The following is a 144,179-nucleotide window of genomic DNA, read 5'->3' on the forward strand; positions in this document are numbered from 1 at the left end:
CTCAATTCACATGCCAAATACTCACAATTAGTTAGATCCGCTGCCCAGGCAACTCAGATCATTTCTTTCTTTATCCCAGAAACTGAAGGTTGAGTCACTTGCCACAGTGAGACACAAATGCATTCACAGTTGTAAATTTTCACTCTTTTTAACCAGTGTCCTTTGCTGTGCCCAAGAAACTGTGTGCCCTGATGTCATGTAAATATGTGCAAGTTTCAAATGATCCATGAAAGTCAGAGTGGTCACTGAATTTAGTATTGGATCGGGCAAACCATTCAATTTTGGCAAATTTAACTAGCAGCAATACGTATTATCATTGTGCTTCATGCTGAACACTGTGGTTTCCATTTTAAGCAGCCAGAATGCACCATTTGTGAATTTCCACTTACCTAGTGCTCAGTTTTTCGTTGAACAGGTCAACCTCAGAATAGCCCCGTTTCCCATTAATCTCCCTTCTTACCGGGAAAGCAAGCTAAGGCGGGTGGGGCACACTTGCTGCAACCACACCTTCACATGCTCGCAAGAGGTTGTACACAGTAGTTACATTATTAGCTCACTTTTCACCATGTACCTAGGTAGTAATTAATCTCAAGTCAAAATCTAATTCCAGCACCTGAGGGCTAGAGAGGAATATTTGTGAATCCATTGATGTATCCAGAAGCTGATATCATGGCCAGGAAAATCTCGCCAAAACTCTTGCTACAAAAAAAAAAAAAAAGGGCTGTATGGAACTGATGCCTTGGGGACCGTAAACTAGACCTGATGTGTTTCATTCAACTTCCCATCCACTCCCATTGCTCATTCTCAAAGGACACAGATTTTATTTCAAACATGCGTGTCTTCGCAAAAAAACTCTTGTGATGTGTGGAACTTTTTCGGTGTTGAGGGCCACACATGACAAAAACAAAGAAGTTTAAAACTTCAATGTTGCCAAAATTTGTTCATTTGTTCTCCAGATTTGTTTGCATCAATACATTACGACACACCAGATACCCTCAAAATTCTGACTCTATGTACATCTGTGAAGTTCTTCTACATCAGATGAAGAGAAGAACAAGGTAAATTGAAGAAATACAGTATCTTGATTCTCTGTGTGATGTTTCTTAGCATCTCTACAGAGGACTGACTCATTGTTCTAGTTACAATCTCATATACACCAGTACGTACTGTCCAATAAAAATGATCCAGTCATAATGCTGGACTTTTTAAAGGGACTCTAATACACTACGTCAAAAGGAATGCAGATTCGAAGGCGATGATGCAGAAAGAAGCTAGAATCTTGCTGCTTCATATCAACAAATCGGCTTTCAACCTGCAAGACTCGGAAAACAAGCTGTGATGTTTCCCTCCTATTCTGAACAGTTTCTGACACCCGTAACTTTTTGTGCCTTTGGACTCTGTATGTGACCAAGTTTTTTCAGTGGATTATGTCTCTAAGTCCACATGTTTTATGGGGGGAAAAATAAGATATGAAAAGAGGCCAGCTTTCGTACCACTTTAGGATGGAAGGGGTTAGTGATAGCGTGATACAATCTTTTTGGCGACCACGCCCCCAGCTTAAAAGTGCTGCTTGCTTCACTGGCATATCTTGAATGCTGCTGTGTGATTTGGAGTAAATATCTGATTGGCATTATTAAGAGTCATAGTGTGTTATGGCGAGGGCCAACGTGTGCTGACTCTGACTGTAGCCCTACTTTGTCTGTAGTTCCGAACCCACCGGTCACCTCACGTCTAATTCAGAGAAAAGGAGGACAGTGCAAGTACATTCGTAGAGATTAAGTCAAGGTGCAAGTCAAAGAGTTTCTCAACTTTTTAAAACTTTCTATTCCCTAACCCCTGACACCAAAATTTATCTGACACAGCTACACATTTTGTATACTGTGAGTGAGAAAAATTATTGTTTTTTTCCCCCCTCTTTGTGCTGCTTGTAATTGTATCCAGCACATTGTAAGATGCTCATGTGTCCATGCAAAAGAGTTGAAAGAGAGTTGAGAAAAAAAAAAAAATGTTCTGTTAAGAGATGATTTTTAACAGCAGTTGTACAGGATGGAAGTTGGATATTTCGAAAGATGGTAGGTCTGCCAAAGGCAACGTTTTTGCCAGAGGAAATCAAATGCAGGCATGAATGTCGATGGTAGATGTTTGCGTCGTTGCTTCATTCTTAGGCCATTGAGATAATATGTTTAGTGACAAAGCTAGTTGGTGTGAGGGACCAAACTTAGATGAATCAACATGAGAAACAAACAGACAGACAAACAGATGTTTATTGCTTTTTTTTTAAGGGTGAGGATATATTATGTGAAATGGAGAGGTGGGATAGAGATTTGACATTTTTCTGACAGAGATTTCTTATGTCGATTTGATTGAATCATGAGATTATCTTCTTCTTTCTTTTTTCCTTTATTGTACATTTATTTGACTGTACATCTGAAGCATGCTGGTACAAAAAAAAAAAAAAAATCATGATTTTGTGACCTTTTTGCAGGCAATTTGACAATAAGGCAACTTTGCCCAATGTTGATAACATTTACCTAATTATGTACCAGTGCATAGTAGCATCAGAAACCTTTATATGGTAATATGTAAAGCTTTATGTCTTTATGTTAATCGTATCTATTCTGATTTCTTTGCAAAGCATATGACTAGTAGGCATTTTTTTCTCCCAAAATGTGTGATCATAGGGATTTTCTGTGTGCATCTTTTTATGATGATACTCTTTTTTTTTTTCTTAGCAGCCTGCGAATTGTGTAGATATGATTTCTTGTGTGATGATGCATACCAAATTCAATCCGAACATAAAAAATATGAAAGTATTTTGATATCAATCGAAACTACTCACATACGTCATTGTATATTATCTGAAGTTATTATGTTATATATAGGATTATCAAGAAGCAAATTTATGTTGTTGTTTTTTTCTCTGGAGCCTTTCGTTTGTCATAGAATTTTTGTAAGACATGATCATGTTTGTTTGAGATTAAGTCAAGTTTGGTCTTGCAGGGTAAATATGCATCTAACATCAAAACAATATTGGAAAAAAAAAAAGAAGATTGAAATTACCTATATATCCAGTAGTGTGGGTATTTAGGTGTGTGCCAATAAACAGTTGGTTCATCACTTTTGTAATTGCTCCCTTGACCGAGGTAATAGCAGTATTTTCTCACTTTTTTTCTGTACTAGTAAATTTGTCGTCAGTTTAGCTCACAAATGTAAAAAGTGTGTAATGTCTTTTGATAGAATCCAATCTATGACGGCAGACTGAGCTAAAGAGAATGCTATGATTAATGAGCTTGAGTCTTTTCAACGTTTGATGTATATTAACCAACACTCCTTGGGCAAACAAGAGTCATGTGTTATCTTCTTTGCCCGTTGTGCTAGTTGTGATCACTGCTGTGTATAAAATACTGCCTTAGACCTTGCATTTTTGAAGAGCTTGCTTTACTAGACCTTTGCAAGCAGTGAAATCATATGAAAATTGCAAGCGTGAATGTAATTTGCTTTTTCTTCTGGATTATATTTGAATTGATATGATTATCCACTGATGTGAAATTCATCCTCTATTTTCGGTGGGGCCATACTTAAATAAGTGGTACTATCTCAGCCTGTAAATTGGTTTGTGTTGTCCACCAATATGCTCCGTGATCAAACAACAACGATAGGAAACCTTGAATTGTGCCCATCTCGGGGACAGAAATGTAACAATGTGATGATGATTATGTGCACAATTTATACTGATTGTCAACAATGTCTGTATTGGAATCATTAGTATTTTTACACGAATTGAATTTGAGCAAGTATCTATAAAGCTTGCGAACAGAATTTCATGCATAGTGCCAACTGTAGGTCTGCGTGGGGCTCTTTCATTTTATTTGTTGTTTTTCTCTCTCTCTATCTTTCTTTGATTTGGAATTTTTCTCTGTAATTTGTATGTTGTTCCAGTCGAATTGAACTGTGTACTGAAATGTAAGTGCATAATAGATGTCCGCAGTTGAGAACAAACCTCTCTGATGTTACGATAATGGAAAGTGATTATTTCTACAGAACAAACATGTGCAGAAATGGAAAGTCATTGGTGATATGTGATTTTAAATGTTACTAGATAGCGCTATGAGTTTGACATCCTTCCCTAAAAATAACCTTCCTCGTTGGCAGTTCAAAAGTCATTTCCTTTTCTTTAATGAGGTATCTCTCCTTTTTTCTTTTCTTAATTACGTGGTACTCGAAATGTATGAACTTAAACTACCTCTTCAAAAAACCGACTGAATGAATACTTTGGTATGAGTGTGTTCGCACAACCAAGCTTGTTTCCACTAGATTTCGGCAGGAGTGCCTGTGAGTAGAAGACAGATTTTAGGACAAGCATGCCAGCTTCCCAGTATAGACTGCTTTCGATTGTCCATCAGCTGTCGGCAAAATACCTGCTCTTTAAAAAAAAAAAGAAAAACAAAGAAAAACAAAAAAGAAATATGATGACACCAAAGAAATGTCAATTCATTTTTTTTTTTCCTTATTTTTTTTCCTCCTTCATTGGAAGAAGTGTGTCATATGTGTACTTTTGGTTTTAATTTGGCAAGGCAACTTAATGACACTAATATCAGTGTATGGAGTGTCTGTTCTACCGTTTGTGGTTTATCAGAATTTGTTTCTGTTTGTTTTGTTTTTTTGTTATGGGTAAAGTATCAGAAAATGAATGGATAAATTCCACAGGTTTCTTGAACAAAGAGACTTGAAAATAGTTCTGTGTGTGTTTGTTAGTTAGGACCTGAAAAAAAAAATAATTGTGCATGATGGTAATGATTTATACGAATTAATAGTTTTTTTTTTTGCAAAGATGTAGGCACCAACATACAAGGATGGAATGTGAAGGTTTGACTGAGGAAAAGTGATGACATATTTACATGAAGAAAAAAAAAGAAAGAATTTGTATGAAAGAAACTTAGAGTAGATGAAACTAACATTATACCAGTAGAGCTCACCAGATATCACGTAAGAATGCACAAGCATTCAGTACGTTTTGATGGTATCCATTCTTAAGATTTTTGCGTTGCGTTCCTGTGGGGTTTTATTTGTCTTTTGTCTTCTTCGTGTATGACGTTGTCAAGTCATTTGTGTTGCACGTTCTCTCTTCAATTTTGTTTGTGTGTGTGTGTTTGTCACGTGAAGTCAAACTTCAGACCCAAGCTTTGCTTCAGTGTAGACTCTCTATGGGTGATCATTTTATATCTCTGCTTTGATTTTTCAGAAATTATATTTTCTTTATATTCTTCCAAGTAACAATATTGACATTTGTTTTTCATTTATCAAACATGTACATTTTCTTTTATTTCTTTTTGTAAAAAAAAATACGAAAAGAAAGAAAGAAAAATTAAAACAGTACTGAACTAATACTGTTTGTATACTTGTCAGATTGTTAAAGGAATGATGTGCCTTCAGAATATTAAATATTGTTAAATGGCACAAAATATGCATAACCATATACTGTGTGATACTGTGTCTTTATTCTCTTGTGGGATTATGAAATGTGAGCTTGGATACTATGCTTGTTTGAGAGATACGCCTGAGTAGTGTGCTGTGATTTGGTATCACACATTGTGTAGCGAACCCGCCCTGTAACAGAGCTGGCAACTTTTACGTCTACAATATTCTGTATGCTTTGATTTTGATTTTTTTTTTTTTTAGTCTCCTTTTAGGGGATGGACTGGTTAATGGCATTAATCTGTATTGGTTTCTGTGGATTCCCTGCTGATGATACAACAACCTAGTGTTAATAGCTAATAGTTGCATTACAGAGTACTTTTAACAGGTTTATGGGACAGTTAAGTTATGGCTCACTTGGCGTCCTTGGGTTGACAAAACTTTGTACAGTGCACTCCCGTTATAATGAACACGGTTATAACGAAATTCCGGTTACAATGAAGTAAAAATTTAGGCTAAGACATTATCCACTCTATGTATTCTTATTGTTTGTCTTTTTGTTTTGTTTTTGTTTTTGTTTTTGGTAATAACAAAATTTCAATATAACAAAAGAAAACTGTCGGTCCAGAGGACTTCGTTATAATGGGAGTACGCTGCATATTGAAAATCACAAATTTTCAGGAAAGAAAAAAATGGAAAAAACCTTTTTGGATTTTTGCAACATTTCCCCCCAAAAGAAATGGATGTTGACATAAAATTAATGTAGTTCCAAGCATAGCACATGAAAAATCTCACTTAATTCATTCATAGCAAAGAGCAGGGTGCATAACGTGGTGATGAGGTTGTCCACCCCAAGTACATAATACAATTTGTACAGGACCCCATGGAAGATCAGCTAATGCAGCTGAATATGGGTTGAAGAGCCATTGTGAACAGGTAGAAATTGAAAACAAGCAAACAAACAAATTTATAACTATTGTGTTTTAATACCCAAATCAATATTTTTCATACATATCGGATATATGCCAGATGAGATAAAGTCTTGTCACTCAATGGATGATGGGTGAAATTTAGGCTGTATGGGATCTCATTTCCCAGTAGCAGAATATTATTGGTGGATTTTAAAGTGCATCCCAGGCAGTTAGTTGGATGATGAGGAGAAGGGAGGGGAGAGGATGGAGAGAGGAGAAGGAGCATACAGATTGATGGTGCATGGCAGTGTTGGTGGTGATACATAGTGTCATTGTCAGTGTTGGTGGTGATACATGGTGTCATTGTCAGTGGTGATGGTGGTGATGCTGCTGATTGAACTATTGTCACTGTTGTTGGTGACAATGGTGGTAATGCTGGTGATGATGATGATGATAGTGATGGTTATACTGATAATAGCTGCTTCTTTATTGTTGGTGGTGGTATTAGTTGTAGGTTTGTGGTGGTGGAGATGATGCTAATTATGATGGAACAACCATTGATGGTGGTAATGATGCTACTATGGAACCATTGGCTGTGGTAATGATGCTAATTATGATGGAACCACTGGCGGTGGTAATGATGCTATATATGATGGAACCATTGGTGGTGGTAATGATGTTAATGATGGAACCATTGGTGGTGGTAATGATGTTGATTATGATGGAACCATTGGTGGTGATAATGATGTTCATGATGGAACCATTCGTGGTGGTAATGATGTTAATCATGGAACTATTCGTGGTGGTAATGATGTTAAACATGGAACCATTGGTGGTAATGATGTTAATTATGATGGAACCATTGGTGGTGGTAATGATGCTGATTATGATGGAACCATTGGTGGTGGTAATGATGCTGATAATGATGGAACCATTCGTGATGGTAATGATGCTTATTGTGATGGGACCATTGGTGGTGGTGATGATGTTAATCATGATGAAACCATTGGTGGTAGTAATGATGCTGATTGTGATGGAACCATTGGTGGTAATGATGCTAATCATGAAACCATTGGTGGTGGTAATGATGATAATCATGATTGAACCATTGGTGGTAATGATGTAATCATGATGGAACCATTAGCAGTAATAATGTTAATCGTCATTGTCATGGTTGTGATGATGGTGGTAATTGTGGATGATGGTGATGAACATTTTCACATTGCCCATGGTACTAGTGGTGATGGAAATCATGCTGATGATGACAGTGGTAAGGATAATGGTTGTAGTGGATGTTGCAGTGGTAGCAATAATGCTGCTAGTATAGATGGTGCTAATTAATGACGTCATGGTTGAAAATTAATGCTGCTAATGGTGTTAGTAATTTACAGTTTGACAGTTACAATGTATTGGTACTATAGTATGAAAATGGTGGAAGAAGTGACGTTAATCGTGATGGTGAAGATAACAAATACGCTCTCACATCCATCCTCATCTCCTTGCCCTATACCATGAAACATTTTGTGAGAAGACAAGGACAAGGATGATGTCTCGAACGGGATCATGTTTCATCACGAGAAAATGTTAAATTGGCGGCACTTCACGCACACCTTACACACACACTCACACACACACACACACACGAAGAACCATGGCTACGTCGCAGTCACGTGACAACCACAGGTCACGCGATCTGCAAGTGGCTGACTCTTTCAATTTTAACTCTTAATGTAGGCAGGATTTATCTCACCTGTAATTGTGTGAAATTCACTACCTTCTTTCTATGGATGAATCTTACGGGGTACATGCAACCTGCAATAGCAGGGATTGGAACAAAACTCAAGTAGGTATTGAAGATGCAACAAACGTTTGAGTTTTTCATGAAAATTTAAACGTCTGTAGACTGACAGTTTAATTTGCGACTTGATCCAAAACCGTCACAGATCATGGGAAAGCCATTTCGTAATCTTCAGGAGAGAGAGAGAGAGAGAGAGAAAGAAGGCACTCTGCGCCCGCAATATGTAAAGGTTACACAATATTTTCTGAGGTCATGTGACAATAGGAGATTAAAGAATATCTTTTACCAGTAAATTTTCCAAGACTGCATGAAGTCGAAAGAAGATTTTAAATGCATCTTTCCCACCCTCGGTCTCCAAGCGTTGTCCCTGCATGGCATAGATGTCATAATGACTGCCATGATTTAACCATTAAGAAAACAACAACAACAACAAACAAATAAATAAATAAATAAATAAATAAATAAATAAAGAATACAAGAGATAAGAGTGTGAACAAATGCATGCCGGTGCAATAATATGTTCAAACAAATAATGAAAATACACAATTATGTTAAATAATTACAAGAAATATCACTGTTCACATTTTTATTATATGAATGTTGACGTGTTGTTTCTTGATATAGTATTTTCTCCTCTTTCTCTCGTTGGCGCTCCGAGACAAGGCAGTGTACTTGGTACTAAACTTCTTTTCGCGTGTGTTTATGTCTTAAAGCACATACTGAAGTTGTTCTCCAGAAAAGAATATTCACAATGTAAATATATCATCAAAATATGCAGCATGTAAACATTAAAGTCGAATACATCGTCGTTAGCAATACATTAGGGTAAGATACATCCATGAAGCAAACAAAACTCGGGCATCCTGTCTCCAAGACCTTGAGGAGATGGCAAACAAAATCCTCCTTTTCCTCTCCTCCCTCCCCCTCCCCCCTCCCCCCTCCGGGATCCCCCTCCCCCCCCCCCCCCCGGGCTTCTCGGTTGAACCGTCGAAATCATACGAACTGTATTTCATTTTCGGAATTTCAAACTTTCGGAATAACGGACCTTAGTAATAAGGCCACATCAATGTTCGGATAAATTACCCCTTAATCATTTTCGGATGAACAAATAGCTAGATGTACGGAATTTGTGCGTTTTGAAATAACGAACTTCTATTTCATTTTGGGAACCTTCTGAATAGTGAACAGCACCCGTCGAGCCTTGTAAGGCGCCCTCTATCATAATCGATGACTGAACCGAATTTTAATATTTCCTTCTAACAGCATGGAAACCAGTTCGGTAAAAATTTTTATTTTAATATATTATTGGCTATAAAAGGAGTTACAATCAAGAAACGCTTGTTTGTAAATATGAGATGAAATGAAATAGCGAAAACAACGTAACATGTTTGCCTTTCTTGTCTAGATCGGCTTGAAATTGTTAGCTCTGGCATCTCAAGAAAGTTATGTTTTCATTGGCGTTTATATTTCTCTGCATGAAACTCTATTCGGAAAGCAGCTATGATCGGATATCATTAATTTTCATTTCATCATTTCATTTTTGTCCAAGTTATGGGAAAAAAACATTGCATGGAAACTTGGTTTTGTCACATGTTCACTATGGAAACATTTAAACAACATATATATATATATAAACAACGTATTTGATGACATATTAACGATAGGTCTGTTGTGGTAAAAGGGATAGGTGAGTATAGATTTAGTGGTGATCCAGATAAAAGGTATCTCTAAAGGATGAGGATAAGATATAAGAGTAATACTGTATCTCGTCAGAGTAATCTTGAAATAAAGCGGATTTTAGGGAAGAAATTGCCGATGGAAAGAGGTAAGAATATACGAACAAGCAAGATAATGTCTTCGTTAGTAAAGACCTCCTTACAAAACTTCTCATAGATAAGTTATGTTTGCAGTTTTATCGTTGGAGATGACCTTCCTATGATTGCAAAGCTTTGCTCAATTTTCTTTTTTTTTAGTTCTTGTTTTGTTTGTTTATGTAAGAGAATTTCGACACTATTTTCAAGTAGACTTCAGTGAAAAGAATAAAATAGAAAATACAAGTATACAAATTGCGAATGTGAGAGTTTTATTCAAGTGGAGTAACTAAAAAAATTAATTAGAATTGCAATATTGCACATGTTTTTACTCAACAGTAGTATAGATTTACGGTCATTACATGCAAATTAGATGAGTATATAGATGAGACTATAGCCTATAATAACGCTCATATCAGTTTGTATATCAATTTAGAATTTGTATGGGTAAAATACCAAAAGTCCTCCATTCATTCATCAGTGCTTGATTCATATGGTATACTAAAACTATAAAATGCGGAGAATGTCAGTTTTTGTCTTTTTGAACAATTCAAAAATGTCAGTAAAAAATCATATTGTATATATAGTCGAAATGGTTTGGGGAAATTATTAGGCAATGACCTCTCTGTTCTCTGTTATGTGTTATTGTATCACTATTGGTGATGTACCATTCTGTTTCTTTGAGTTTACTCAAGGAACAAATACCAACTTGAAATGGATTGAAATCCATTCAAATCGGGTGCTATTCGTTATTACGGAGGCTCGGTAATCACAAAATGAAATCAGATTCGTTAATCCGAAGATGAAAGGAAGGTGCGTACGAACGAACTTTCGGAATTACCAGCCTTAAATTCGTTTTCGGATTAAAGAACCTTCGAAATAACGAACCTTTGGAATAACGAATTTTCGGAATACCGAACCATGAAAAGCGAACCTTGGTAATAACGAGCCTTCAGAATAACGAATCTTATTTCATTTTCTTTTGAACGATCCTCCGGAATAACGAACCTTCGGAATGACAAACTTTAACCTTGAAATCAAGTATTAGGTAGATTGGACAACTATACTTATAGTATATACGTTCTGTTTTGCATTGATTTGTAACTTTACAATGAAGAACATAATGAGAGCTTAATAGCAATCAACGTATGCAAAGAGACTCCTCTGTAGAAATCGCTCATTCAACGCACGGGATCATTAATGCAATATTCTAGACTGTGATTGTATAACAAAACAATTTGACACCAATTTAGATTTCTCATGTTGTTTAGACTTACCTCGCGTCTAGTTCATTACACATTTAACTTGCTTAGTTTAGTAATTAAGTCTATTACAAGTCCAGGTGGACAATTCAGTCAATGTTGTTCTGAAGTTGAATAATCTGAATACGTTTCAGTTTCATACGAAATTAATCGAAAGTTTTCAGAGCCGCACTAAACGTTTTGTGGTCCAACGAGCTTTATCAGTAACACGCTGTCGCCTGCTTACTGAGAGATGGAAATAAAATGGTCAGACGAAAAAGGATGTGAAAGGCTAGCCTGGATAGAGAGTGAGAAGATAGAGAGATAAAGAAGGAACAAAGAGAAAGCAAACAGAATCTACGGGGGATACAGGAGAGTGAGATGGGGAGGGGAGGGAGAGAGGGAGGGTGGGGGTAAAGGTGGCGATTGAAGTGCTAGGTATGTTGTTCTGTCGTGTATATATTGACAGGTTGTACATCGAGGACTGATAAATATCACGTATACATTTTATATACTATAGTATGTTTATGCTGTATATGATTTCTGATTGAATCCATTCCCACAGTGGCGGATCCGGGGGGGGGGGGGGGGGGGGGGGGCGCACCGGGCGCGCACCCCCTTTTTATTTATTTGCGCCCCCTTTAATTTTGCAAAGGCGCCTCCCCTTTACGGAATTCCTGGATCCGCCCCTGTCCCATCAGATTTTGACATTTTCTCTTACTTTGCACAGTCCTCGTTTCAGTTATTTGAGACACTGGGCTAGACCAGGGAGGGTCAGCTCTCTCCCCCTGGGTTATCCTCTCTCACTAAAAGGCCTCCCTGGTTGAATTATCGCATGTCATAATACTTATCCAATTGCTGTCAAATTCAGCTCGCTATCATACTATTTCGTGTGCAGAAAAAACAAACAAACAAAAAACAAACAAACAAACTAGCAAAACATTACTTAGGAATTTCTTCAAGCAGCTATTGTCTAATTGTTTCTCCACTCCCCCGTCCTCAGCCCAGAAACCTTACATATTAGTATATCATAGTCTCCCTGCGATATTAGGATGAACAAGTACTGAACAAATTTTACATTGTTCTGTCATTATATCAGCTTCAGAAATACGTTTAGGTCCTACAGACACTTTTCGAAGTTTATATGGATAACTCATGCAAAGTTTTCATTTTTCTTTGGGGAGGGGGGTCTTCTAATTTGAGACCTACCTGTTAGCCTTTTCCAGAGAATAGGACTTAGAAATGTTGTAATCGTCAATACCGCTTTAAATATATTGATTATGTTATTGTCAGTGGCTGTTAATTCTGTGAAAAGAAAAAAAAATCCCCCATCAAAAACGCAAAAGTCATGCACAAAAAGGTGACGTGCAAGATCGTGTAAATATCCGATTAGATTGTAATGTGATACCGATGTTTATTCCACTGAAAATTAACGACTTGTAAATTGTTCTTATACAGTTCTGGGCCCCATTTCATAAAAGATGTTAGGATAGCAACTCTTGCTGGAATGACAACTTCCAATAGCAACAGCCAATCAGGAAGCTAGATTTTTGTCATTACTATGACAACTGCCATTCCATCCAGGGTTGCTATCATATCAACATTCTATGAAATGGGGCCCAGATGCATGCTTCATTGGGCCTTCATTGATTATTTCATACACTGCACCTTGATGAGATAATACTAGTATTGGAAATGAACTTTGTTCCCTACATTTTCTGCTCTGTCTGCCGATTCTTGCGTGACGATGTGTTCACACAAACGATCGATTACTTGCGCATGCGCCTTACCATTGACTGACGCTATCGTTCATCAACACTCGATTCCCATACGATATGATGCGATGCGATTGAACTGCTGAGCTGGCCTCGATGGTATTAGAAAAAAAAAGTGTGAGAAGATCTAGAGTGACGTCCGTCGTGAGCGAGGAGATATAGGACACGACGCTTTGACATGTCTCATTTTGGATGCACCTACCTAGCTAATTAAAAAGAAGACCCACGGGATCTGTAGTATTGTGACTAGAGATACAAAACACATGAGGCCGAAACCATTGTCAGTGAGCGGGGTGTGATGCTTCTGCTGAATGGAACCAACTGTCAGTCCTTTCCGTGGCTACTCGTATTCCTGCGGTGAGCTAAAGCTAGCAACGCTAGTCAACGGCCTACTGCTGGGTACGGAGTGATGCCTCAGCCGCTTGGCATAGATATCCGCAAAGTGACACATTGCATTTTAGAATTTCATCTGTGACAGTAATGTTTACGCATGCTTGGAATGAATATTATGTTTTTATGTTTTTTACAGTTTCTATCATGTTGTTTTTAAGCGCCTGTGTGATGTCTTCGTTCAATTTTGTTGAATTTATTGTGGAGTAAGCGAGGTCAATTTCAGTATGGCATCTCGTGGGAACGGCTACAGCGGCTATCACCACCAGCAGCAGTGGCAGCAGGCGTCGTCGGCAGCTTCGCGACGCCGGCGCTTGGGCCCGGCTACTCCCCAATATGTCGGCGGAAGCAGCAGCAGCGCGGCGATGCCTGTAGTAAGCTCCAGAACTCAACCACGACGGTATTATAACATTCCGCCTCACCTGTATCGAGGGAGGACCACATATGATTCAAGGGATCATTCATTCTCAGGGAACTACGTACCTCGTGGCAATTTTGCCACTGATTTTGCAACTTATGAAGACGATGTTATTGTCGAGGAAATCGAGGACAAAGATTGGGAGGAGTATGCAGCAGAGCCAGAGAGAGGCAGAACTAGTAGTAGAACTCTCCGACACAGCATCAGCTATGACTCGGACCTGTCTGGGAGTCCATCGAACTCCAGCATCAAAAGGGGCGCAGAAGATTGGCACTTATTGTTTGATACAGGAATGTCTCAACAAACAAATGAGTTTTCTGTGACAGCAATTTTACCCAAAGGACGAAGAGTAACGGTAAGTTTATCACTAGATCACGGATTATCAGATTATGATATCATGATACCGGGAATTGCATTTCAAGTTACTGTCGTTACTAATGTTTGTTCTCTAGATCAGATGGATATCAGTCATCAATAATCTTTGACATATTTTGCAGTGTGGAATGTTTTCTCATCCTCCAAATCTAGTGCTCATGTCTCTCTTCAGCAGCCAGGAAACCATGTGATGTAGAATCTATCAATAGCCGCCCATAATTCAACCACAAGACCGTCCAAAATTTGACCGCCTGCTACCTACATGTAAAACCTATGCTTTTGCGCCTGGTCGAACCTTGGCAGGGGAGGTACATGTATGTACATGTACATACATTGTATGAAACCTTGGTGCGGGTGCCAATACAGCAGAAGATGTCTTCCGTCTATTAATGTGAATCCCATCTTGTCTAAGATCTGAAGAAATTACAATTACACTGTAGCAGCGACAAATGCCTCTTCATGCTCAAACATGGAATATTTGCCTATAAAATTTGATATGACCGTATGTCCCCCCCCCCCCCCCCCAAAAAAAAAAATAAAAATTACAACGGGACCCTCTGCAATGATAACTTTAAAAATAGTGAATCAATCCATACAATTTCAGGGTATGAAACTATAACTCATTACCCACATCTTACAGAAACCCATATTTGATTTGCTTCAGTGGTCAAAGAGAAATGAGGAATTTGTAGAGCATGTCAGGAATCTCTTCCCTCCAAGTTCTGTCCATTGTGTTCACAGTCCAAGAGCATCCAAGTGCTAAATAAACTTGGAAGAATCAGACTCATGACATGCTTTACAACAAGCCACATTTCTCTGTGACTGTGTTTACAACCAAATTGAATGGGGTTTTCTGCAAAACAGAGCTAAGATGTTATATTTCAAGACCCTGAAGTAGCATTTAGACAGTTTAGTCATATTGGGAGTTATCAATGCAAAAATCTGATTGTAATTCTTAAATTGTAGACATACTGTATGGTGGCTTTGGGAGAAAGCAATTTCATTATCGCAACTCCTATCTATTGTACATGTATTCAGTCTTTTCACTGAGAAGGCCATGAACGCAACTCAGAAATGGACAGATTATTATCTTTTTAAAAATCATCTGTAATAGGAAAGAATGACACAAGTTCAAGATACAGAAGTCACATTGTAATACCCTGGTACAGTATAATTGTATCTGTATTCCTGCCAATAGTTAGTGAGGATTTTCTGTGGTACCTTCTACCAAGAAGATGATATGAAAAGGGGTTTGATAGGAACTGATTTGTCAAGATGATACATTGTAGTTTAAACTGCCATCCTTTGACTAAATTTTCGCGCTTGGCCAGGTAAGAAGAGTTTCGCGTTTTTTGCGTGTTTTTTTAATTTTGCGGTTTTTTAATTCTGCATTTTTTTAATTCCGCGGAATCAAGACACAAATCAGACTCAGAAGACTCAACCTTACCACTCTGGAAGTCAGAAGGAAGAGGGGCGACCTCATTCAAGCGTACCGCATCATAACACAGTTAGACAACATCGACCCAAATTCCATCTTCCAGAAAACAACATATCAAGGTACTCGAGGACATTCCCAGAAACTTGCAAAGACATGCCCTAGACTGGATGTAAGAAAACACTTCTACAGCCAACGAGTGGTAGACAGCTGGAATAAACTCCCAGAAGATGTCATCCAGTCACAGACACTCCTCACCTTCAAAATGAAATTGTCTAAATTGGGTTATCAATGGGCTAAAAAGCTCCCTAAACCCTGCCACACTTGCAATCTATCTACGTGAAGATGGAGGTATGGCACTTCAAGGTAAATTCAAAGTACAGGAACAAAGGGCAAGCAAAAATATTCATGATGTGCTTTTATTTTCATGCTAGTTTCTGGTTGCGCAAAAATGCGCAAAAATTTCACCAACGCGAAAATTTCCACTTTTACAGTATAGCAAAATCAGCCCGTCCTCAACGGTTAATCAGGTTTGGATTCTGCTCCTCCGTGCTTGTTAACACAAAACAATGTTAGTCATCTCACCTCATTAGCGCTATGACAAAAGGGCTGTTGGTGCTGTCTTGTTTATGACTGGCTTCCACAGGGAGAGGATGGCTTTATTATTAGGCCGAGAAGATGGACGTCTCTTCTATAAAGGGATGCACTGCGGTGTTTACATCACAAATGTAGCGAAGGGGAAATCAGAGCATGCCACTAATTAGAATCACTCTGGGTGATAGAGATTGAGGGGAACCAAATGTGATGATGTCTCAAACATGTTTAATGCCGAGCCATTTATGGATAGACATGGACATGTGCACATGTGTACAGCTGTATGGAGAGTAGGAAATGTGCTTAGAGAGAAATAGAGAGAGAGAGAGAGAGAGAGGGAGGGGAGATTATCTTGGAAGGTAAAGGATTGATACTGAGAGATAGGATCTGTAAAATTGACAAGATTAAGGACAGTTTAAACAGTGTCAGTAGGCAAAATTATATCGGTAGTGCTTTGTTACAGAAAAAGGAGAAAAAGATGATAATGATGCCTTTATCATTTAAAGTTTTTTTTTTTATTTACTGCAATATACATTTGTACTCTATAGAATCTGTTGTGCTACTTGAGATTGGGACTCAATTTCCTTCAACAATAACCGCCCCCCCCAAAAAAAAAAAGAGCTAATAAATCTATGTATTGATCCCATGCATACACTGTACTTCATGGTCCACAACTGCCAAGAGGATTACTCTATGGGGTTTTAGTTTTCTGCTGTTTCATATCAATATGTTACAACTACATGTATTATGAAAGTTTAAGCCATAAGATACTTTATTTAACACTATCATTGTTTGTTCTTTGCGTTGACCAATTGAAGATGCACTAGCTTCATAAATATGGAATATCAAACCAGGTGCAAGTGACTCAATTTGAAACCACAGACTGTGGGAACGAGAGATGCTTGATTTTTGCCCACCGCAATGGCTGAATTTTACATGCTGACAAGCTATAAAATCGCAAAGGTATAGCGTGTGTGTACAAAGAAAAAGTTGTTGTCAAGAATCCTGTATTGTTACAAAATTGCCACTCAGTGATTTTTGTGATCTTTATGTATCCTTTCATACCTTCAGAGCTCATTGATGTCTTTAAGTTACAGCATACTACAGATCTCTACAAACTATGTGTATCATGCACTCATAATTTGTAATGTTGACACAAAGTCAAGGGCAAGGTGAGTGCTGGATTCAACTCCATTTCTAAATGGTCGCCCGAAATGCTCGATATTGACGAAGTAGCGTCAGCAAAATACTGCCAGAGAGGCCTTCGGATTTGTCAAGTGCAAACATATCTGATCCGGACAGCATCAAACAGAAATTGTATTCATGAATTATTTCTCAGCAGCAATTGTGCGGACATTCAACCAGAACAAGTGGTTGGAGAGGAATATGCTTTTGTGTGTATGCTGTAGCAGGTTGTGTACATAGCTTGTGTGTGTGTGTGTGTATGTGTGTGTGTGTGTGTGTGTGTGTGTGTATATATATGTGTGTGTGTACATGTCTTTTTCATTTTTTTTTTCTTCTTTTGGGTAGGGGAGAAGAGGTAGAGTCATCAACATTGTGATGTGTAAAGTATGACAAGAGGAAATCACAGCCAGCCTGGTAAACCTGCATGGTCACTATTGCAGCATACTGTGCACTTTGCGTTTGGCCAAGTACAAAAAGTAGGACATGTTGTACATTTGTAATTGTAGTACATTTTACAACTGTCCAATGACTGTACAGCAAACCTTTTGGCAAGCCTTGGTATCTGTTCCTTTTTATGACATGAAAATTTATACCTGTAGATTGATGATGGCATTTTCAATTCAAAACTCTTTAATGATTTGTACAAGACAATGTTATTAAAAATATATGCTTTAATACGCTTCTCTAAACATCATTTTTGCTCTGTTGTCATGACACACACACACACACTCACAAATTGATGCATAAGGTTCATTTTTTTTTAGGTATTATGCAAAAAAAAAGAATATTTGTTGGCATGTTATGTACAAGGGAGACTTGTGAGATAATTATCATCACTTCATTGAATGCCCGTGATAGTCGGCACTAAAAATGGCACTGTTTCATACAAAACATGTGCATGGGACACCTTTAATTTCTTGTACTGCACACTAAGGCCAAGTAAAAAAAGAAAGTAGTTTCTCGTCCGGGTTTTTTGAGCAAGGCGATGAGGGAGGTCCTTACTATTTGATATCTTACTATTTTTTCAAGGATCGTCAAAATGAAAGTAATATGTGTTTCTCGTCCGGTAATTCTGAGAAAGGTAACGAGAGGGCTTTACAATTTCCTATATTCAATTTATGAAATGAAACATCACTCTGGTAGCTGTGTTATGAGACCAGGTCCCAAGTGTACGTCTTGCCTGCACTCTGTGCATTTTCAAACAAATAGATATATGTGCCATACTTGAAATGAAACTTCATGCATGCAGAAATACATTTGCTTTTTCTTTCCACTACAGATGTCGAGGGAAAATGACCATCTTAATACTGGTATTTAGTGTTGTAATGGCTTTTCTGATACCAGTGTACTTGCAATTCTGATGTATTGTGCTATTAATTGAAACAGGTATAAAACATGTCTTTCAACAAATGTACGACTGAAATAAATTCCATGATATTCAAAACACTAGCTTTATTTATTGGTGTTTGTTACTTTTTGTGTCCACACAGCTGGTATGTATATCTGCAGTTCTTCACAGTACAATTGTAGCACATTCAACTGGAAACTGGCTTGTACAATTGCAGATGGATGTCAAAATGATACTGATATGGCATTCTAGCATTAAACGTTTAAAGATGTTTCTTCATGTTCTAAAAAGACATTTGATAATCACTCATTATTTGGATGATGAATGATTGTATAACAGTACACACTACAGATGATACCACTCACGGCTGTGTCCGTGAATTTACATCGTGAAGAAAAGTATCCCGCAGAAATACGAGACAAACCAGGATCCGTGGAAAAGTTATTTATTTTGTAGATACACCCATTTAATAATTCTACATTTGCTGGAAAAGCGCATTCATTTTCTCTGCAAAATAGAATGTATCGCCGTGACAGACCAGGGGATGGGGACCCTGGACAGCTACAAAACACGCACACTTTGCCGATATACGGTGCGGCACGGCCACTGCACTGGCACCAGGGAGGTGTGGACCTCCCTGCTGGCACCGTACCTTCCGACACTGCACACACATGCACATAGTCACAATGACATGAAAATGTATACAAACTCGATACCGTACAATCCTCACAAGCATTTGTACAGTACAATTCATCCGCTTAAAATATCAGAAACGGGGAAAAATACGAACAACGCGCGAAATATGCGTGGAATAACAGCGATTGTTCGCAAAAATGTTGCCGCTATCGCGTTCACGACGTACCGAGTGCGCTGTACATCACAGCCCAGTAGGCCGGCCCGCCGCGCCGCCCATCCAACTACAGTGCAGTTCGACTGCTTTGTGGGTCATTCCTTCTTGCCGATCGGCCGAGCTCGCAGTGTGAAATGCATGCGTTATTACATACGCACTACACACAGAAGCTACAGCTGTACTACAGTCTACAGCTAAGTAGAGGACGCAAGGCGTAAAAATTAGAAATGAGACGTCACGATTGGTAGGTGAATTGTCGATCTTTTTTTTTTCGGCGGCCGAAAAAATAGTAAATATCAAAAAAGTCGATGCGGTAACTGAAAATCAATGCGGGCGGGGAGCGGGCTGGGACGAGAATTATGAATTTCTTGGTATTTTCAGCGCCATTTTGAAAATAGTAAATAGTAAAAAAATCGATGCGGCGGCCAAAATCGGTGCGCGCGAGGACGAGAAACTGGTTTCTTTTTTTACTTGGCCTAAACATAGGCCTACTGTAAAACGAGGAATGTTCGCTTGCATTTTAATTTCGTGAATTTGGAGAGACCCAAGATTCGCGAAATTATGCACTTGAAAGTTCTTGTCTACACTGTAAACATTGAATGCCAATGGCAATTCGCGAAATTTTCATGCCGCGAATATATCATGTCTTACAGCATGAGAGTTTCAAGTACCATGTGTATGTACCAACTACCATCAACTTCATGTTGTATAAAAGCCAGTCAAAACATGTTATTGTGATACATGGAGTGTGTGACATATTCCATTTGCTGTACACTAGAAATGTATGCACAGTACATTATATGGGTATTCAGGTATTCTGTTTGTACATGTATTTAGGGAATACTGGAAGTGCACCTGAAATTAGGACAGAATGCTCTCTTGGTGTGCCTTATTTAGGTTACCACTTCCGAAGAGTTGCAGAAATGCTGAAATGTCCAGAGTGTGTGGTATTTAACATTAGGTCTATGCAATCAAGCTACAGCAGATATAATTTTTACTCAGCTTTGCCTCATTAGCATTAATTGAACCAGTGGGACATGCCACTCCACCAGCTCAGACACAGTGATGGACTGTGTGTATAGAAAACAACCTGTCATGAGGCTGAGCAATTCAAGATTAAAATGTGGGTTAGGTGTACAATGTACATCATGTGCCTACAATGCACCTACTGTATTGCACATGAAGCAATTAATTTAGAAGTTGTAGTTCAAAAGGTAGTGTGCAAGTACATGTATGTAGGTCGTACAACCAGCTTGTACAGCTGATTTGTCTTTCATAGTGATGCTGTAGAAATTAACCCAATTACAGCGGCTGTAATAAATAATATACTGTACAATTACAGATGATGAGGTAATAGCCATGTTGTGTTGTCAAAAGGGATGCATTGTTTGCCACAAGAAATGTATACATTTTGTAGCATATTTACAATTGTGTGCTCGATCCTGCTTAGGGACAGCAATTGATCACATGAGAGAAACCAGCTACAAATTACAATGGCATAGTATTTCTATGCTTTGTTTATTATCTTTTATGGAAGTCCTCTTCTCAACGATTTAGTATTGAAATCAACACTTGTAAGGAACATATTGTACATTATACTTCTGTGCAGTATTGTATATTTCTATGGAATGTACAATGCTGAAATAGTATCATTTGCTGAATATTGACATGGATTCAATATGGGGGAGGATGGGGAGGGGCTGGATGGAGCTCTGACTTTTTGTCTTTTTGTTTCAACCACCATGTGAGATCATGAATCAGATGAAATGGAATTTTGGCCTTGATATATAAAATAATATCCTTGTTTTAAATACAGTAACCTGCATTTGTGTGAAAAGCATTCTGTAGGCCTACATACAGAGGATATGTTTCAAAGTTTACTTGAGTGTTTTTCTCAAACTGTACATTATGCACACATATGAAATGAATCTCACTCTGACAATGTAATAGCTGGTAGAAACTGAAATGTTATACCAGGGAGGTAGAAACCTCCCTGGTTTCATTATGTTTTTTTTTTTTTGTTTTTGTACTTGGACATGTACAATGATTTCCTCCGACATTGTTCCACATCCTATGATTACCAACAGAATCTGAGCCTAATGAAGCAAGTCATTTTGTTGGCCAGCACAGTGAGAAAACCAGAATATTGCACTTACCATCCATGTACAACTTACAATGTTCATAGTACAATAGCATTGATATGATGTACACCATAGGTGCATCCCCGTCAGTTGCCTTTGTATGAAACGAGATTCTTTTTATTGTACATGTCTAGCTTTAATACCACATTGGGTAAGGTCAAATGATTAACAATTTGAATTTACAGATATTCCAGAAACCAGAAATCTGAAATGTAGAAAGAATGTTGATGTTGGAGTGTGCATGACATGAAGGTACAGTTAATTATTTGTGATGACAGAGTGCAAAGATTGCAGAAGAGATAAGAGCTGCCGTACATGGTATCACTTGTGAAGTGTGCACTTTGGTGAAAGCGTGGACCTTACCGCAAAAGTATAGCAAATGCAGAAATGGTTGGGAATGGAGTAAGGGGAAAAAAAATTGTTGAAACTCCCTTGTAGGGCTCAGGGGTCATGCAGGGCTGACTGTGCAGGTATGCAGGAACCATTCCTGTCCAGATCAAATGTCAAATTATGTCAGCACCGAAAAACAACCCCATCTACCAGTTTTCTGCCCGAGCCTGTTGACAGCTCACATCTACACAATTGTACAGTACTACCGGTACTACTACTACTATACAGTACCACCTCAGGAATACAATCCTACAGTGTACCAGAATGGGATAATATATATACATGTATGTCATAAGAACATAATTTGTTGTCTTCTGTATTCATGAGTTATGCATGGAATAAGAAGAAGAAAAAAAGAAGATGTCAACTCATTTAAGCATTTTCATTGTGTAGATTGTTCTGTTGTGTACATGTACAATTGTAGGTCTGATAGAAGACTTCTTTAATATGTGTATATTGTGAATAATCGCTACAAGGATGACAAGGTGCAGCATTATAGGCCTAGATACAACTGTATGTCACACATTGAATTCACTTTCTCAGCATTGACCGCACAGTGCCAGTGTCATACTAGTATTGCATGCATACATTCACCCTCTTCAATTTTAGGAAAGTTATATGTTGTGCAGACAAAGAAAATTCTGCGCAAGGAATGCTGTCCTTTAGGCCTTTTTAGTCTTTTTTTTTTTTTTTTGCTGAAACTATAGCTCATGTACATAAATGCAATATATTGAAACCAAAAAGTTTGTCCTCAAGTAAACATTTTAAAGGTAAAACATAATTCTGGTAAGGGTTTGAGAACCCGTCTTGCACATTTCATATTTGCTTGCAATATGTAGTAAGGGTCTACCAGTCACTTACCTGGCTGATGCGATTTGCCAGGATGATGGGTAATTTTGGGGTATTTTGAGATTAAAAGTACATCTATAGAATGATAAAAGTCGGCATACTGACTTTTATTTCATGGAGGATCCAGGCTGACTCAGACTTGGGAACAACTCGGCCCTATTTCATACAATTTACCTGCAGTTCGTGATCGCCATGAGATATAGGCGCACATTCAGTTTGTGGTGTGCCAAAGGGGTTCTTTTTTAGAACCTCTTAGATGTGCGCGTTGTGTCAACTTGGCCCCTGACTGCTACCAGCCAGAACGTGAAGCGCTCCCATCGTACAACTGTACAATCCAGAGGGACAACTCGGCCCCGCCGTAAGAGCGAGGCCGAGTTCGCCCCGAGTCCGATGGTGCAAAAGGTTGGTCATTGGAAATCAGGTGTCTGATATACTGCCAGTCCAATTATTCCACAAAGGGAATGGGATGTGATGTGTAGAACAGGTAATATTCTTATATGGTTTATTTGAACAGCTGTTTAGTAGTACCACTACCAGGATACATGTGATTCTGTGTATTCAGTCCCATTGCAGAGAGATGCACGGTGTAAATGATAATGGAGTTCTCATTTTGTGATCTTTAATTTGCCAGGGGAAAACAACATTTTTTTCCCATATGCATTGCAGCAGAGCCAATGTTCTGCATGTAAGTTCAAATATGAATTCTCACAGGATGGAAATTATAATTGTTGGCGTATGTGGTTGCATCATTGCAATGACAGTAGTTACAGATTTCTGTTGATGAAGGACAAACACCAAAAAAACAAAAAACCTTGCCATGATTGTTTTAAAAGTAAAACATTGCCTTTTTTTATTTTCAAGTGTCTGTACCATTTCAGTGAATCATTGTGCAATTAATGTCTGAGGCCAGTGATGAATGTACAGTGTAGAGTGTCAGTAGTCGTTGCCAAGAACATGGTTGTCAAGCTATACACCAAAGTTGATTTCACAAGGGTGATTAGCAGGGGTGTTCCCAGGGTCATTAGAGTTCAGACAAGTTAGTAAGTAGATTTAATCCTCAGCTTCCCACACTGTCTGGTTGTCAGGTATCAATACCCGTGTAATGCGCAAGCAAATTTACAATGAACCATTGTGGTTTATCATTTGTGCACTCACTGTAATATAGTCCACAGAATTCCATATTGCATTAGATATCTGATTTTGCAGGAGGGCAATTCCGCGGTTAGTAACGTTACATTTGAACAAATTTAGATATTTGTTTTTACTACTAAATTACCATTTATTCATTTCAAGCCAAAATTATGTCAAAAACATGTTCATCATTCCCAGGTTTATGAAACAGAAAAGAATGAATACAATCCAAGAAATAATAGCATTGCTATGGCAACTTAAAGGGCTGGTTAGTGACGTTACGAAAAAAGGACATGACAAAAAAATCAATGTCTTGTAACGAAAAGTGTGCAAAAATTCAAGTTACTTCAAACAAAGTGTTGCATTTATTTCAATTATTGAATCATGACAAATGTTCACACAATGTTTTTTAGCAGTGCAACCAATAATTTCTTAGCTAGACCCCCAAAAGCACGGTTAGTAACGTTACGGTTAGTAACGTTACGGTTAGTAACGTTACATTTGTCCGGAGTAATTCCGCAGGTCATTTCACCCTTTTGTAATTGACAAAATGTCACATGACTTCTGGAGTATTTAAATGTATTTATCTTTTACCCTTTAGCAAAACTTTGAGGAAAAAATTTCAAAGGAACCCACTGTAATTTGCATTTAAGTGAATTTCAGCATCCCCAGTCCCACATGTACATTTTAAATGATGGTTTTAGATCTCGCGAAATCAATCAAGACGAAAGATAAAATCTACTGAATTTGAAAGACCTTAATGATTGGTGAACATCCATGACATTAGTTGATACCTAGATTAAAGAGTAAGATAAAGAGGCACATTTCTTTTATCCATGTCATGTCCACCTAACTGCGGAATTGCCCAGGAGGCATTCTGAGAACTTAAAGGGATAGTGTAAATTCTTGTAGTTTTGGCTGAGGAGAGGATTGAGCTTTTTTGCAAGATACTAAGAAACCACTTTATGAAATGATAAAGAGCACACAATTTCTATTTGAGGAATTCAAAGTTTATTCTATGAAAATCAGTTTTGAAATGGCTGAAATATCCAAAAACAAAGTAAAACAGGGGATCCTAATGAAAGGTTGGTCCCACTTTTCATTGGGGTCGCTTCGTTTTGGATATCTCAGCCATTTGAAAACCTATTTTTATTGAATAAACTTTGAATTCCTATTAGAATTATATGCTCTTTCATATTTCATAAGGTTTCTCATTATCTTCAAAAAAAAAAAAAAAAATCATCATCAAAAACCATTGGAAACCCAAAGCCCCACCTCAACTGAAACTGTTCCGTCCCTTTAAATATGTCTGTCATGTCCAGATAACAGAATAGAACAATCTCTGTGATTCAGGACTTAAATTTGCCAATTGAAATGCATGCAACACGCATGATTCTCCCTGATTGCTCTTTGGAATCTCCCTGATATCAGTGGATGAATGTTGGCAGTCCTGTTCTAAAGGCCCTTCTTACCTCATGTAGAACAAATACGATATTTCAATGTTTCTTCATAGATGCTGTTTGCTTTTTATAATGCAACTATTCTGAGGCTTTTCATTCATGTGCTATTATTTGACAGGAGAAATAAACATTCTGAAACTGTACCAGTACTGAAATATCGATAAAGCATAACAAGGCGCAGTGCACTGTTCAGCACATGACAATGTCCAACTTAGAACAGCTCAGCATAATGACAAGCCCATGAGGTCAATGTACTTTCCATGTGCAGCTGTCATGTACAATGTTTGTACAGAACCACCACTCTAAGCTTTTGTCCCCTACAAGTGTACAATATTGTACTAACAGCTCCTCATGTACAAATGTATGATCCTGCTGCTCTGTAGTCATAGAAATCAAATGAAGTAAAATCTCTACAGAAAAAAAAAAGTTCATATCATTTTGAAGAGCGGTTGGCATTTGGAGCGTCATAACTTAGTCTACAGTGTTCTCCAGGGTGCGTACTGGTACAGTATACAAATGTCCCTAAACAAAAGACAAAAAAAAAAAAAAAATGTGAAGGCAAGCCCATTTGTGTTGTGTAGCAAGGGCAGTAAGAGCTGGCAGTTCTCATGTACAGTGTAGAGAAAGCCAAATCAGTTTTCGATTGTGTGATTGAAAACATAATGGATTGGGATGAATCACTCGAAAAGCCCCCCATAATGATGATGCATACAGGGGGGTTGAATTGAATGATAGGAACTGAATGATTTTATCCTCGCTTGATTAATGGCTGCATCTTCACCAGGTGTCTAGCCATGTGCAGCATCAAACATACCCCACAGTGATGTTTTCTGATTACACTGTATAATGTATAGACTTAAAGCTAGTCTAACATACGAGACCCTTCTGCATACTGTGTGTAATGCTCTTAAACACATTGTATTTCTTGTAACAATGGAGTCTGTAGCATGTTCTCTTGCTTTTTATTGCAGTGTGGTCATGCCCTGTTTTTACTTCTTTGATTCTGATGAGATCTGTCCAAGGGGCATATCATGATATAGGCCTACTGTCTTATCTCAATCTCTGTAGATCTTTTTTTTTTTAATGATAGTGGTCCTTGAAACATTCTTAGGCATCATTTTATTTAAATTCCACTGTGTTTCAGTTTACTCATCATTAATTTAGTAGTATTGTATGTACCTTGGAGATACTGAAATTTTGAACTTTATTAAAGGCAATACAATTTCTCTTTGATGTGTGCAAAAAAAATTAATATGGGAGAATTGATTGGCAGTTGTTTATATCCATCGAGTAGTATTTCATAATATGTTTCGATTAGCAGCTTGTACATAGTACATTTCATGGCCAAGCTTTGGAGTGAATCAATCTAGGATAAAATGGCAACCATTTCTTAAAACATGATTCCTGTCTATTGCTGAGGTGAAATTTGTGGATAGTTAGTAGAAGTTGTAGTGCAAGAGTAGAGAAACCTACATGCTATTCTTCCATTGTGATTGGCATTCTGATGTAAAGCAATCTCAGTTTTTCAAAGAGAAAGAAGATGGCATTTGGTATGCAGAGAATATTTCCAGAATTTCAGTTCAGACTAACATTTGTGTTGATAGTGAAATGCATTCTTCTCATATATAGTGTGCATGGTGTGCATGTGGACAAAATAATGAATACTGTACATGCCATATACATTTGTATTTAGCAAGTCTAATATTTCCCAAATTGAGACAAATTACATCTACAATTTCGCGAATGTTTAGATTTACTAAATTATGGAGTACAGTTCTGAACCTGTGGGGAAATGTACACATGCACATTTCATTCACATCTGGATCATAGGTACAGTACTCTCCGCATAATCGGGTGGGCTCGGGCAGAGCGTTTCTTACCCGACTATTAGGCGGAGTACTCAGTTAACAGAAGAACACGTATCATTCACATTGACACACACAATGTGCATGTACATGCATTGTACACTATACCAAACACCTATGGTACACTGTATGCTTAACACGCGCTTGCACGGCACATTATATGTACCTTACACTTGCTCAGTCACGGGCAATAATTTATACTCTTTTTTTATGGACAAATATGTAGTTATTGTAGTTTGACTATAGACTCCATGCTAACACGCATGTGTTTTCCGAAACGAACATGTCTCTTTGCGTGCGCTAGTTATGTAGAACATTGGGCTACTTTTCGAGAAGTGACTGGGGAAAAGTAAATTATGGAGCTGGTGCATGGCCTGATTTTTGTTGTAAACTTCTTGTATGGTGAGTGTTGTTGCGGAGCAAGGGAGGAGCGCAAGTGTGTTCAACTCATGTCTGTCTATGTAATCGTGAGTGCCAGCTACATGTGTGATGTTCGTTTACGTGTGGCAAGTCAGTACGTGTACATGTGTTTTCATGTTTAATCACTCCCCAAATGATCGGTCTTCTTTGCAAATTAAGCAGAAAATGCGATTAGCCATGGAAAATTTGACATTCATGATTTCTTAAAGTGATATGTCAGCGATAAAATGTGGGTAAAAATTAGATTAGAAGAAAATTATTTACCCATTTATGCGGAGACGCAACCCGATTATCAGGTAATTATAATTTGCATTGGAAGTGATCGATTGTGACATTACTGCCCAGTTACATGTAAATGGAGTACCCGTTTAAGCAATACCCGATTACACGGAGGGTACTGTAATATGCTCGCATGTTGTTACACACCATAAGCAACTTGTTAGTTCCTAGTCTGTGACAAAGTATTTTGAAAATGAGGCTGGCCAGTTAAAATCTGTCTCACCTTGTTTTTGCACACAAGGTGTGTTTGTTTTGTACTGTTTTCTGCATCACACCTTGTCACCTGGCAGTCCAGAGATGGTCTGGTCAGTCAGTCAGTCGGTCATGAGTGGTCAAACATTTCACATTCCTTCACCTCTCTGGAGGGCAGGTGAGCTGTCTGCTGATGGTAGACTGATAAGATACCAACTCATCTTCTCTTAGATTGCTTCCTTTGTGCAGTCATGCATGCAGTTTGAGATGATGCAATGGCTGTTAGACACCTGTTGTTACCACTAGCAACCATCTTAGACGTACAATATGTGGTACATATAAACAAGCAGTTGAGGGATGTAAAACAAAACTTGCATTACATTGTGTGTGTGTGTGTTTTTTGTTTTTTGTTTCTGTTTTTTGGTTGTTGTTTTTTTTTACCGTAGCAGGTCCAGATCATGCTGCCAAAAAAAAAATGGTTTTTATTCTACAGCTTTGCATATAAAGTTATAAGGAATGTACTTGGAATATACATACCATTTATAGTAAATTTCACATTTTACATGTACTTGAATGATGTAGGCATTTCTACACACCAGTCAATTTGTGATGCAATTTTTCCAACCTGGGAAAAAGAGGCACAAAAACTCTTGTCTAATTTCCCATCAGTCACGTCAATGTCTGTAATATGTAATGACAACTGACGTTTTATTGCCACCCAATTATGCCTGCCCCATTTCTAGAGGGTTTAATTTCTGACGTGTATTGAATCTGAAGTGAGTGGAATTAATTGTGTAATACTGTAATGACAGGCAAATAAACTTGTCCAGGGTTTTCATTGTGCGGTCTAATGGAACAGGTGACTCATTCACCATCCACCTAGAGAACAGCAGAATTTACTGTGTACAGAGCATTGTAGTATTATAATATGCTATTATTATTATTCCAGTTGATGGGCTTGTTGTGCGTATAAGTACTTACATTCCATTTCGTAGTTCAGTCCCAAATTAGGTGTCTTGCATGATGGACTGAGACTGGTTAAAACGTAAACCAAGAATGGGTAATAAATTTGCAATTTATGCCTTTCAATACACAGTTCTGTATCTACTTTCAAAGCCCCACTACACGTATTTCATCAATGAAATGTGGTGCAGTTTGATGTGAACATGTGTCATATTTCTGAACATTTTCTTCTTTCAATATGTTTTGCTCTGTGTTTTGCTCTGTGCTGAGAAGTCTGGTTGCATTCAGGTGGTGTTGCCGAGGTTTAAAACCATTATCAATTCAAACATATTTTAACCTAAAATTGGAAAAATCAAAAGGGGGGGGGGGTGGTGCTATCTCTTCATCTTCATGATCTCTTTTATTTGTTAGTATTTTTCATGAGTTTAACAGGATGTCAAACTACAAAGTAATATATTTCTGCCACAGTAATCTCCTGGAGCTGGTTTGCACAATTCATCATTAATATTGAATATCGATACTAAAGTATGACTTCTTCAGAGATATGTGTACTGTACGCATGCATAGATGCCATATATTTTGCAGGGCCTTTATTGTCATGAATTTTGTGAAATTAACAACACAAAAAAAAATTAACTTTGATCTCAACATGAATGTGATGTACACGCGTATATTTCTCTGTCATTACTGTATTCCATGATTGCAAAGTCAACCACTTGCAAAATTATTGGGAGGTTGTGATTTGTGACAAATTAGACTCACTGCAATGCCATAAAATCATCATATTACAATTGTACATACAGACTGTACCTATGGATGCATTGTATCTCTCTGACATTCCCAAAAATATACTGTACGTACACAAGTTCTACTACAGGTGAGGTGACTGACTGTATGACATGCTATGATATTCTGTGGCTTTCCATACAGTTATTTGCTATATCACCCTATGATCACTCAGTATGTGACTTTTAATGTCTAGGCATTCTGTCTTCTGTTAGTTACAGTATATAGGTCTGTATTGATTTCTGCAGGCAATAATTTGTGATGTATGCACAGTGTGTATATCCATATATAGCATATGGGAGCAAAGTATCTGGGGGTGTGTGATGAGAAAACTCGTGGAGTGTTACACTATTGACTCTTCAGCCTTGATTAACGCTGAGTGAAGTCGTGTGTATAATATTATGTACACTGTCGTGACATCAATAGCTCTACACAACCTGAACAACCCTTGTAGAGGTAGTATCCCTGGTAAGAGTACATACCTGCCTGTCAGTATCTGAAAATTTGTATCTAGAGAGCTATTGCATACTGTGTAATCAGTGAAAACGTGAAAGGAGAATTTTGGCGCAGAGAAGGCTTGAATGTGACCAAGGAAAAAATGCTCACAATGGGTTGTCAAATTGTATTGGATGATGATCATCATCAGGATGTGAACAAATCAAAGTGCCCTGGGAATTTGTTTTCCAAGTATTCCTTGTAGTGGGTGAATGTGTTTATAAAGAGGAATACTAAACTATGTTTTTTATCAGTAAAGAAACATTATATTCCAAACCACAGGTGGTCACTGAAGCAGTACTTCATAATGGACTACGATATGGACACTACGATGTGCAGGTTTCACCCAAACATATTGAAGGTCTCAGTTTGACACATTGAAGATTGTAGTGTGAGAATTTAAGGCCTCTGATTCCTTCATCATATAAGTTATCATTATCATAGTTATAACTGTTGTCACCTTGTTGGTAAGGTGCAGACAAATCAAAGAATTATTGCAACTTACATCCCATACTGACTATATCCATGGGTGCCTTGATGGGTTTGTGGAAGTGAGTGAACTCATTTGAATTTCAGCTGAATGGTTCCTTTAAGTTTCTTTTCACCATGCACCCACAGCGTTTTTATTTTGTGTTTGTTCTTCTTTCTTTCTTTCTTAGCTTTAACAATAATGGAGACATTGGTCAGAATGACACGGAAGAGTTCCCTTGCGTGCATTCACACACTTATTATGGAGCCACAAACTTGCACGTCATTACTCCGGTTTCTCAACCTGTACTGTAGAGACATGGGCAGAGAACTGGTGCGTGTATGGTGTATTGTTAGCAGTCGTCAGAGTTATATGCACTCTTCCAGGCTTTAACCCATCATCTACACAATGAGCATTTTGTTGTTGTTCTTTGGTTTAATGGTAAGGTCTACGGGGTGAGATATGGGTTCAAATTAGTTTCCCTTGGTTTCTCATGATATATCTCTTTGTGACAGCAAGGAATGACGATGTATGCTGTTCCCTCTTCAAGAGGCAGGCTTATTCGGTAGACTACTTTGTAGTACACAGCCAAATGTTGTAGTCTTTTTAATTCCGTATTAAATGTTGTCCGTGGCAACCCACTAGTAACCTTGCCGGATATAGCATCCACCATGTAGCTGCATTCAGTATTATGCAACATTGCACTGAATTCAAACAATAGAATGCTAGTGGTGTGCAATGTGTGAGCAGGGGGAGCCTACTGTCAAGGGCTGTCAAAATGGCAAACCCAAACATATAGTTTCTTTTTCTATGCAATTGCAAAGTACAGTTGTGGCTGGTCTATCGTGTAATCCTGCTTGCTTTTATTGAAGTACAATACTGTGAGTACATTTTGTGAGACAGAAAATTTTAGTCTACTCTTTGCATCCCATTTCATTCAACAGTACTCATAAAAACCATTTCAGCGTACAATGTACCACTGTTTCAGTTTTGCTGATAGCATCAGTCGACAACTGACGAGTTTCAAGTATTGTAGTCTGTTGCTGTCATGTTTTGTTTGAAACTGCCATTGCTGCAACTTACAATAACTGTGAATCTCTTTGGGGGGGGGGGGGGGAAGAAGCAGGAGATGTCTCGACGATCTTTTGCCAGTGTGACCATCAATGGCTAGTGTCTCATCTGGGAGAGGAGAGGTCTGGATGGTCTTTACAGGCAATAAGCCAGTTTGCAGCTCCACTTTGCGCATGAGCAGAAGAAAGGTCATTCGTATCAACATCTTGTTGGTTTTTTTAATTCACTGGGATAAGCATCTGTGATGTAATGATTATTCATGTAATCTTTATAAATGCTGCTTGCCAGCACATCCACCTGACTGCAAAAGTGGTATTTGGCAATATCAATAGAAAGAGATTGTTAATACATCCAATGCAAAATAATGAAACGGATGCTTTCCCAGGTGCTAATTGACAGCTCATTCTAGTCATCTGGTCTACGCAAGTTCATTCTTTTGTTGGACAGGTTCAATGAATTCCATAATATTTGTTACTTTAAGTTTACGCATTATGTCACTAGAAAATGACTGAAGTGCCCCTAACCGACTGAAAAAAAAAACCCCAATGGTCATTCGGACCAATGTGCCCATGAGTTAACTCTGAACTGGCTTATTATAATCTTGCAATTTTTATTTTCATTGTAATTATTGTATCTGTACAGAGTTTATGTACATCCTGTCAAGCATAGTGCGTATTATTAGGGTCATGTGATGAGAGGAAATACCGAGTACTACTTGTTGTGTATTTTCTTCATGGATTTTTTTTTTAAGGTAATGCATTGGGATTGAATCATACAATACTGTAAGTTGTCAGCTATGACAAGACGAAGGGCATGGCTGAGCTTTGACTGGACATGGACAGTTGTATTGCTGCACTTGTATCTTCAGCTGCAGCCTGGCTATAGTATTTGTTTAATAGGAGAGCTTATCTTGAAAGCAGAGTAGGGCTTCACATTATTTACTTCTGGCCAAGAAAGTGCTTTGCTAAAACATTAGCGGTGGGTAAACATTGCTCAGTGCTGCATTTTAATCCCCCCTCCCCCTTCTCTCTTTTAATACTGGACCAGCATTTCCCCCCAAAATAGAGCAGCTTTTGTCATTGGGCATCAAAAGATCTCTGATTGTAGCAATATTTCTGGCTTGGGTTTTCTATGCTCCCACTTCAAGAAACGCAGTCGTCTGCAGTAGAGTGTGGCCGGGCCTGGGGTTGTCTCTTTTGTACTGCAGAGTGCAGACTCGCCCAATATAGCCTGATATAAAATGGGAGTCTCTGAAAGTAGTACGTACATTGTAGGCTATTAGACGACGACGGCATGATGGATCGAGTTTATAGTGAAAGTAGTAGGCTAGGGAGCAAGCCTTGAGCGTGCCCATAATATCTGGCTGCCCTGAAATTGGTAAATAAACCAAAATAGCCAAAAAAGGGCACGAGACAAAAAAGTGAAACAAATCAAAACAAAACGACAGAAGCTTGCTAGTGAATGTCTGAATGTATGTGGGAAGAAGTGAATAATTGGACCTGCAGTGAATGTGACACCTCTGATGTATAGCCTGCATTCAAACCTTCTTTTTTTTTCTCTCTCTCTCTCCCTCCCTCTCTCTTTCTCTTTTAGAGCAGAGTTTGGGATCAATAAGCCATAAGGGTAATGATGTGTAAACTGTAGAATATCTGTGATAGTGAATATGATATTTTCCACGATTGTAGAAATGATAACAGTGAAAAAAATGACATAATGACATCCATGATAGTGTGATGATAGTGATAACAGTTATAAAGATATTGATAATGTTGATGATTACAGTTTGCGCTTATACATTTTGTTAAGATGAATAGGATCTCAACAGGAAAATGTAAGTTACCATGCCAGGATTGTCATGCTAGAGTAGCTTGTCCTTGATTCCCCTAGGCATTTAATGTGAAGACGCGCATCAATTGTACTAAGGTGTGCTTGTTAATTGATTAAGTGAGCTCTTGCTTTCTGGAGGCTATACTGTTTGCCACCAGAATGTGTCTGAATCGAGGTCAGCCCATGTTGCGGCTTGTTTTGATTCGGGGAGAGTTGTTTCTCGTGTCATTGATGATATAAGAGAATGTTTTCAACGTTTGATAGTTGAAAGTTATAGTGACGCAGAAGATAATAACTCTCTTAAATGAAGACAAAGGCAGTTGAGTGCAAAAGTGCAGTTGAAGAATATCTTGGGAAATCATTGCTCAAGCGGTTTCATTTTTTGAAATGCACATATGCTTGAAAAGAGAAAGTAAATATTTTGGCAGGTTGATTGTGATTTATAATATAATTTTTGCCATTTTTCACACATTGTTTCAGAGTAAACATGGATAATAACGGTTAACGACATGTACGTCCTGCCAATAAGCAATTTCACGTGTGTGTCCACAAGTGTCCACTTTAGTAATTACCACTTTTGTGACCCAAAATTTGTCATGTTCTGATTTTTTTGCTGCTCCACAACAGTGAATTTTATTCAAAGGCAGTTGAGTCCAAAAAGGCACCTTGGCCGAATAAGACCGAAAAGAGAGGACGGTTCTTAATAGTCAGTGACAATGCGCAACTACATGAGTACGCAATCGTTATTGTCCAGACATCTGAATGTAACTCATCAAGATGCGCATAATCAGGTGGTGGTGACGGTGATGATGGATCAAAGAAAGACCTGCATTCGCACTTCATATGTGTTGTAGGTCCACGTTCATACCGAGTAATATAAAGTTGTACTATGGAGCTACAAGCTCCGTGGCTATACAGAAGATGCAGAAAAGCAAGTCATTTTCACAGATGACAGCAAAATGGGTCTGTACCTTGAAACTAAGGAGCAGTCGAAGCAGTGTATCTAAAAGTGGACAATTGGGATAAAACTGCTGTTTTCTTCTTCTTTTTTTGTCACAAGGGAGAATCCTTGATTCCTTGTTCGCCAGCCGAGAATGAGCATTGGCCATTCTTACTCACCTTGCCTCCCATCTCTAAGCAGCTTAGTTTCGCGTGAGATTCTTTGGGTTTCCGCATTTTCCCACCAAAGAGCGAGAGAAGGGATGAAAGAGAGAGAAAGGAATATATGCGGCTTCCCTCAGTTTGTGAAAGAAGAACAAAACTGGGTCTCACCCGGTAAACAAGATTTCATATAGCAAGCAGTGTTGGTGTGCTGCAACATCCAAATCAGTGATAATCACTCAACCCTGATCCAGAGAAATACTACCAAACTTGTATCATTTGCCCAGAGGAGTACTGCATTGGTATTCTGCTACAGTGTATCCTTCAACAGCTACAGTTGTACATGTAGACTTACATTTGAGTTCTCGGTTTTTCCAGTGTACCTGGAATACCTGAAATACAACAAATATGGTTTTTCACATGATTTTTCAGTCAATATACAGTATGACTTTGATATGGCTTTTTTTTTCTGATACAAAATTGTAAATTCTGAAAAAAAGTATGTATCATACATATCATATCCAAAACATTGGTAATTAATTCCTTTGAATTAAGTTCAAGTGTTAAGATAAAACCTTTGATTTTCCCTGTTTGCATTCAACTTATTGAGAATTAATTTTGATCCATTTACAGTTTACTATGGTCATGTGACCATAATACAGCATTGAGATTTAATTATAAATATTTTATTGATTAGATTAAATTCCCTCTGTGATGCCACAAATTTAAAGATTATTTTATTCATTTGTGTTTAAGGGTCTTTTATCTGTTTGAATACTTGTCTAAGTTTGCTCAGTCATTTGATATAAATGCTCTTGATTTTATTTTTTTACCAGTACTATCTAACACAAGTTTCTGTCACCAGATACAACCAATTATTCCTTTAAAGTAGCAGTGGTGGTGACAACATGTTACAACTGAAAGGGTGAAAAGACCTTAGAGAATTCTTTGAGTAACTTGAACTATGCCAGCACCAGGAAAGCCTATGGTAATTGTGCAGTCATTAGGGAGTGTTTGATTCAGATCAATCCATCAATGTCTGCTACAAAGCTTTAGAAAGTTATGCTCTTCTTGCTTTTTGTTCCTTGATGGGGTGCCCACCCCAAATCCCATTGTGAAGCATTTAAATGCTTGCCGTTCCTCAGTGTTTAGTCACGTCCTACACAAAAAGTGGGTGGTATGTTGGTGCACTTGTATGAATTCATTCACAGAATTAGTGAAATTCCGCACCATTTGTTTCAGCGGATAGGGTACTTGAATCCACATTACTCGCTTTCAGGGGGGCAGGGAAGTGAATGTCCGGTACAAGGAAACGTGTGAGATTTTGGAGAAAATTGGGAGTATTAAAGTGCGCTGATCCTTCCTCATTCTTGTCACGGACACATTCATCTTCTTTGGCCAAGAATGTGGAAGTAAGAATGTCAAGTATTACAAGGTTTTTTTTGATGTATTACATAATGTGATTGAAAGGAATGTGGGGGCATTGCTCCAATACGTGTACTTTGTAGTTCTTCAGGACAAACTGACCAATGCTTCAAAACTAATTCCATTTAGATGATTTGGATAGATGTACAAACATACGCAGTGTAGTCACGTGTAAACTTGTCATTACTAGAATAATGTATTGATTCATATCATTAGCGAGAAAATTAAAGAAAGTGGCACACAGTTATAAAAAAGCTTTATGGAAAATTAATACAGAAACATAGAGGGCTTAAATATTAATTCTGACTTCTAGGAAGGCATACTTATATTATCATTTTTTATTTTTTATTTTTAGGTGGGGGGGGGGGAAGAGGCAGTGGCAAAGACTTTTGACAATAGGCAACTTGGTTGTAATTCTGGTTTGTCTATTATCTGATAAGAAATTTGTCAAAGGTTTGTATGAATGGTTGATTTCAAAATAGGCATTGAAATATTTGAATGGTGTGGGTGAGCATATATCTGAAATAATATAAGGAAAACTTGCAGATGTTGCAGTTGTGCTAACCAGAGAGAAAATGGCATGGTTAGGGTATGCACTTGCTTGATATTCCATTTTCCAGCATTCAAGGTTGGATTGCACATAAACAGGTAGGTTGCTGTAGAAACCTACATTGTACATGAAGGAGCTTTTTCATTGTGTCTATGTTTTGGATGGTATGTAGTATGTACCTTTTGCTTTCCTCTGTGGTTCTATTACCCAAGATGAGGAATGTTACGCTGTGTTTGTTCTCTGGACCTTGTCCGGATGTTGTCAGACAAGGTCAGTTCAAACAGCACTTCAGCCAAAAAGGAAAACTACTCCGTCAAGTAGTAATATATAGTTAGAAACACCACAGCCATGAAGAATCGGTGGTTGAATTGATTTCTTCCCTTGTACTCAGCAATTGGTTGCATTGTCAGCAGTAATAAATGTCTTTGTTTATTTCTTTTCAGTTCCAGACCTCCTTGATGTTTTTCGATTTGAGATTTACAAATGTACCACCATTTGATGCAGAAAACAGGATTTTTTGGCAACGAGATATCGGTGGTGATGTATGTGCCATGGTTCAGGAGCATTATGTTAAATACACTACAGCTGTGATAACAAACATGGCTCATAACATAGCAAACAAACTGCCAAGAAGAATATAACACAAATCCAATCCAACTCTGAATTCCCAAGTTTTCATTTTTTGTTAATGCGCAGTGATTTCGTGGAAACGATATATCATATTTTTCTTGAGAGTTTGTACATGTAATAGTAAAGGAGTTTTCTTCCATCGTTGAGAATAGTCGAGTTTTAAGCCATTCTTGTTTGAAGCCGATGCTGTAGGGTGAATTAGAAGCCAGCCAACAATGTGACCGAATTGATTTCTTGCTTCGCAGTTATTCTCCGCTCGGCCGAATTAGTTTTCACAACACAGGGATAAGAAGAAGGAGAACAAGGGCTGTGTGTGCAAACTGCCCGTGCCCGGGCTGATACCCACCATTCACTGACCACTGCAGCCCTCATTGATTTAATCAATTTCAGAGTTATTAGGATTCCAGCGAGAGACTTTTTGTGCCCATTCTTCCAAGACCTTTGTTTGCCCTCTGAGCAGTGACAAGCTTTTTGGCACGTACTTTGTAACTTGGCACAAAACTTTGCTGCGTGCCTCAACCCCCTTCCCTTTAAGACTTACCCCCGACTAGTCTCCCCTATTCAGACTTCCATGTTGACAAGTTGTCTTTCTTGAGGACTGTTGAAATATTTGCTGATTTGTGCTGATGTCCAATTCTCACATCATCATCCTCCAAAACAACCTGTCTTTAGATGATACTTTGTAATGACCAAAGAAGTAACATACTTATTATCGCTAGAGGGATGACTATATAATATTTCTATCCACCGTTACTGAGTGGGACAGGAACGATGTCACAATCCAAAGAGGTTGTAACATAATCTTATGTCATATAGGCCTATAACCTCTTTGTCACGAGTTTGACAGATGCAGTTCATGCTTTGTGTGAATGCTATTTGTTACGAATAATGCAAATTATAAAATGGGTTCAAGAATGTAGCCAATAGGAAGCGCTGAAATGAGTCACATGTGCTTCCTTTATTCTAGTCCCATTGCACTGCGTGTTAAATCCTATTGCCGATCGTCTGTGCGCGTGGCGGCTCCTTTGATGAATTGCATGCATACGCGCTGTCAATCCTGTAAACAACTTCTAGTTCGGGCTGCCGGCCGGCAGCCGGCCTTTCTTCCCTTGTGCATAACATGTGTGGCGTACGTATACTCTACTATACGTACACTTTGTACAGTACAGTAGACCAAGCGTTGTGGGACCGGACGCGTACATGGAGTCACTTTGAAGGGCAAATCCAACGATTTAGCAGGTTAATTCTCACGCCGTTTTCAGAGTATGTTGTCTAGTAGGCCTATATGAGGAGTCTATATCAAGTCTTTAAGGTAAAGGGTGCATATTCTATGTAAAATAAGTAAGTTTTCATGCGGGAACTTAAGTGTCCGGAAACCCAACCCCCCATTATACTTATACTGTATGTGCGGGATTTCCGAGTGTGACGTGCGTAAATGTTTGGGACGAACATCTTCGGACGTCTTGACCCACAAAGGTACGTGAAAAATGCTGAAAAATGCTGTTAGTTTTCGAATTTTCGACCCATTTTATAGAACAAATGATGCACAGGATTATTTCCTGTGCATCATTTGTATACCGATAAATAATTTATACTAGTAAAGAAAAGAAGAAAATTGAGAAGGAAAAGTTTTGCTTGACAGCGGAGAAACTACATGCACATATTCAACTTGTTGAATGATACCAGGTACTTTGTGGGAGATGTGGTCATCTACATTGTAGGTAATGGCGGAATTTACTCTGTGAGCTCACAGAGTAATTGTACCGGCTGTCATGCAAGTCAACACTGTAATACTATTATGAGTATAATATATGTAACCTCTGTTATATAGACTATAGGTAGAAAATGCCTTTTCATGTAGAATAATTTTGTCATGGAGAATCATAATGTCCCCCAGTTATTATGGGTGTGTTTATCAACTCACTTCTGGTATAGAATTAAGGTTTCAAACTTGCAAGGAAATTTGGTACTAGTAGTTGATAAACATGAAGCTGTTCTGATTATGGGGTTAGAAATTCTTATGTGTTTTTGAACTTCTAAGAAAGTTTGATTGAGAACACAAACACATTTCTGGAGAGATGGTTATCTTGAAATGTGTATTGCTTGGACCTGCCCACGCCAACCACTGCTTACTATGCATTCTCCCATCTTCCACAGTAGAGCTGTGCAGTGACAAGGCCTCCAAATCGACTCACAATAGAGATAATAAATGCTAAAACTCGAGAGACGCATTACAAAAGGCTTTTGAAAACATGTTTTGATAGTGGGTATTGAAACATGTTTCAAACATGGGAAAGGTGATAAATGCAGCCTATGTGATGGCGTTTGATAATGCCCATTGGCAACAGGTACATGGGGTACATTGTAGCCATACATGTGTGAAATGTTATGATGTGTTTGCTCACATGTTAAAGTCAACATCTGTAGCAATAAGGAGGCTATTACAGTTTTAATGACACCAACCCCGCTTATGTCGTCAAATAAGAGGACAAACTAACTAATTAAATGCATGTGCCAGACTACAAAAACCAGGTTTAATGCAATCTGCTGGAGCGGTAAGGAAGACAAGAAATAGGATGGTGTAATTTCTTCATGAGAAATTTCATGTCTTATCTTTTAATCTACTTTGATGGATTTTGAAGTAGTAATTTCATTCCGGTTAGTGGCAAAGTGTTGTACGCACACCTAGTTGTGAAAACATGGTCTATGATTTTAGTTCCTGAGGGGTTTGCCGTCCAGCTGGAAGTGACACCACTTTGTAACTGGTTCCATGTGATCCTCAATGGTCTAATGTCAGAATGCCGCCACTGATCGCTACTAACGAAGTCAGCATGAGATCAGAGTAGATGTGGGCAATGGGCGAACTGATGTGATTTCTTGGCCAGTGGATTGGGCTTGTGAGGGCAGGCATGGTGTGTGGGAGGTCACACCATGGGCGGATTGAGTGAGATGTCTGTCAGATTAGATCCATCAGTCAGTACTAACAAGCTACTAAGATTTTTTTTTCCCTCAAAAGTGTACCAATACCTTGGAAATTGAATTTGTGTACAGCTAGAATACTCCAAAAACAGCCATGATTCACCTGTGATAACCCCTGAAAGTATACATATTTCGATAAATCGGATCATAAAGATCTCTTGGCACTTGTGCTCCATGCATACAATGTACTTCCACTCTGCTCTGCAAGTGGCGGTACTGATGTGTTCACGTTCTAGCTGTGCGCATATGTTTTTACGAATAATATCGAGATTTCGTGTCGATTTGTTAGCCAAATTGCATACACTCATTGCATTTTTATATCTTCATTTATGGTTTTAGACATATTTGGACAAAAATATCAATAGCGCAATCGTTTGATTGAAAGAATCAGGTGATTGACTACTATATTTCAAGTCGTTTTTATTTTTGTATGCTCTACTCTTCAAAATTAACATTTAAAACCCAATAAACCAAAGTCAGAGTGACAAATATTTTGCAGAGGGCCTGTCTCAAGTACAGAGTTGTATATTCTAGAAATATAGCAAACATTATACTCAGGGTATTGGTACATATACCATGGATGAAACCATGGGAAAAAACCTCTGAAACATTTTTCTGTATTTTGCCATCAACACAAGGAGTACTGCTAATATAACAAGTTTGATAAAGTTTTGACAGAGCTACACTACGTGGAGAGCCAAAGTACAGTTTTAGAAAACAACCTGCAGAAATGTTTTTTTTTTTTCATTTTAATGGAATCATGTGAAAGAGAAATCATGTGACCTGTATCTATTATCCCCATTTTGCTTAGAATTTATATTGTACGTACTTCTCTGTTTATTCATCTTTCTTTCTTTCTTTCTTTTACCAAAGAGGACTGCTATACATTGTTTATTGAAGCCAGCTATCAATTTCCACGTAAAAATAATGTAAGGCCAAACTTACACATAAATGTGTGAACAATTTAGTAATGTGGGAATATATTACTTTGGCCTGAGATATCATAATGATCGCCATACACAGTCCGGTCTCGCAAAGTTTAAGTGGACCACCTTGCTTGACTCAGATACCATTCCAATATGATGTGAAATACCAAGAAAGAAAAAAAAGACCAAAGTTAAAGTAATTCTTGAAATACTACAGCCTATACAAAATAACCAATCACTTTCTTTGTTTGCTAGTAAATTTATAAAGGTGTGTTCATACTGCCTTGTGGATGTATAATCGTTTGTGCTGTTGATTTGTCATGATTGCTTTGCTAAGTTTGTGAGATAGTATTTCCTTTTTCTGTGACTGATCGCCATCAGCTGTGTGTGTTTTGTTTTCCCCCTTGTGTCTGAAGCCTTCGTGATAATCTCCAGCCACCTTGTATGAACAGCTCGGCTCCGTGTTTTGACAGCCATGTGTACTTTTCACTTGTACCGTCAATGGGCAGCCTCACACCCGCCCAGTGCCGTCAGCCCGCGGGCGAGGCTGTCTCCCCAGCCAGGGGGCGAACGCTTATGTAACCTTCTGCCGGCATTCATTCGGGGTACATGAAATGATTCTCCTTTTAAATTCAAATCAACTGTCCTTTGATTCCGCCAGCCCTCTTCCATTGTATCCCGTATCCTTCTTCTCTTCTCCCTATTCCCCACCTACAACCATGGTTTATCCGCCGAGGTGTGAGGGGAGCAAGCCGCATTGTGTTCCCCTCTAACATGACGGGAAGGGGGAGTCGCATCTCCCTCATTGATTGACCGGGATACAAAAGCGTCCCTATTGATCCATTCTGACCTCATCTGCTTGAACTTTTGTAGATTCTCTCTCTCTCCCTCTCTCTCATTCTTTCTCCTTTTTCATCTGTCTTCAATGTAACCACTGGGTGTGACGCTGTGGGGGTACTAGCACAGCCACACTCCGTGGAATGTTAAATGCCGTTAATGTTACGTGTATGAGCCTATGATATTGCTTTGTAAGAGGAGAAATGTGTTTTACTAGTGAATGGCCTGTGACTATTGAAAGGGATCTTGAATATGTGAATCTCACTGTACTGACTTGCAGTAAAAAAAACCAAACTTCATAAAGCATTGACACGACAAGATATTGTACTGTAACTTGCAGTTTACTGTATTTTACATACATTGTAAGAATCAACGAACACACTCTCAAAGAAACAACAACAAAAACAAATCAACAGCCTCCAGGCATATGTTGTAAGCAACAAAAGCCTCATTTATAATGCAATTTTAAGTATTGTACAGAAGGTGCCCTATCACATGCACACTAAGAAAGAATTGCAAATTAAAAAGGAATTGAAGTAGTATTCTTCAATTGTTTTTTATTAGTTCTGCATCCTTTTGTGCAAGTCTCCCTGATTCTGCAGGAGTCTCCCTGAAAATGTCAAAATTTGTTCATATCTAAATAAGAGAATATTAAAATCTCCCTGATTTGGGAATTATTTTTTGCCCATTTAAGTGCATGTAACACACAGATATCTCCCTGACTGCTGTGTAGAATCTCCCTGATTTTGATGTGAGAATGTTGGCAGACCTGATGTTGTACATGACATCCCATTTTATACCGGTCATTTAGAGCAAAGTACTCCAGGGTGGAGCTCCTGAAGCACTCTAAATACTGTATGAACAGATGATTAGGCCCTGAAGCGCATTTAAGTTGTGTCACTCTCGAGGCTTTGTACAGGACCATTCTAAACTCTTTATAAACTATCACCAATGTTTGAGCGCTGTTCAAGCGTAAATGTATGCAAAATTATTTGCTAAAAAGACATGCTAGCTAAATGTAGTAACAATGTACATACCGTAGAAGCTGTAATTTTGCGAATTTTGCAAAGAACAGTGGGACTGCGAAATTAACATCATGCAAAAATATTGCCATGTGCTAGGTTTATGGCGCATTGACAATAGCCTTGGTGTAAATTCAACATCTTGCGAAAAATGTCTGTGACCTCCCAATTTGTGAAAATATCTTTAAAATAACAGCCTAGTAATTTACCATTGTAGTTATGCCTCATTCAACTACTTCATGAGTAGTCTTGGTGGACTATGACTGTATGAACATATGAAGGTTCAAGAGATGGAGTTCCAACTGGTTATGATTATTCAACTAGCCATCATTTTTCTATGGATGCTCAAAAGAATTCTACAGGTGCATATATGTGCTCTTGATCTGGGCAGTTGGTGCTGCAGGCTTTCTGAGCAATCTGTAGATTCCTTTTGAATGGTAATATAATGTCGGGCATATTTTGCTTGTTTATTAATTGGATGATATGAAACTTCAGCTCAGGTTAAAGCAAATGAACAAAAGTCATGCTTCAGAGTATATGTAGAAATGTCTATCTATCATACTTGTGTAGCATTACACAATAGTCATGGTCTCTGAAGTTTTGATAAAATAGTTATAGTGCACTGGATGCAAAATGTAACATATTCAGTTTATATTGCTGTTTAAGAATGCAATTATATTGAGCAAACTTTACCCAATCTCTCTCTTTTACTTAAGAATGTTTGTCATCGACACAGTAATGGGACTTTGAACTGAAACCTGAACCAGAACTGTAGCCACATCTGTTATCTGAGGCTAATTCCAGTTTAACTGTCACAGTCATGTTCATATTTACTTTATTGTACTTGTCAAATATCAGCTGATAACATTTGTCTCTTCATGTATCCCTAGTGAAATATGTGTAGAGTATGATTGTTTATTTTCATTTTCTGAATTGCAGGGTTTGACAAATATCCTGTAAAGTGAGCATGCTGTGTGACACTATATCAAGGACAGTTTGACACATATCCAAAACCAAAATAGATGGATATCCTTTCATAAAGTTCAAAATATCATAATTTTTCTTTTTGGTGTATGAAATTTGACATATATATCAATAGGCCATTTTTGTTTTCAAATATCAAATATCAATAGACGCATACATATCATATACAGCCAAACCTGTCTATAGCGACCACCGCCGTATGCGACCACATAACACAATTCCACCCAAGAGGAAAGCCGTGAATAACGACCCTGTCTATAGTGGCCACCTGTCTACAACATCCACTTTTTTTCTGTCTCCCTTGGGGTGGCCACTATAGGCAGGTTTGACTGTACTTCTTTTCTCCTCTATGTCCACTGTTAGAAAAACAAGTGGGAGAGAGTCTGTCTTTTCTCCAAGCTAATGTTTTGGGCAAGTGGTGGGCACACCCTGCTCCTTGTCATGGAACTTTTTTTTTCCTTGTTTAAAATTTTTTTAAAGAGATAATGACCCAATAGGTACATTCACACACAGGATTTTTTTTTTTTTTTTTTTTTTTTTGCATGGCGATACAAACGAATAGTTTGCTTGCCACTGTTCATATGCAACAGACAGACAAACAAACAAAAAAATCACTTTGCTACAAATGAAGTGCTTAGAATCTCTAGACTGTGAATGCCTTTACACACTACAATGAGAGCATTAACCTGGTCACTGTTGTGTGCAGATCTAGTGTGTATGATTAGATTCAAAGGGATGTTATAGTTTTGGTTCAGATAGGGATGCAGGTTTCCAATTGTTTTGTGTGTTTGTGTATTTGTGAGATAATGAGAAACCTCCTATGAAATATGAAAGAACAAGCAGTTCATAGAAGAACTCATAACTTATTTGATGAAATTTGGTCTTGAAATGGCTGAGGTAGCCAAAAAAGCAATCCTAATAGAATGCAACAGGCCACAACATTTATTAGGATCTCTTTGTTTTACCTATATTTTTGGATATCTTTCATTTTAAAACCAATTTTCATCAAATAAAATTCATTTTCCCTTAAAATTGTACGTTCTTTAACATTTCATCTCAAAGAGTGTTTTCTAAATATCTCATAAAACGTTCAAAGCTAAATCCTCACCTCAGCCAATAATATATAGTCCCTTTAAAAGGAAAATCTTTTGTTCACAAATTATTGCTAAATTTAAAAGAAAACAAAACAAAAGCAGGTTGGAATGATTTTCAACAATTCCCTGCTCATCTTAAGAAGTAACTTGTGTGTGTGCGTGTCTTTTTGCAAAAATCTATGAATTAAAAACCTGTGGAGTTTTGCTGTGTGTGAAAGCAGCTCTTGTGACAAGTTTGCCAAAACACTTGACTTGCTGTGACAGCGGATACAGTGCAGCAGTGTCAATCAATTGAAGATCAATCTTTGCTCATCCAGCAACCGAGGTCAGAAAAAGTGAAAAACACCTTAAAGGGATGCAATCTTGAAGTATTACAATTTAAAGAATTATGCTACTGACCTGTATACAAATTTGAACTAATGTTGCTCTTTTGAAATGAAATCCAAAAAATAGATTGCCATTTAATCAGTGTGATTATTGTTGTGTGATTATTGTTCTGATAATCAAGCAAATGTGACTCTTTAGGGGAAAGGGGTGCATTTGCTTTTATAAAAGTTGATTATGAAAGGTGATTATGATTTGTTTTGCATCATCCCTTCCAAGAGTTGTTAGAAGACCATATTGGATCATTGCATCAACCACTTTTAGAAATCACACAAGATTTGCTATGAATTCTACATGATTTCAAAAATTTCTGCCATTCCATTAAGTTTGAGTTTGGCATACCTATGAAAGTCAACATCAACATGAAGTGGTTTAGCACTTATATAGAAAAGAAAAGATCATAACTGTACTAGAAATGATACTAAAATGATATCCATGCACTTGTCCTACCATTTAAACAGAGGATATAATCTGTTCATTTTTTTTTCTTAAATTAGTGAAATAGCAGTATACATGTAGTTGAGCACAATATTCAAACCAATTTTCACAGGAGATATATACAGGGTATCTACGCAAGGTCTTCAGATGGAGGTTGGTAGTCCCACTGTGCAGTGGGTGGAATTGGTCTTTTCTTCTCTCAGTGAAAAGGGGGGGGGGAGAAGAACCTTCTGTCTGTGTTGATTTAGATGAGTTGAGAGATCTTGGACTCAAATACATAACCACTTTGGCAGATTTCAAGGTCATCAGCGGGGTCATTAAAACGTTTTAAGGGCCTCCAATAAATATTATCCTTTCACAAGATTTCTATTTGCCTAAAGCCCTTTTTACACTTGTGTTTCTTAACCCCATACTTTCTCTGACCCAGGACTATCGTTAGTCGTGTACCAATTTTTTCAGCTTTTTACACTGGCCAATTAGTCCCGTACTATCTCCTGTCTGGGGCTAAGGAGAAAACTGACCTTTTTACACTCGTATTTCTTAGTCCGGTACTTTCCAAACCACATGAATATTCATTATTACGCTGTGTACTGTACACGTTTTTACACGCACTCACCGGCAGCACTTGATTACCTCATTTCTGATTGGTCAGTGAGGGTCGGACTTCGTCTCTGTCGCTTAGCCCAGGATTATTTTTTTATGCCTCCGCCACGAAGTGGTGCCGGAGGCATTATGTTTTCGGGTTGTCCGTCCGTCCGTCCGTACGTCCGTACGTACGTCCGTACGTACGTCCGTCCGCTTTCGTTTACGCGATAACTCGAGTAATATTTACTGAAATTTTACCAAACTTGGTCCAAGTATGAAGTATGATGGGGCAATGATTTGATTAGATTTTGGGTGAAATCAGCTAAAGGTCAAAGGTCAAAGGTCAAGGTCAAATCATGAAATTGTATCCGTTTACGCGATAACTTAAGACTGTATGGAGCAAATTTCACCAAACTTTGTTGGAGGATGATGTATGATAGGACAATTACTTGATTAGTTTTTCAGTGAAATCGGACAGAGGTCAAAGGTCAAAGATCAAGGTCAAATCCTAAAATTTATCTGTTTACGTGATAACTCAAAACTGGATGAAGCAGCTTTCACCAAACTTGGTCCAAGGATGATGTATGATGGGACAATTAGTTGAGTAAATTCTAGTGACATTGACAAGAGGTCAAAGGTCAAAAGGTCAAGGTCAAATGCTAAAAATGTTGCTGTTTCCCCCATATCTATGCAATGCCCGCAGTTATTTTCTTGAAACTTAGTGTAGACATGTACTACTGCGTAAAGATTCTCCAGAGAGAGTTTCATGTCATAAGGTCAAAGGTCAAAAGGTCAAAGGTTAGGTGAAAATGTTGCAATATCACTTTTCTCGCAAATGGTTCAATGTATCTTCATGGAACTTGGTACATATGCATGGACTGACTGGCAGGGATTATCTAGGGAATATAGGGGTCATGGGTCAATAGTTAGGGGGTCAAAGGTCAAGGTCAACTCCTCAAAATGTTACTATTTCCCTCATATACTAGTATATGCAATGATTGCATTATTAGTTTTAAAATTTAATATATGTACATGTATTACTTAATGGAGATTCTCTTGGAAATTTCCAGCCAGCAGGTCAAAGGTCAAGGGTCAAAGGTCAGGTTTAAATGAAAAAAAAAGAGATATATTTTGTACTGTAATTACACTCTTTCTTCATACCTTGAAAATTATACTCAATGCATAAACTTATAATAAGGTCAGTCAGAAGTCAAGTAAAAATTTTCAATTCCCCAAATATGTGTACCTGCACTCTTTAATAGACAATTATAGCAAACCCAGTTCGTGGAAAGTGAACATTCAAGATATTTCTGACAAACCTGTTATTTTGATATTTTGCCAGTTATGTGAAACTGTCATCACACATTGTGCTGACATTGTACTATACACCTATTGGGAGAATCATGCATTATGGCGGAGGCATCAGTCGCCGTAGCGACATTTCTAGTTTCGTTCTGTTTACACTCACGTGCTAACCCTGCTATTTTGCAGGGGCTAAGGCCCCCCCCCCCCCTTAGCCCCACCGTTGGTACGGGACTAAGCAAAAATTTACAAGTGTAAAAAGCCCTTTTCTGTTTACACTCGTTTTTGCCAAAGTGGGCTAGCCCCACCAATAATCCCGTACTATCTGGCCCTGCAAAATAGCAGGGTTAGCACCGCAATTGCGGTGCTAGCACCACAATTGCGGTTGCAAGCACGTGAGTACGGGACTAACGATAGTCCTGGGTCAAAGAAAGTCCGGGGTTAAGAAACACAAGTGTAAAAAGGGCTAAAGTGGGCTAAGGATAGTCGCGTACCAACGGTGGGGCTAAGGCGTCCCCAAAAAGGTTTATTTTTGTGTTGGATTCTATGAAAATGTACATCAATTAAAAAAAAAACAGCAGTCTGTGTCTGAAGTTTCTTCATGCATATTATATAAAGGTTGAATTGATAAGTTTCTTATCTGAACATAAAAACAAGACCATAATTGTACTTGTGCATGTACACTAATATATGTCTAGTGTTGTAATTTAAGGTAGTAGAGGTTAATACATGAATTGCTGGTAATTATTTGAATTACTTTCTGTTCACTGTCTCTGCCAAGAATATCCATCTGTAAAGACCTCACTCTAAAAGCTTGCAGTTTAGCTGCAAAGAGTGCAATATATGTGAGGCGTCATTTCAAGAAGTAATTTTTTATTCTTAAAAGGAATATGCTTCAATCCCTTGAGTAAAACTGCATCAAAATTCTACCATAGTCTTTATTGTTCAGGTTTACCATTGTGCATTATATGGGATTGTGATGTCAGCCATATTAGCGAGGTGACTTTGCAACAGATTTTGTTGCACATAAATTCAAAAGATATGGGTGTTTCCAATTTAAGGTTTGTGTGCTTTTGAGATCATAAGATATGATGTCACTGATTGAATCTATTGTGAAGTTTATCAACAAGTCATGCTTTTGTGATTTTAAGTGGAAATCATTTTAGAATTACTGTAATCCTTCTTCACGTAATTTGATATTGTGCAAACACAGCTTCGTGAGGATGTGATACAGGTTTTATCATTTTTTTTACTGCTTTGTGTTTTATTTCCTCCTAGTAGCAGATTTGTTCAAGACAAAATATAATGGATCGATACCAATATGAACAGTGAGTCAATGAATACAATTTTCCACCCGTATGATTATTGCATTAATTCCACACCACAAATACTTTGTTGCACTGAAATCATTCAATGCCATTGGCACTACAACTGGAAATCACGATTCGTACAGTACATCTTGTCAGCAGATTTTGTACTTGTGCTATTGTACAGTTTTGTGGAGGTTGTTTCATTATGTTTAAGTAAAGTGGCAGATACTGTGATAGACTGAGTAAAAGACTAGGTCAAACTGCAAAACATATATGTGCAGCATCACACAAACACACACAAATAGATCATAGAGGGTTTCTTTGACTGTGATACAATAGGAACTGCAGTTGTGTTGGAAAATGTGCCTGGTATTTTAAAGATATCCTGATACATCTTGAGGTGTTTTGCACATTTATGATCTGTAATAAAAGTTCTATTGGTTCTGTAATAAAGGTAATGCATGACATGGATAATTGAGATGAAATGTAATGACCAGAGTCTGTAGTAATACAAACTGTTTATCTCTTTTCAAATTTATCTCACATTTCAGGAAATTTGATTATTTTTCAGCACTTACAATGTATACCTTCCTTATTGTTGATTCTCCTTCAATAGAAACAGCAAGGTTATGATCATTAAACAATTCGCAGAAAGACTTCCTCATCCAGAATTGTTCTCGGAAAATTATTTTAGGTTGGTTGAACAACCCACTCAGGAGCACCACATACCATATCTGGTGTGTAAACAGATAAATGATCTTGGAATTTTTGATCAAAGGACATTTTGGATTTGCCTTGTGAATACAGAGGAAATCAATTAAGAAAATATAGATAAACACACTGGTGGCTTAACTAACAGGTCATGTGATGTGACTCTGGTGAATGAATCGATGAGTACGTGCCAAACTGGACGCTTGCTCTCTCTCACGACGACAAGGCCCGGCGTAAACTGCGCCGAATGTTTGCGGAGATCACGGGTCAATATGAGAAAAGATTTTGCCACAAAGGAGCGAAGGGGCTTAGCCTGCTCAGTGCTCTGCTGCCATTCTCTTTCATCCTCTCCACAGACAGAGAGTTGTTTAAATTCTCCGGCTTCTTTAGAACTGACATTGGACTTTGTTTGTTGAGTGGTACTATTGGACTGTGTGGATGTATTCCCTCTCCCCACCCACCCCACCTCCCATTCAACCTTTCTTTTCTTTGCAGCAGATGAGAATTTGTGTTTGTATTTAGCAAGTACATTTTCTTTCTGACAATTATCTGACCAACAAAGTTGGCGAAAATTGCGCAGTGGCCCAGAATGGTGATAAGAATCTTGCAATTCTGGATGGAATATTTAAAAAAACAGGAATTCCGCTCTGATTCCTTGCGCTTTGGAAGATGGAAAAATGTTTTACTTATCGGTATTACTTTGTTCTTATTGTTTGTTAGGGGTCTGGGGTTGTAGGAGGGGGCAGGTGGGGTTTGAGAGTTTGTTTTGGCACTCGCTTAGCCTCGGGATTGTGCATTCTTACAGTCAATGAAGTTTGTTAAAGTAATCGTATATGTATTGCTGCATCAGTTCATCCTTAATTCATTTATTTATGTTTTGTGGTTTTGTGTGTTTGCTTGTTTGTGTTTTCATGGAGGAGGGGTAGAGTTTAGTGGATTGGGACTTCGGCTGAAATGAATTTGGATATGATCAAGTATCAAGTCTGTGATGAATTCATAAGTATTAGGAATCAGACTCAAAGGCATCAGTGCACCATTGTTTTCTGAATGAAGGGTGAATATATTTGTTGATAGTGCTAAGTATAAGTGGCAGTAGAAGTATTGTTGCTGAATTTCAACTGTCATCCATGTTTTGTTTTCAGTTATTATTCTCATTAGAGAGCTCACAGATACATTTCAGTTTTTAACATTTAGAAGCTATCATGTGAGAATGAAGGATGTATAGAAAATGTGGAATATTGTCTCTTTGAATGTTATTCCATACCACCCCCCCCCCCCCCCCCCCCCACAGCTTGGTCACTTTGATCCATCAGGCTTGGTCGCTCCTCTCTCTTGTAGTGTCTCATTCCAAACTTTCACTCATGGTTGGCAGTCCTGATGTCAGTTGGATGTGCATTATATTACATGTTAGACCATGTACATGTAGCTCTGAACTAAAAACATCATTTAAACATGATCATATCCAATCATTCTTCTTTCTCTCAATCTCTTTCTATCAGCTTCAGTGTATAGACGGCATGCGGGTACGGGACCTGACAGCGGCAGCCATGTTGGAATACAAGCTGCCAGACTGCAGGGTGCGGCTGGCCTCAACGAGGGCGCTATTGAATGAGGACGCCGAGGCCTATCTACTCAGGAATAAAGAGATTGAATTTGAAGAGAGACTGCTAGAAATACCAGTAGAAGGTAAGAGAATTATAGCTCTGTTTGAGCTCCATATAAGTCTTGAAGTGCGTAAACTCCTCCTGCAACTACCACTCAGAATACAATGTATAACAATTATCTGTCTATCTGCTGTTTTATCATTCATCTTTGATCCCCCCCCCCCCCCACACACACACACCTACTATGTCATGATGCTCCTCATGTTATGTGGTTTGTTTGTTTGGTTTTTTTTTTTTTTGCAGTTAGTTTAGCACAATTTTAGGGAAATGATAACTGTGTTCAACCCTCCTAAAACCGCAAAATCCATAAAGTTTATTGGAAGAGCTGATATCAGTTCAGTTCAGTTCAGTTTTTATTTCTGCATTTCAAAATCAATACAAATCAACAAATCAACAAAATACTTACATAGTCATTTACACAGCTAATATTCGTAACGTTTGGATCTTACATACATTTTCTTTTTTTTTTTCAAGAACGAATATCATATATGAAAGGAAGCAATAGGAAATGATAAAAATGAAATGCAGGGGACCATCATCATAAGCTAAGCTTGACGAGGATGATGGCCCCAGGTAAAGAGATACATAAAGAAAATCTTGCCACTCACTGAGTGGGGGGTAATTGTGCAATGGGCTCAACGAAGAGATACATAAAGAAAATCTTGCCACTGAGTGGGAAGTAATTGTGCGAAGGGCGTGCGGTGCAGTGCGGTGTGCATTGTGTTGGGATGAATCTTGGTTTGTACGTTGAGTGTTATTTTGTGTATCAGTGTGATGAGGTGAATGTTACTTCAGTTATGGCCGTGAACTCATTGTTTAGGGTGTTTGTTGACCAGGTGGTATGAATATTTATGTGTCAGAAGTATACTGGATTATGAGGGTGTTTTTTAGTTCTCGTTTGAAAATGTTCAACGACGTACGTTGCTTTAAATTAGGGGGTAAAGAATTCCAAATATCTGGTCCATTGTGCTTTAATGATTTTTGAGCTAAAATGATTCTGGGGTTTTCGAGATGGTAATCGGACGACTGACGTGTTGGATATGAATGAACGGTGAAATTTGGAGTGAAGAAGCCATCAAAAATTTTTGGAAGACAATTAAATGTATATTTATACATAAAAACAGCAGTTTGAAAGGTGTGAAGATCCTCAATTTTCAATGTTTTTAGTTGACGAAATAGGGGATTGGATGGGGATAAGTAACGGGAATTGGTAATCAAACGTACAGCACGTTTTTGGAGAGTAAAAATTGGATTAATTTTAGTTGAGCCACAGTTTCCCCAAGCGATATTGCAGTATGTGATATGTGGTAAGATCAATGCATTGTATAGAATAGTCAGGGAATTTTGAGAAATGAAGTTTTTCAGTCGATATAAAATTCCTACAGTTCTTGAGACAGACGTGTGGATATTATGAATGTGATCGTTCCAAGTTAAACTCGAGTCAATTGTGATTCCTAAGAATTTAGTAAATCTTACTTCAGTTAAAGATAATCCATCAATATTGATATTATAACTGCTGTTAATGTTCTGTGAAGCAGTAGGTTTGAAACGTATAAAATTTGTTTTAGAGACATTAAGGGATAATTTATTACATATAAACCATCGGGAGACTTTGTCTATTTCCGTGTTCAGAGTATTAAACAGTGTTTCAAGGTTCTCATGGGAGTAAAAAACATTAGTATCATCCGCAAAAAGTATAAATTTAAGAGTTTTTGATGTATTTATTATATCATTAATATATACAATCAATAATTTATCAGATATTGTAACCAATGTGTAACAGTACAAGTTGCATGAACTTTAAAAAGGTACATGTAGTTAAGTGGTATGGTTGATTGAGCACACTTTAAAGATGAAGCAAGAAATTCAAAAAATGTGCTGTTAATATCACATAGGGGGTCAATGAGGATGATGAAACAACAGTACTTACCATATGTCCGAAACAGAACTTGTTGAAATCTTTAAAAGACAAAGTCTCCAATATGACTCTTGTGACTTTTGAAAATTGACCATTTTGTGTACAATGTGTCCTCATTCATGCACGACTCAACAAATCATTCTCATTTTCACAAAGGTATTAGTCAATAAGTGTAGGAACATCCCTGCTAAATTATTTTGCTCAAGACTTTTTTGTTGAAAAGTTATGCCATTTTGAATGGGGGGGGGGGAGAAGGTGTATGTATGTGTATCTTATCAGCACAAATCACAATTTTTGCTTTGATTTTTGCTGATTGTATGTAACTGTATATGTATGTAAATGATATGAAATAGCAAATGATGAATGAATACAGTGGCCTTTCATGAAACTGCCGAAAGCACAAGGCAATAGTGCACTATTCTTTCCCGCAACTGTTTCATTCTCACAAATATCTCTTCTTTCTATACTCTACAGGAACTTCAGAAAGGTGCTTAGCTCTGCTGCTTAACTTTGTCATATCCCAGCGAGACTACTGCGACTTGCTTCGAAGCTATTTCAACACATATGAGGAACCCCTCTGGTGAGTTTTCCTTTCAATACCAAGCACGAGCTAGGAGTTGTACTGGGACACTTAAAAAAGAAATCATTCTATAATGAATAAACTTTGAAAAAAAGAGAAAAATATTCCCTGCAGAATGAAACAAAAATGACAAAAAGTGGATAAGAAATAAGGAAGTTGTGACATTTGAAATTTCACATTTTTTTCGGAAAACATTTCTTGACTAGTCCTTATGAATGTTGTGGTCTTGAAAGGAGACACATTTTAGTGCCTTGATTGTCTCTTAACTCTGAGCATAACATGAAAAACATTTCGCAGAAATCATTGCACATGGAGGCTTTTGTTTTGTTTTCATTTTGTTCTCGCAAAACAGACATTTGTTAAGTATTCGCAGAAGTGTTTCAATCAAAGAAAATGCGATACATTTGTGCATTATTCATCTGGAGAGGACTTTTTTAAAGCACAGGCTTTACTAACTAATTGTGATGGGCCTTTGGGTTCCATGCCTAGACTCTTATTGTTTATTGTACACACAGCTGACAGTTTTGCCAACAATAAACTTGCTGTAAATATTAGAAGTCAAGATTTATTAGTGCAGACTGTGATCCTGCTGTGAATGGGATGGGATAGAAACCAAAACTAGATAGTGACTGGGCTGACGCCAAATTTGAAGTGATTTGACAACAATTGGTGTCTTGTGTCGTGCCCTTGTCATTGATACTGGTTGCATCCCACTCCCCATAGATTACAGCGAGTTGACTCATGGTCATAAAAATGTGTTGAATTATGTCCATTAGGCCATGTGTATTGGACATCTTTCTTCCTTTGTGTGCCATGATAAGATCAAGAGTTTGCACTTTCCATCTTGTTAAGTGTGTTTTTACTGTCTCCGCAGTTCTTTGTGTAAACCGATATTCAATATCAAAATTGAAAATGTTCTCATCAGCATATGTCTTTCACATTCTGATGCCTAGCCATTGTTTTGTTTCGCAATCATGTTTGGCAATCAAATCATGCATTTTAGCAACTTTTGTAGTAAATTGATTGTGAAGTGGAATTTACCTCTCTGTGAATGATCTGACGAATTACAACGAGTTACGAGGTAAAGGTTGAAAAAAGAAACATTTATCTTTTGTAAAAGAACAGTTGCTAATGAAGTATTAAAAAAAGCAGCAAATCTGTGAAAATATGCAAAGTTAGACATATGATGGAACAACCAAGACTGTTTACACTTGAGTACCAATAATTCTCTTGCATGATGCTACTGTAAAACCAGAAATTCTTGTGTGCATGAAATTTTGGGGAATTTCGTGAGAAGCCAAGATTCGCAAAATTAAAATTCATATGAATGTTCCATATCCACACTATATGCATTGAATGCCAATGGTAATTTACGAAAATTTCATGCTGCGAAAAAGGTCATCAGCTCCATTTCACAAAAGTTTCATGCTGCAAGTATATCTGGTTTTACAATATTTTGACACATCAAAGGGTCCATCATTTGCAAATTGCTCTGATGTAACATGAATAACTCTGTTGATGTTTTTGTATGCGAGACTCTCTATAGGGATAGATTTACTTTCCCCATTATATTTTCTTTCAGAAAATGTGTGTTATCATGATGCCATTGATAAATCACATACTTTGATCTTGTACAGTCTTTACTGATATGATTACATTGTGATCAGTTTCATACCAGAGTAACAATCTTATTGAGTGAGCTATGTAACAGATTTTTAAATTGATACTGTTTCAATCAGTTTCAATGCTGTCATAAAGACAAACTCAACATGTTGCAACTGATCGACAAATTGCCGTACATCAATGTAAATATAATTTACGTCGATGTATGGCAATTTGTCAATCAGTTGCAATGAAAACATCTTGACGGAAGAATTTCATGAATTTGAAAAACTCAATTTGCATTCTTAATGTCTTACCATACACAAATCAAAGTGCAACACTCTACACCATGTTCAAGACTGATGTATGATGAAATAGAATGAAATCAGACTAACAAGCAAACAATTTCTATCAAAATTGGATGTGATAGAATAAATGAAAATCTTAAAATGTTTACCTAGTTTCTTGTGTTTCATGAAACAGTGATATTATTCCCATCCACTTTATATGCAGAGTAGATCAGATTATGATATCCCCTCAAAACTCTTTCAATAGTTTGTTGAAAGAAGTATTATGAAAATATCATCCTTTTGATCAGTAAGTTTAATGAACTGTAATCCCTTCCCCCTTTAGGGTAACCTAACAATACATACTATGTACATGTGATGTGAAATAAACACATTTTCTGTTTGAGTTAAATGAGATAAAAAGATAGAAGATTTGTGTGCTCCTGAAGTGAGCTATATATGTAAGACCATGACAATGCAACTTCTTAGATCCTTGTTTGTCCAAATATCTTTGTTTCTTGAAAATGTGAAGGTTTCAAGATGTTTGACAATATTATTTTAATGAAACTTCCACAATTTTGTTCATTAGATTTTCTCTTTTTTTTTTGTAATTCAAGACAATTGAACAGAAAGGAATGTGGCTGTCTTGGCAATCTTTAATGACACATTCTGTGTTTTGTTATCTTTTTTTTCACAGCCAACTACCATCATTATTAACCATCCACAAGAAACTCCTGTTTTCTGACCTCAGACCCCTTGTTCGATACAGCACAAGACTATTAGCGCAGGTAAGACTGATAAATTCATTTATTTTCATGCCAAGATAGCATGATTAAAGGAATGGATTATCATATAACAACCACACCATGCGGTGTCACTTCAGTGACAGGTATGGCATCCTATCATTCGTACTGTCAAAGATGTACAGAGAGCTAGACAAAAGTACAGTAGTGAAGTTGTAAAGATGCCTTCCAAAGATGAGAATGTGAAATGAGGTGTTTGTCAGGAAAATAAAGGCTGTATTATCGAGAGGAAGGAATTCTCACTATATTCTTTTGTGCGTGTGTGTGATGTGGTCCTTAAATTATTTCTATGGAAATGAATTAAAACCATTGACAAAAAAAAAGAAAAGAAAAGGTGGTATATGAGTGTGTGCATACTGTGTAGGTATCGATAATCCTCTACAAATTGCAAGTGGTTTGACACAGGTAAACTAGGTAGCAGGACCAAAGTGCAATGCTGCCCTCTTGTGTCCACTCTCTGACATTCTCACGCTCACTCACATTAATACAATAACAGTACATCTATAAGTGCTAGGGTAGTTGTTTGCCTTGCAGTGCACATACCTGTACTTTCCAAGAACTTAGATATTTTGTGCAAATTTGGCTGAACAAAAGAAAAAAAGAAGAAGGTATTTTGCATTTTGCCCCTTGATCTTTTTTTTTCATGATGTATGCCTGACAGAGTCTGTTGTGTTACCTTTTCCCCTTTCAATCTGTCAGATGAAGTACTGATAGTGCAAATGCTTCATCAATGAGCCCCTGCACGTATTGTGGTCTAGCGCCCTCTTTTGTTTTGAATCAGATCTGTGTGAGGTGTTCTCAAAATCTGTCAAAGCTGTGGTTGATAATGGCAAATGAATAATTTTTCTGTTCGTCTTTTCATCCCTGTCCTTTAAAAAAAAATGTCTTAATGCAAAAGATTTGAAATGAAAAACAAACATCAGAAAGCAATTTGAAGGTGGGATCATATTCTTGGTGGTTTCATTTGCCCCAAATTTCCAGTGTGAAATTATGTGTTCCAAAGTGACACATACTCTATCATTTTCTCACCAGCACATTTGAGTCAGTGCGAAGTAGATATTAATGTGTGTTTGAAGAAGAAGAAGAAGTGCAACCAATTTAATCAGAGAGGGGATTTCCCAGTGTGTCAATGCATGTAGCATATATCTCCATTGGGGTGAACCACAATCCATTCTTGATATCAAGGACTTTTGTACTCATATACAAAACATCCAGGAAATTTGACAGAAAAATGAGTTCATTGTAGTCCAGGATGACAACCTATGAGGGTTAAAATGTCAGGGCAAGGAGGCTCATGAGCATAAGCACAAGATAATATTCATATTATATGATAGAAAATATATTTTTTTTCCTCTGGCCAAAATGAAGTTAAGATAACCAAGCATTGAGGAAAAAAAAATCTATGGAATGGTGGCAATACGCTTGAATAAATTGGGGCAAAACAGGAAGATAGTGTATTTGCAAGTGTAATCATCTTATAGTGATGCTATTTGCTTATTGAGGTAAGATTTCATGGAATTCTGATGGGCTTCCCAATGAGCATTCATTCTAAGCACCTCTGAAAGGATGCCCAGTGGTACAACGGATCTGAATTTGGTTTCATGGCTAATTGAAGTTTGTGGTTTTCTCTGATTATCCACAGTGTGCTTTCCAAACCAACATCCTTGTGGTAGCTTCCACATATATGTCATGTTCGCTAAGAGAGAACAGCTGCTAAATGTATTGAAGGTATATAGAATAGTATTTCCTTATACTGTATTGTAATCATTTGATTTATTATTTTTTTATTTCATCCTTAAGTGTTGATATATCAATGTGGATTTCTACAGAATTGATTGAGCTTTACCTTCCACAGAGCCACCAAGTCTCCGTGATTCTGCAGGAGGCTCACTAGAATCTGAAAATTTCCTCATGTTCTGAAAATAGAATATAAAACTAACCAATCCAACCAATATCTCCAGGAAAATGTTGCGACGAAAGCATACCTGACATATCTTATCGTATATCTATCATCCTAAATTTCGCAAGTTGATGGACAGGCCTATGTGCTAGCTAACATTAGAAAACATTTAAATTAATTGCTTCATGGATCATGATGCAATGTGCATCATCTCCAATGTGGGAAATCACAAAGTGCTTTGTAGAAACGGGGTAGGCCTGATACTTATGATACAAATTCCATCACTGCGTTTCTTAATTGTAAATTCAACCTCACACAAAGTTGTCTTGTAAAGTCCCAATAACCGATATCTATGGAATGTACGGTGAAGATTCATAACCATTTCCCGCCAGCTAGCCCCCATCCATCCTAGTACCAGGCCAAGTACCAGCAAAATATGAGTGGAGTGGGTAGGTCCAATCAGAGCAAGCTAAAAGCCAGCAACCTTGAGGGAGGGAAACAGCCCTGCTCTTGGCTCCACACTCTTTTCTTGATGTGGGGGCCCAATTCACACTGACAGTAAAAAATCACAATATTTGGATTCCGATACCCCTTTCTCTAACTCTGTTGGCTTAGGACCGTGCCCGAGCTAAGTTGTTAAATTTTGAGTTGACGAATGGGTCAGGCCAAAGTGGCCCGTGCCAGGCTCGGGCTATTTTGGCCCTGCTGTAAGGTAGCACTAGGTGTGCGCCAGGCTGGGGCCTGGCACTGATCAAAGAGTTTATGAATGATAGCAGCACAAGGCTCAGGCTAAAGTTCTTGCCTGGTCAAAGGTCTCAATTACCTGGCCTTGCCTCCGTAGGAGCGTGCATTCAGTTACCATGGTAGTTATCCCTTACGTGGCCGAGTTCGTGAATGGGTCATCGTAAAAGTAGCGTTGCTCAGCTATACTTACTGAATGCAATCTTTACTGCTTGGTGCGGGCCACTATTTAGCTCTTGCCAGGAGCTGGCCAAAAAAGCATGAGTTACTGAAAGGGGTATAAGTTGCTAAGCAACCCCTCCAAAAGTCATCTGAAACATGACGAGAAATATTGCACAGCAGAGCATGAATCTTTCCTAAGTTTCTGTGAAATTTCACTGTTATGGTTTTGCAGTGAAAACCTTCTCATGAAAGAAAACTTGTGATTTTTGCCACATGACTTCCCTACATCCAAATTTTGAATGCTGAGATGTTACGTATAGCCCAGTAAGAAATGGGCCCAAAATGTTGGGCTAGTTTGGACCACGGCCCAGTATGCAGCTTCCTGTCAGCATGGTGTGGTGTGTCAGTGCACATATTGTATGTCATCTTGCTGAAACCACTTTGGCAGGAGGGTTGAAGTGATGGCATACCCTCATATGTCATTTGTCATCAATTTTAAAGGGAGCAGTCCACTTTGTCATGGCCCTTCCAATATCTGCAATCATTTCATGGTAAGATAGAAGTTAAAGTACAATGTATTTTCAATGATTTAACTGAGTATAGCACAAGAAACATCTAAATTACAAGTCCAACAAAACAACATGTAGCATTTCTAAGCTTGTAAAATCAAGCAAGGTTTAATTACATTTTATTATGAAAGTTTTGGTTCTGTTAGTAAACTTTCTGTCAGTGTTGTCCTGCAGTGACATTACCGTACATTGTAGTCTTCTCATCCAAACTTCAGGAATTTGTAACTTTTTGAACAGATTGTCTGATTTTCAGCAAACTTTAGTGATGCATTCTACTGATATTGTTCCATTCATTCAGCCCACATATTTTGTTATCGTTCTCCTTTCACCTGTCGAGGACGGGCTGATTTTGCTATAACATGCATTTCCCATAGACACCTGCCCGAGAATACTCAGGACTCATCTTCAATAGGTCAACATTTAAAATAAAAAACCAAACCCCAGCACCTTTACCAAACAGGTTTATATAAATCTAAACCAGTGGCAGTAGTAGAACTGAATGCCCAAATACCATCACATTTTCATGCTACGGAGTCTTTCTTGGTGTCACATCTGGTTGGTCACGACCTTTTATTATTCGCAGATTTGTACGAAAGTTGGAGGCGCTTGAAAAGCTATGAACATGTGTTGGATCTCAAACCCCAAACAGAAGTAATCTCTTTGTGCATTTTTTCTCTCTCTGTCGCTCTGATGGTTGTACAAGACAGCAGCAAAATGAATTTTACTTTTGTGGGAAAGAACCCTCAAAACTGTGAGTGTGTTTGCTGTGAGAGTTGTGAGTTAATCTGGCCACCCCGTTCTTAGGTACACACATAGACCAAAATTTCATTTCATTTCATTTCATTTATTTCCACATCCTGATAAAAAGCATACAAGGAATACAGGAACAATACATACACAGTAGAACCAAGGAGGTTCGAGAAATGGAGTCACAACAGTCTTATTCGCTTTGATCCCATGCTCGAAGCCGCCACTCAAAAATATTTAAGTATGTGTCAAACTGGATCTGCTGCTCAGATGCGAAGACAATTGACTCGTGTCTCATTGCATAATCACCAGCCACTTTCCAAGGAAGATATGTCTTTGTGATGGTGATTAATTTTCGCTATCCCTACTTACAAACGATGGGTGGTAGACAATGGTAAAGGCATGGGGGTGCGCGAATAGAAATTGCTCAAATATTGCTGAAATAGATATCAAAATTATTCGAATGTACGTGATTGTACGCTAATCTGACATATCAATTTATAAAGAACTATACTTGAAGATGATACCATATTAGTTTCATTTTGCGGAAATAAGGAGAATAGTGATAAAACCGGCTTTCCATGAGGGTAAAATTTCAAACACTTTCACAAAATACAGCTCAGATTTACACTTCAATTGCACATATTTTCGAACGGAATAGACTTTTGTTTTATATTCTTTATCATTAGGTGAAATTTCATTGCATTTGATATATAAACGAGCAGCATATACCCGATATTATGTTTAGCGTTAAAAATGAATCTTCAGATTGCTCAGAAAGATGGCGGCTTCAAGCATCAAACATCAAAGGCGCAAATGCACCTGTGGAATTCTTTTGTCCATCCATAGAAAACTGACAGCTGATTGAATAATTATAGTCAGTTGTAACTCCATCTCTCAAACCTCCTTGGTAGAACATTGGAACAATACAGGAAAATGTTCAACTTTTAACAATTCCACACCAGACAAACACAACATAAAAGCAGTTGGTGGCATGATGATAATGATGATGATGAAACAAACAAACAAACAAACAAAAAACATGAGCTATTATTATTTCTCAGTTGCAGACCTTTTTAACAAAAGCTATCGTTATTAACAGAAATGTACCAGACTCTAGCAGCAGTCAACAATGTGAAATTAGTCGTAATCTCACTGGCATTGAAGAGATTCTTTGGTAAAGTATTCCATGTGTAACTCTGTACGAAGTCACATGAAGCGGTGCCCAGGTGCGTAACTTTCTGTGAATTATCTTTTAACCTCCAGATTTCTCAAGTAATACCTGGCATGCCTTTTCCCATTGTGCCTTGCCGTTTCTTAGAAGCTTGAAAATGCCTCTTGCAGAAGCCGCAGAACTGAGAAGGTACCCATGCTCTCCCACTGTTTCGACCCCGCGTAGTTGACGATGAAATTTCCAGAATAGGGCGGATTATCAGTTTCACGAGTCAGCTATCCCATCTCACCTGCCTCTCTGCCAACTACAGATAGTACTCTTCTTTGATGGATACTTGGCTTGCATATTTGCGGTCTTAACTCCATTTAACAATTTGTGCGCTAGTACAGATTCCATTAGCGCTGGGGTAAGGAGGTGTAGAAAGCAATTACGCAATAGAGGTCAAAGGTGAAAAGAAGAATCCCAGAAGTTTGGGAGACTCGTTCCTCAAGGGACTATCAAGAATTTCATTAGTGATGTAGAAAGAGTGCAGAGACTACTGGTTTAACTAATTGGAAAAACTCAAATATTTGTGGGAAAAGGAACATTGCAGAGGAAGCCCTGAAAAATTGTTGGCTAAGGATGGTGATCAAGAAAACACATTTCTATTGAAAGGTTAATGACATGGCAGAGTGTGCTTTGGCATGTGAAAAAGTTATGTGCCAAAGCTCTGTTTAGGTTTTTATTTTCTTATAGTTTTGATTCTTTTCAAATCACCATGTATGCAGTCTCTTTTTCCTAGACCCAGCCTTCTTATCTGAAGGTGACATTGATATTGATTGGATCAGCTGGAGTCAAAATTCAGCTGAAACGAAAGTTGTATGCAACGCTGAAAGTGATTTTTGCATTTACTCTGAATGTGTAATCTTGGCCACCATATAGGCTGAAGGCACTTTGTCAACTATGTTCACGTTGACAGTAAAAGGGCAAAAGGAGGGATGGATATTGAACTCAATATTGAAGTTACTAAACAAAGTTTCAATGTAAATGAATGAGGAGGTTAGTTGAGAGGTAAGGGGAGCCATCCAAACTGCAAGAGACAAATTCCATCCACTCCCCCCCCCCCCCCCCCACATAAAAACAGAGTAGAAGAAATAGTTTTTATGCCTCCGCCACGTAGTGGTGCCGGAGGCATTATGTTTTCGGGTTGTCCGTCCGCTTTCGTTTACGCGATAACTTGAGTAATATTTACTGGAATTTTACCAAACTTGGTCCAAGTATGAAGTATGATGGGGCAATGATTTGATTAGATCTTAGGTGAAATCGGCTAAAGGTCAAAGGTCAAAAGTCAAGGTCAAATCATGAAATTTATCCGTTTACACGATAACTCAAGACTGTATGGAGCAAATTTCACCAAACTTTGTTGGAGGATGATGTATGATGGGACAATTATTTGATTAGTTTTTCAGTGAAATCGGACAGAGGTCAAAGGTCAAAGATCAAGGTCAAATCCTAAAATTTATCTGTTTACGTGATAACTCAAAACTGGATGAAGCAGCTTTCACCAAACTTGGTCCAAGGATGATGTATGATGGGACAATTAGTTGAGTAGATTTTAGTGACATTGACAAGAGGTCAAAGGTCAAAAGGTCAAGGTCAAATGCTAAAAATGTTGCTATTTCCCCCATATCTATGCAATGCCTGCAGTTATTTTCTTGAAACTTAGTGTAGACATGTACTACTGCATAAAGATTCTCCAGAGAGAGTTTCATGTCATAAGGTCAAAGGTCAAAAGGTCAAAGGTTAGGTGAAAATGTTGCAATATCACTTTTCTCACAAATGGTTCAATGTATCTTGATTGAACTTGGTACATGCATGTACTGACTGGCAGGGATTATCTAGGGAATTTAGGGGTCATGGGTCAATAGTCAGGGGTCAAAGGTCAAGGTCAACTTCTCAAAATGTTACTCTTTCCCTCATATACGCCTGTACTAGTATATGCAATGATTGCATTATTAGTTTTAAAATTTAATATATGTACATGTATTACTTAATGGAGATTCTCTTGGAAATTTCCAGCCAGAAGGTCAAAGGTCAAAGGTTAGGTTTAAATGAAAAAAATGTATATATTTTGTACTGGTAATTACACTCTTTCTTCATATTTTGAAAATTATACTCAATGCATAAACTTATAATAAGGTCGGTCAGAAGTCAAGTAAAAATTTGCAATTCCCCAAATATGTGTACCTGCACTCTTTAATAGACAATTATAGCAAACCCAGTTCGTGGAAAGTGAACATTCAAGATATTTCTGATAAACCTGTTATTTTGATATTTTGCCAGTTATGTGAAACTGTCATCACACATTGTGAAGACATTGTACTATACACCTATTGGGAGAATCATGCATTATGGCGGAGGCATCAGTCGCCGTAGCGACATTTCTAGTTTTCTTTTTTTTTATAAAGGGATAAGCCTATATTTTGATTTGGTAAATAATGCATGAATAATCTTTGCACTCGCATGTAATCCGTGAGTGTGATGATGGTACTGATCAGGAATGAGAACAAGCTTATGAATACAGCTCTCAGGGCATTGATAATAAAAAATATCGAAATGATTTACCGGTAACCAGAATCAAATGTCGATATTAGTTCTGAGTAAAAGTTGCATAAAATGATTTTTTTTTAAAGCATTGGGGTCAGCAACCTATTCAGGAAGTAGTAGGCCTATTCCCTTGAAGATGGCAACATAGCTTCTTGCAAATTTAACAATGCGGTGACAGCAAGAATTCTGCTGATTGTGCTCAGCCTGTCATGATGCTCCCTAGCCCTTTGCTGAATGGAAAAGATGCAACAACCACAACAATAAAATGAAGCTTGAATGTGTCATGCTTTTACCTCTAGGCTTTGTGATCTGTAATTTAAAAGCAGTTATGTTACTTCGATGTTGAATTGCATTCTTAGAAACATGTTGGCCTGGGAATTATGTGAAATAGCAGAGAAAAAAAAAAGAAAAAAGGAAAAAAAAGGAGGGGGGGGGGAGAAAAGGAATTGTTTAGAGAGTTGAGGTAAATGATAAAGAGGTTTAGGTAACACCTCAGTGAAACGTGACCTTTACTTAACTCCTTTCAAGTCTTATTCCTGGTAACTTGGGGTTGACAGGTTGCAAGAAGAAAGGCCGAAATATTTCTCCCTTTTTGTCTGATTATCTGGACAAACGGGACCCCTAATCCTAGTGGGGCATTGACTGGTCCTGCACAAACCAGCTCTCTGTTGCCTTAGCAGAACTTTCGTCATCGCAGCCCGCCACAATGGGATGAAATGTAGCCAGAGGAATGCTGAGTTATTGATTTTATTTCCTCCGTAAAGTCGGGAGATTAGGAAACAAATGTCTGTCATAATGAGCCACACTTGAGTTGAAATGTAAATCAATGAGTGCGTGAAATGCCCATTCAGGAGCCCTGGAAAGTCACAGTAAGTACGTTAAGCATCCCTAATTGCATTGCGTGAAATTAGGCCCAGAAGAAAAAAAAAGTGCAATCACCTGAGAGGTCGTACACTTGTCACAACGGAAACAAAAACACTGCAGGAGCTAGTGGAAACCTGTGGATCATATTATAGCAGTTCAAGTAGCCTATTATCAGTAATAGGAATAATATTGTGCATCTTGTTAGAAAAGATAAGGAAGACGGGCCATCTCTACTAGTATTTGAATGCTTCTTCAGCAATTTCACTCATTACCTACCAGATGGATTTTTTCCTACATTTGCCAGTCTAATTTCCTATGACTGCAGAGTTTTCATGATTCTACTGTATGTTCTGGTTGTTCAAAGAAAACTGAAAAAGAGGGGAAAATATGCTGTTTTTGTTCAGAGAAAGGCTGATAAACATAGAGCGTGTGAAGTGGTGAAAATTTTTAAATGGTGAAAATTTTTAAGTGGTCGAATCTTGATTTATGTCACATAGAATTAATGACCAGAATTTTGGGTCTGTTGTCACAGAAAAGCTTCAAGTTATACCTTCTGCATTTATTTCTCAGGGTTTTCAGATTCACAAAGATGTTTCCACCTCTGAAACATTTGTAATGATTTGGAACTAGAAGGAGGTAAGAACTACTGAATTTCAAGTTTCAAGTTTCAAGTTTATTTAACCAATTCATTAAACATTTGACATTTTACAAAAGCATACAGCATTAAGAATAATGAATGGTTTGGGACCCCAAAAGAAGCAGAGCTTGTAAAAAAGGGGTCCCAGATAAACATATAAAACAAAGCAAAACATACTAAAGTTTTAAACATATTAACAAGAAGTATAATAGTAACATATTTACATAGGACAGATGCAACACGCGCGCACACACACATTCAATCACACAAACACGTGTCACAAAAACGCTCATGTACATACATATAATTCACATGAAATTGCAGAAAGATACTTTCTATTTTACTATACTTTTAAATTCAGCTTCCCTGATCAAGTTTACCTTCTTCTTTTTGAGAGACTGATTACATTGCGTCAAGGGTGTTGTGTTTGTACACATCCTCATTCCTGTATATAGAGGGGCAATTTGATAGAAAATAAGATGAAATTGCCTTGAAAAAGACAATATGTTTGATTAACCCTACTCAGCTAACAGACTTCCACCAAGATGACGATCCTCCAATGTACCCTTTTCCATACTTTTCAGTGCTTTCCCAGTCTTCAAGTGGCTCTTAACTTTTGTTATCGATAGACCATTTCCCCCCAAAATACCACTGTATGTTCTGTTATCCACCATTTCCTGTTAAGATGATTATAACTCCCATTGGTAGACAGTCTCCTTTTATTCTTCCCTTCAAGTCAATGGAAGCATATTTAAAGATTAGCTGCAAATTTGCGGAAACGAGGCGGAGAATTTCTTCCTTTTCATCCTCCCTGACATTTTGCAAAAGAGGAAGATATCTCTTTCACAATCAAATCACTTGAAATGCCATTCCCTACCCGCCATCAATCTTCCTGTCAGCTGCGCCTCCCATTCTTCCCATCGCCGAGGACCTCTTGGCAGGAAATCAGACTGACAGCCCTCATTGTAGCTGAAGGGGATCCCTACCAAGGTGTGAAGTGGATGGAGATCGGAGATCGCCGATCCCAGAGACTTTCTTTATAATTGAGAAGATGCAGTACCCCCTCTGTGGCGACATATTGTCAGGCGACACTGGGTTATCATGTTTTTTTGTGCCCTCTGCCCCCCCTTTTCATCTGTGGATTGGGAGATGGCAGAAAGATATATAACAATCATTCCTTTCATACCATGGACCTTTTTTTTATACCCCCGCCAAACGAAGTTTGAAGGGGGTATATAGGAATCAGCGGACGGTCGGTCGGGCGGTCGGTCGGGCGGTCGGGCGGTCGGGCGGTCGGGCGGTCGGGCGGTCGGTCGGGCGGTCGGTCCGTTGCAAATCTTGCGTCGCGAACTACTTCCTCAGTTTTCAACCGATTCCCATAAAACTTGGCACAGATGTGTGCCTTGGGTTGTAGATGTGCAAGACGTATTTTTTGACAGTACCCAAAAGTACATTGCCATGGTAACGGCATATTATGGGCAAAAATGGGTACAAATCTTGCGTCGCGAACTACTTCCTCAGTTTTCAACCGATTCCCATAAAACTTGGCACAGATGTGTGTCTTGGGTTGTAGATGTGCAAGACGTATTTTTTGACAGTACCCAAAAGTACGTTGCCATGGTAACGGCATATTATGGGCAAAAATGGGTACAAATCTTGCGTCGCGAACTCCTCCCACAGTTTTTGATCAATTTTTATGAAATTAGGTACAGATGTTCATCTGAATATGTTAATGTGCAAGACACATATTTCCGCAGTGGCAAAAAGTGCGTTGCCATGGTAACGGCATGTTATTGGTAAAATATAGGGCAAAATGCTTCATGGCAAAACTGCTTCATCAGTGTTCTTCCAATTCTCATGGAATTCATATTGAATGTTTGTCTTAGGATATAGGTCAGCATGACACATTTCTTGACAGTGACAAAAAGTATGTTGCCATGGTAACAGCTCACATATTATGAGCCAAAATGATGGAAAATTTTGTGTTGCAAACTACTTCCTCAGTTTTTGCCCAATTTCCATGAAACTTGGTACAGAAGTGTGCCTTTGGTTGTAGATGTGCAAGACGCATTTTTCGACAGTACCCGAAAGTACGTTGCCATGGTAACGGCATATTAATGGCAGAAGATCAAGGAAAGATCTTGCGGATTTAACTACTTCCTCAGTTTTTTGACCAAAGCTTATCAAATGTTGTTTTGACCAAAGCTTATGAAATGTTGTTTGACGGGGGTATAACCAGTCGCTGTAGCGACATTTCTAGTTTTGTCAGGTCCATGTTCATATGCAGCAGGCCCTTGCATAAAATTTGGTGAGGAATTGGTCGAAATAAGATAACACTAACAGAGCCTGAGAGATGGAGATGAAAGACATGATGATTTGTAGGCATTGTGGAATCAGCTAATTAAAATGTTGATATAATGCTGTGATGGATTTTTTACTCTAAATTTCTGCCAGCGCATGAGAAAGGAATGACACCTTATGACAAAAAAAATTACACACAAACACACTTTCTGAAATGCATTGAGGTAAGGATTACACCCTGCAATGAAACAAATTACTTCTTGGAGCAGAATCTTCTCTGTTTTGCTTATGTTTGGTGTTAGGATCATCCTGACTGTTTTGGAAAGCATCTTTTAGATGGTTGAAAAAAAGAAGAGTCTTCTGATTTCTTTGTTTAGAATACATGTCTCCAGCATATGATGGAATGAAAGCTCGCCATGCTGTGAGAGTGTCAGCCAACAATATAACTGCTTCATACTCAAGTGTGTCTGGACCCTTTTTTAATATGGGACTAATGAGCGGGCTAATGACGCCTGGGACTGAGCTCATGCTGTTGTACCTGAAAAGAAAAACGCAGATTCTGAAACCATCCACGTCCATCTCTCGGCTGGTCCTTGCGTCCTGGTGCCTCATTGTCTAGCGTCTCAAGAGCCTGTCTCTATAGGACCAAAACGGTCCCCTATACTGTGCCTAATCCACCCCTCTCCAAAAGCTGCCAGCACTATAAGGACCCTCATAGTCCCCATGGACCAAGCTACTCTCATCAGCAACAATAGGCCAGGACCCAACTTCCATATCACACACAATAGTCCAGGACTAGTCTCTTGTACCTCATACAATAAGCTCATAGGTAGAGTTGTTTGTTCTTTCAACATATCTGACAAATGCATGTAGGTTATTACTAATTATAGCATCCTATCTGTGTGTGTGTGTGTTTATCTTAAAAAAAAAAAAAATAGGACAGCATCTACAGTTGTCAAAAGAAGGACCTCGCCTGAGATCTGTTTGAAGGTATCCCTTTTCTATTGACTCCGTTTCCGCAATGTGATCTACGACACGTTTTGTTTTGATATGCCATTTAGAGCTCTTCTCCGTGGAGGGTACATGGCACGGTTTCTTGTGTATTTTTTGGACAGGCCTTGGCTGAACTGTGTATATGGTTCAGACTCTATTTACAACCAAGGAGCTTCAAGAAGCGCCTTGTTACAACTCACTTCTAAACAGCCACCATTCCCCCCCCCTTTTTTTTTTCTTCCGCAAGTGTGTATAGTGGCATAACCATGCGTGCACAAGGCTTGCTTCTCAATCAAAACCAGACTTACAGGAGAATGGTTGAAATGTCTGTGGTACCAGTGCATGATGAGGAAAATATTTCTGCACTGATTGCTTTCAGTTTCAGGAAAAAAACACACACAACAAAAACAAATGTTGACTCTTGTCATGGGGAACTAAATTCTAGACATTTCTGGATGGCATTTTTGGATGGCTATGCATGTGAAATTGACATGGCAAATGTCTGTCCATCTGATGCAACATTACCAGATCTGTGTAAGATGGAGGGAGGGGTAGGAAAAGATGATATGATGAAAAGAGAAGGCAGGAGAGAGAGAGAAGGATGGAGAGAAAGGGAATGACAGACAGGGAGAGTTCACTGACACAAGAGAGCTGAATTACTGTAAAACGAGGAATGTTCGCGTGCATTTTAATGTCGCGAATTTCGCGAGCGCCAAGATTCGCGAAATTAAAATGCACGCGAAATTTCTTGTCAACACTATATGCATTGAACGCCAGTGGCAATTCGCGAAAATTTCATGCCACGAAAAAGGCCGTCGGCTCCAATTCGCGAAAATTTAGTGCCGCGGATATATCGTGTTTTACAGTATTGAGATTCTTGTGTCCAGGGTGTGCATTAGAGCAGACATGTGGTAGCCTGGCTTCCAGCCTGCAAGACTTTTCCGTCTTCCTTCTTGTGCATTTAATTTACATGCTGCAGTAGTCTCTTGGGAAGGATTTTCCGTCCATTTCTACTGTGGCAGGTGCACCAATATATCATGATTATCAGTCATTTGTTAGTCATGTCTGAAGACTTGATACGGACATGCATTGATTGGATTATGCAAGGTGATAAGTTTGAAGAAACTCTCCCACAACCTGGTATGGAGGCTAACCATTCAGGTGGTACGAGTGACCATGCCTACCCAACGTGATGTGCCAGACACACACTTGTCACACCTAAATCTTCCAGGTTACCTTGGCTTCTGGTCCCGTGGTGGTCCTTTGTTGCTCCCGGGGAGAAATGCTGTAGGGAAAATTTCTTGGAAATTAAGTACACTTGACCCCTGCCTCCCAACTTGGAGTTTTAACACATTACAAGAGGCCTCCGAGAATTCACTGGTGGTTAGGGCAGGATTCTCTTGTAAGGTCAAGCTGATATAATACTCATCTTCAGAAGATATCGAAGTGGGGTCGTAATGTCATGGTAATACACATCTCTCACAAGTTCCTATTTCTACCAGATATCCCTGGAAAATTGCAAGAGTCTCAGCAACTGTTATATTCAAGATTAAACCTAGCTCTTTGGAAGATTGGAGTGAGTGAAGGTCTTACATGGATGTGTCTAGTTCCTGTTTGAGTGCATGCAGCACATCTTCGCACATCTTTGTGCGCTAAAGTATAGCTAGTTCCATATCAACGTTGGACAATTCCATGACAAACTGTCCTTTCAAGAAGAAAAAAAAAAATGCATGCCTTATCTGGATGATACATATGGTAAATCACCACATCCATTTCAGGGTGACAATGAGCCATTGAGCAATGCTTCACACTGGCACTGATCAGATGGTCCAGGACCAGTGAAAATTACTGTCAAACCAGTAACTTTTTCTGGAATGGGCCAATTAAAAATGGAAAAACTGGGTACCTACTGGTCTGACAAACGGGTTGGACCAGTAGAAAAGAAAATGGGTTAGTGTATAACCCTGCATTGAGTCTCGATTAATTGGCTCCTTAATTACACAGCACTAATGCAAGATACCTTTATCATCCTTATGATGATGGGTACAGTTCTGAAATTTGATTTTCGGCATTCTGGTCCTCAATGCTTTGTTTAGACTTGATCAATGAAACGTTTTTGAGTGCATGCAGAAGAGGACGTGTGCCTCGAAACTTGGCTGTGTTGTGACGTCATACCTTGACACTGTTGTTTCTGTCACATGTGGCAGGGGCATATAACTGCCTGCAGGTCAAGCATTAGAATTCATAAGGGAAGGGAAAGGGCAGGGGTTGGTGAATGGACTGGTTTTTATGAGGTACTTCTTTTTTTTTACAAAGCACTTCTAACTTAGGTAGACAAGGACTTTAAAAAGTGGATTAATTGCTCGGGGAGAGTGAAGTTGGGCAACGTGTATAACGTGGCGAGTCGTGTGAATACCAGATGCTACCATGTATCAAATTGCCGATGGGGCAGTGACAGTGTTGATGAAGGGCAACTGTTTGGAGCAGGTGCTTTATGTCGTGTTTGTGAGTGTGTCATAATTTCATGACTAACACTGTTAGTAAACACTTGAGAGAAGGTTGAAAGTTGACTAGCTTGGATAAAGTGTCTTGTACAAGAATTATGAGGTCATAGTTCAGGTACACTTTGTCATGTTATAATGGAGACTGATGCAATAATGTTAATATAATGATGACGATGATGATGATGATGATGATGATGATGATGATGATAATGATAGCAACAATGATAATATGATAGTTATAGTAGTAGCCATGATAAAAATCATGGGCGTACATACTCGAGCAGGATTCGAACCTACGACCTCAGGAGGTCGTAGGTTCGAATCCTGCTCGAGTATGTACGCCCATGATTTTTTATCATGACTACTACTAAAACACTGATCAATTCAGTGCTTATTTACGTCGATGTAGGGCAATTTGTCAATCAGTTGCAATGGAAACATCTCGACGGAAGAATTTCATGAATTTAAATATGATAGTTTTCTTTATCTAGGGTAGCCTCTTCAGTGTTGGCACTGCTATATCTGAGGACCCATTTGTAGAGGAGGATCCAAGAGGGATGTGGTGGGTTAAAACATCATGTCCAAGGATGTTGGCATGTGACAAAGTTTGAACCCAGGACTTCCCATTGAATGTCAAGAGTCTTATCCACTATAGCCCTTTTTACACTTGTGTTTCTTAATCCCGGACTTTCTCTGACCCAGGACTATCGTTAGTCCCGTACCAATTATTTCAGCTTTTTACACTGGCCAATTAGTCCTGTACTATCTCTTGTCCAGGGCTAAGGAGAAAACTGACCTTTTTACACTCGTATTTCTTAGTCCGGTACTTTCCAAACCACATGAATATTCATGATTACGCTGTGTACTGTACATGTACACGCACGCACCGGCAGCACTTGATTACCTCGTTTCTAATTGGTCAGTGAGGGTCGGACTTCGTCTCCGTCACTTAGCCCAGGATTATTTTTTCGTTCTGTTTACACTCACTGCTTGGCACCGCAATTGCGATGCTGCCAGATAGTACCGGACTATCGGTGGGGCTAGCCCACTTTGGCAAAAACGAGTGTAAACAGAAAGTGGGCTAAGGATAGTCCCGTACCAATGGTGGGGCTAAAGCCCCCCCTTAGCCCCACCGTTGGTACGGGACTAAGCAAAAATTTACAAGTTTAAAAAGCCCTTATGCCACAGTGCCCCCACAATTCTCCTTTTCCCTCTTCATTTTTCCATTAAAGGGATGATATGTAGTTTTGGTTGAGATGGGGATGCGGGTTTTAACTTTTTTTTTGCAAAATGGTTAGAAACCACACATGAAATATTAAAGAGCATACAAGTTCAAGAGGAATTAAAAGTTTATCTGATGGAAATCAGTTTTGAGATTGTTGAGATATCTAAAAATAAGTAAAACAAAGTGGCCTTAATAAAAGATGGGTCCCACCTTTTATTAGGATCTCTTGGTTTCTGGATATCTCAGCTACACATGTAGGGCCTATTATAAAACCGATTTTCATCAGATAAACTCTTTATATAAAGAGAATTCTACAAAGTTAATTTTTCATGAAAATTACAAATTCCATCAACTTGATACTGATAATAGGGGTAGTAATTATTCCCCCTGCTTTCTGAAAGCAGTTAGTGAAGTGCTCTTTCATTACGCGAGAAAGTGAAAGCGTGTTGGATTTTCTTTATATTTTCTTTATATTGTTGTTCACACATGATGTCATAAACTCAAGTAGTCTCCTTATCCAGTGGTTCCAACGCCAAAATTTTTAAAATTCATAACTTTTGCATTGATTGTCCAAATTTCCTCAAACTTTCACTGATGTGCAAGTAGCTGCTTTCACACAATCTACATTTCTCTTTGGGTTTTGGTTTCCTTTAACACAAAGTTCAGTCTAATTTCCACCTTGTAATTCATGCTCTGTATTTAACCCCTGCAACATTTTCACATCCAATTGAAGTATCATTTCAATAGCTTACGAGCACATCGTAGTGAAATCATTTCATCATCGATGCAGAGACAATGCGATAAAGATATACAAAATATGATAAGAATAATATCATATACCTGAGAATATGTGAGTTAATCAGTTAATTTATGCAGAGCTTTCTCATGTGGTATTATGCCAACTAATGTGCCATTCTTTTTTCTCTGTTATCACATCTATTTTTTCCATGCCCTGAATATTACCCATGTATATGGTTCGTGTGTAGAATGGTAGTGTAAAGGAGATGATTTGATATAAGATTACTGTGGTCAAATGGATTGAGGTAGTGATACCAGTACTAGCAAAAACTACCAAGGCCTACATGGTAACCTTACAAACTGAGAATAGGAACAAAATATGAGGGTAGTGGGGAGGAGTAGTAGGCAATTGAACTTGGAATTTAAATATTTTTAACCCTTGTGAACGAATATGTATTGCTCTTTCATTCAAGGACCTTTGGGTAAGGTTGAGCCCAGTGGTTTAAATGATGCTGGTGAATCAGATCTCAAGGCCTCTGTTGAAGTCGTATGAATTTATTCAGTTTACAAAAATCTGAAAGAGGTCATTGATGAAAGACTACCAGATGTTTTGGGAAAAATGGATGTGACGAGGAAAAGAAATCAGAGCAAAGTTTTGTATCATTTTGCCTCTATTCACAAGTAAGTTTCAGCTTTCCAAACATGCAAATACTGTCCTCCTGGTTGGTCCCATTCAGTGGAAATAATGCCCAAGTAAAGAAAATGTCATGGCAGTAGACTGAAATGAATGTGTTATATCTATTGCAATGTGATTGCAGTTTTTTAATCTCATGAGTGAATTTGAGGTCTTCTGTCCTGTTAGCATCTAGACCATTCAGGGCAAGTTAAGGTCCTGGACTTGCTTTCAAACAAATGATTCAACATTAGCAGCAATTTGAATGCCGTGTTGATGTGTGTTAGTGCAGCTATCAATTAATACCAACCAGTCATAAGCCTGTCATGTAGTTGTACAACATAATGACCATAACAATAGTAGCAGTATGAGGGCATCTATGTTTTCCAAAATGTATGCTTTTGGGGCTATGGTGTCAGAACATGAAATGGTTGGATATTCTAACAAAATGCTCGGGACTTTTGCGCAGACACTCCTCAACAACAACAGGAGATTGCTCAGGGAAGCTTGATGAATAGATTGTAGAAAACAAGCACCCCTTCCCCTTTATCATTTCAACCTTTATATGTGAATGCTTTACAGATTATATCTTTGAGAAAAAAAGAGAGAAATGTTTGTAGACTCACAAAACAAGAGAAATTTGTCAGCTTTAAGTTCCTGCAGAGGTAAAGAATGTTCCTTTAAATATGTGTTGTAAGTTCTGTTTATTTATACTTTGTTTGGCTTGTTAAACTGGAGATAGAAATCTACTGTCTGTCATTTCCAGTGCTGCAACATGATAAGCAGAAGCATGATCAGTCTGACAAGTTTGGAATATTCTTGGCAGTAAGCCATGAATGCCCTAGAACTTGAGGTGAAGTCAAACTAGTATTTGGCATTCTTTGAGGAGTGGTTACATATTAAAAGATATCAAAGATTTCTGTGTCGGTAAAAGATGAGTGTTCGAGTGATGAATTAAAAAAAAAACAGAGAGAGAAAGAAAACTTGTGCTGGAAGAGGTGCCATGGTTGTCGACATCAGCAGCGAGCACAGATCACCTTCTTTCAGCGAGGTCATCTGTCTGACATGGCGTGATTTGCTGGAGGTGAACGGTGATAGCTCCCTCGTGTGTTGAACATGCAGGAATGCCATGTGGCAGCCTGTCTAGGCAATTACAAGTGTGTTTGATGGATATATGCAGGTATGTTACAGACAGCTCCAAGTCATGGTTAAAAGGAAAAACTATATGTCTGTCTTTCTGCTCATTTCAATGACATCTTTTGATCAAAAGGAGTATTTATAGAAACAGTGGGCAAGACAGTTAATTTTTTGTAGATGCATATTTTTATAAAATCAAAATTGATATAGAAGACAATAGATGAAAAATGGTCTTTAAAAATCTAACAGATATTGCACCTCAATCAACATTTGATGATCAAGATGCTAACAACTTGTTACTAAAGCTGGTGATTTGAAATGAAAGTTTAGTATAAAAAAAATGTGCAGTGACACTACTGACAGGAGTTAAACAAAGTGAATGAGACAAGATATCTCAAGAGTCTTGGAGGGAGGCTAGGACCAGAGGTTCAGGGTTCAACAAAGTTCTCCCAGTCCTCCACCCTTGCTTGTATAATAAACCCAGTTCATCCAGCCAAGCTGACCTTTTACCTATAATTGCACAGACCTGTTAATGCAGCAGAATTTCATATGAAACTAATACTCCACAGACCCATGCTGATATATATCACAATGCGTTGACCTAAAGTGAAATGAGACACATTTATGGACATGGCTGCCATAAGGAACAAATGGAAATGCACCCAGGGGTACAGTGATTAAAGTCAGTCCTATGAATGAAAAAAATTGTATCAGAGATGAAGCAATTTGTGAAGGTCACTTACAGGCCAGTGTCCAAAAGAAACATGACCCCCCCCCCCCTTTTGTGATTCAATAACTCATTTGAAAAACTATCATTAAGTTCTGCTTTTAGATTTCACAAATGGGATGGGGAAATGTGGAGCTAGACAGGATTCCCTGAAGTGATTTACCATGGTGCAAATGATCATGTTGTACTCACAGGTTAATGTACAAGGTGGAAGGTAATGTCTTTAAAAGTAGATGATTGAGATATATAAGTCTATGCAGATCACTGGGGATGCAGTGGAGTAGGAACTGTAAAGCTTGAAAGGTAATGCAAGCCCATCCATACACAAGAGTTATTGGATTTTGGGTCTAAATTTGAAGATCATTTTCATGTGCTGCCATTCACATGTGGCCAAAAAAAAAAAAAAAAAAATGCCCGGAAGGAGGCACTTTGAATTTTCAAAACTGAACATGCCCAAGCCATGATAGTAGCATGACTTTGGGGGCTGTCACCTTGAACCTAGTGTGGCAAGATGAGATTAAAGGTGCATTTTATTTCATCTGAAACATTTTTTAGGCAGAATCACGATCCTGAACACGTTTGAGGCATTTTCGGGAGATGAATAAATGCACCTATGTTTTTAAATGCATTTAGATATGTAGATAAGTAGATAAATGCGATGTTGTTTTAAAACACATTTGTACTGTATCTCCAAGATGCCCTGGGTCAACTTCCAGCTGGGTTGCGGAGGAAATCATGGTTTGTTGTGTACGGCCACTTGATGAATTGCATGGCCATTTCAGTTGACCAGCCGCAAAGTGATATCGTGAAATACTGCCCTCTCTTGCTCTCAGTTGCTCAGGTTAAAGGTTTTATGCAACAGGCCTTAGGACTGATTTCATTTGCTCCTCAGTTGTTCAGGATGAGGATGTGGTGGATGTAGAAACTCTGGTCACATCCTGACTCTGCCAAGAATGAACAATTATGTGCACTTCATTATGCAGAGCAGTATAGAGAAACCATGAATACCCAACTGTAAAGTACAGGGATAACTGCCAGCTGCCAGAAACTGGAAGGAACATTGTAGACAATTTTTACTGACTTCACAGAGTTTGCCAAATTTGATGCTGATGGGCCCCAATATTCACATATTCAAATATACTTTGCCTCCAGACTTTCTGGTTAAAATGATAGGCAGAGGTGACTCCAAAGTAGTACTAATTTATTTGGGGTGTATCAACTGTGTACATATTCCATCAAGAAAATCTAAGAAAAAGGGGTGAGGTTATGGAGAAAAGTCAGTCTAAAACCCCAACATGATGTCATGTACCATTGATGAAGGTTGTGTAGCACCTAGTTGTGACTGACACCAATGTTTGTGAATAGATCATGCTAGTTGTTTACCTGCTGCTGAATAGCCCAGGGAGTTGGGAAATCCCACTTCCCCTGGTTAGCCTGAGCTGACTAGACGCCTTGCATGTGAAACTTGGCGATAGTGCTACAGCGGGTTATCTCATCGATATGGAGACTAGGTGGAGACCTGGGTCCCATTTCATAAAAGACGTTAGGATAGCACCACTTGCTGGAATGGCAACTTCCCATAGTAAAAACCAATCAGGAAGCTGGGTTCTTGTCGTTACCAATACCATGACAATTGCCATTCCAGTTATGGAGTTGCTATCCTATCAACTTTGTATGAAATGGTGCACTGGTGGTGACACAAGTCTCGCTGGTCGCAAAGAGGTCGCCGAGATGTCTCCATGATGTGATGTCTCCTGGAGATTGGCCTGGTATCCAGGGATTCTTGGGAGAGCTGAACATGTTGGATTTTTTTTTTTTTTTTTTTGGAGACTATTTCCAGGCTCCAGCTGGTCTCAGAGACTTGGACAGGACACCACTTAAAGGGATTGTGCAGTTATGGTTGAGACCTAATTTCAGGTTTCTAACATTTGTTGGTGAGATAATGAGAAACCTCTTATAAAATGCGAAAGAGCATGTAATTCTATGAGGATTTCAACGTTTATTTGATGAAAATTGGTTTTGAAATGGCTGAGATATCAAAAAAGAGCGATACTAATAAAGTGTGGGACCCACACTTTATTACAATCGCTTTGTTTTACTTTGTTTTTTGATGTTTCAGTCATTCCAAACCCGATCTTCGTCAAATAAACTTTGAATTCCTCTTAAAATGGTATGTTCTGTACTATATCATAAGTGTTTTCTTGGTAGCTCGCAAAAAGTTAAAAACCCAATTCTCATCTCCACCAAAACTGTACTATCCCTTTAACTGATTATCTGACCAACAATGCAAAAAAGTCATCTTCACCAAAATTTGAGATAAAGGTCTTGTCACCCCAGGAACGAGCCGGAGTGCATGTGAATCTCGGTGGTTGCATTTGGCGCAGCTCTGTTGTTTTTCAAGTTTATTATGCGCACAAAAGTTAATCTGTGCTTTCTTTTTATCACCAAGCAGCTATTTTAACCTTATAGGTGTTTATTAGTACTCTTTCATGCCTACAGCTGTGAGGCTGTGGAATGATTTGCCGATAGACGTCATCACAGCTTCATCCGTGGACGTCTTCAGGGCACACATCTCATCCAACTAGCTCCAAGGGATGGTTTTTTACTTGCACTTGTACATATCATGCACCACCGGCTTCACATGCACTCAAGTTACACCTCGGCGTAATATATCCAGTCTTGGACGTTGCTGAGTATCCACCTAGAAGTAGAAAGGTTTTCCTCCTATCAATGAACAAAAAGGCCTATACAGTGATGCATGCAAGGACCACATTCTAGCAACCAGCATATCTACATCTCTTAAAGTTTCATACTGACGAATTAGAAAAAGAAATAATCGCGTGAGATAATAAACCCCAATATTAGCAAGAAATTTCCAAAAAAGACAAAATGCCAGACTCCCTTAAGGAGGATAAAGGGCTGTTTACCTTTGAACAAAAGGTTGTCAAGCAATTGTATTACTTGTGATAGTAAACAGTCTGGGAATGGCGACAAAATGTCTAAAAGATAGAATCAAGTCGAACATTCTGGGTATCATTTAAAGCATCATGATTCTTTATTTAAAACATTTATGATTCTTCATTTAAAACACCATGATTCTTTATTTGAAACATCATGATTCTTTATTAAGAACATCATGATTCTTTATTTAAAATGTCATGATTCTTTATTTCTTTCTTCTGGCCTAAACATGATACATTATAGCAAAGAGGTCATTCAATCATGAAAAAAAAATACTCTCAAATCAAATGTCAAGAAGAATATGAAGAAATATGACAAGGCAAATATTGCCATGTAATGAGGTGATTGCGTGTTGCTGGTGTTGTATTACACGAGAGCTACCAATAATACGCAGCACACATTATGTCAAGATACTATAAAACTTCTTGTGAACTCACATTTGGTAAGACCGCATGTGACTGCTCAAAGTTGGATGAAACTTTAATTCAAAACAAAGACACAAAAGAAAAAAAAAGAAGTTTTGCATGGATTTCTATAAAGATTAAAGCTCCAACTTTGGGTTTGATTTTCCCTTTTTATGACTTTCAGTTTTCTCCCATTGTTTTTTTTTTCCTCCATGATCCAACTATGAGGGTGCAGTTTACATACCAGCAAATATGGTATTTAGTGAGGGGTGAAACCTTAAAAAGATTTGTATAATTGAGGTATAGAGACAAACATGGCACTGAATTATTCTAGTTTTTTGACATTACCGTCATTGCACAAACTCAGTAAAAATGGTGCGCAGAATCACAATATTGATGGTTTCTGTAATTAGCAGTTTGAAAAGGACATGGTTCCTCCGACAAACTTCAATCTTACTAACTTGAAGGGATATGCAACAAAAATAAGAAAATAGTAAAAATAAAAAGAATGAAGGAGAGACAGGGCAGAATTATTAATCAAGAGCATAGCTACTGGGGCTCAGCCTTGTCTTATAACATCAAAATTATTCATCATAAAATGATACTTCACACCAAATATTATGCGATAACACAACAGGCGTGCTTGAAACTCATGGCATGCAATGATGACTGGTGTGAAAGGTTGGTATAAAAGCAACAGACAATCTCTGTGGTCATCCACTCCGTGGCACTCGCATTAAAGGAATCCACAATATGCTGAATCACGCTCCCCCTGGCAAGCTAGAGGTGCGAAGAGTTAATGCAACAACTGTGGTAGACTAGCCTGAGTCCAAGGCTTGCGCGATATGCGAGCCATTATTAAGCAACTTGTTGATGCCACAAAAACTGCATTAAAATGAGTAAGGGCAATGTCTTCTTTATCACATTATATTATGATGCACTGCTCTTCCCTATCTTCTTATTGATTTCTTTCATTGTTAGTGGAACAAAACACAACAAAATGATTAAGAAATCATAACATGCATGGCTTTTTTCCCCTATCCTAATAAGGTTTGATTTCACCTAGAATTCATAGCTAAGATTAATGGTTAGATAGCTGTGAATGTAATGTAAAATCAGATTTTTTTGCTGTTGCAAATTTCACAAGAAGGCAAGATTCAGAAAAGTAAGATGCACACAAAACTTCTTGTCTGCACAATGCATGAATGCCAGTGGCATTTCATGAAAGTTTTATGGTGCGAAAAAGGTCATCGGCTCCAATTTGTGAAAGTTTCACCACAAATGTTTCTTGTTTTACAGTGATTTTAGTGTGGTAGTACTGAAGATGCTAATGGGGACTTTTTTGATTGTGTAGACAGGGATGTCGTTCTCATTCTCAAACCATGCCAAACATTTGTGGTCCACTCATTTTGTCCAACCAGTTAGAATCTGTTAGGATTTTCAGAACACATGTTCATGATGTGGACATCTTTAACTTATGGATACACCCCCAGCCAGCCTGATTTTTACACCCAATAATAAACATCAACCGTCCTGGAATCGAAGAAGCAGTGAAATCCTTCATACAATCACGTTTATCTCAGAGTGATAGTTGGAGTCTTGAGTGAAAGTGATGAGAGTGATCAAGGTGACGTGAGGAAGGTTGATCACAAAAAGGGCTCCCTCTATGACCCAGTGAAGGATTTATAGCACTTTTCTATACCCGCTTTTTTTTTTTCTCCCTCTCTCCTTCCTTTCTAAACATTAAATCCGCATCAGATTTGGGTTGGCAATTAACACTGACATGCCTGTCTGTTGACGGCACATAGAAAGTGGGTGGGGAGAAAATATGAGTAACCTACCAAGTTCCATAGTTTTGTAGAGTTTTTTTTTTTTTTTTTTTTTTTTTTTTTTACAATGCTTTGCTTGCTCATTAGCAAGGGATAAAATGAGAAATGTGATGTATATGTATCTTCAGACACTAGTATTAAAAGGCGATGAAAATCATTTACTAACACATTCATATGCATTCGTACACTGATGAAATGATGCTTATATAGTTTATATAGAAGGTTGATAGTGATTCTTCTGTAAATGAAGACAAAAAAGAAATAATGACAAGTCTACTTCATTTAGCACTGTGTCATGAGCCAATTTACTACATTGAAATTAGCATTCTTCAAAACTGGTTAATCCACGGAACATGCCAGTGTAGAATACTTATTTATTGAAAGTTCTAAGAAAAATGGGCAGTGAAAATGTCATCTTATAAACTAAAACAAAAACAAAAAACACTGCCCAAGCTGATGTCTTAAAAGAAAACAAAAAAGATGCCCGCTGTGCTTTGCCTCACTAAACTATTTAAAATCATGTGCTGCAGAGTTCTCTGATTAACGTAAAGACCTTAAACTCTCTCCATTTTTTGGAGTCCATGGGAGGAGAAGAATAGGAGGATTAAAAAGCCACGCCCATGAATCCTCCCACTACCCTGTGCTTAGCTTTCCTTCCAGACTGCCCTCACTTTTTTTTTCTCATGTATTGGTACTTTGATCTGCTGCATCTCCATAGGATTTTATTCTTCTTCGTATGTATACACCTCTATGGGTGGTTCCAACAACATAGGAGATTAGCCTCTCCCCAGACTGATGTTTTAATTTAAATCTACAAGGGTGCAGGTAGGGTTGGAAGAGAAAGTTGAAGTCATAGAGCATGGAAGGCAGGCTATGGGATCCGAAACATTATGATGTGGTTCTCACAAGACTCGTAGTATTACACAGCCCCACCTTGACTTCAACAGCATGTGCTGTTTTGATGGTGAAAACAGAGCGCATGATCTACCCAGTAAGATTTCTGTCTTTTCTTCTTTTTTTCAAGGCTTATGTCTAACATTGAATCACCCCATTGTCCATGCTCTCTCCAAAGACCAAGGAGTTACATATTTTGTACACTTCTTCATTATAACATTCAGCAGAGGGTGTGTATGCTATCAGCCATCATTCAAAATGAGATTTTGTTCAGAGTTTCTGTGATGAGTTGCTTTTGTATTGCCCCTCACATTCACTATTTCATATCAACTCACCTCATCAAGAATGTGATGTCAAGCATCTTAAACATGGTTATATACCAGACCTGAAATCTTGAAGTTTACATAAGGGAATGTTTACATCATTAGCAACAAAGAAACCTGGCTTTTTCTCACAGTTTGACTTGTTCAAGTTTGACATCTGACTGCCAGGACATTCCAAAGCTTTATTGTTTGCCGTTGGTCCCCATACCCCTCCCTCCCCCTCACATGTAAACACTTTCCAATCAAATATCCATTTTTCTTTTTGTCACCTGACCTCACCTTGAAATGAAGGAATGGTCACTGCACTCATAAGTGTGTGCACATGCACCTGAAAAACATAATATAAAAACTGATGATTGTGTGTGGACACACATGCACACACACAAATTTGCTAACTATTGTGATCTGCACTGTGTTGCATTAATTGGCCCATCCTGATATTTTTTTCTTCTTCTTCTGGGAGCTCTTGCAATGAATTTTCATGGGTGGTCTGTCAACAGCATGCAAAGATTACTGTAAAATGAGGAATGTTTGTGTGCATTTTGATTTTTGTGAATTTCGCGAGAGCCGAGTTTCGCGAAATTAGAATGCATGCTAAAGATCTTGTCTACACTATACACATTGAATGTTAGAGGCAAGTCGCGAAAATTTCATGCTGCGAATAAGGCCATCAGCTCCCATTCGCAAAAATTTCATGCTGCGAAAATATCGTGTTTTACAGTAATTGTGTTATTTATGCCATGTTTTAAGTCCATATGAGGGTGTTTGGAGTAATGCTGTGGTCATTGTTAATGCTGTGTAGTATGAAGAGTGAAAGTGCTTTAAGCCTGTAGTGAGGTTTAAATGACTGATATAAAAAAAAGTAAAACAAAGTGATCCTGATAAAAGGTGGATCCTCGGCCATTTCAAACAAGTCTTCATCAAATTAGATTGGAATTCCTCTTAAAATTGTATACACTCTTTCATATTTCATAAAAGGTTTCTCAAACTCATTACCTTACAAACAAAAAGAAGTTGAAAACCTGAAGCCCCATCACAACCGAAACTTGTGCTGTCCCTTTAAGTTCCAGTGTTAGCCGTCCATGTTTAAACTCTAGGTTTTGCAAATTTGGTTAAATTTGCCAGTGTAAATGGTCTATGATGTATCATTGCTGGGATGGGGAATGCGTTTCATTTGCCGACACACGTGACCTCTGGTGGTGCCCGTCTTCCTAATTGCTCCTCATTACTCGCCAAACCGTCGACAGTCAGCACTGTTTACACACACAGAAACGCTTACACACACACTTGATCTCTTTCTCTTTGTTTTGCTGAACTTGGCCTTGTGCCATCACATCTGCCTGCTATCAGTAACATATTTCCCCCTATATACATGGTTTTTTTATCCATGAGAACTATGTAGTAGGCCTACTAGTAGATGTTCTGGATGAAAAGTAAGGTGCTCACGTTTCTATGACATGAGCAGTGAGATATTGTCCAGAGATGAGTAGAGAGATAAATAGGTAGGTATTTAGGTAGGTAGGTAGATAGATAGATAGATAGATAGATAGATAGATAGATAGATAGATAGATAGATGGATAGAAAAACAGATAGTTAGGTAGATAGGTAGATAGAGAGATGAGTTGATGTTGAAGTTGATACACATATTGTGTCATGATACTGATTTTTTTTTTTTTTTTTTTGCTATCTTAAAAGCAAAATTATCACTCTTGGTGGTGGATCGCTATGATATGACTTTTTGTGAGATGTCGATGAATAGGATTTGTTGGCTATTCTTTCATTTATCTCATAACCCTTGTCCACCTGAGTGGATTTACCCATGATGCAATAGGTGAGGTGAGGGAACGAACCATGGTCTCAATTTTCAGATTTCCAATGCCTATAAAGCCTACAAAACAATAATAACAGCAACAAAATGCCTTGGAACCTCTTCCCGACAAGCATTATTCACATATGTTCAGCTTTGGCAATCACATACTGTAAAAGTGGAAATTTTCGCGGCGTTGAAATTTTTGCGCATTTCGCGCAACCGCAAGCTTGCGCGAAAATAAAGGCACGCGAATATTTTTGTGTGCCATATGTTCTAGTTGTTGATGCTTTGATTGGGCGGAATTAAAAACAGGCGAATCTCTTCTTACGTGGCCAAGCGTGAAAAATTAGTTGCGCGAAAATATCCACTTTTACAGTAACAGAAGTTTTTATGGAATGTGTGTGTGTACATGAACTTCCGGACCCTGAGTGTATGTATGATTGCCAGGGTGCTGGATAACGTTTCTGAAGATGGGCAAGTTTGCAGGCAAATGTCCCATTTGTAGCACGTTCTACACTCGAACATATAATGCAATTCTTCTTTCTTTTATTATTTTTTTTGTAAGTGAAATGTGAGATGCAAGCTGTCATTACTATTTCTCTCTAGAGAGACTTATTGGCAGAGAAGTTCTATCTTTTGTCTTTGTTCGTCGCGCTGGCTCTGACCGCAGATTTCTTGCGAAAATGATTCAGGCGACATTGGAAAGTGACTATGTATCAAGGGTGCCAGCATTGTGATGCCGAAGTACCTCTGTGCCCAATTATTTTTGATGTGATTGAATAGTTTCATGTTGCCCAAGTTTTTATATGTGAAATGTGATTCTTGCCAGGTGATGGGGGGGGGGGGGGGGGGGGGGCAAAGTTATGTGCATGATTGTATCAGAGGATGTCAGTAATTTGATTTGACCACAAACGTTTGTCCATGAGGGAGAGGTGCAAATGGGCATTAGGAGTAGCACAATAGACTTTGTGTGCTGTTAACGCCCTTTTGCTTCTCATTTCATGAAACTCTTGACTGTGACGTGTGTTCTTTGCTATTTCCTTGATCGATCAATCACCAGCAGTTCAGAGCAAGGAGAATTGTCACAGTGATTTTCAGTATCTTTTGCAGTGTAACTGATGACATATAAATTGATTCTTAGACTATAATGCTAGTCTGTGATGGGCTTTGGGGTATAAATCTCTCTGTGATTTGTGTGTATTTATGTGTGTGTCTACCTGTCTGTCTGTCTGTTTCTGTGTGTATATATTTATGTATACGTGTGTAAGTATGTGTGCATGTATGTCAATGTGTTTGTATGTGTGCATTTTGATGATCTTCTGATAGTCAAATAAATCATTGTTATCACCACACAAGAGATTTATTATTTCAGTGAGCTTTGGGAACATTTTTTTTTTGTCCCTTGTTTTTTTTTTTTCTCTCTCTCTTTTGAGTCATTTCATACTCAGGATCTCCCTGGGGGAGAGATTGAGCAGCGTTAAATCAGCCTGGCTATGAAATCATATTTTGATTTGTGAAAACTTGAGCCTGAGAGAGGGATCAGCCATGATGTTTGTAGAAACATGGCTAGGGGTCAAAGGTCACGATGGGGTACGGAAAACATTGATGTATTGCCTGTAATTGGAGGACAGGGAGAAGGGAAAGGGAGTGGTTGAGATGGCTAAGAGAGAGAAGGAGAGGATGTGTGTGTGTGTCAAAGAGATAGATAGAGTAGAGAGGCACATACACATACTGTAGACTTAATAGGTAACATAGCTGAATAAAGAAAAATAACTAAGAAGGTAGAAAAATATGGAGAGATAAGAACACAATACTGAAAATTCAGACAATTATTAGCAAGAGGGAGGAGTATGCAGAGTTTGCAATCAAGGGGGCTGTCTACACACTTGTCGTTGCTTGATAGTTTAATCGAAGTGGTATCTAAATTTTCGGTGCAGAATTTCTCGTGGAGTCATTATAATCATCGCGACAATCACCTCCCCCCCCCCCCCCCCCATAATTGATATTGTAAATCAAATTTGTGATATCTTAACAATATTTGATAGTTTTCTGTTCATAAATCTCCTGCTTGTGAGTGAGATGCCAAGGTCTGCCTTTTATTAAAATGAACTCTGTGTAGTGGTAGCTCATGAACCCTGCAAGACACTGGAATAAATCAGGATCTGAGTGTATATTAGAATAGACTACCATTATGATGGTAGCCAGTCCACTCTTTTCATTCTTTTTGCTCATTCATCCGCATAATATCTTCTGTTGTGTGAATCTGCTGGTATTATGCAATGACTTTGATTCGGTACAGATGCATGCAGTGGACAGCCAGATGAGTTGAAAAAAAAAAATTGAACACAGTGTAGGATGGAGAGATTTTGTACTGTACAATGCACCCCTGTTAAAACAAACACAAATGCAATGAAATTCTTGTTACAACAGAGCAAAAAATCACATCCCCAAACTGTCATCTACAGTATCTAGGCTCTTATCTTTATTTGCTTTACTGTTTGGCTACTACAAAATTTCAACATAATGAAAGAAAAGTGCTGGTCAGGAAAAGTGGATGAAAATGATTGCCCTGTGTAGTTCTGATCATTCTTTGAGGCTGCATGTGCCCGTCAGTGAATCTGGCATTCATGCCTTTCAAACAAAGCGAAAAAAATGAATGCAAATACATAGCCATCTTTCATAATAAATTGTTAAGGATAAATGTTAAGATTATAACCAAAGTCAGTATGCATCTCGACAGAAGAATTTCATGAATTTGAATAACTGATCACTGATCAATTCAATGCTTATTTACGTCAGTGTAGGGCAGTTTGTCAATCAGTTGCAATAAAGTCAGTATATTAATCACATGAGCCTGTACACTAGTGAAGTCAAACCAATGACTACTAGTATCCTTTCCTCAAGACCTGGTAACAAGACACTCAGTCCACTTGTTCTTGTGGAATACATTATGATACTCATATTCCAGTTTGATGCAGTGGTCATTGCTATGTTAGGCAAGCCTGAGATAATCATTCTGTCTGTTGAGAGCAACCATTTTGAATGAAGTAAACTAGTGTGTTGTGATAGGTTTGATGTTTTGGGGCTCCCTCTGATGTATGAAATCTCTTTTCTTTTTTTCTTTCCAATCAACAGCTGGAAGAACTAGTGACGAGTTGGAACACAAGGCACAAACCTCTAGGTAAGAAATCTGATTGTGACACTTGCAGTCTTCAAAGAAAATTGGCCAATTTGCCACGTGCAGTCATGTATATTACAAATTTTCATAACATCCTTGTATTCTTTGCTTGGCAATGAAAATATTCTGTGAGAGTGTGCCGTGCATATGCCACAAATTCCCATAAGATTGACAAGATAAGCAATGTTTGTTGAATGCTAAATGTAGGTGGCAGCATAAAATCCCACATCTGTGAAGTCAACAAGTCATGAATATGTAAGTTTGTTATCTCCTTCATGCTACATGGCTAAAATATATTCAATATCCATTGTATACTGTAAAATGAGGAATGTTCGCGTGCATTTTAATTTCGCGAATTTCGCGAGAGCCAATATTCGCGAAATTAAAATGCACATGAAAGTTCTTGTCTACACTTTACGCATTGAATGTTAGAGGCAACTCGCGAAAATTTCATGTCGCAGAAAAGGCCATTGGCTCCAATTCGCGAAAATTTAATGTTGCGAAAATATTGTGTTTTACTGTACTTGAATCAATCATTTGTGAAGAATCTTCATTGTGTGGGTATACTAGCTCTGAAAATGGTTAGCATCCCATGCAAAAAAAAAATAAATAATAATAAAACAGAAAAGAAGAGAAAAACAGTGAATGTGAAACTAGTTTTTCATTGAGTGTAATATTTTGCATTTTATCTTTCTTTGGTCATATAGGAGTCATATTCTCAAGAGAACTGTGGCAAGAACATCGAAACTACTACACAACTTACAACAAAATCAGGAGGTATGTTCAGCAGTTCATTAACCTCTGTGCAGTGCAAGTAGATCTGGATAATTAAGACATTATGAAGTAAACAGAGAAAGAAAAAAAAAAGTGGCAAAATTAAAAGCCAGCAATGATGAAGTACAAATCAACAATTCAACTAATGTATCACATTATAAGAATAGATTTACAGTGTCAGATTAGAGTTAACAATAGGTTAGTAATGTAAGTTTAGTTGATTCCCAGTTGATAATTTTATCTAACCTTTTTGAAAAGAAAATGAACAGTTGCCCATTTTGATGAGAGCAGTTTTTTTCAGAAGTAAAGGAACAAAAGATACCGAAGGAGCAGAAGGATATAGAAAGTGATTTGAAAAAGAAGAAGAAGAAATCACTGGCAGTTACACCCTTCTGCTTGTCAAATGACCACATGTTAGGAATCTGCCGACATGGCCCTGTCACAATGTGTGTCATTGAACTCCAAGTAGTGTCAGCATTAGTAAGCAATGCTGCATGGAATGACTTGTGTGGCATTTCTGAAGGGTTTGTGGAATGTGAAAGCGATGAGGGAAGATGTGATATTTCGCGGTAATGGAAGACAACCCAGAGGAGACGAAAACATCTGGAGCAAACTGTTGTGCTTGAAACGGACACCCAGGGTAAACGCATCATAGGGTGATGAAATGATCCCCAGGGAGAGTGCTCATCTCCTCCCCTCCCCCCCCCCCCCCTCCATGTCTCTTGCTTGACCTTGCCCTGGTAACATTCATGAAGAGAGGGCATCACTTAGCATCATCTGTCATGGGGGTCGAACCCTGGCGGGGGATGACCTTGGGAGCAGACCCCGCCTCCATAAAGCCGCCAAAACCCGGAGATGTTCGCAAATTGCCATCTAACGATCTACTTCATCATCATCCTCTAGGCAGCATCTTTTGGCAGTCGCTGTGGAACCCAGGGCTCTAATGATTAGTCTGCTAATGGGACTGACAGATCTTACAAGGGTGACACTACTGCTCTTCGACATTCCTACACGAGTCACGAGACTAACAAGTCTGAAAGGGGGAGAAGGAAAAATACAGAAAAGGAAAACAAAACAGAGGAGCCAAACAGTGCTGGTGTAGATGATTGTTTAAAGGGGATTTATCCCTAACTGTATGATTATATGGATTGAGTGGATGCAGGAATATCACTTGTACAAATTATTAAAGTTTGACAAAACTCAGACAATCCGTACAAGAGTACTGAATCTTTATTGAAATTTCGGTTAAATCCATGTGCCTTCATTGCTGATTTAAGAAGCTTTCAACAACTTTGTGATGTTAAAGGTCCAGTTTACCTTTGGGAGCAGTCATTTGAAAAATGTTCAAGATATCGCCTTTCATGCATATGTGTAGGTCTGTTGTACCACAAAACACCCTCCCATATAAAAGTTTTGCTATAAAGCCTAAGATAAAAGGAGATGTCAGCATTTTTCTCAATAAACCGTAGTGGTATACGGTTTAGTCTGCAAACATTTTCATTATAACTATTGTTCACATTTTCTATATTCAACAATACTTAGCATCCATTGTACTGATTCAAATTTTCACAGTGGTTGTTTCTACCCCTAACTCACATTTTAGAACTATCTTAAAGCACTAATGCTGGGTTTTTGTTTCATCTGCAAATGGTAAATTATGCCTTTAAAGTACGTTGACAATACAAAGAAAGTAAAATGAGAATTTCAAACAAGAAGAGACCGATGATCACTTTCTCCTCTCTGTATCTCTTTTAACTCTCACTTCCTTATTCCTTGTCTCTTTGTATGATCTTCATAAAAGGTGTCATGACTTTTGTTTTGTTTTGTTTTTTCCCTGTAAGAGTATTGAACAAAAGTTTTCTGTAAATGCAACAGCAACAACAAGGACATATTGTGTTCATGATAATATGTGCATGTATGTGTGTGTGTGTGTGTGTGTGTGTGTGTGTGTGTGTGTGTGTCTGTGTTTGTGTGTGTGTGTGTGTGTTTGAGAGCAGAGGAATGGAACCAACTAACTTATTGCTGACCCTTTGATCTGACATAATTTCAGGTAACTCCCTTGGTAGTACAATTTTATCCTTTGCTCATTTTTCGGTACCAAAATTGGCCGCGTCAACCGTTAGGAGTGAGTATGCCACAGCGGAGAGCAAAAAATATGGACGGTGGTGATTGATTGGTTTCTTAGCTGCCTCGGCCATATAAAGTCAGTATAATCCCCCAAATTATCCAATTAGATGTAGGAGACTCACATCTGGGGCTTGGAGGGTAGCGGGGATGCGCCCCGAAAGAAGAGCCCAGCCCTCTAGGGTGGTGCCGTGGAGTTCACCACGTTGGTCTGTCTCTCTTCTCTCTCGCTCCTGCGCTGCCCTCTTGTGAAACCAGCTTGTGCATATAGGCCTATGGTGTTCGTTTGGAAAATCACACTCACATAATGGAGTGTGCAGTGTAAGAAGGTCATACTTTCATTTTCTGTAGGACCAGTATCGGTTCCCTTTTTGCTCTAAATCCTCTCTTTACCCAGAAGAAATGGGAAGCAGAGCAGCTTCTGATCTCACACAGCACATCAATGCCTTTTTATGCCTCCGCCACGAAGTGGTGCCGGAGGCATTATGTTTTTGGGTTGTCCGTCCGTCCGTCCGTCCGTCCGTCCGTCCGTCCGTCCGTCCGTCCTTCCGTCCTTCCGTCCGTCCGTAATGAATTTTGTGGACAGGGTAACTACCAAAACCTTTTTCGGTATCCTAATGAAACTTGGCATGTATGTGTATTAGGGGGTGAAGTTGTGCCTATCAACTTTTGGGTGCACATGCTCAAGGTCATAGGTCAAAAGGTCAAGGTCAAATGATTAAAATTTCACTATTTCCCCCATATCTATGCAATGCCTAAAGATATTTTCTTGAAACTTAGTGTATACATGTATTACCCAATTAAGATTCTCTGGTGAAAGTTTGGGGTCATGAGGTCAAAAGGTCAAAGGTCAAAAGGTCAAGTAAAGTGTTAAAATTTTACTTTTTTCTCTATATCTTGGAAATTGTTCAAGGTATCTTCATGAAACATAGTATATATGCATGTACTGACTGGCAGTGGTTATCTAGGGAATTCAGGGTTCATTGGGTCAAAGGTCAGGGGTCAAAGGTCAAGGCAATACTTCAAAATTTTATTATTTTCCTTATATTTATGCAATGCCAGCAGGATTATTTTGTTTAACTTGATGTATTCATGTATAACCCAATAGAAATTATCTGGGATTTTTTTTTTTGCCAAGAAGGTCAAAGGTCAAAAGGTCAAAATGAAAGTGCTGAATTTACTTCTTTCTCCATATCTCGGAAGTGGCTCAAGTTATCTTGAAACTTAGTACATATTTATGTATGTTCTGCCTGGCAGTGATTCTCTTATAAATCAAAGGCCAGATGAAAATGATAACAATTTACTGTTCAATACCGAAATTGCACTTTTTCTCCATACCTTGAAAATTACTCGGTGCATAAACTTATGAAAGGGTCAAAGTCAAGTTAAAGTTCTTAAATCCCCAAATACATGCTCTCCTCCAATTCATCCAATTAAACATACACGTGTAGGTCAAGGAAGGTAAACATTCAATACATTTGTGACAAACATGTCATTTTGATATTTTGCCAATTTTGTTAAAATGTAATCACACATTGTCCACATGTACTATAGACCCATTAGGAGAATCATGCATTATGGCGGAGGCATACCAGTCGCCATAGCGACATTTCTAGTTGGTTTTTATACCCACAAGGCACCCCTGCTTCTCACCCCATTTCTCTATTAGTGCATTTCCAATCCGTGTTCAAGTTGACTTTGATATCAAGAGAGTAAAAATAAATCAGACAAATAGTATATATTAGTATAGGCCAAAGTCAAATAGTATAAATCAGACAAATAGTATATATGGTATAGGCCAAAGTCCCATGCAAATTTGAATTAGACTGAGGAAGTTGTTAATTCTGACATGTTTACACCAAAAAGTGGTGGTGGTCGTAACCACGTCTGCAAATTAGCAAAGATAATGATGTCATCAACACAACACTCCCATTGGTTTGTGCACAAACATGTTATAAAATCAGGTTTTGGATGATTCAGCTATACACCCTATACTATAACCTTTTCCAAAAAACATTACCGTTGTTTTTCACAATATAGAGCGTATATACTTATCCAAACACCTTAAGAATTTGGCATGAAAAGGAAGAGTAAGTTTTTTTGGTTTTTTTTTTTAATACTAATTCTCTGTCAAAACCCTCAGGAATTCAGTGAAAAATTGTCTGAAGATCAATGGGAAACTTGTTTGGTGATGATATCATCATTCCTTATTGCACTTGTGATTGAGAATTCAAATATCAATGTTATCATGAAAATATGCGAAACTTTTGAAATTCTATAACTCTTTCATTGTGTATAAATTTGAGTACTATGAAATCTACCATTCTTCTTGTCTCAGTGATGGTGATTTTCCCCAAGCAGACCCACCCAAGTCCCTTCTCATATCATCTAGATAATATTACTGTCAAAGAAAGTATCACGTTGCTCACATTTTCTTCTTATTTCATTCCCTTTCATTGTTTTCTCATGGCTTTCTTTAAATGCATAGTACATCTGTCCTTTAGATTAAAGGGAAAAGCCAATCCATGTTATAATAGACTCTGAATGAATACAGTAAAATCAGAGACAGACAAAATGGTAGAAGTTTCATCAAAATTGGACAGTAAATAGGAAAAAAAAGAACGATGAGAGTAGATATCTAAAGAGTGGAATTGCGCTTTAAAGGATGAATTGTAGTAATAAAAAGAGTGTAGTGATAAAACAGCAGTTCTGTCCTTCGCAAAGAAATGAAAAAAATCCCAGTATTACAAAGAAAAGACAAAAAAAAATGGAAGAGGTTCTTCAGAGTGTATCATAATTGCGTGCTTGAGCTGAAACTTGATCAGTTGCATCTTAGGATTTTATTCTTCTCTCTGAGAAACATGAGCAGTTATTAGGGTGCGTCCAGAGATGGCTTTTATGGTCTCTGGATCCTGACAGCTGAATTATGACCTTGTTAAACACGCCTAAAAGGCACGATTAGTGAGAACATTCCAACCCTAAAAACGGAGAAAAATCTTGAAAAGAAGCTGAAGGAAGGAGGCACACCATTAGTGGGTGAAAAATGAGGCAAATATCTGAAGGGGAGGGGGGGGGGGATGGAGGAAAGAAGGGGGAGATGGGATGCAGGTAAATATGTTTTTGTTGTACTTTGCTTTGTTTTGCTTCTTTGCTGAGTATTACTGAAAGCGTTCAGAGAGAGACAGAAGAACAAATTTAGCGGATGTCAGCCAATGAGAATGTCACAACTTTAGACTTACTCAACCTGATCTTGACTTCCCTCCATTGTTTTGGTTTGATGACTTGCATGTATAATTGATTTGTTTAGGGGTGTGCCATTCCATTCTTTTCCCATTTGATGTAATTTTTTGACCATTGCTTTTTTTTCCATATTAGATACATAGATTATAGAATGTTGAGACACCCCAAGATCAACTCCATGTAAACTCAGTCTGTATTCTGTAGATGTCCTATGTCTAAACCTTCTGAGAATTGTTACAAGTGCAATTTCTTTCCACATGAGTTTGATAGATAGAGTGAAATTAACAAACAAAGTTTGTTAATTGCACTCAACAAACAAAGTCTCACTGGAAATAACATCAAATTTGAATCAAATATAGGCTCTGTAAAAAAAAAAAAAAAAAAAAAAGCCAAGTATCCATATCATTTTACTCTCTTCATTACACAATGCAGGTTTTGACAAACAAAATCCGATCAGAAGATTTCCTTATAGAGAAGTGCAATGTACAAGCATGATGTGACTGAGAGTAACAGGTAGCCTTAAAAAGTGGTTGCCCTTCTAATTTCTATGAAATTCTGGTTATTTCTTCTGTATTTCATCCAAAGGTGATACTTGAGTTTAGAATAGAATCAACCAGATTTTAGTTCATGTTTATCCAGCTTGATGTACTATGACAGTGTTTCTTTTGATAATTTTTTCATTCTTTAACGCTGTATTTTTTTTTTTTTTTTAGTTTGTTGCCTTATGACAAACCGGCCGCGGGGTTGTTCAAATCAAATTTATGAGCAAAATTCACAGTGGAGAGCTGTTACCTCAAGCTAGAGTCCAGGCTGCTCTTTTCTGCTGAGGAGCGCTTCTGTGTTGAAGATAGCAGCTGTCATTTGGGAATCTTTACGTGGAATGATATTTCTGTGAAAAGAATGATATTTAGGTTTTTAGTACCCCTTTCAGTAACTCATGCATTTCTGGCCAGCTCCTGGCCCGAGCTAATTTGGCCCGTGCCAAGCAGTAAAAATTGCGTTCAGTAACTACAGCAGAGCCGCGCTACTTTTACGATGACCCATTCACGAACTCGGCCACGTAAGGGATAACTGCCATGGTAACTGAACACGTCATGGACAGAGCGGAAGTGCATTTTTGCGCGATATTTGATGTGCATGCCACGTGCTTATGAGCTGAGCAGCGTGAGCTGTGACCTTTGACCGTGAAAGGAATTTTGGCCCGTGCCTGGCGCTGCTATCGTTCATAAACTCTTCGATCAGCGCCAGGCCCGTGCCTGGCCCGCGCCTGGTGCTAGCTGCAGCAGCGCCAAAATAGCCCGCTCCTGGTGCGGGCCACTTTGGCCCGACCCATTCATAAACTCAAAATTTTACGACTTAGCTCAGGCCTGGCGCTAGCCAGGGGACTTACTGAAAGGGGTATAGAATTAGCAAATTTCTTCTGTTGACAAATGCACCTGCTTAACTGGAAGAATAATACCATAGGTTTCATAAGTTACGTTCAGACGGGAGCCCTTAACCTCGAAGTTAGGAAACTTCGAGGTTAGAGCTTGTAGTTAGGGACCGTGAAGACGCACTCGTAGTTAGCAAACCTCGAGGTTTGCTCGATGTTTCGAGCCACGAGAAATCTTATGGTTAGCGCTCTAACCACAAGCCGCGGGGGGTCCCCACTCGTAGTTAAGCACCGTGTGGACACAAAAAACAACAAACTCGAAGTTAAGAGTGACCTCGCCGTTAACTCCAGCCCCCACAATTTCCCTCTGCTTCCGGGTCAACCTCCCAAACGTACACCACAAATACACTACACGTGAAAAACCTATGACGCACGACACAACAACATCATCTTTTCTTCCCATGCACTTGATCTGTGAAACTGAACACGTCGAACTCGCTACTGTATTCTATATTCTTCTCCGACGCTAAACAAATGTTTTCGACGAATATCTTCATAAAGGCATAAAGTCATCAGTGCAGTGCCATCTCTGCATACCATGACAGAGAAAAAGAGTACCTGTAAGCGAGTCCGACAGGGTTGGACTAAAGAATAAATAGACGCCATATGTTAGCAGTGTGGGCTGAAACTTCCGGTTTTGTGGTTTTAACATCGAGTGGGACCCACTCGTAGTTACGGGGGGGGGGGGGGGGGGGGGGCAGAAGCTTAACCTCGAGGTTTCGTAACCTCGAGGTTAAGATTCGTCGTGTGGACACACGTCGTCGTAGTTAGGGGGCAAGAGCTAAACCTCGAGGTTTCCTAACCTCGAGGTTAGGGCCTGCCGTCTGAACGTAACTATAGTAATACAAGTGGCAGGTACTGCAAAAGGTTCAAATGAAACCAAAAATATTTTAGAATCATACTTGTATCTTGCTGCAAAAGCAGTGATCAGTTTCAGCTGAACAGTTACTGTGTGCTAAATTAGGACTAAACTTACTGGAGACATGGAAGTTGTACAGCAAGGGCAAGTGCCTGATCATATGTGGAGGCCAAAGCAGGATTTCAAATTTACAAATACATCAACACTAGGTTGTTTTTTTTTTTTCATTCTTCCCCTCATTAATGTTTCCAAGAAGAAGGTCTGCTGGTGCAAATTGAGGATTTTACCTTTAAAAGTGAGATACACCCCCAGACAGGATCAGACCTAAGTGGTACATTCAACGCCTTAGTTTAGGGGCAGAACACTTGCATGGAACCATTCATCATCACCTGTGCTCTTTTCGGCAACCAAAAGTTGAATGCATGCCTCTCGCCTTCCCTTTCGAGTTACTCTAGCTGCATTCAAAAATAAGGTCTTGAGATAAAGAGGGCTTTCAGACTTGCTTCTAAATGTTTTCAGACTTGTCTTTCAAATGGTTAAGAAATAAACTTCATGCCCATCTACAGTTTTATTTGTAGCATTTTATGCAAACTTGAGCCCCAATTCTTCCCAAACATGTTTCTAATAGTGTTTTTGCCCAGTTGTGGTCTGGGGTTGTTTTCCAAGCAAATTTTAAAAGTGCATTTGTGGCATGAACAGCTTAACCTACACAACATGACCGAGAAGGTATAGGTTAGCTTGACATCATTATTACTCACTTTTTGTCATACATGTAGGTACAAACTCTAACATGTATTAAATGGGTGTAAGGAGTTGCTTGTGTGAGTGGCAGGCTGGATTTTGTGATGCAGCTATTGCATATGGCATGCTATCTGCAGAGTCAATTTTTTTTTTTTCATCTAAACAGTCAATAACTATGTGCCTTGACAAACACAGGTTTTGAACATGATTCGAAATTAGTTCTTTTACAAGTCTGAAACTCCTTGGGTTGCCCTTTCTATTGGACTACCTGCTGCAAAGAATTGCATCATCCCTTCTGGCAAATTGTCTCATGCCATTTTGAGATGACCCCTTACTTTCTGGAAGTTTTTTTAAGTGAGGTGCCAGGTAGACAGGCTTCTCCAGTTTTGCTGGGAAAGACAAAATAGAACAAAAAATACGCACATGCACAAAACACACATACAAACACAGACAGACTGATTCACAGCACACATACACATCCAAATATATAACACAATGTATGTGTGTACTGTGAAATAAGAAATGTTTCTGTGCATTTTATTTTCATGACTTTTGCTAAATCAAAATTCACGAGAAAGTTCTTGTCTACACTGCATTAAAATGCCAGTAGCAATCTGCAAAAATTTCATGCCATGAGACTGAGAGGGGTCGTTGGCTCCAAACTGTAAAAATCTCATGCTGCAAAAATATCATGCTTTACCGTATATTATGAAAATGATAATTGACGTACACAGGCAATACCATCAGGCAAAGCGTGTTATAGAAATGCTTTCAGCAGTACAGTAATTGAAGAAGTAATAGTAATAGTAGTAGTAGTAATAGCAGCTGCAGTAGTATAGAAGAAATGGAAACAGTGGTAACAGTGTTGTAATAGTCAAGCTATCAAAACTAATGAATTTTCTTTTTAATGATCTGAGAAAACAGGGTGATTACAGATGTTGACCACTATAACACAAAACAATGTCCAGACATACAAAGATGTGTACAATAGGCTTTATATTTGACAGTATCAAACATATATCTATGAATTATTTTAGAAACTATGAAAAATACAAGAAGAAGAAGAAAAGGTCTGTAAATATGAGCTTCTGTTGTGATTAAAGGGAAGGTAAACCCAAAGAACAATGTGGATTGAGTGAAAGCAGCAATATTAGTAGAACACATCAGTGAAAGTTTGAGGAAAATCGGACAATCGATGCAAAAGTTATGAATTTTTAAAGTTTTGGTGTTGGAACCGCTGGATGAGGAGACTACTAGAGGATATGACGTATGAGTGGACAACGATACAAGGAAAATATAAAGGAAATTCAACAAAAATTCACTTTTCTAGAATTATGAAAGAGCAATGGACCAACCGCTTTCAGAAAGCAGGGGGAATAATTGCTACCCCTAACATTATGCCAATGTCAAGTTGATGGAATTTGTAATTTTCATGAAAAATGGATTTTTGCAGAATTTTCTTTATATTTTCTAGGTATTGTTGTCCACTCATACGTCATATCCTCTAGTAGTCTCCTCATCCAGCGGTTCCAACATCAAAACTTTAAAAATTCATAACTTTTGCATCGATAGTCCGATTTTCCTCAAACTTTCACTGATGTGTTCTACTAATGCTGCTGCTTTCACTCAATCCACATTGCTCTTGGGGTTTATCTTCCCTTTAAGATGTGTGCCAGAAATATCAAAGAGTTATGGCAACATGATACTTTTGGCTTGACTGATCCATTTTATGGCCCAGGTGGTAGCCCAAATTTATGCCAAGGTCACCAACCCCTCTTTGGAATCTGATATGACTCAAACTTGAAAACAGTTAATGCTGCCACCCAAAAGGCCTGTCTTCATCAGCCCGAAGTTTCAAAATAGCGCACTATCTTGCAGTTACCAAACTAGCCCGATGTCAAATAGCGCGCTATTTGATCGGGAAAATTTCCCCCCAAATCGTGGTCTAGTTCGTGAAACAGCGCGCTATTTTGGGTGCGTCTCCATCAGCCCAAAATTTTCTCAATCCCTCCACGCTTCTGGTTAGCCAGCTGGCTATGGAAAGCGCATGTACAAGCTAGAGACTGTGTACAGTACATACACGCATGGTGTATTCACGGATCAAATGTGTGTACTAGGCCTACTGTCATTGACATCTTTAAAACCAGGGAGGTGATTCCTCTCACCTCCCTGTTAAAACTCATTGCTGTGCATGCTGGTTGTTGTTTGTACTTCTTCTTCTGGTCCACTCTACCTAAGCTGAAGATTCTTGCAGATTGTGTGTATTTTGGACTTGTTTAAACACTGCAAATCATTAAATTCATATAAGATGTCTCACTGGACAGAAGAAAGAGTAGCATTATTGATATCCCTTTGGAGAGAATATGCTGTACTGCTCACCTCCCTGGTTGTAGTATCATACATGCGGTGATATAGGAGATTTTGCGCAGGGAAATCCACTTTCAAACCACGAGCTAAGCAGAGTAATGATGCAAAGTGCGCATGCGTCAATTTTCGGGCTAATTTCCCCAAGCGGACTGTTCGAGCTGATGAAGACGCACATTCACTGTGTCGGCTATTTTCCAAGACCACAAAATATCCCGCCGGTTTGAATTTCGGGCTGATGAAGACACGCCTACATAGACCATACTCCCTATAAACTTTGTAGAGTGTTTATGCTGGCATTCATTTCGTATTGATGAACTAATGATGTTGGCAATTATTGCCTGATTTTAAAGGTTTTGTCCTGGTGCAAAGTGTTTACACAGTCTGATGAGGTGGATGGAATGCAGTTGGCTTGTAGAAGCTTCACATGGCACTTCATGCAATGATTCATGAACACCATCATCTATCTCACAAAGTTTGCTAATTAAATAGGATGCTGCTGCTCATTTTTGAAAGTGTAGAAAGTAGGTAAGAAAGGGATACTTTGATATGCAAAGTTGCCGTAGGAATGTATTGTTTGCACTATGTGCAAATGTGTGATGTTTAGGTAAGCTGCATATTTGATAAATTAGAAATTAGAAGGCTTGTGTAGTAGAGTTGCCAGGTTACTGTTGCTATGTGACCCAACTAACACCCCCTCCGTGCCAACATCCTTTGTAGTAATGCACATGAATCACATTGTTTGATTCAGTTTCATCTGTATTATCCAGTGACAAAGCTAAATGAATGCAATGTTTCGCATTATATATTACATTTAGCACTAGTCAAACATATCATATTTCAAGAAAGTCTAAAAGGTTTTTGAAGATTGTACAGAGAAAAATAAATTAAAGATTTTTACATAGTCATTTCATTAATAACTTAAAAATTGTGAACGAAATTAAACTTGCCATGAATTTTGGGGAGATATCATGGACTTGCATTTGCAAATATATGGAGGGAAAATCCTGTTTTGTGTTGTTTTCTTCTTCTTCTTCTTTTAAGCAAGGGGAAATAATTTACTTTGCTGCTCCAGACATCAAGTGTGCCATTTTAAATCAATTAAATGTATCAAGTAGACAAATAGATCCGGTATTGACTTCTGATAGTGAAATCGATCCTGACACAAGCATGGGAACCCAGACAAACATGATTTTATTCTTCCTCCTCACTCTCTCTCTCTCTCTCTATCTATCTCTATCTCTCTCTCTCTATCTCTTTTTCATTCTATCTATTTCTCTTTCTCTCTCTCTCGTTCAAGCACAATCTGCTCAGAAGGCTGGAAGCTGATCGGATTTTCCGCATTGGCATTGCCGTCCAGCCCCTAGGAAATAATTCATTATATCATGGGAAGGAATTGAAGGAATCAACATCCTTGCTGGATGACTGGTATTACTACAGCGGCAAAAACAAACATCTCTCTCTCTCTGTTTTATCTCCCTCTAAATCTTATAATCGTCTTTGATAACATTTTGGTTGCCAGTTATTGAATGAATTGCATGTTGGCTTTAGGTCAAATTAGAAATGTGCTTTCATCAATGCCTTATCTATTATTTTCATCTTTATTAGTTCTTTCTACCACATCTCTTAAAGTAACTGTTGCCTCTTTCCTTTAATATGGTGAGCAGAAGTTGCAAATCCCCCCTGTAGGCATCCTACCCCTTCCCCATTCATTGAGTACGTGATTATTACATTGGGATTACCGATATCAAATCATCTGAAATTTCTTTCCTATGGGCATTTTGTGGAGAAACAAGAAAAGCCACCTAATTTCCTGGGTTTTTTTTAATTTCCTTTATTTAGTTTGCTTGAAGATGAAAGGATCGTTCTATGTTTTAGAAATGGAAGAATGCAAGACAGATATATGTGTTTTTTTTTCTTTGCTTTTATTTTCCATAAATCAGCATATTTTTCAGCTATGAATTGCCAAAGCATACGTGTGAATGTTTTTCTCCTTTGTTATTGGTACATGGACAAGTCAAGAACCATTTGTTCTGGATGGCAAGCTTTCGATTAAAATGTATTAGCAGTTATCTAACATATTTACTTAGAGACATAGGACAAACTACTACATATTTCTGCTCCATTTTTCCCTTGTCCATTACAACCAACAAGAAAAAGGATTTGAATATATACAAATGTTTATGAATCTACATTTATCTTTTTGTGTTTATAGATAGATATCGATATGGAAATAGTTTATGTACCATAACTCCAAGCAACTATCTAGTAAGAAGACTCAATGTAGTCATGTAACAAGAGTAATTGACTTAAATCAGAAAATCTTTTTCGGCTGGCGCAGGATTTCGGCACGATCTGCCGCGTTTTGGTATCATAACAGGAAACTCTACATCCTCGTCAAGATACAGCACACTGTGAGTGAACATGGCAAGGGTAAATTTCATGGTGATGAGTAGTCTTACTTCCAGACTCTGGACTGCTTGCTGATAAGCAGGAGCATGGATCAGCTCTATCCCAAGGGGAATTTTGTGGTTTTTTTGTTTTTTGTTTTTTGGATAGAAGTCCAGTTCAGTGGATGCTTACAGCTTAGCTCACATCTGTGAATCACATATTTAAACACAACATTGATATGTCGTGGTAATTTTATTGAATAATCGTAATGATTATTATTCTCATCACTGATTTATCATAATATTATCATCATCCTTTATAATTGTGATCATTATCACTACTACTACTGCTAATAGTGCTATTACTATTATCATTGTAATTGCCAATTATTGCTGCTGTTGCTGTTATTCATTTCATTTCATTCTTTTATGGTTTGTAATTTTGAATAACATATTTTTTTTTAACAAAACAATGTAAAAATGAATAACAATAAACACACACACACCTTGTAAACATGATATTGCAAGTCTTACAAGACTCTCAAATTCAAGGCTGATATTTTTTTCTCTCTTTTCTTGAACTTCAAGTGAACTCACCAGGTGGCAAGGGCATGGGGGGGGGGGGTACACTTGAAAGAGAGAGAAAGAAGAAAAAAACCCAAACTACTTGAAGGGGATGTTGGTCTGTGCTGAAATTCTCACTTTTCTCTTCGGCTCCCCTCCTTCTCTCGTTATGCGAGGCCACAATGCGGTCATGTGAAGGAAACAAGAGTGTGGGATGCAAGATAAAAAGACCTCTTGCCGAAAATGACAGCACATATTATTCCCCCTTTTGTTCATGGTGCTTGTCTGGGTCATGGAAGGTGACTGTCATCAAGCCACAGAAATTACACCCTTTTTTTGAAGTCGTGTTTATAATATCTGGTCTGATAGAATACTTTGAATGGGGAAGAAGATGTTTCAAGGGGGTCATTCAAGGAATCAATCTGTTCATTTTGCCCATATTTACGAAGAAACAAATGAAAATACAACTTTGGCTTTATAAACACACACACATACAGTCTTAGATACATGTAACTACATACCTTATTTTTTATCGATATTAACTCGAATAGTTGCATCACTTGATGCTTTTATTTCATTTCTCTCAATATAACCCCAAATATGTCATTTTCCATCAATCAGGAACCACTCTCTTATATTAAAGCAATGTGAAATATATATATTTTGTATATTTTGTATATGTTGCAGATATATGTATATCTGTGATGTGTCACCACAAAAGCCATATAATGTCAGGAGATATATAATAGGCCTACTTTATGATTAAAGAAAAACACAAATTGCCAAAGTTGGCTTTATGTGCATTTTTCTTACTTTTATGATGGCCGACTTTATACGGGTATTGAATGTGATGACACATTACCTGCCATCTTTAATACTTCAAATGATGTTTGTGTTCCTTTCTAATGTATAAACATTGTTATTTGTTTATGGAAGAATACATGAATCATCTTTTTTAATATGAAAACAATGAGTGAGTGTTTGTCAATGATTCTTAATCACTCTTACCAAATTCACACTTGTCTCTCCTTTCTAATCTGTGTGAAATGTGTATGAGTACATAATATCTCCATATTGCATTTCCATTATTCTGATGAGCAATGCAAAGCAAGGTATGACCACTATTTCAGCCATCGAATAAAAACGATAGTACATCCATCTGTTTGTGTGGGTGTGTGTGTTTGCACCTGTGCATGTGTGTTTATGTGTTTGTGATACACAGTTTTCAACAACAGCAAACAATAAGGACAGTTTCTGCCTCATGATCAACCTCTGAAACCATGACATTATTTTCTCTCAATGTAAGCAAACTTTTCAAAAGCCAACCCCATGTGGAAGCTGAATAGATCATCGTAGAGGTCCAGCCATATATTTCAGTCTTCTGAGGAAAATGTAGTCAATCTGGAGATAGAATTGTAGGCAAAAAAAAAAAGAAGAGAAAAAATATATGAAAGCAATATAAGTGTCAATGCTAAAATAAAATGTTATTTTGAATTTTTAACAAAGTTCCATTTTTGCAATATCTTCCACATTCAAATTCATGAAATTCTTCCGTTTGAGATGTTTTTATTTTATTTACGTCGATGTAGGGCAATTTGTCAATCCATATCTTCCACAGTCATGTATTTTAGAGCTATAAATGTCCAGCTTTTGCAATTGATAATGAAATTCCTATTGTACATCTTCCACAGTCTTGTATCAAAGAGTTTGAAAAGTACATCTTTTGCAATTGATCACAAAAAGCTTCTGTGATTGATAAATTTTCTTTTATCATTGGATATCTGTTTTTCTTACTGTGTATTAATATGTGTATAATCCTCTAAATGCTGTGATTTATTGCTGTTATAAGTGAGCTCACGAAATCACCTGTCCAGATTAGGTTTAAAACAGTAAATCCTGAGTTGTACACCAGTATGCTAAAACAAAATTACCTGTCCAGAACAGGTTTTAAACAGTAAATCCTGAGTTGTGCAGCAGTATGTTAAAACAAAAACAAAGCTGATCAACTGCAGCAACAATAACAAAAACAAATCAAACCAAACCAGAGCACCCTTGGTTCATCAATCCAAAGACAATACAAGCTGGGAAGTATGAGGGTTACCAGGAAAAAAAGAGAATACACTAGAGAGAAAAACAATATTCCGAATCCCGAATGAAGATTTTTTTTTCTTTTTCCCTCTGAACATCTTTTAGTGTCCTGTTCTGTATATTGATGTTTTGCTTGGATTTGTTTGGTTTTTGTAGGATCTGAAGACAACAAACCTTGCCCTGGTCCTTGCTCCTTGGACTAAAGGAAAAAGAAGTGAAAATAAGACAGGGGGGGGGGGGAGGGGATAAGAAGAAAAAAGTCACAAAAATAAGCAAAAGCTTGGGGACTTCATTTATTTCCCCAACCTCCTGAGGGTGTGGCTATGTGGTTTATACTTTGGGATGCTGCTAAAGGTGGCTAGGAACACTTAAATGGCCCTGGGATGAAAAAATGTCATGACACATTTTATTCCATCACGATATAGTCAGGCAGTGTCAGTTTAAAAGGCCTAAAGACAATATCAGATGACATGTTATAAAAAAAATGAAAAGGTTTCCTTCTAGTACTCCCTATAAAGATTTTATTGTGTCGTAATTTTTGGTGTTATGTTTCCTACGAAAATGATATTTCTTTGCAATCTCACCAAGTGTTTTTTAGATCAGTAGCAGTACAAAGAAAACAAAACTCCAATCCCCTTCCCCCCCCCCCCCCCATGGGAATATTACATACTGTAAGTCCAGAAATGTTCGCCTGCATTTTAATTTCACAAATTCCACGAGAGCTAAGATTCATGAAATTAAAATGTGTGCAAAAGTTCTTGTCTACACTACACACCTAACTGTATATATGCATTGAATGTCATTGGCAATTCGAAAACACTTCATGACATGAAGAAGGCTGTCAGCTCCGATTTGCGAAAAATTCATACCACAAGAATATCTTGCTTTACATTATATATTCTTTAAGACAATTCTTCAAAATTTTAATCTATAGGAATAGAAGACAAGAGATTGACAAAAAGGATTTAGATGAACACACACACACAAATGAGTCAGTGTAAAGAGTACGCAATGAATGAAAAATGAAAAAGATTGTATATCCTGTGATTCTTGAATCCTAGTGAGCCAAATATACGCTTAACAGTACCAATAAAAAGAAGCAGAATTTTTTTTTTTTAAATCAGTTTTTAAACTGAACAGTATGAAGATGAATGGTGACCATGGGGATATAAGATTGAGAGTTTCATATTGTGTTTTGGGCTTGCTGGTCATCCGTCTTTGTTGTTTTTTGGTTTTTTTACCCCCACCAAAAAAAAAAATAATAATCTCTTTATAAAAAGGAGAATGTAGTATTAATTGCATGTATTGATGTGATACTTTCCCGTAAAATTTGAAAGTCAGCATGCATTTCTGTTAGGACTGGATATATCAAAATGTGAAGGAATGACTTTTCATCATCTTTTTTTAATGTTTTTATCGATTTTCAATATTCATAACAACACATCAGCAAAACGATAATCAAATTACATGAAATGCGGAAAATGAAGGAATTAAAAGGGGAAAAAAGAGAAATAAAGAAGGAAAAAAGGCAATGTAAAACGATCATTCTTTGCCCTTCCTTTGCCCCATCCTGCTGGAAGTTACAGGTGTTGAACAGACACTGATGGTGCTGTCAGAGGGAGGAAAAGCCCTCTGGCTGATGGGGAGTAGCCCTGGCAAGTGGAACTTTTGGCTGCTCCCAAGAGCCTTTTGTTTTGTGGAAATCCCTTTCTCTTTCTCATGATCCTGTTCCAGTGTGTGAATGCTTGATTAGAGAGGAACATTTGCCTGCTGGGAATGTTGGTTGGATTGTGTGTAGAGTCCTCCCAAGGTTGCAGCGGATGTTTATGTCATGCCGCCTGGCCAGCAAACATGGATGCCTGTTACCATGTAATTTGAAATCTCTAAACAATGTCTGACAGTGACAGCTCCCAGTCGCGGGCCCAGGGGAGCGCTCGAGATGATATCTGTACATTTCTCATACTAGCTGTGAGCTCTCCATTTTTGAAATGATGCCAACATTCTCTTTTTATTAAAAGCTCCAACGACTGTTTTCAAAAGAAAAAAGAATCACCTCCTGAAGTTGCCAAGTTGCCACGAACTGTACAGAAATTCACCTCCCCGAGTTCTACTTCCAGCAGCAGAAGAATCAGGATATGAAATCAGATCGGTCAAACTAGAGCGTAGGGAAATAAATGACCGTTTCTGTTATCAAATCCATAAATTTCAGATAATGGCAATTACAGCTCCAGCAGGTTGAGTTAGAACTGGATCGACTGCGAGAGAGACACACATAGGGAATACTTCCTTGTGGGTCACTCTGCTTTGCAGTGTCTACTTGGTGTGCAATTTCTGTGAAGCACAAACCCTGAAGTTCAGATGAGTGGAATATCATTTTCCTCACAAGATTATGAAAATGGCATGAAACATTAGGCAAAAACTATACAGTGAAGTTTAGAGGTCCGTCTGCAGGAGAGTACTGTAAGTAAAACGAGGAATGTTTGCACGCATTTTGATTTAGCGAATTTCGCAAGAGCCAAGATTCGCGAAATAAGAATGCACGCGAAAGTTCTTGTCTACACTATATGCATTGAATGTTAGAGGCAACTCACGAAAATTTCATGCTGCGAAAAAGGCCGTCGGCTCCAATTCGCGAAAATTTCATGCCGAGAAAATATCTTGTTTTACAGTAGGACCTATACAAGTGTAAAGAAATATTTGGTTTCTTGATGTGATATCAGGTGCATAATATCAATGCACATTAACAGCAATATTGTACCGTCGTACGATTGCATAATGTGAATGCAGATACACAGCACCGATGGACATCACCTTCATTTGCTACCATGGGACTGCAAACTAAAACATTTTGTCAATAATTCAGCAACTATATGACCATCTGTACTTCATAAGGTCATCACTGCTACATATTCACAATTTGATGCTTTGGATGTAGTTACTTCTCGACACCATGTCCAAAAATAAGATTCAATAGGATCAATAGGATTCAATGTGTATTAACCCATAGGCTGCATTTATCATCTTTCCCCAGTTTGAAATGGCTTTCCATACCCACTATCAGAAGTCGTTTCCAAAGCCCTTTACAAACGCCTTTCAAAATAAGTTGCGTTTATCAACTCGTCGCCAACACGAAAGCTGGCCTTGTCACTGCACAGCTGCATTGCGCCATCTGACCCGAGGAAAGGGTCACATGCGGCGTGCTCAGTACGACGTCGTTTCAAAACAGCTTTGCCGTTTATCTCACTTCTAGAAACATGTTTCTGGCTGAAACCTGTTTCAGAAAGCACAAATTTGCAGTTTTCAAAAAGACTTTCCAAACCCCATAATCAAAACAGCTTTGCGTTTATCGTCTCAAAAAAAAAATCCCTGAAAGCCGTTTGGAAACCTGTTTCTGCTGAAAAAAAAGGAGTTGATAAACGCACCCATAATCACATCGTATCATTGTATGTATGGTAGCGACTAATCAATATCACTATTTCAGTAAAACGCATAACTTCAAAGTCCATTTGCTTTCTCATTTCATGATTGATTTTGATGACCTTTCAACCATTCTATTTGTATTATTTTATTACGTATGTCGGAACAAACTTGAAGGTGGAATGGAGTGTGCACTGTTAAAGAGATTCACCCTTTCATAAGAATTAGCATAACAAAAACATATTGTGATCATTTACACTTTGTTCTAGTCATATAAGGAACATTTCTGAAGGCATGTCATAGTCTTGTAACGAAGGAGGTGATGGCTGTGAGAAACATTCCAAAATCTATGATGCGCTCACATCTAAATGTTTATAAATATATATCAGTATTTCAGATCCTCACTGATCTCATGATTCATCTTCAAAGTGACAGCTCTCTTTCAGATCAACTTTCTCATTCGTGTTGAATTTTCTCCTGTAAAAATAGAAATAGCGAAAAATTTGGACGGTGTGTGAAAAGATTTGATGAGATAAAGGAATTTCTCCTCAAAATTATCTTCCAAGATCTGATGTTCTGTCAATTCCAAGCAGAGGAGATTAATTTAATTGTCCATTTGTCAAGTGCCATAACTGTCAAAAGAGCGAGTCTTCAATCTCGTTTTGATTTGGGGTCCATAAAAACTCCCTGTCACTAGCAAGGAGGAGTGAGCGTTTTTGACTGGATGCTGACTGAACTAGATTTTTCGCCTCATCTTTGGTGGCGACAAGTTGAGGGTCAGAGCTATTAGGGTCACTCCTTAAAACCTTGACCACTTTCTCCGTGGTTATTCCCCCTCTTGACATCCCAGATTCCAATCATGCCGCTCCCGTAACGACGGCGATGAGAGAGTTATCTATGCAAATGCTGATGTGACATGCCCCCGCCCTTCTTCTGCAACTGTGTTGTTGTCAAATAAGGCTAAGAGTAGTTAGTGGTGATGGTCTGTGAATTATGACTGGGCTGGCATGAAGAATCAACCCGGCTTTGAAAATATTGTCACTGTACACATCGTATTTATACGGTTTGACCCAAATATGAAGTTCGTGAACCCTTTCGTGGAAAGCAGTTAGATAGTGCCTAGGTTTGTCTGTCATAACAAAAGATGGGAAAGAAAAAATAGGCTGAACGAGAGAGGGGTATGTCAGGAAGGTGACCTATTTCTGTACAGTATAAAATATTTTGTTTGACTTTTAGATCAATTTATCAAGAAATACTCAAAATTTTTTGTTTGTTTTATTTTTATTTTTGTTTTTGTTTTATTTCTTCCTTTTTTACTTCAGAACAAATCCCAAAACAAGTTTCACAAGGACAGTCCTCTTTCAAAATGTCAAACTTGTGAGGCATGCTGGAAAGACAAGAATTCACAGTGGATATCCATGTTGAAATTCTGCAAATACATGTAATGATATGCTCAGCTATGAAATGAGAATTTCATCACTATTGAAATGATATATGATTTCATTTAGATTCAGTGCAGTATGTAAATGTTTGTTGGTAATTCATCAAAAAATCATATGTTGGTACACATACTGTATATATTACAGAGAGGTGTAAGGGAATTCACATTTATTTATCTTAACTGTTTTCTTCATGGTATTGTTTACAAGTATTGGACTTTTAAAAAATGGACTCTGAAATATAGTAATGTCTATCATTTTTACAGTTGATTGTTTGTGATTTTAGAGAGATATCCTTGAAAAATAGTGGTTGAAATCAAGCAAATGCATTTGAGTGTCTGTTCTTGAACTCCTCAATGATATGACTTTGTGGACAAAGAGTTAGTTCACACAGAGTGATGGGCAATCATTTTGGTTATCATGCCCCTGGCCACTGAAATTGTTCGATCTCGTCTCTTTACGAGAGTAGTAGTGTTACATCTAAAGAGTTCAATTATTCATAACTCCATCTGTGTAAAGATCTCCCCTTGATAAATTTCCTTTTCTGTAGCAAGTTTAAAGAACACAAAGGGGAAATAAATGGATTTTGTAGAAAAGTCAAACAAGAATTAAGAATAAATCTGGAGCAGAAGCTAAGGTCAGGAGATCAAGAGTTTGAAATCAAGTCTTTGTTGTGAGCCAAACTAACCCTGTTAGAATACAAAGTGAATAAAGTGATGTCTGACTTGGTTTGGTGACCCGTCGATTTATATTACCTGGTTTGCTTTGTCCTTGTTGTTTTCTCCCAGTTTAACGAACTACCTTCGTGGACACAACCAAGAGTTCATCGACCTGTGCCAAGAGCTACGTGGTGCTGCAAGACATTCCTTTGATTCCCTGATTCTACTTCCAGTAAGTGGACAATCTCTATGATGATGGTGGTTGTGATGATATTTTTGATGATAAGAGTGATTAGGCCCATTGTGACAGTGATTACGCTGGTCGATGACAGTTATGACCCATTTGTTGATTTTTATGTTCATGGTGCTGATTGCTATTGTAATGGAACTGAAGGTGGTAGTAATGATGATATGGTGATGGTGATGATGATGGTGGTGGCGGTGATGGTGACTGGTGATGGTGATGGTGACTGGTGATGGTGACTGGTGAGGGTAATGGTGATGGTGATGGTGATGGTGAGGGTGAGGGTGATGGTGATGGTGATGGTGACGGTGACGGTGACGGTGACGGTGGTGATGGTGATGGTGGTGGTGGTGGTGGTGGTGATGGTGACGGTGACGGTGACGGTGGTGATGGTGATGGTGACGGTGACGGTGGTGGTGGTGGTGATGGTGATGGTGATGGTGATGGTGATGGTGGTGGTGATGGTGGTGATGGTGATGGAGATGGTGGTGGTGATGGTGGTGGTGATGGTGATGGTGAGGGTGAGGGTGAGGGTGAGGGTGATGGTGATGGTGATGGTGATGGTGATGGTGAGGGTGAGGGTGAGGGTGAGGGTGATGGTGATGGTGATGGTGATGGTGATGGTATTTATGATGATATTGATAGATAAATGAATGAAGATTGTCTTTATCATGACAGCTTTGGCAGAAGAATGTGGCAATGAATGCAGTATATGTTTGTCTTCACGGTATAGTGGTTATCAGAATTGGAATGATGATAATATTCACACAGGTGATGATTGCATTAATGAGTTGACTTTGTGCTTTGCTTGACCTGTACTGCAAGATGAACCGATGAACCATGTAATTTATGTTCAAAAAATTATATGAGTGGGAGATACCATAGACAGAAAAGTTGTGTGTATGTGTGTGTGTGAGTGTGTGTGTGTGTGTGGCTTTTTCCTTGATGCCGGCAATCACCTACAAGGCTTTCTCTGTGCTGGAGCAAGTTTCCACACAGAGTATTTCAGAGTTTGTTTGTTTGTTTATTTGTTTTTGTTTTTGTTTTTAACTTTGTTGCTTTTATCACTACAATGAATTCCACCTAATAACACAATAGCACAGATAGATAAATGAAAAAAACCTTATTTCCAGTTGTATGGTCAGGATGTTCACATACATTTTGTGCTTTTTGGTTCCTCACAGGAAATTGAATTCCCTGTAATCTTGCGATGACATTGTAATATCAGACTGGCAGTGGTTGATTGTTGGGTACAAATTACATTATTCATTCTCATTAAGGCCATCTACTCTCACCAATTTTCAGAATCATCCATTCTGGATTTCTATGCAATGGGCTGGCTAATCTGTCCCATACTGATAGTGCAATGTCACATTTTTGGACATACTGTGGATGATTGCCACCCACAGGTGTATCTATCAATTTTGCAGCTAGGTTCAGACCACTGTAGTAGGGAGACGCAGTTAACACAGTTAAAGCCAAAACAAAGTTCTCAGAAGGGCTCAAAATTCATCTTCCGCCAAGTGGAATTTGCTTGCAATACATTGAAAGGGTTTACCAAAAACATCAACAACAGCAACAACAACAACAACAACAACAACGATAACAACAACAATGAAACAACAACAACAAAACTTGCCAGGATGACATAATTTGCCAGGATAATGAATTGTTTTAGAGTACTAAGAGATCAGAATTGTAAAATAATTACAGTCATGTGCATACGACTCTATTCTTGAAACAGCCTCCCCTTTTCAGTAAATCTTCAATATAAGAGGATGTCAAGGCCCTGATTAGTGCAATATTTAATTTCTGTGAAGTCTCTTAGGCCCTATGCACCCTTCTACATTACTTTCACTTGTGGCATTGTGTTACCGAAGTTGAGTGTGCATTTTAGGGGGATGCATTTTAATGCACAGCAGTGACAGTGAATAGAAGCAGACAGGATTTGGACCGGGAACCATCAGTGTCTAGGGCAGGCACTCGACCATCAAACCACCTGGCCTATACAGCAAACATTTTTGGTCTCTTCGGCAGAAGAGCGGCCCTTCACTGGCGAGTTCTCGTTCTGAGGCAGAGCTCGGTCACTCTCCTCGGCCGTACACTTGCCACTCCCCCTGGGGTCTTGACCTTATTCTGAGTCCACTCCTGGTCTTGGAAGTAGTTCAAGTTCATCGCACTGATACCCCCCTGTAGACCATTCTGTACTCGCATGACTGACATATTTAGTATTTGGTGAAAGTTCTTCGGCCCGGGCAGTGTTTCTCCTAGAGCGAATGCATCAATAAAAGTGATACACTTTCGAATGGTCAGTTAGGAGATTTCACCTTCTTATCCACAATGTCACCGGGAGATCTTTCGTAGTTACATGCTAGAAATCAGTGATTTTGTAGAATACTCTTCCCCTCGTTTTTGAAATCTTTTTTTTTTTTTAAAGAATTTTGTTGTAATAGTAGTGTTTGAATCATTTGGTGAAAGATCAATTGTCTTGTACCTTTTATGTTGCAAATGACTGAACTTTTTGTAGATCACTCATTAAAAAGAGAAAGTGATTGTCTTTTAATATGATATCATGTACATCAAATTTGTTTTTAAAATTTTGTTCCAATTGGATATATTCAAATTTGTGAGTAGTCTCTTCACTAGCTGCTGAAGCAGACCCAGTTTTATGTGACACAGCAGAATGATGTGAGGTTCTCGTGTGTGTTGATGCAAAGTCTTAACCATGGATCTGAGGGAATTAATAGGTCAGTGCTTTGGCAGAGACTACTGCTCACTTTTGTCTAAAATATCAAGTTTGTGTGGTAACGATGTGCCTGACCATGGTCCATTTCTACTGGACAGTCAGTTGCCTGACCATGGTCCGACCAAACGTAAAGGTTGCATTGTAGTCTTGACCGTCGCTTCTGGTCATCTCTCTGATGCGCCTTGACTGTACCACCTTTCACCTTCGCTTTAGCAGTATCCCCTCGGTCCATGCTTACATATCAACACTGCTGAGTATGTGTGCTGCTTCAACTCCCTAGGAAGTATGGTATACCTGCCCTCACTCTCCCAGTAGACATACCAAGAACTTGAATTTTGCTGGGGGTGCATGCGTTACATGAGGTGGACCTTAGTGACAGATTGAAGCGACCGTGTGAAGATGCTCGGCTCCACTAAGGGTGGGGAGGGAAAGGTCTAACATTTTCCTGTATGAAGATCAAGTTTTAGATGCGTTGGAGGTATAGAGATTGTTGATCTACACATCGCATGGCTTTCAAGTTCCACTGGTGTCCAGCTCCTTTATACTCATCTAGCTAGAAAGAATCAACACTAAAGTCCCATTGCTTGACCCCAGATTTAAGCTCTCTCCCTTACCAGTTAAACAGAACAACCACTGAACTACTTAAAGGACAAGTTCACCTTCATAAACATAAGGATTGAGAGAATGTAGCAATATTAGTAGAACACATCATTGAAAGTTTGAGGAAAATCGGACAATCCGTTCAAAAGTTATGAATTTTTGAATTTTTTGTGCAGTACCCGCTGGATGAGAAGACTACTGCAGTGTATGAATAACTTAGATGTCACATGCGTACAACAATATAAGGAAAATATAAAGAGAATTTCACAAAATTCCATCTTTTGAAAAAAGTACACATTCCCCTGACTCGTTACCGACAAATGTTATGGGTAATATTATTCCCCCTGCCTTTAGAAAGAGGCAAGTCAAGTGCACTTTTATTATGCGAAAAAAGTGAAAATATGTTGAATTTTCTTTTACATTTTCTTTATACTGTTGTACGCATATGACTCACAAGCTGTAGTAGTCTCCTCATCCAGCGGTTCCAAAACAAAAATTTAAAAAATTCATAACTTTTACATCGATTGTGCAATTTTCCTCAAACTTTCACTGATGTGTTCTACTAATATTGTTGCATTTTCTCAATCCTTATGTTTATGAAGGTGAACTTGTCCTTTAACAGCAACAAGTATTAGGTTCACACATTGTTTGTCATCTTCGAAGACTTAAACTTTAATGATTAGGTGGTTTTTTTTTATTATGGCATGTGCCCACATAACACGTAATCTTCAAGACTGAACTTTCAAGGAAAGCCCTACTCAATATTAAACCATAGAACCGGAAGAAAAGCATACAGGCAGTGTCAGAGACAATCCCAATGATGTGTGATGATACAGTAGTATACAACTAGCACTAGAAGTTGACGCAAAGCTTCTAATAAAGGGGGAATGGGGTTCATGGATAAGTCATTGATTATCATGTCCACACAATGCTGAACAATGCTGAGTGGCAAAAGTTACTAAAGTTTGAAGTTTATTTGGGTATAACGAGTTACTGATATTATCGCTAGCTGATTTTCGAGTAAGGCATCACATGAAGGCCTGTGCTTGTTACAAAATGGTGTGTAATTAGTATTACGTGCATGAATTTGTCCTCAATCATGGTAATGGTGAAGGGTAATTCTGCCATTCAATATTTATTGCAAGCTTTGATTATTATTTCTTGTCACTTTGTAAAAAGGTGAGGGTAGGAATTTTATGTACAAGCTCATCCATTTCAATCCAATCAAATGTAACTCTTCCTTGACTTCTGTTCGCGGACGGCTTTTTACGAGTGAGCGGCGAGTCACGTCTGAGACGTCTGCAGGCAGTGGATTGAAAAAAACAACATAAAAGACGAGAAGAAAAGATGTCACTTCTGCTACTGTTTTTCGCGTCTTGAGCCCAAAAGCAATGAGGCTCATGCCCCTGTCAAGGTTTGTCCATAATCAAATCTCCGAAACACAACAGAGCGGTAAAACAAAACAATAAGACGGCGGAGACTTTGAAACAAAGGGCTAGGAAGAGTGTGGATGGCAGGTGTGTGTTGATCAGCCGACAAATCCTCTGTTGACAGAGAGATCAGTCCAGAGGTGCGGAATTTCACCTTGGAAGGAGTAGAGGGAAAAAACAGGAAAAGCGAGCACATTTTTGAATTTTTGAATTTGGTGTGCAATGAAAAAAAAAAAAAAAAACTCTGCCAAGTTCATGTTTCTCCACGTGAAGGGTTAGGCAGCAGCTCCAAGCATCTTAGCCTTGTTACCAGCCTTGTGACATTTTAAACTCCCCCTCACCCTCCCCCCTCACCCTCATTCCCGTCCTGCCAGTACTTTTTGGTGCATATGTTTCATTCCCATTCATGACACACGGTCTTGACCCTGTTTTGTGAAGGTCACACAACAAGATGTTGCTTGCATTGATTTTAATAAGTGGAGCATTAGCCGTGAGGCTCGGAGGTGATCGGCTGTCACACTTGTCCCGAAAAGTAATCCAATCAGGGCCCTTTATGATGAATCTTGGATGGTTATGCCACTTGTTTTAAAATCATCATGTGAATCTCAATGTGGAAAATCCAAAGCAACGAACAACCAGATAATATTGTCAGCTGAGAACCAAAAGGTCACTATCGCGTTCTGTGATTTGAGCATAAATAAAAAGGAAACAGTCCATTTTCATGAAATAGAATTTCTGTTTCATCAAAAGTGGGTAGATTTATAAGCATTGTTCCAAATGTAGATTAAAACAGTGCCCTTGTGGTTTTAGTTTTTAACATTTTACTGAACATAAAAATGATTTAAAGGGATTGTACAGTTTTGGTTGAGACCTGATTTAAAGTTTCTAACATTTTTGGGTGAGATAATGAGAAACCTCTTATGAAATATGAAAGAGCATGTAATTCTATGAGAAATTCAATGTTTATTTGATGAAAATTGGTTTTGAAATGGCTGAGATATCCAAAAAAAGAGCAATTCCAATAAGTGTGGGACCCACACTTTATTATGATCGCTTTGTTTTACTTTGTTTTTGGATGTTTCAGTCATTCCAAACCCGATTTTCATCAAATAAACTATGAATTCCTCTTAAAATGGTATGCTCTGTACTATATCATAAGTGTTTTCTTGGTATCTCGAAAAAATGTAAAAGCCCAATTTTCATCTCCACCAATACTGTACTATCCCTTTAAAACTGACACCATAATGTAGAGGAGATCGAGCTCTATATGCAACATGATACCGATAAGTCAATACCCCTCCCCCCCCCCCCCAACACTGCGATAAAGCCTTGCTTGTTCATAGCCGACGAGATGTAGACTCACTGAAGCTAGAAGTAATTGTTAACCAGAGTAATAGATTGAGGAATATTCCACCATCTTCAAAGAACAACAATGTCATAATAGTTACGTTCAGACGGCAGGCTCTAACCTCGAGGTTAGGAAACCTCGAGGTTTAGCTCTTGCCCCCTAACTACGACGTGTGTCCACACGACGAATCTTAACCTCGAGGTTACGAAACCTCGAGGTTAAGCTTCTGCCCCCCCCGTAACTACGAGTGGGTCCCACTCGATGTTAAAACCACAAAACCGGAAGTTTCAGCCCACACTGCTAACATGGCGTCTATTTATTCTTTAGTCCAATCCTGTCGGACTCGCTTACAGGTACTCTTTTTCTCTGTCATGGTATGCAGAGATAGCACTGCACTGATGACTTTATGCCTTTATGAAGATATTCGTCGAAAACATTCTTTTAGCGTCGGAGAAGAATAATACAGTAGCGAGTTCAACGTGTTCAGTTTCAGAGATCAAGCGCATGGGAAGAAAAGATTATGTTGTTGTGTCGTGCGTCATAGGTTTTTCACGTGTAGTGTATTTGTGGTGTACGTTTGGGAGGTTGACCCGGAAGCAGAGGGAAATTGTGGGGGCTGGAGTTTACGGCGAGGTCACTCTTAACTTCGAGTTCGTTGTTTTTTGTGTCCACACGGTGCTTAACTACGAGTGGGGACCCCCCGCGGCTCGTGGTTAGAGCGCTAACCATAAGATTTCTCGTGGCTCGAAACATCGAGCAAACCTCGAGGTTTGCTAACTACGAGTGCGTCTTCACGGTCCCTAACTACAAGCTCTAACCTCGAAGTTTCCTAACTTCGAGGTTAAGGGCTCCCGTCTGAACGTAACTATTCACATGGCTTGAACAATCATGTATACACACAATACAGTGTAAGCATTTTGCTCCAGTAGATTTCACTCTCCCCCCCCCCCTCCAATATTCTTGCTTGATCAATGCTTAATTCGTGTTTTTTTTTGCATGACTACTTGCACAATAGCCTGTAGTGACAAGAGTGGAACAGCTTATGACATAGTTTTAACCTGCTGAGTGACAGTACCATAACCACCTGGCTCTGTGTGCCATTGCAGTGAGGATAATGTAAGTGTAATAAAGTCTGTCACAGTCTGAGAGTGAGGCTAGCAAATTATTCCTGGAGATCTCGTGAGTAGAAATAGAGGAAAATGCTGAGAATGAAACAAAACAAATCAGAGGAGTGAAAGCTCATCTGTCTGGAAGTGGTAACTCCTACGCTGCCTTGACTTTCATTAATCATTCTCAATGGGGGACAGAGTTATCAGTCACAACAGTGAAATTGACTATGTATGAAGTGTATAAGGAAATCAGTCCTTTGTCTTTCTGTAGCCTGAACAATGCTGATAAGATCTTGGCATTCTTTGAATTCCATCCCGCTCTTTCTGTAGCCAAAAGAAAAACAATAGCAAAAACACATTTGTGGAAAGTAGCACAATATTTTTATTTTTCTTACATTATCTCATCTCCAAACAATGCATCAGCTTTATTTTTCCCCCTTGAATCTTTCCTCACTTATTTTAAGACTCTGTTGCAATTAATAATGACAAAGATAAATGGTATTGTTTGGCTTTATTCCAGTTTTGTTGCCAAACAGAACTGCTTCAGAGGTAGAAGAGAAGACAAATGTGAATAGAATGGCATGAACAATTGAAAATCCAAAGTAACTTCCTTTCCTAAATCTCTCAGTACAATACTACCCCCTGTTAAAGTAATAAGCTGCGAATAGAATGATGTCACATGAACAGAATGATAGAGAGTACATCAACATTGGATGGAAAAGAGTACACTCAAGGAATTTCAAAAATTTCACATGCTTTCATTAGAAAAAACCCCAAACATGATATGAATAGCTAGCACAGATACTGTACAGCAGGATGGAGGCGATGATGTCATGGCCTCAGTGTCCTATAGGCCTTCTCACGAATCTTCATCAATTTCCCTTCTTCTGTTGTGAAATCTAAAAGGAAAATTGATATTATTTGCATCAGTAGTAGCAATGATGCCCTTTATATGGCGTGGGAGGAGGAGGAGGGTAGTTACTTATCTGTCACCCATCAAGTGGTTGTTACTTCAGAATCAAGTTGCAGGTGTTTCTGAAAGATGTAGACTTTGCGGTTCACCTTGTGTGTAGGTGTGAAAAGGTCTGTTTGGGTGTAGAAGGAGGAGTATAAGAAGATTAGAAAGTAAGAGGAGACAAGAAAGGAAAGAGATGAGAAAGAGGGAGAGAGAAGGAAATAGGTATTGAAAGAAAAGTGGAGGGAAGAAAAAGAAAAAATGAAAGAGGTAAAGTATGTCATGTAGAGGAAAGGTAGAGTTGGAGAAAAGTAGAGAAGAGGTAGAAGTAGAAATAGTCAGTACAGACTAGAGGTTACTGTAAAACAAGGAATGTTCACATCATTTTAATTTCGCGAGCGCAAAGATTCGCGAAATTACGCTGCATGCGAAATTTCTTTTCTACACTATATGCATTGAATGCCAGTGGCAGTTCGTGAAAATTTCATGCCGCAAAAAAGGCTGTCGGCTCCAATTCGCGAAAAATTCATGCCGCAAATATATCATGTTTTACAGTATTCTTTCTTGAGGAGTCCTAAAAAGGACTGGTGGAAGAGAGGAAGCATTCTATTCTGCATCTGTTATGTTTATTTCGCTGTACAAACTACATGTATACCTCGTACAAGTTCATAGATTTCTTGATAATCTGTGTTTCAGTGCACGGCATAACTTAAATTGGTGCTGTCATTTGAATATATCTTGATTGATTAACTCATGCGATCCCGTGTTTATGCAGAAAAATGGCTTCACCATCTTAACGTAATCTTAAAGTTTAGTTCCTCCAGCCTTAATGGGCACGTTTGTCTTGTCTTGAAGCAAACTGGAAATTCTTCTCCCTCCCCCCCCCCCCCATCTTCTTTGTCTTCTGCTACTCTAAAATTTTACTTCATTTGTTCTTTTCCTTTCTAAACGATGTCCTAGCACAAAGTTAACTGACATCATTTTTTTCTTTCTCTTCTTTTTCTTTAAAGTCATCCTTGCACTAAGTTAACAGGCATCATCTTTGTCCTGGGCCAAACACATTTCTGAAAGACAAATTCTCTGTCAATTTTCCACCCATACAGATTTCAAAGTCTGATTTTCTTCCTTTTTTCATACAACAAATTGTTACTACTATAAAGTGGCATAATGCACTGAGGATTTAAAGAATTAAATAGAGAGAGAGAAAAAAGTAGAGAATTGTGCCACATTTAGAATCCATGAAAAGACTGCAGATAATGAAAGAGAGGATTAAGTACTTAAGGGAAAACATCCCCTTTGATGAAATTCTTTTATTGTGAGGCGTCACAGAGGCCACACACTCCGGACAGGCGCCTAATCAATGCCAGCGGTTTGGGGGATTGGAGGGGAATGCATTGATCCTGCAATTTACCGCACGCTTTGATGTGGCTGGGACTGAGGTGTCCCTTGTTCGGGGCTCCAATATAAACAAGGGTTTCCCTATGTCACGTGGCCAGTACTATAGGGGCATAAACAGTCTTGTCTGTCCAAATTTCAGAAATGCAACACATCTCCAGAAGGCAAATTTTCAACACAGTGCATTTGCCACATGAAATTTCTTTTGGTGGACACAAGAGGGCTGAACATTTCTCATATCCAACAGTGCTATGTTTTCCTGGCCATCTATAGAGACCATGCCTGTAGAGAAAATATTTCAGTGTTCATTCCATGGTCATATGTGTAATACCTGTGCAAACAGATTTTAAATCCTTATTCCTAAAGTAACTGGAAGACATCTTAACTTGTAGGAGAAAAGAAAAGGGGAAAAAAAAGAAAGAAACCTGACATTGGTATCACTTCAGTAGAAGAATAGAAGTTCAGCTGCAGCAGTGTGATTTTCATAAATATTATCTTAGAGATATATGCTAAATGTATCCTGTATGTTTGATTACCTTGTGACCTTCCTCATATTCATAAGCTTACTTTGATAAAACAAAACTGACAGAATGTGACGTCATTGGACTTGTCACATCTCATTTTTCCATTTTAGCAAAAAAGTGTTCAGAATTTGTTTTCAAAATTTCTTCTTCAATATATATATTTCTTAGTATATAAATTGCCTTTTGCCAAGTGGCATCTTCCAATAACATCTTGATTTCCCAATGTAATGCTTTGGGGATAGACTTATTCTTTAGCTGATAAAAACTTTCCTCTATAAGATGCCATGTTCACAGCTATGACACTGTCACCTGCTAGCCTCCCCTTACTCTTGGAATGAGAGAAGGGGACAATTTTCAGACTGGAGGAAGAACAAAATTATAAAATCAATTGATCAATATCATCCAGGATGGCCGTATGTGCCAGGCTGATGAGCAGTGTGGAAGAGATTAGGAGTCGGTTTGAGTTTGGGCGACACCGAGATTTGGAACGGTCTGTTGACCAGTGCCAGAATGACGGGGAGCTCCGCTGCGCCACAAAAGTCCGACTGGTGGCCGGCTTTCTACACCGATGCTCTCCACCCACGCTCACAAATGTGTCTCGTGTTGTGAGTGCCTTCAAACATGGATTGTTCCAGGAATACACGCCTGCTGGTGTTTGACATGCACAGTTAGCCATCAACTCTTCTGTTGGTGGAAAGTTGGTGTAATCAGTAGCTCTTATAGAATGCAAATTATATGTACATTACATGTAAAAAAGTCTGTATTCATTGAGGTTTCAGTTTGTTCATGGTGTGAATGTCTTAATTGAATTTGTGTGCATTAAGTCCCATGGTCTTGGGGCCCTGTGGTAGTAGGTAAAAACAATACATTCTGCAGGTAGAATTTTGACAGCCTCATAACCGTAACCAAGTATTCATACATTCTTTTTTTTTAGGAAGGTATTTATGTTTGTATTTGTAAGTGCTTGTGTATTCTTACAAAAATATATACAAAACAATTTCATATGTAAACAAAAGCAACAGTAGAATAACCGAGTAAAGAATAGAATTAAACTATCAACCTTCACTGGTCAAAGTAACATGCCCAGTTGACTATTACATAAATACATTTAATGGACCCACGTAGGAAGGAGGTTGAGTGATTCTGTTGCATAATGGAACTAAATAGAGAAAATATGCACAATTTCATGATCTTCCAGAGAAATCAATGACGAGGATCTGCATAAAGCCAGAAAAATCAAGAAAACAGTCATGTGAAATTTGTTACACATTTTTGTTTGGGTGATAATAAAGAGCAAGGGGAGGGTTCATTATGCTGAAACTTGTAATCATCAAAATACTTTCACGAGGTATCATCTGAAAATTTTCCCCCCCCCCGCCAAATGCTCCGCCCACCCAGTGGCGGTTGAATTGAGTGTAGAAGATTGTCCAGGCATGTCCAGTGTTTGGAAACAGTTTGAGGGGAGGGACAATGGGATCCCCCTCTAGAGGTGTGATTAGGCCCGGAAACAATGCGGATGAGCCGCTTGTGAGACCGAGGGTTTCAGAGGGGTCAGATAATAGGGCCCTAAGCCCCACAGTCGCCCGCCTTAATGGCTCTGTTGCGGTATTTTATCGGCTCTCGAGTAGATCTTGAATCGATGCATGACGGATAGGAGATATGGAGGTTTCCTGAATATTGATCTCAGGTCACTTAGAAGATTATGCAAAAAAAATATTCAATAACTGGCATGAGAAGATTCTTTATATCATTGGTGACCTAGACTTTGTAACCAGAGGCTGGAGGCAGGAATTCTGTCGTCAAAGCCACATGACCACTTATTCTGAGAAAGGGGAGGGGGGAGGGGGGAGGGGGGAACAGCCATGGAGGACTGGATGATGTTCAAACAAAGCATTCCAGGTATATATCACGTGGTCTTATTGACTGGGCTTTGATTTGTTTCAATTGTCACACTTGCAGTGTTATAGGGAATTGATATCACTTTATCAGTACCAAAAGGATCAGGTTTGATCATGTTATCATCATGGAATTTCTCATCATTACCATGATTTTTAATGAAAATTGTCATCAGCAATGATTTCCAATTTAATATCTGATATTTATGAGTAGTATATAGATCTACTGAACTTTGAAGCGATATAAAGTTAGAAGTTTAAGCCTATACTGACATGAAATGCTTGTAAGGTACTGAACTGATATTTTTGCATCAAAGGGATGTTCCCTGCGATGTAGAACAACATAATTACTTATAGTCATTGAATACCTCAAAAATGTTTAGTCACTATTACTCAAGAGTCTTCCAGAAATGGTTATTTCTGTGTTCTTGATCTGCTGTGAATACTGCTATGAAGGAGCGATATCTTGTGTCATCAGTGAATATGAATTTAGTAATTGAGGGTGATAAACTTTCAAGATAGAAAGAAAACACATGGGCTACAGAAGAAAAAAAAAAGTATTTGATCCTGTAATGCCAGCAAGGTGATTTCCTCGTAGCATCTATGCCTCCTATCAGGACCTACATTGTACTCCATCTGTTTTTGGATCTCATCCACCATGACATACCATGCATTAGGGTGATAGAGATAAGCAGTCTGTCTAAATATCTTCATATCATCAGCTGAGAATCAGAAAGGCGCTATCACATTGTAACATTTGAGCATAAAAAAGGTGAAACAATCAATTTTTCTTGAAATGAAAGGTTTATTTAATCAAAAGTGGGTAGATTTAGATGCATTGTTCCAAACATAGGGTAAAATAGCACCGTTGTGGTTTTAGTTTTGTAACATTTTGATGAAAGTAGAAAAAATTAAATATTGACGCTGTAATGTAGAGGATACAACATGATGCTGATACCAATAACTCAATACCCCCAAAATTGCAATAAAGCCCTTCTGGCTCTCAGCTGATGATATGTCCTCTCACTGTCATGAGGCAGTTCATTGCCATCTACACTAGATGGAGGTGAAAAGTTACCTTGGCAGATGTACATGTAGGTTATGGATAAAGGTGCATGATGTCAAAGGTGATGATATCCTGTGGGTGAATGTCCTCCCTTGAATGTGATGTACACTGCTCTGTCGTTCACTGAGCAAGAAAATGTAGATTTTAATTGAATCTCATTCATGATATGGTGCATTATACAACAGGGGGGCAAAGAGCAAAATAAGAAAATTGGCAAGTCATAATGTCTGTCTTGTCAGGCCACAACCATTTTCAGGTCATAGGGGAAGAGTAAAAAAGAGAGAGTTCACTGTTTATCGTGATAGTCAGTTATGTACACCTTGTATGAAGATGTGTAGCCAACCAGAAAATAATTTAATTGCTACACTGGCCTCCCCATGTATCACCATGCATTTTGACTGTTAAAAAAGTAATGATAATAATGATGATAATAATGATAATGATAATGATAATAATAATAATAATAATGATAATAATAATAATAATAATAATAATAATAATAATAATAATAATAATAATAATAATCAAACATGTACATATATTATCTGATACAATTTTTAAAGTAAAGAAAGTTTCAGAAGAGGCATTTGATTATTTGTTTTGTGTGTGTGTGTGTGTGTGTGTGTGAGAGAGTTTTGGAGGGGCACACTGTCCATGTAAATCACATGCAGGACTTGGTGTAACAAACATCCTGTAGGGACGAAGAGGCAAGTGCTAGACAGTTTTTCCCTACACTCATTATCACATCTAAAACCAATGCTGTGGGGCTGTAACATACATGAAAGGGGCAAAATGAAGAATGCAGGAAGGTGAGAAAATAGTGTCATAAGAGAGAGCGTGCTTGGAAAGTAGAGCTTAGTATTACTGTTTGCCCCCCACTTGGAGATTTCCTATCACAGTATAATGAGTTAAGATACAACTAGATTGAATGAATTTCGGCAAATGCAGACGAAGGCTTTGTACACGGAGCGTGACGTGATTGTTAGAATTTGCCAAAAATAACAGTTTCCTATTCAGACATGGAGCAGTCTTAGCTAAAGCTTAGCACTTATCAAGGATATAGAAGAAAGACCTTTATGCATACTTTTAAATTTGGTTCTATTTCGGTTTTGGCAGATAACTTTTAGAAGAGCTCTTCAGTCCATCCGCATTTTAAGGGCTGTACGTTGACCCACATGTAGGTTGTGATTGTAGATTGTAGAGTGTGATTATATGTCAAGACTTGAGTAGGCCTATGCGTGAAGTCTTCTCCATTAATATTCTTTCATTCTGTCCGACTTCACCCAATTGTGATTCGGAACTTGTTAATGCTGTCACTGTCAGTAAATCCCAAGGAGACGATCGGTTTTCTTTTTCCGTTTCCTGTTGTGTAGAATGAAAAGGACAAAAACCACATTTCCCATGAAGGACACCTCACCTACATAGTGTGTGTATGATTGCAATATCCTTGATATTTCATATGCAGTGTTGATTTGAATAGACAGGATTTTCCTGTTTTTTTTAGTTGGAAACTGTCAAATTAACAAGAATTCATGCACAAAATGACACAAGAACGCCAGGATTTGCAGAGGCGTGCTACCACAGTCAAGCAATTGGAATACTCAATTACATGTCAGCTTGAGTTCCTTTGCAATCTTAGAAAAAGCTATGTAGACTTCCAGTGGTGAGAACCTTTCTTTGTAGCCTATATCTGATTTCACTCAGTGATTTTATATATGCCTACTTGTTCCTGATGTCTCACACTTGTCATTTTGTGTTTTTGTGGGTTGTTTTTTTTTTTTTTTTGGGGGGGGGGGGGGGGGCAAAATTATCTTTTTGATGTCATTACCCGCCTGTATATCATATGCTATATGAATTGAGAAATGAATAAAACAAGGTGCTGATATCAACTCTGTTTATGTTTGAATACAAATGTAAGAAAAAATCTTTTTAAATTCTTATTAAAAAGATAACAAGGATCTCTTAGATGTATTGTGGAGAATTTGTTTATTTTTTCTGGGTGCATGCAGCATGTTCCGATTGCTGAATACCAAACCTTTTTTAAGTCCTCATAATGAATAAATCCTTGAAGATCACTATAGATGAATTATGAGGCTTTCTCTGTTCAGGCTCGCATGTGTTTCAAAACAAGACACTTTAGCCAATGGGCTGGCTCTCCTAACTATGCGTTCATGTAGATAGATATTTTTACCTCCAGAATATGAGGCCTCCCACACATCTACAGTTGCTATGAATGTTTTTTTTTTTCTTCCCCCTTTTCCTATGATAAATTGCATACCTTTCTTAGGTTTAAATTTTAAAAATTTGTCCTTATTATATTTGCTTTGTCTGTACCTTTGCTTTTTTCAATTTATTTTCTTTTTTTAAGGTAATGTAGCAAATTTGATCTTTAAAGCACATGTTGTGCCTCATGATTTTGACTTTTCATGAGGTGGAATGATTATCTTTCTTTTGAACAAAATGATACTTTTAGAGGAAAATATTTGGACCCTGCAAGAGGTGTAATGACTCCCTCTGAACAAAAGAGGTCATAGAGTCATGCACAAAGAGTGGATATGGAGAGATATGTCCCTTTGACAGACCAGTAAAAGGTGATGAATTCCAAACTTGAACCTTTCTGTGACAAGTCTTTGAAAAGAGTAAAAAATATGAATAAAAGTAGGGCTCTCAAATTGCATTAAAGGGAAATTCACAAAAGAGCTGGGAATAGTTACCCTTTTGTACGCCCCTGGATCCATTTGTTTTCACACAGTCAGGAATTTTGAAAAATACCGGTATATCAAACAAGTCACTATCTTTTAGCAGTAGCCAGACATGCTATTAACAAGGAGGTCACAAGTGCAAAGAGGGTTTTAGAAGCTCCGAAGAAGAGCACTGCTGCTCACAATGCAGTGCGAAGTAAATATGATATGATTTTTTTTTTTTTGAGGTGGTGAAACAGAGTTCAGAGGGACCATGCCCAAATTTTGTGCTTGGTTTGGTGTGATTTTGCAAGTCTGAGATATACTTTGGCTTTGCTGGTAGCTTTAAAATGCTAAACAAACTTTGAAAAGTGCTTGATTAGTTATTAGATAAATCGCTGTGATTATTTTTCATGTTTAGAAAACAGTCATGCTTGTGCAGGCTTGTGAACTTTTGGTTTGAGACCCCAAAGTCTTTTTGTCTGCAACATACTTATAAAACAATATGCAAATGAGTCATATGGTATTTAGAAAAACAAAGCTTTGCCATGATATCATCTTTTCTTCCTGTGGCTCCCATTACTATGAGCTGCAAAAATTACTTGAAATTAGAAGTTTATGAGCGAAGAGAAAATGAGAAAATTTATGAGATTCCGCAGCTTGAGAGCATGGCTCATCCACAGTTGTAGATTTCACAAAATTTCTGTCTTTTATTAAAGGCTGAATTTAGTAAATAGATTTTTGTGAATGAAGTTCCATACGCGTGAACACTTTTGGTATTTATAATGCAGTGATGAACGGTTTACATGGTATATATTAGTTAATGTAGGTATTTTTATTTCTTTATTGATTTTCAAAGGGTATGATATTACCCTTGGTTGTTTGATTGCACACACAATGTATGAAAAAGTTTTTAAGTTGCTGAACAATAAATTGTGAAAATGTGATGACTGATGAGATGTCCTTAATACAGAAATAACATGGCAATTTATATGTAGTAGTATGCTGTATGCATCATACATTTTGCAATGGTTTTTATTTTCAAGACTTTTTTTGTGTTGACAGATGTTACAAGATAAGAATATCAAAAAAATATTACCTCCAAGGTGGGAAACATATCAGATTTGCTTTTTTGTAAAGGGACTGTAGTTATTGGTTTCTTTTTTCTAATCCCCTTGTGGTGTCCTTGATCATAAATTCAAACAATTGCAATATTGGCATAGAAGTGTTGATTCATTAAATAAAGGATGTATACAGTGTCTCTGCATTGTTTCAGCATTATTCTTCTTATGAAGAAATTTCCTGAGTCATGAAAGATATTCATAGATAAAAGATATTATTTATTTATATATTTCCATCAAAGTGTTCGCACTTAAACTCAGGATTTCATCCCTTGCTGCCCTCGTCATGGTAGACAATGATGAAAGTGTATCGCTGGCAAGTCTAAAAATTGGACCAATACACAACAACGTCCTATTAATAGGATGCACAGGATATGTTTAATGACTGGCGATGTCATTAAGCAGCAGCATGCAATATCATCGTACTCTGTAGAACAATGTGCTCATTGTTCACCCCAACCAGGGGGTAAAGTAATTCTGAATGTTACTTTGAAATGTACTTTTTTGTTGTAATGTGTGTAGCAGTGAGTCACTGCCATGATCGGTGGGATGGGGGGGGGGGGGGGAGACGGTAGAGAGTAGTTTGACAAATTAGCTGGTTTTGTTCGCCTCTCAGGGAGTATATACAGTGACAGGAGTACTTTCCATTGAATCAATTAGACCGATATCCTGTCCAATTTGGCTGCTGGGCCAAAGGCAGAGAAGGGAATACCTATGTAGTTTGTCTGTTGCCTCTTCAATCTCTCTCTACCTTGCCACCCATCCCCCCCCCCCCAATATCCTCACTGCTAGTGGGACACATTAACCATCTCATCCTCTATCCCTCCTGCGGTGTATGACAGAGCACTCCCCCGCTGCGCTAGTGGTTCCGCCAAGGAGGAGCCAGCAATTTGCCCCGGGTAAATTGGGTTAGTCCAAGTGGCAGTGATGTCACGGGGGTGACTCTGATAGTGTGCCTCCAATATGGAGAGGCTAATAACTCGATGACCTTGTGCAATTCTCTTAGGGGAAAAATCCATGTATTCCCAACTGTAACCACCCCTCCCCCTTCCTCCCCCCCCCCCACACACACATACACACACACACACACACACACACACACACACACACACACACACACACACACACACACACACACCTTCCTGTGTGTTTCAGCATTTTCCACAAGTTGTGAGCAACTATGGTGAGCTGATGTCGGCTTTTCAGTTTTGAGGGGCTTGATGTGGGATAGCTGTCGTCTGAAAGTTGTGACACTTTCAGCAGGCCAGCAGTGAGTGTCTGCTGCTATCTTGTCTTCTTTAGCAGTCTGGCATGGATCTCTCCTTCTCTTCAGTTGTTAGCATCTACCACTGTAGCATTGACCGTGTGGGATTGTAAAAGAAGCAGGTTTCACTCTCTGGGACGGCATACCTATGAAAGTCTGGAGTGTGTCCAGCGGATCTTCTTCTCTTTCAGCTTCACTGTGCTAGACGGGATCCATGCCACAGTTAGATGCAGATGCCAGTCATTAACCTGTGATGAGGAACCCTCCTCAAGTCAAAGCCAGTCTTCTGCAATAGTTGCTTCTCATCGGGAGCTGGAGATAATACTCGCCTCCACAGACCTATGATCTGCATCTGGGACCCCCTGGTCCAGTCAGAAGGGGGCACTTCCACCCTCTTTGCGGAAAATCTTTTCTCTGAGTGGAGCCAGTCAAAGGATCGCCTTTGTCCCTCTTCACTCAATCGACCTAGATTGGGTGTGCGTTATTGCCCGGTGCCTTGAAATCCCCTAATTTTGCAGGATTAGTGGTTTTATTTTCTTGTGCCAAAATTATTTCAGGTATTCTTTCTTCTCCCGCTCTCCCCAAATAAGCAGATTCTGTGTGTTTTGGGTTTCCACAGCAAGCGTGTATTATATCAACATCAGTAACTTTTCACATAGAGCTAGACTCTTGCAAGTGGGACTTGTAACTTGCAGTGCTGTGAGATTTGATTAAAGCTATCTTGGACTGTACTTCGGGGAGAAACTTGGATATTACTCGAGAGGATGAAAATCTCTTTGAACAGCAATAGTCAATTCAGAATGGATGTTATTGGCCTGCGTTTTTGTCTTCTGTAATTCATGGAATTATTCATGTTTGAGCGTCTGATCAGTGGGAGTGCTTGAGCATCTGTGAATAGTCTGTGATTGCCCAGGGAGGAATTTTTCCTGTTTGCAACCATGTTTGGACGGAGGAAGTCACGGCGCTGCCGGTCTCTGGAGCGGAAACCCCGCCGAAAGTCCGTCCAAGTTCGCTTTGCGGATGCGGAGAGCATCCCTCGAAAGGTGGAGATCTCGCAGCCGCTCCACGTGCGCCGGCTGCAGTCGTACTCGGGGGATGGCTCTGACTTTGCGGAGATGTTTTCTCTCAAGGAGAAAAAGAATAAGAAGGAAACCAAGCCAGTGGTAAGACTGTACTCTCTTTTATCTTGCCTGGTTCTGAACATTTTATTTAACTCATCCTAGTACCATGGCTGGATACAGTGCTGGTGCTACATTAATTCTTTAGACCTGTATACTTACTAATGTGTTTAGAATAAGTCAAACTTGATGCGTATGCCCATATGTTGAGATTCAAAGTTTCTGAGCAATACCCATGTAGTGTAGGGAATGTTGTGTTTGATCGTGGTTAGATGTGATGAGTGTTCTTTTTGTTTATGTTCATTGAATATGAAAAGTCTTTGTAATCATGTTGGCATAAATAGGGTTCATATATAGTCATTTTTGTCAGTGATGTGTAGTGTTTTTGTGTCTGGTTATTCAGTTCACACAGAGTCTTGGTAGGAAGGAAATCTCACTTTTCTTCCCCCAATTCTAAAATTATCCTGATTGTCAATTGTCAGAAACATCACCCAAGAACCCGATTGTTGCAATGTCTGTGAAAATTTTCTTTGATTTAAGTTCATACATCCTGCTTCTGTATAGAACAAAAAAAATCCTCATGTCAAAAAGAAAAGTGCCCATCACTTTGGATTATCTCATAATTGTGTAAAGAGTCCTGACAAATCCTGGTGTGCAGCCACAGGTGTCGTGTTCTTACCCATTATGATTTGGCAGGACATGTGATCTTCACTCAAAATGGTCTTGACCACACTGAGCATCCCCATCCGTGTGTGAATCAGTGTGTAGAGTAAGTTGTGTAAAGGAACTTAAATATGATCCTGCCAAGTTGGTACACAATTTTGCTTCCACACTGAATGATGGGAGACTTCAGTTGCCATTATTTTCGGAATAATGCTTGTCAATTTTAGCACAATATTCCTTTAAAGGTAGGGAATCCCATTTGCATGCCTTAAATGAAGAGTTGTATAAATACAGTGGTATGTTGAAGAGAGTATCATTTTAGAAACTCCCATAAAGTATTGAAAGTGGAAGGTAACATTTAGTACACTTTTTTGACCGTTAGATTTTGAACTGAATTTTTTTCGGGGCTCACCGTAAATTCCAGTACATTACTAGGCTACCTTTGCAGACCCATGCACTGCATTTGTGTCCATCATGTATATTTTGTGAAGAAAGTTCATCAAAACTTACAAACATTTCTATATACATTCTTGCCACACACTCTATATGTTATTACATCAGCTCTTATACATTTAGATTTGTGTTTATAGATAAAAAATACAGAAGACTGCAACAAAAAGGCTTAAGTGTGGCTGACACACAGAACTACTGATTAGTTGAGTTTTGTGCATTATTCAAATTGTAGATAACTGTTGACTTCCAAATTTCTCAGCAGTGGCCTAAACAAGTCCCCTGAGGTTCATATTTAATGTTTTGCTGCATTTTGGGAGGTCTGTAAAAGGTATCCCCTACCTTTAATATGATAGGGGGAAAAAAAATGAAAAGACAGCACAGAATTTTATTGTGTTTTTCCTATTGTATCACTGTTGGGTTGATGCCACTAGTGGTAAGGTGAATGTTCAAAATTTTCTTATCAATTTTTTTTTTCAGTCATAAGGAGTGACGTTGATTTCTAATCTTTTCCTTCCCCTTTACAGAGTAGTTTTGCCAAGCATACTGTATATCACGTGCATCTGGAGAACAAAGAAAGATAGCGAAACATGAGGTGAAAATGAAAAAAAAAAAATCCAGCAGTCTGTCCCAAACCCGAACTTTGAAGTTCAGACAAATTTCATGTAAATCCACATTTGGATAGGGACTCACAGAGTGTTTTAGAAGATTTTTTGCTGTCATGTAATACACACATAATGCTCTTTATCCTCTGTACTGTAACTAAGCGTATAATGACTGTCAATAGTGTGTCTACTCAGAAGTTTCTCTCTCTTCCGTTGCAATGCCCAGTCCAATAATTTTTTATAACGGCAGTTTCAGTTTTGATCAAGGATAGCCCAGAAGGCAGTCAGCATCTAATGATTTTTAGCAAAGGGATATTGGCATGTTACCAACACTATTTAAATCTAATTATCACCTCTTCAAAATTTTGCAAGAGAAAATTGGGGAAAAAAATACTAACAACAGCCCGATATTGAATTATGAGAAAGAATTATTCCGATGTTTGTTGTTGTTGTTTTTTGTCCTTTGCCAGGAAAAGTTCACAGTTCACACGGTTGTCAAACAATGGGTATATTGAGGAAGTTGGTGTTCATTGCAAAGCGCACTTGTGTCGGTAATAATCATATTACGACACATGATTTGCATGGCATGGTCTCTTGACTGTACGCATTCAGCCTGCTTCCTGGCAAGTGTACTTTTATGATACATCTACCTGCGCCCTTTGCTTTACAATGACTTTCAGTTGTAGTTACTGATGAATTGATATGTGGGAAGCAGAGATCCTGTATAGTCTTCTTTCAGGATATCCTATTTCCTATTCACTGGAAATAGGTTTTAATGTGGGTTGTCATTTTTTTTTTTTTAAGGGGGAAGGAAAAGAAAGAGTCAAATTGAAACTACCATATAAGGACATTTGACAAACAGATCATAGTAATTACCAAACTTAAAATTATGCAGAACTGTAGTTATGCTCATTTCAAGAGATTAATATACAGCAATTTAGAGTCAAATCAAATTTTCATATAGTATAGAGTGTAAATGCAACTATTCCTTTCAAATTTTGACTTTTATGGAGACTACATAAAGGGTAAACAGACAGGATAAAATTATTCCTTGAAATAAGACTAAAAGGAGATTTATATATAAAATTCTTTTTAATTTTAGTATTTTCCATGTTTCCAGGAAAACAGAGATATTTGTCTTGGTCAGGAAGAGTAGTTTAGTCTGGGAAGACATTCATTAGTCATCAAGAAGAATAATTTGATACACTTACTATGAGTCTCCATTTTCTAGTACAATGAATCGTTGAACATTGTAGTTGTGTGTTCTGCTATGAGGAAATACAGTGTGGAAAACTGCAGGTATGTGGAACCTCCATTGACTTTATATGAATAGTGTGTTTCATCAACTTTTCAAAATGGATTATGATGCTAACGCAATTGCTTTATAGGCATAAAATCTGATGCTTTACTCAAGTGTAGATGGAAGGGAAAAACTGTTGTTTTAAAATATTTCCTTAGTATGATTGGGTACTGTATTTCTTACAGTTGTGCAAACACATGATTGCTTCTCTATTTCTCTCTTAAAAAATACTTTAGAAGAGCAGTCCATTTCACTTTGATTAGTAAAGGGGAGCTGTTTGTTTTGTTGTGATAAGAGCACTGGAACATGACCTGCATGGGATGTTTTCCTCTTTGGCTCCCTAAACAGAGGATTCTGATTCAGTGGTTTATATCAATGCATCTGTATTTCATCCTTGGGTAGATAAGAAGTGGAGTGAGGATGGGGGAGGGGGGCATATATGGGAAGAAGGAGAGGGGAGGAAGGGGAGAGGAGGGGAGGGGAGGATTTCTTACCTAATGGAGATGCTACATCATGTCTGGAAAATGGGAGGGGGGGGGGAATCAGTTTCCATGGGAACATCCCACAAGCAGACACTCTCTGCTTCTTGTTAGTCGCATGCATGGTAGATAAGCTGCCAGACTTTGATTCTTTCAAATTTCTGAACATCATCCATCTCGTGCGTGATAGGACTATCTTGGAAACGTGACTTACAGCTTTTTTTGCGGCTCAGCGACATCCATGCTGAGGTTATCCTCTGTGGGTATATGTTTCGAGGAAGAGTGATAAGCACTTTTTTTTAAAGTGATTGGGTCCCTAACCCACTTACCACGCCACTCAAACAATATCATAAATGTTGTCCTGAACTCTAGGTATGCTGATACTGATAATGATGATGATGATGTTAACAATAGTGGTAACAATGATGGTAATGATGGTGATATAATATGATAACAATCATGATAATTATTATCATTATTGTTATTATAGTTATCATGAGAAAGAAAAAGGATAACGTACCCAGAAAAAATGCTCCAGACTCACCATGGAATCGCAGGTTGCTTTCATTTGTGTTTTTGTCTTTAAACTGGTATGGCATTTATCATCATTTTTTTTTTTTTGGGGGGGGGGGTATCCTACATGGGGATTCATATTGTTATTACTTCATTTGCTTTTCTTCCATTTCAGTTTTCTCTTTCTGACCAACAATCATGCCAATACATAGGTAATAAGATTGCTTCAGAGTGACTTGAAAGGGGTAGGCCCCCCTAAATGAATTTGTTGTGATGGGCAATACGGGCTGTTGGTGTGCCAGAGGATATGAATACAATCACTATCTCTTTCCTATTCCTCTATCTGGAACATGGACAGTCCTATGAAACTTGTTTTTGTCTTGGCACAGTTCTTGCCCCCCCCCCCATAACTCACTTTAAAGACACTCAGTCGTGGCGAGTGGTTTGTGCGGCACGGAGACGAACGCAACACGCTGCCTCCCCCATTCTGTATCAAATGTAGTGACCCCCGAATGAGAATAGCGCTGGCTCAATGGGTCAGCGAAAATACGGTAGGCTACAAGAAAGCTCCCTGTGCTTATCTCCTAACCCAAAATGGCTGTCCCAGCGAGCCACGAGAGCTTCCGAATGGACGCCCACTCTCAGTGCGCATGCGCATGAAGAGAGACCAAAAGAGCCACGCGTCTTCTGGCCTCTCTCCTCCAATCACCGCAGCTCGCGGTGACAATATTTGTGTATGATGCGTACACACACACGCACACACACACACACACACACACACACACGCCGCAGCGTCTTCTGGCCTCTCTCCTTCAATCACCGCAGCTCAATGTTTGTGTATGATGCGTACACACACACGCACACACACACACTTGTCTCAGTGGTAGCATTGCGCAATTGCATGCACAAACTTCGGTCGTTCGGAGTTTACGTACCATTAGGGATGGCGATCGGCTGCCTTTAATGTCATTTTCTGTGATGAATCAATCAAGTATCACACACCTTGGAAGAACTGTTTATATACAATTTGAATATCAGGAGTATTTCTAGACAGTGATGCAGAGAGAAGCTGAGAAGAGGGCACTAAAATATTGTGTTGAGATGGTAGCCTTTTCTTCCTTTTCCTTTTCTCACCCCCCCCCCTTCTCCCTAGCATCATAGGGTCAGATAGGAAGACAATCAACAAAAATCACCCTAGCTAATGGTTGTATAAGTAGGGACTAACAAGGTTGTGTTCTGTTGTTTTGCTTTCTTAGGATTCAATAAAAGCGGATGCATTTTGTAGTACCTGGTATGGTATCAGGGGGTGTGTGTATATATATGTGTGTGTGGGGGGGGGGGGGTGGATGGAGGAAGAGGTGGGGAGGGGGGAGGGGGATCTGAACCAGCTGTGTATATCCTTTTCCTTTCTCAGCAATATAAGTTTGTTTGTTTTGTGTTCGGTTTTTCTCTTCCTTGCCAGGAACCTGGAACCAAAGAGGGGTAGGGTCTAGGAGGGGTGATAAGGGGGAGACAAACCATCCTTTGAATTGATTGTCCCTTGTAACCCGCTCCCTGGGGAAGCATCCTGCCCCCAATCTCCCTGGCCTGTGATAATGAACTTTTAATCGGTCCTGCCTTTGACATGAAACATCTGGTTGGCAATAAATGCAATGAGCTGGAAATCTCTCCACCCCGTCATCAGAAGACCCAACGTACAGTTCATCCCCCAAAGTGACATTGACGATACTTTTCAGCAAGTTGCATTGGGGCAGTTGTATACATAGAGCATTGTTGATTTAGGCCTACTATTTCCTACTGTGATTTACATGATATTTGCAGTTCTCAGAATTCACATTATGTGGAAGCTGATTGGTGTTCTTCATGATCCCTTCAAATTTGGTTGTGTTTGTAATGGGGCATACTGTAGCTTCCAAGCATACCTATACTTACGAGAAGAAAGCTGACTACCATGGTATGTTTTCCAAACAACACGTGGATTTAAGTGCACATGTTATTGAGTACTACATGAAACAATGAACTCCTTATGATGTATACCAGGGTAATGACGTTGAATTGAGGGGCCAAGCCATGACCAGACCATTTACACACACACATGCAAAAGATGTGTGGCTTGGCCAAGGCTGAGACTACCTCCAGAAGTTGTCCCAAATTTGGCCGAGCTTTGGTTGTCAACGGGGTCCTACTGAAGATGGCTTCTTTTGAGAACCCAGTATACTGTATAAGCTGTTCTGTTCGCGTACAGATATTTTCACGAATGAGGAGGTCACGGACATTTTCGCGAGATTTTGTTTTCGCGATGTGACACCCAGGCTATCGTAAGTGCACTATTAGCCTAGTGTACGGCGACATTTTTGCGTGTTGTTCAATTCGCGGTCCCAGCCGTGATTCGCGAAATTCGCAAAAATAACAGCATATACAGTAGTAGGTGCTCTACAAACTCTTCTGACACTTGTCCTGTTTTGGCTCATTCCCTTCTCTGATCCCCTTGCTTTGATTTGGCGACCGCATTCAAAAGACTCTCTCAATTCGTCGAATTCACTTGTGATACTATTTGAATCCTGTCTCATTCTGCAAGCCACAATAATTCCTCCGATTCTGAAAATATGTCTGTTGTTATGTACAGGGAGCAATGTTTCCTGAAACAAACTACGTGACTCTACCATACTTCTTCATTTGCCAAGGATGTATCTGTTTTCATGACCTTCTTGACTGCATTTCCAAAAGAGTCCAGAAAGATTCTTACCAAATGCAACAACCAAAGATGCTGTAGTAACCAGGAGTGGAAAGGACATCATCATGCCTTCTACCATGTGGGATTATCCCATTTTGAGACTATAGAAACTCAATTTTCTCTGCTTCTGCTTTCATAATGAGTCCACTCCAAGGTTACTCTAGTGGCAACTTTTGTGCACATGCAAACCCATGCTGTTTACCACCTGTTATTCATCATCTTGTTTTCTCCTTAGGTTGGTGGATATAATTGGAATGGATGATCCTCAAAGGATTTTCCGGTTGGATGTTAGTTTGCTTCAATATGTTTATACATATGTCATCAGAAATGATTTGATGCTGTTTTGAAGGTTTCGTAAATTCATGGTCAGAGAACATAAAATCCTGCACAACTGAAATTCACCAATTGGCTGGTAAGCAAGAGACACCCTTGAGACACATGCTCAGATGCCCACTCGGCCAACTGGGATAAGCATTTAAAAATTGTGGCACTACAATTGGTCCTGCTACATCACATGGATACTATAGTCCTTTTGAGTATCCCTCAAGAAATTCATATAATTATCATACTAGGTTTGTTGAATGACTGAAATCATTACAAATATGGAAGTCTTGCTAATTTGTTTTCATTGAAACTGGGTTGTTTTGTTTTGTTTTTTGATGCCTGAAACTGATAGTTTGTCTATTTCATATGTGGCATCTACAAGCAATCTTAATGGACTTAGCAACAGAAGCCACTCCACTGCCCAGCCCAAATCCCCAGGGATAGACTTTGGAGGGCTGCTGGCAGGGACACCGGTGTCTTTGAGAATCCAAAGTGTCCATCAGCGGTGAGAAAATAATGAAATCATCTCTTATGCTCCCTCTTAGAAGATATCGCTTGGAGGTCGTAAAATACTTCACAAGTCACTTTTCTCACGTGGCCCTCCATGTGCTCTAGCGTTCCTGCCTCCAGGTCTTTCCTTGCGATGCTTCAGAATTGAAAACAAATATGATATGATTTTTCCTTTTTGCATGTATTTTTTTTACAACTGACTATGGGGTATTACATATATGGAACCCATCAAGGATGATTGATTTTCATTGTAGCTCACATTTTCTCGTAGACCCCTGCCCTCTGTAGTACGCTCTGGGTCAGTTGGAAAGGGGCTCATCCCAGGTACCAGTACTCACCTGACTTAGTTTTTCTTTATGGAGAACTTCACATAGGAGCAATGAACATCATATTACAGAGCAGAGTGGATTATTTGTGATTGCATTATACAGGAACTGTAAACCCAGGTCAGTGTCAATTGCTGCCTTTGAGCGGTTTTCTTTTGCTGCATGTATGGCCTTCAATGAAAGTTGATTTTCATACTCGTAAGTTTGATAAAGAGCTAACTATCTGCCTGTCTGTTCGGCCTTCCATCAAACAACTTGTTGATCTACTCCGCTGTCTGTTTATCTGTGTGTGATTTATTGAGTAGGAGTCTTCTTTGAATTAAACATCCGAAATGCAGCAATCTCCATTCATGAGGTCCATCACCTCAAAAGTTTAATGTCTATCTGGAGTTGCTTGCATTTCCAAAATCTGACAATAATAGTTTAATACTAAATGATTCTGTGAAAAATGTGAGACTGGGTGCTCGTGATATATCAACATAAGGGGGGGGGGGCAAAGGGGCAGAAGAAAGTAAAAGTGTCTTAGATATAAAGTGTAATATCCTTTTGCACTGTGGTGAGTGTCACCTTTGATGACATTTCATTCAAAAAGGAAGAAGCTTGTCTATATGTTCGTTTGTTTTTCTGACTTGTGTAAGTGACAGGGAAAACCCCCTAAAATGCAGAAAAATAATAAAAACATAATTAAAACGCTCTTGTAGAATGACTTTCCAGGAAATAAACCTTCATCACATGGAAACCAGATCAAAAGATACTTTGTCCTGCTCCACCTTGGCAAAAGTTTCAACAAAAGTGGACGAGCAGTGAGGCGCCTGTCTTGTCATTTTTCATTTTTTTTCCCAAGGCAAGGATAACACTTTTTTTTGAGTGGATTCATACAGAAAGTTCTTTGTGGTTATGTAGTAGAGAACAGAACCTACACTACACCTGCACTGGGTGCAGGGTGTGGAGGCTGCTTTACAAATGCCTTGTGGTATTGGGCAGGGCTATCATCAAGACCACCATGCTACAGGCCACGTGATACCTCCTCCAGAAGATCAGAAAATCTGAAACCTGATGTCTGACATATGATTCATTTTTCCTGCTAAGTTGATGTGTCAAGGCCTGTATATTTCAAACCTGTGGTATAGTTGGGTTGTTTTGTTGTTGTTTTTTTTGAGGGGCTTGCATTTGCCAATGCTGCATAACTTTTTTTTTTGACCCCTCGTTTTTGTGTGGTCGATGAATTTGATGAAGTTTGAAGAAATTTCAGTAAGTTGTTGACAAAGTGACATGCAGGGTTTCTATCACTTATTCAGTTATACAAAATCCTGATGAAATACCTGGAAATTGTCAATTTATATTCATTTTTTTTCCGGAAATTTTTTGCTCTTTGTACTGGATGAATAACTATTTGCCGCACCAGCATTTCAAGGATCCTACGTGCTACCCCTTCCTCGCAATACCTACACACCTGACACTGTAATTCCCCAACTTTCAGGCATCTTTCGCATCCTTTAAAACCTGTTGAGGACGGGCTGATTTTTCTTCAACGCGCATTTCCCAAAGACACCTGCCTGAGTATACTTGGGACTAGTCTTCAATGGGTCAAAGCTCATTCCTGATCAGGAATTAACAAATCTGTAGGAGTATATGGACTCTGTGATCCTGGCAGAGGTTGCTGTGGGTATCATTGATCCTAGCAGATTTGGCTGTGGGTGCTCAGTGATCGTGGCAGAGTTTGTAGTGACTGGTGCTTGGTTGTTGTTTTTTTGATGGCAGCAGAGTTTGCTGTGGTGGGTACTTGGTGATCCTTGCAGAGTTTTTAGCGGATGCTTGGTTATCCTGGCAGAGTTTGGTGTATGTACTTGGTGTTTCTTGCACAACTTGCCATGGGTAGGTCTACTTCGTGATCGTGGCAGAGTTTGGTGTGGATAATTGCTCATCCCTGGCAGAGTTTGTGGCGGGTGCTTGGTTATAAACCCTGGCAGCAGAGTGTGCTGTGGGTACTTGCTGATCCTAGCAGAGTTTGTAACAGTTGCTTGGTTATCCTGGCAGAGTTTGTTGGGGGTACTCAGTGATCCCTGGTAGAGATTGTTAGGGGTACTCGGTGATCCCTGGCAGATGCAGGGGGTACTCAGTGATCCCTAGCAGAGATTGTTGGGGGTACTCAGTGATCCTTGGCAGAGATTGCTGGGGGTACTTGCTGATCCTGGCAGACTTTGCTTTGGATACTTGATGGTCAAACACAGTTTTTCAATATGTACATACCGAAATGTGATACATTAAGCTACCTTCACTAGCATCAAATATTTACTTCTAAATCTGTCTTCAATCAAATTCTTTTGTCATGTGAGAGGACCATGGTAAATTCTTCTCTGTTGAGATTAGGCAGCAAGGACCTGTCACCTCTGGTATTAGAATCAAGACAGCTAAGTTACTGTCCAGGATGATAGATGCTATGTGGTAGGATGAAGATAGGAGAGCATGTTTACTGTCAATGCAAAACTTTTAACCGCAAACTGTGAAAAGATGATCATTTAGGTCTTAACGTTCTCTACTGAAGACAACGTGATGCAGAGCATGAATCTGTTTGTTTGTCAACTGGAACCAAATACTAGTAAGAATCTTATACGAAGCTTAATGGCTATAAAACTCTTAAACAGTGTTTGTGATGTAACTGCTCAAGTCCTTGTCTATAAAGCATAGAGAGCTAGAAATAGGTAGTGCCTATCCCATGCTATTTTACACGTGAAATATCAATGGACAAGGGCAAATCCCTTGCCTAATGAGCTTGAAAAGATTTTGTGATATCCTTGGGTGAAAGCAAAATCAGCCCAGCTGTCTTAACCCATCATGACATTTCATTTTACTTTGTTTATCCTAATCGTGTTTATAATATCACGTGTATTACCATGAGGTCAGCTGTAATGAGCCATCATCATTATTTGTTGTATAAGAGTGTAGATATGCTGTTTGCTATGTTTTAGATCAAATGTAGTTGTGTTAGCTGGAGAAATCTCTGTCTGTCCATTTTCCATGTGGTGGCTGATCATTTCATACAAAATTTCCGTCTGTTAATTCAGTGCTAGTCATAAATTGAATACCAGATTATATTTATAAGAACAGCACAATTACAAATTTGGCTATCATCTTTGGAGACCCCTTACAAGAAATGCAAACATCTAGATAATCATTCAAATTACTGTTTTGCTTTTGATACATGATATCCCCATGGCTGAATATGCATTCAATAATTTTTTAGATTAAGGTCATCAGACCTGTCAGCTTGCCATGTGTGTTGCTGCTTAATAGTTCTTTCTCAGTGTGTTAATGACAGCATTAGCACCTTTCCAAAGAGTTTGGATAGAGTGGTTTTCACCTGAGTCTTTTGTGACACATGTCCGGTATCCTATTTGGAATTATGCTCGCCGGGAATGAGATTAGGGATTATGTTTTGAGGAAGCACAAGAAGATGCCTCCCAAGGGTAAACGTGGAGATTGCCTCGTGCTGAGCGTTGGCTCTGAGCCATGTTACTGATCCACGTTACTTGATGATGTAAAGAGATATCAAGGAAGTGGTAGCAGTGGTATCAAGGAAGTGATAGCAGAGCTTGGAAGAAGCTACTGAAGTGATTGCAGAGCTTGGAAGAAGCTACTGATCCAAACTGGCTTCCAACGCTAGCACAAAAAGTGCAATTCAATGCCCTGTTTCTGGGTGACTCTGATGCATAGAGTGAAGATCAGAATGAAAGAACGGTGCAGCAGGTTCCGCCAAATTAAAGCTGAAAAGTAATAATGTTATGGAATTTTAATCTTCAAATTCATGAAGTTCTTCCATCGAGATGTTTTCATTGCAACTGATTGACAAATTGCCCTACATTGATGTAAATAAGCACTGAATTGATCAGTGTTTTAGTAGTAGCCATGATACGCGAACCTACGACCTCCTGATCTCTGGACAGGCGTCATCTCTACTAGACCACCAAGCTTGTGCCTGACAGCAAGTGTTGGTTCTAATCCTTATAGCATGTAGCGATCGCCTTCTCAAACTGACAGAGGTAACAATGTCACCTCACCGGTCTTTCACTGTACACAAACCTTTACTGACTCCCCTGATTGTATGTGATATCAGTAATGATAAAATATATCCCAGGCATTGAATCATTGTGTTCTTGGTATTTTGCTTATTGAATACATGTATGTCTCGTTGGAATAGTTTCTTCCAGTTAATGCATTCAAGTTCAAAGGACTTCTATTTTGGGGGGAGTACATAATGGGATGGGATTTTTGGGGGGAGTACATAATGGGATGGGATTTATTGAAGCATGAGTTCTTATTCATTTCTAAGGTAAGGTAGAAAAAAATCATTTGCAGTCTTTCTGTCTACGGCAACATTAACAATCCTTGTGACCAACCGCTAACAACCTTATCTTTTAGTGATCGTGAATTCTGTAATATCATTGGTCAATCACGTAATTGATAAAATCCCGTATTACCTGTGTTACTCAGACCAACCGCTGAATATTTTCTGTATTCTGTGATATGACGTCATGATATTACACAGCTAGCAGCGCTCATCATAATCTGCGCTAGCTCATGCATTCGACAGCCGGCGATTTCAACTTCACTCGCTGCAAAAAATTAACGGGAACAGAAGTGAAATCCCGGATTGCCTGTGTAACTTTACCAATGAGATTACACTACAGAACTCATGTAGATCTACACTTAAAAAGATAAAATCGATACCCCCTGCTCGTTCTTACGAAATACGGGAAATATCTACGATTCCACGAGGCCTCCGGCCTCATGGAATATGGCACCAGACCGTAGATATTTGCCCATATTTCGTGAGCAAGCAGGGGGTAACTGATAATCTGACATACGCTCCCATTGGTTAGAGCTGGTTATGATATTAAACCCGTTGCGGACGGGCTGATTTTGCTAAAAACGTGCATTTCCCGTAGACACTTGCCCGAGTACACTCCGGACTCATCTTCAATAGGTTGAAAAGGTTACCCATGAGGAAGCAATACTCAATGACATGCAGAATATTTATTCTGCCTCAAAGTTCGCCCCCTCTTGTTGTTCTCCTGTATTGTTTCATAGAAAATCTGTGGAAATGTCACGCAAATCATATTGAGCACATGTTTTTCCATGTGATTCCGAGACTGAACATCTCCAAGCATATTTTTGTCTGTGCATTTTTTCCTCCTCTATTTCTGATTTGTATATTGTGTGTGTGATTGATACCAATGAAGATTGATTTTTATCCATCTACATGTTAACAGTGATTGTCATAAATTACCTCTAAAGAGGTGGTACTGGTGTCAGTTTAAAGGCTTTTGCCCTCTGGTGTCTTATTATTCCATACTTCGACGGGATGAGCAACTTTTCATCACAACCTAGTTTTCCATGCTTTGTGCCCAAAATCTTTTTTTTTCTCATCCCCCCCCCCTTCCCCTACTTGTGAAATGTCAAAAGAAAATAAAAAATGTTGTCTTTGAAAGTGAAAGAGGGAGTCTCATAACTGTAGATATTGAGAGTCAAATCTTTTGTTGCCAACCACAGGGTGTGGTAAGGGTTTAGTTGTGGGTCATCCTGATCGCTACTTGACTCACTTCATGTCTTGATGAAGATTAATTTGTGTAGTCTAATATGTCTGTAGTCATCATCATCACTTTCCGTAGCATCATGAAGATGAGGTGGTGATATTGTAGCAATATTCTTTAATCCTTGGTTTGCTCTGAGTGCTAGTTGGCATAGAAAACCCCATAGTGTTGTACACACTGTCCAAAGTCCATAGCACAGAAAGGGTTAATCGTAATCGATGGCAACTAGTAACCCAGCTGAGACAGTGGCCAAATTTCAGTAGGCCATGGTGATGGCCAATGTTTTTTATCTGTAGTGCGTACTTGACAAAGTAGTTTCTTGCCAAGTTGAAATTTCTGGTCTGCCCATCTATCTATCCATCCTTCAGTCTGTCCAGGAATGGCTACAATGGGTTATATGCGCAACAAATCTTGAGTTGCATTCATCGCTTCTCCACTCCCTGGGGACATTAGGGGTGGTGAACATGGGCTTTAGACTATCTTTCATGTGAACTGATGCATTTCGGCGTCCTGAACTTAGAAAATCCCTTTGAGGATTAGGGATTGTTTTGCAGCTAAGGGGAAATATTTAGCACGTGTCCTACCATGCTCTTGGGTTGTAGAGCATTTTATTCACCCATAATTTGTCTTTGTCTCTTGAGTCAAACTGAATTGAATGAACAGTTGCTTTAGCATCTGATTGATAGAATTAGTGGATTAATACTTGTCTAGATTCATGATTTTTAACCTGTGAGGATTTGGTGCTTCTTTCTGTTAAAAAGGAGCACTGCCTGGTCCTGCGATTTCACTATTCTTTGGAGTCTTCTTGGACATAGTATGTTTCAACCTGTCAGAAAGAACACTATAAACCCATCTGCAGCAGTTGTTCAGATGACAAGCCAACCAAAAATATGCAAATAAACAGTAAGAGCACTAAACATACCTTCTCAGCTTGCGGCAAGAAACTGAGTTCTGGTTTACTGGCTATTGCCATGGTCTTGGTTCTAGATTTATGCTTGGATAA

The 144,179-nt window shown here is 38.6% G+C and overlaps 1 protein-coding gene across 1 annotated transcript; it reads left to right on the forward strand.

Annotated features, from left to right (window-relative positions):
• The first annotated feature begins 13,047 nt into the window (after positions 1 to 13,047).
• LOC139714761 (uncharacterized) lies at positions 13,048 to 110,438 on the forward strand. The gene is made up of 7 exons (XM_071626427.1): positions 13,048 to 14,114; positions 51,662 to 51,848; positions 54,219 to 54,324; positions 56,911 to 57,001; positions 88,052 to 88,097; positions 88,802 to 88,871; positions 110,315 to 110,438. Exons 1-7 carry the CDS (start codon positions 13,569 to 13,571, stop codon positions 110,436 to 110,438), a joined length of 1,170 nt encoding a protein of 389 aa, XP_071482528.1. The 5' UTR covers positions 13,048 to 13,568.
• The last annotated feature ends 33,741 nt before the right edge of the window (positions 110,439 to 144,179 follow it).

Source organism: Diadema antillarum, unplaced genomic scaffold (genome assembly GCF_040938485.1).
Source record: "Diadema antillarum isolate AM-2024a unplaced genomic scaffold, OU_Dant_1.0 seq00002411_RagTag, whole genome shotgun sequence".
Taxonomy (NCBI): domain Eukaryota; kingdom Metazoa; phylum Echinodermata; class Echinoidea; order Diadematoida; family Diadematidae; genus Diadema; species Diadema antillarum.

What these genes read in the sequence shown, in the direction of transcription:
- LOC139714761 (XM_071626427.1), top strand. Translation starts at nt 13,569, where the DNA reads ATGGCATCTCGTGGGAACGGCTACAGCGGCTATCACCACCAGCAGCAG. An exon ending in CCAAAGGACGAAGAGTAACG is followed by an intron (nt 14,115 to 51,661) that starts GTAAGTTTATCA and finishes TCTTTCTATCAG; the next exon opens with CTTCAGTGTATAGACGGCAT. An exon ending in ACTTACAACAAAATCAGGAG is followed by an intron (nt 88,872 to 110,314) that starts GTATGTTCAGCA and finishes GTTTTCTCCCAG; the next exon opens with TTTAACGAACTACCTTCGTG.